The 121,502-nt window shown below is 41.2% G+C and overlaps 9 protein-coding genes and 1 non-coding gene across 12 annotated transcripts; 3 read left to right on the forward strand and 7 right to left on the reverse strand.

Annotated features, from left to right (window-relative positions):
* Positions 1-591: 591 nt before the first annotated feature.
* On the reverse strand, positions 592-4,492 carry LOC147864408 (putative metal-nicotianamine transporter YSL6). Its single transcript, XM_087320209.1, has 8 exons — positions 4,288-4,492; positions 3,205-3,720; positions 2,787-2,953; positions 2,591-2,688; positions 2,270-2,407; positions 1,967-2,156; positions 1,771-1,888; positions 592-1,688 (listed from the first exon to the last, which is right to left on the reverse strand). Exons 2-8 carry the CDS (start codon positions 3,668-3,670, stop codon positions 733-735), a joined length of 2,133 nt encoding a protein of 710 aa, XP_087176335.1. The 5' UTR covers positions 3,671-3,720; positions 4,288-4,492; the 3' UTR covers positions 592-732.
* Positions 4,493-7,581: 3,089 nt separating this feature from the next.
* Positions 7,582-13,298, reverse strand: LOC147864409 (uncharacterized). 2 transcript variants are annotated; one of them, XM_087320211.1, is made up of 13 exons: positions 13,099-13,298; positions 12,154-12,216; positions 10,282-10,347; positions 10,107-10,182; positions 9,897-9,974; positions 9,440-9,528; positions 9,152-9,225; positions 8,956-9,046; positions 8,616-8,779; positions 8,340-8,382; positions 8,173-8,238; positions 8,011-8,103; positions 7,582-7,914 (listed from the first exon to the last, which is right to left on the reverse strand). In XM_087320211.1, the coding sequence occupies exons 1-13, from the start codon at positions 13,198-13,200 to the stop codon at positions 7,831-7,833; spliced, it is 1,089 nt and encodes a 362-aa protein (XP_087176337.1). In that variant the 5' UTR covers positions 13,201-13,298; the 3' UTR covers positions 7,582-7,830. The 2 variants fall into 2 exon arrangements, with proteins under 2 accessions (XP_087176337.1, XP_087176336.1); XM_087320210.1 differs by having other exon boundaries at positions 9,440-9,540; positions 13,099-13,288.
* Positions 13,299-20,190: 6,892 nt separating this feature from the next.
* LOC147864410 (uncharacterized) lies at positions 20,191-22,773 on the forward strand. Its single transcript, XM_087320520.1, has 4 exons — positions 20,191-20,462; positions 21,838-22,135; positions 22,222-22,302; positions 22,391-22,773. Exons 1-4 carry the CDS (start codon positions 20,275-20,277, stop codon positions 22,442-22,444), a joined length of 621 nt encoding a protein of 206 aa, XP_087176646.1. The 5' UTR covers positions 20,191-20,274; the 3' UTR covers positions 22,445-22,773.
* Positions 22,774-24,241: 1,468 nt separating this feature from the next.
* LOC147864411 (PGR5-like protein 1B, chloroplastic) lies at positions 24,242-31,716 on the reverse strand. Its single transcript, XM_087320212.1, has 11 exons — positions 31,408-31,716; positions 29,418-29,536; positions 29,170-29,266; positions 28,959-29,059; positions 28,767-28,823; positions 28,376-28,452; positions 28,208-28,259; positions 27,179-27,289; positions 26,957-27,054; positions 24,715-24,799; positions 24,242-24,581 (listed from the first exon to the last, which is right to left on the reverse strand). Exons 1-11 carry the CDS (start codon positions 31,667-31,669, stop codon positions 24,543-24,545), a joined length of 1,098 nt encoding a protein of 365 aa, XP_087176338.1. The 5' UTR covers positions 31,670-31,716; the 3' UTR covers positions 24,242-24,542.
* Positions 31,717-39,825: 8,109 nt separating this feature from the next.
* Positions 39,826-47,358, forward strand: LOC147864412 (uncharacterized). The gene is made up of 16 exons (XM_087320213.1): positions 39,826-39,874; positions 41,592-41,805; positions 42,701-43,243; positions 43,417-43,515; positions 43,598-43,650; positions 43,716-43,773; positions 44,110-44,192; positions 44,919-44,996; positions 45,067-45,146; positions 45,222-45,394; positions 45,492-45,566; positions 45,745-45,793; positions 45,870-45,967; positions 46,085-46,167; positions 46,697-46,770; positions 46,982-47,358. The coding sequence occupies exons 2-16, from the start codon at positions 41,614-41,616 to the stop codon at positions 47,092-47,094; spliced, it is 1,851 nt and encodes a 616-aa protein (XP_087176339.1). The 5' UTR covers positions 39,826-39,874; positions 41,592-41,613; the 3' UTR covers positions 47,095-47,358.
* A 1,654-nt stretch (positions 47,359-49,012) lies between these two features.
* TRNAM-CAU (transfer RNA methionine (anticodon CAU)) lies at positions 49,013-49,097 on the reverse strand. Its single transcript is given in 2 exon segments — positions 49,013-49,048; positions 49,060-49,097. It is a non-coding gene; the product is annotated as a tRNA-Met (tRNA).
* Positions 49,098-50,532: 1,435 nt separating this feature from the next.
* LOC147864414 (uncharacterized) lies at positions 50,533-52,882 on the forward strand. Its single transcript, XM_087320597.1, has 4 exons — positions 50,533-50,905; positions 52,109-52,213; positions 52,389-52,436; positions 52,609-52,882. Exons 1-4 carry the CDS (start codon positions 50,585-50,587, stop codon positions 52,852-52,854), a joined length of 720 nt encoding a protein of 239 aa, XP_087176723.1. The 5' UTR covers positions 50,533-50,584; the 3' UTR covers positions 52,855-52,882.
* A 2,059-nt stretch (positions 52,883-54,941) lies between these two features.
* Positions 54,942-57,342, reverse strand: LOC147864415 (Calcium-binding EF-hand family protein). 2 transcript variants are annotated; one of them, XM_087320215.1, is made up of 2 exons: positions 56,678-57,342; positions 54,942-55,190 (listed from the first exon to the last, which is right to left on the reverse strand). In XM_087320215.1, exon 1 carries the CDS (start codon positions 57,110-57,112, stop codon positions 56,702-56,704), a length of 411 nt encoding a protein of 136 aa, XP_087176341.1. In that variant the 5' UTR covers positions 57,113-57,342; the 3' UTR covers positions 54,942-55,190; positions 56,678-56,701. The 2 variants fall into 2 exon arrangements, with proteins under 2 accessions (XP_087176341.1, XP_087176340.1); XM_087320214.1 differs by having other exon boundaries at positions 56,674-57,342.
* Positions 57,343-68,561: 11,219 nt separating this feature from the next.
* LOC147864416 (ras-related protein RABA1f-like) lies at positions 68,562-70,180 on the reverse strand. The gene is made up of 2 exons (XM_087320217.1): positions 69,848-70,180; positions 68,562-69,294 (listed from the first exon to the last, which is right to left on the reverse strand). Exons 1-2 carry the CDS (start codon positions 70,063-70,065, stop codon positions 68,871-68,873), a joined length of 642 nt encoding a protein of 213 aa, XP_087176343.1. The 5' UTR covers positions 70,066-70,180; the 3' UTR covers positions 68,562-68,870.
* Positions 70,181-115,704: 45,524 nt separating this feature from the next.
* On the reverse strand, positions 115,705-117,408 carry LOC147864417 (uncharacterized). The gene has a single exon (XM_087319127.1). It carries the CDS (start codon positions 117,380-117,382, stop codon positions 115,826-115,828), a length of 1,557 nt encoding a protein of 518 aa, XP_087175253.1. The 5' UTR covers positions 117,383-117,408; the 3' UTR covers positions 115,705-115,825.
* Between the last annotated feature and the right edge of the window lie 4,094 nt (positions 117,409-121,502).

A 121,502-nucleotide genomic window follows, 5' to 3' on the forward strand; every position in this document is an offset into this window, starting at 1 on the left:
CAAAAACAGGCAAGAATTAATAATAGGAAGAAGCAAAGGAATAAGTATAAGCACCAAGATAAAAAGAAAAAGAAAAAGATTGTAGCCAAATGTGTTTTTTTTAATCACCCTCGATTCAAATATGACCTATGAAAGAACACAAAGTGAAACATTTGCATGTCGTGTGGGTGTAGTCAATAAGTGCCGCTCAATGTTCAAGATTACACCAATGAGTGTCACATTTGAGAGTACATAATACGTTACATCTCTGCGAGAGGTGTATATAGAGAGATGGATTGAACCGAGTGAGAGATTAATAACAAGGAAAATGCACTAATTTTCTACCAATGGCATGAAATGGTTACATGTCTGGGAGATACTAAGGGCTTAGTCACTATTAGCCGTGATATGAGCAGCAAATATGATATTTTTTGGGGACACAAAAGACAGAGATCCTGATCTTGGAGCAAGGGTGACCCCAATGAAAGTTATGCAAAGGAGTACCGAGTACCCATCCAATGCCGAGAGCAACTATCTTTTGTCAAATCTGGTGTATCTCAATGTTCTTGTTCAAGAAATCCATGACAAAGTCTTGATGAACCATCACTCAGAGATGAACATATGTAGATAGTAGAGAAATCTTGATTATAAAGGTTATGGAGATGCTAACAAGGATACATTTTCTTAAAACCCCATACAATGTAAGATACATTTCCCTAAAACCCAATATACAAGGATAACTTGAGGCTAACACTAGTATGGGGGTAACTCGAGGCTATCCACAATGTTGCTCGGAAGAAAATACATACAAATAGGTGGCTCCTTCTTTGCCAAAGCAAGAACAGCTGATACCATTGTCCATATCCCATCACCACATATCAAACCCGAGGCTACTGCCGGAACCAACAATTTCGCCTTTACCTTATTCACTTGTTGCCATACAAAGACAATAACTGTGCCGATAAACATGTCGATTGCAAAGTAGGGACCAATGTAGAAAGGTATGGCCATGGCCATTGGAATGGGTATGTAGGGAGCCCATTTTGCCAATGGCTTATCTCTGAGGAAGTTCACAACTATAGCTAGACAAAAGAAAGCATAGCAGATGTCTAGACAATGTTTGGGTAGGGCACCGAACCCTTGTGTGCCTATGATAGCCATCTCTCTAAAGATGAGGGCATAAGGAGCTTTATATTCTCCATTCTCATTTCCAATATCAAATGCTTCCCAAAACAACCAAAAGGTTAGAGGTGCAATGATGCACCCCATGAAAGTGCCCACAATTTGGCTAATAAACATAGACCTAGGGGAAGATAGTGTCAAGTAGCCTGTCTTGAAATCTTGCATTAGGTCAGCAGAGCATGCAACAATTATCATCATAACTCCACATGAGACTAGGCCAACTAGTACACCTCCATTTGAACCAGCCCACGCCGAGAAGATGAAGAGACCAAGTTTCCCATATGTTGATGCTAAGCTCCAGTCAGTGAGCCCACACCCGTACGCATTGCAAAACCCAAGAATCGGTGCCACACAATAACTTAGAAACACATAGTACCACTTCATTGGCGCAAATAGTTGTGGTATGACCCCAGTGGAAATTGCAGCTAATGCCAGGTAGCCTCCAATCGCAACTTTGATAGATATTCTGTCCTTCATGAATAAGGCATTCCTTCTCTCCTCATCGTATGAAACCACCGGCATAGAAACTAACCACCATATTTTGATGGGGTAAGACTGATGTTAACTACAATATGATCAATACAAAAAAAAGTATAGCATTAACGTTACCATTGTTTATTGGGAGAGGGTTTTTCCAGTTCTTATGCAAGGACCACAATGTTATGGCTGTAATCTTCACAAAGTTGTAAAGGCCATCCCCCAAAATAAGAGCAATTGCAACAAATACCTGCCAACAAAAAATGCAATGTAAGCTATAAAACGAAAACATGTGAACATATAACTAGATTAATGTCTCACCCCATACCTTATAGCCATAAAGACCTTTGAGATCTGAATGTCCTAGGCCAGCTGGGTACCAATCACCGGCTTTGTTTCCTATAAGGGGCCACATAAGACCCCATGAAATAATACCCCCAAGGAGCAACGAAACATTGACTAGGTGAGGACATATCATCCCGGCACCAACATAAGTTAAGCTAAAGTCGAAGTAGAATCTGATCATTTAATTTACATGATAAAAATAAGCATGTTTAGGCATCGATAAAAAAACAGCAACAAAGGTTGGTTACATGTAGGCAAGTAGACAAATATTAGTTAGTAAACTAACTTGTTTGCATAGGCCTTCAACCCCAAAGATGGAAAGCTGTCAAATCCACATGAATCTTGAAGTCCACTGAAAAACCACTTAAAGAAGCTGAAAAAGAGGCTGAATGCAAAGTATTTCCCCAAACAATAAATTTGTTTCCTGCAAAAAACACACAAATGTTATAATCAGTTACATTCATAGTTAGATTTGCATGCATTACACATGAAGTGGATAAATTTGCAATTTTACAACGAACTGGCACCTAGAATTAGAGCATTATTATAAAGATTCATATGGATTTGATGGTGATGGCATATGCATGCCTCGGAATGAGAAGCTTACATTGCATCTTTGATTCCATGAGGTGTATGAAAACTGTTAATAAGGACAGCGGTTGCAGTACCACTAGGGTAAGTCAACTTATAATCAATAATCATGATCTGCGAACATAATAAAAACTTTGCATTAGAATTGTGTGTATTATTTGTATTTCAATCACAAAATGAAATCTAGTGTAAATATGGAACTTTTTTCTTACCTTGCGAAGAGGAACGACAGCAAAAAGGCCAAGGAACCCAACTACAAACATGTATGGGATGATCCAACTAAGCGTTGGATCCTTAACATTTGATCGATTATCATTGGGACTATTCACTTGATTGTAAGTTTTTGAGTCCATGCCTGTCAAGTAGCTACCGAAGCCACCTACACCATGATAAAGTGAAGCATTAAAATCCAGAAACTAATACACTCTATATGAACCAAATTCGTGTGTATAAATCTTTTTAAGGCACATTATTAACCAGCTCAAGTCTTTTAAATGTAGCAAATAATTAGGACACTAAGTAAGTACTTCCAATGAATATTAGTACTTAAGTGTGCACTTATCAGAATGATCAATATTAATATAGTACAACTAAAGAAATCCTTATGAAAGAAGAGTGTGAAATCGTTACCACTAAAAGCAAGACCATAGCAAGCAACGACGCATGTCTGGATGACAGTATTCTCTTGCCGAGTGAAGGGCTTATGTGAAATACCCAATTTCCCGAGAATAGTGGTATATAACTTGACAAAGAAGAAGCCAAGCAACCCGGCTGAGATGTTGAGCGATGGGATAACACCGGTAGTTAAGCTAAGTTTGAGCGTGATAACCGAGAAGAGGAAACCGAGGACAAGGCTCACTACTATTCCTCGGATGGTTATTTGGGCCCACCATGACGGCACAGCTGAAGACGCGAATACTTCCTCTACCGAGAACTCAACCTTCTCCTTCTGATCTTTGTTTTCTATACTTTTGTCTTTAATGCTATGTTTTTCCTTGCCATCAATATCCAAGTCTTGTATGGATTCATTGCCTGTGAAGTTGTGTGGGAAAGCATGTACATCCTTTGTATGAGAACCATCCACTTCTAAACCCATGTCTTCTTCTTCTTCTTTCTTTTTTCTTCTTCTTTCTTCTTAACTGATATCTGCAAAATTATCATCCCACATTTAGCGATCATTTTTCCACCTGTCATGATTGACACAACTATCTTCTGTATACGGTAGATCTACAAACATTTATAGTGGTGTGGCCATATTAAGAATCCAATACTAGCTTCAGAGCTTACAATAATTCATTGATGAAGTTGTTTAACAGATCAGCTTCATACATTCATACATACATATCTTATATTCTCAGATTAGATATTGTACTCATCATTGCTCATATTCACTATTTAAGAAACACTCTGCACTTTAATCTATGAGATGCACTATTCTTTACACTTAACCTCGTCATCATCTAAGAGACACTCTGTATTTTAATCTATGAGATACAGTGTAGTCACTCTTTATTCGTTACTCATCATCATCTGTGAGACAGTATCTCCTTTAATCTATGAGATACAATGTCGTTACTCTCTGCTCTTATTCATCAGCATCATCATTTTGGATGAAATCTTGAATTTAGAGAAAACATTCCTGCACTAGCACACATGCTCACATACACACACAAACAAACACAAACAACCAAACATACATACATACATTCATACCTTAAGTTCTCAGATCAGATTATTGCACTACAACTATGTTTCTCAATCTATGAGAATCTCTGTTCTTTCATCAATGAGGTACTCTGTTCTTTACTCATTGCTCATATGTATTCCTTCTCTTCATCATCATTTGTGAGACATACTATGTTTATCAATCTATGAGAAACTCTGTTATTTCATCAATGAGATACTCTGTTCTTTACTCTTTGTTCATCATCATCATATCATCATCATCATCATCATCATCAATGAGACATACTCTGTTCTTTGATCCTATGAGGCAAGGCTATGTAATAATGTATGTATGGTATAGCTTTAGAGGGAAAAACATGGGGCTCCTCCTCTAGGGACACACTTTAATAAAGGCTTAATTCAATGATTAAAGTGACACTATCCATACCCATTCACATGTGGGGCTACCCTACTTTAAACAAGTTTGACCTTCGACATCCCGCTTGGCAGGCACAACACACGTAGATTCACACCTCTGTCGTCACGACTCACATCCCATCCATCCCCAGGGGCATTGGTAAAGCAGATAAGATTCGCAGTCACCACCTGCCAATCTTGACCCAATGGCCTGGTCCAAACTGCCCCACTACAAATCGGTTATGTGGTGAGCTAGAAAAACAATACCTCAAACTCTGCCAGATTCATTTTTTGGCTTCAAGAAGGCTCGAAATGTGAAATGATTTATATGTGATCACACTGAAAGTTGACTTCAAGGCACAAGTAGATAAGATAGCCTTGGTTCGAAGTTCGAACCACCACCCCTCATTTATTGTGGTAAGCCGAAACAATGTGGACAAAGCCGTGCACGTTCGCTTGAGTTTGATTCGAATGTGCCGCAATCTCGTGTGCTCTCCGCTTCATTGTTTGATTTTCTCAACTCTCTTTTTCTTCTTTGACGTTTTCTCTATCATAACTTTACATGACCTTAACTCTCCTCCTGGCCATTTGATCTATAATCATCCCTTCATGCCCTAGTTTTATACGTTGTGTTCACACAAGGGGGGTTCCCTACACTCCAATAGTGATGTTACATGTTGATCCTACACACATGTAATTGTGTCTCATGATTGAAGCATCATACTACTCTAGTTTTGACTCCTCAATTTTCTACGTGACTTGAAATGTGCATGTTTGTTTCTACAATTGATTCACATGTGCTTTGATTGTCTTTAATCTATTGATAGTGATTTACAGCATTCTTGTGGTCGTAACATAAGAACGGAATAATTTTTTGGAGCATTGTGTACCAGATTATTCGTTTGTGTGGACATCATTATTTTTTATCTCCCATATGCCTTCTTTTTCTCAAGAGAGATAGAATGCAATGATAAGGAGGAGGAAACAATGACGAATGACATGATAAGAAATCATGTGAACCTTGAGAAATAATAAAAAAGACGTACACGAAATCAAGGGAAAAAGCTATGCAAGAAGATTTAATATATCAATACATATATCCTTAAATCTTTCCATTGACTAAACGCTCCCATAACTTTTGAGTTGGAAAAAAATTCGCAACTTTCAATGGGTAACAAATCATCATTATCAACATCTTCGAGAAGCCTTCATTTTATCCATCCAATACACTCCTAGATAATTATTCTTTTCTAGACCTGTTGCATTATTCAGCTTCTCGTGTATCATTCATGTGGGATACTTAATATTTGGGTTGGTTCTAAAAATCTACCCTAATTCTCTTACATAATATTAAGCACCTTTTAAGTCCAATGAAATACGTGCTCCTTTAGTCATCCTAAATTAGTTTAAACTAGAAAGATTGCAATGTTATTCAATACAACATGACTTTGCTATAAAGGTTTCAACATCTTCAACATTTGTATCTTTAGTATATCGTTGGTTCAAGCTACTACGTTATCATAGAAACTAAACTACAATACTCCAGATGAAACTTGTGATTGCTTTAATGACACCTACCACCAAAGTATATTCTCTATTAGAAGTCCATATTTAGCACTATCCGTAATAAGGAAATCAACAGAAACTTGGAATTTGGTGCCAAAAGACAATTTTTTTCTTAGTGTTCAACTTGTCTCTTTCTTTGATTGTTGCTTTCTTTTCTTTTCTCAATGGAAGTGGATGTCACTTTCTTCCATATGTTAAGGGCAAAGTTCTTCCATGAATGTGAAAGCAATGCATAAGTCAAACTTTTGCATTTCCTACAACCTTGCCCAAAAGTGTTGACTATTCAACTACTTTAGGTTTAAGTGCAAGACAATCAACTTATCAAATAGTAACTTGAAGTAAATGTTACTCAATTCAAGTTAAATCAAATGAATTATAAAAGAAACTTGTATTTGCTTTTCCTAACCGAAGAACGACAAACACCTTTCATCCTAATATTTTTATTTATTCATTTAAAGTAATATTGCATTACACATATGAACAGTTGAGAGTTCATTGGTAGCATTAAATAATGGATGGTGCTTTTACACAACTACAGTTCTGAAGATAAATAGATCAATATAACCAAGATTGATTGTATATCTCCAATGAGAATTATAAGCATGTATATGCCTCCAACCATTTACTCTTGAGAAAGTTCACATTTTCAAAAAAGGTGATGAGAAAGAAGTTACAAGCTAAACAAAATAGTACCAAGTTAAATTAGGTGTACATTCAAGTCAAGATTGTCTCTCATTAGCATTTGCGTGTGCCCTTCACATCATATTTATTTGCCTACCTTTTCAAATATTTGAAATATATACATGTGTTTAGGTCTAATGTTCACCAAAAACCCACCAATCTTTTGTACACTTGTCCCCAAAATAATCAATGGGTTTAAAATTATTAATAAACAATAGTAATAAAACCATCAGAAAATAATGAATATTTACAAAATATGTTCAACTGACTTAATTTCAAGCAAAGTATCAAAATGTGCCACTTTTTGAAGACAGGTATCAAACAATTGTAGACAATAATTTTAAACCCAATGATAAATTTGGGGACAATCTTTTGTAAAGTTGTCCCCAAAATAATCAATGGGTTTAAAATGATTAATAAACAATAGTAATAAAACCATCAGAAAATAATGAATATTTACAAAATATGTTCAACTGACTTAATTTCAAGCAAAGTATCAAAATGTGCCACATTTTGAAGACAGGTATCAGACAATTGTAACAAACTCTGATGGGCAGTACCAATATTACCCCTAATGTGATGCACGATATTGATGTCCATATTTTATAACTAGTGGTGGTTAAAAGCTTATGGAGGATGTTGAAGCTGTGGAGAGATGTTTGTTTCGGAATTGAGTAGAAACTCAAGGCAACATCTTGGAGCAAGTTCCATTGGACAACCATTCATGTCAAAACGTGAACAGCATACACAAATTGACATCAAGCTGTTTTTTTACCAATCTTTCAACGCCACGTTAACAAGCACGATCTCTAGATTTTGCAAAACTTCCATAGAAATTGAATTTGTATGATCAGCACCCCAGTTTTAATTATGGGGGATGGATAAATCATAACACTCACTAGCACTATCAATTAATCCAATCAAATGTTAATAATGGGGCTCACTAACAGCTTCGCCAATGAAAATGCTCCCGGATTCACACCACCCAGCTATTACATCAGAATTCATACTCTAGAAAAACATGGAAGCACAAATATGTTAGTGAGAACCAGTAAGACATCTTCCAATGTATTACATAATACATACATACACTACACATCCACATACTTTACTCAGTCCAAGCCATCTAGAATCACCGCGGAATGCAAATTGCCGCCGATCGTCATTGGCTATGTTACTGGTCCAAATCCCAGAAACCACCTATCCAAAATAATGTCATGCTTAAGAGTGTGAAACCACACACCTTGCTTCCAATTTTAAAATCCTTACTTCATAATCCAGTCCATGCAAATACAGAACCAGTGGATTGATGTCTGAAAAGGCCATTCCCGTGACCTGGGCGAAAGGGATTAATATCAGCATGACAGTCCATTGTAAGTTTACTAGTTACACTACACCCCAAAAGAGAAATCCCTCTTGTAGACTTATGCACATACTTCATATTTCAAACAGCCTGTCCATCTGGATATAGCTGTCCACCTGGCAACACTCAGAATTCAGCTCTTGTTGATCTGAAATCTCTTAGGCTGGAATTGTGATGTGAGGACAAAGCATTTCAAAAACAGAGGATTGCATTTTTTTATGTTGCTTTCTATACCAACGGTCCTTACAAAAACAAAGGCGTTCAGTTTTACATAATTTACATTCAATCCTTTCAAAAAACAGAAAGTATTCATTTTATACATACTTTCTTTTTTTCATTTTAAACTTACTTTCTCCGGTCAAAGACCACAGCAGAACGGTCAGCTCCACCGGTGGCAACCATTTGGCCATCAGAAGAAGTGCAGACAGCATACAATGGCTCCATTGTTGAGGAACCCAAAACTCGCTGCACACACCCACCATTCTCAGCGGCTCTCACATCCCAGATACTAATCTGTATCACCAATAAATAATTATTTGTTTAGAACTAACATTTGAGAATTTCATATACCCTAAAACTTTTGAGATTTGTTTTCAGTACAACACATTTGAGATTTTAAAGCAAGTGCAAAAGTAAAGTTTTGCATAGATGTGATTGAGTATTTTGAGAAATCTTTGCATTAGACTCACTTCAGGACCTTCGGTGATGGCTAATACTGAAGATGACCCATCTACAGACGCTTGTTTACCTAGGAAGCTAATTGCAGTAGGAATTCGAAGCCTGTAATAAGGGTACAGTGTGAATACTTAAAAAAGGGTTCACCATGAAAGATTTCCCTTCAAACAATCATTCAGATGCAAGAAAAACTCAAAGATGGTTATTTACGTGCGCATTGTCCGTATATGCATGTCCTGATCATAGAAGTCAATGCTCTTGGCAAAGCTGCGTGCAACTGCTATCTATGCTAAAGCAAATGTTTGCCCAAGGTTAAATAACAAAGAGAATTCATATCAGGCCACAGTAATTCAAACATTTTATCAATCACATTAGGTCAACGCAGTAAAAGAAAAAAGGACCAACTTATTAAAATGATGTGGGTATTACTGCTCATATGATATTTAGATATGTCCTTAGTTTTCCATTTGTGAAATTTGAGACATGAGAAAGACATACCAGGTAAGGTTGTCCAGGAACAAATGCAAGCCCTGCCCAACTTCCATCACCTACACTGGCATCCTCAGGACAAGCGGTGAATGTAGACCCTGCAGACACCTCTGATACAGAGGTATAGTTCAGACTTTCAAACCACGCAAACGTCATATATACGAGGCATCTATATACATTTTTATATACAGATATAAGTATATACATAGAGTATCATATTTGTATATACACACCCACACATATGCATAAATATCAGTAGAGGCTAATTTTGTATATATCGATATATACATGGTGTATGTATACAGGCATGCATACATATGGGTGGGTTTATATAATTGTATATATGTACATACATATATAAATCTACATACAAGAATATGTACGTATACATATGTTTATATCCATATAACAGAATTTATAACATATTTTCAGCAACCGAATACCATTCAACTCAGAGTATTATTACCTTTCCCCTTTGTTACCATACGGGAAACAACAATTCTGCCATATGAATCTGCTGTGCCAAGAAAAGTGCTCAAATCATCTGCAAAACACCTTGCAAAATAATGCATCAAAAGGAAAGCTCACTGTACAGTAGTCAAAACCAGGTAAAAAACAAGCATATCACACAAAGATATGAAACATTCCAATGATTGATTTCAGGTTTTGCACTTACAACTCGGCTCTGAGATAGATACTGATTGGATTTCTGACCGATGCTGAGAGAGCGAAATTTTATTGACTTCCGAAATCTGCATTTCCGACATTAAAGTTACTATAAAGCATATAAACATATCATAACCGTAAATATATACAAGAAAAAAATAAACAAATGAGACATGTAAAACAACCTGTAAATCTGTAGGTATTGTAAGGCAGTCTTTTCCTCTAACCACATCTTCACTTTCCAGCAATAACTGCACCAAGAAGGAAGAAAGACAACATGATAAAAACAAGTAAAATAATCTATCAACTTTCCATCTATCTTGGATAGTGTCAGAAGAGAGAAAGAAAGCACCTACCAATAATTAGCTCCTATCATGTTCCAACCATTTTCTTCATGCAAGGACCTAAGATTGAAACGAGCTAATTGGATAATTTTTCAAACTAGCTTCAGAGAAACTTACGACAATATTTCATGTTATTTATGCCTGAGATATGCAATTCATATGGATCCTTTTATATTTGTGCTCTATCATCTTATCCTATAATCATTCATCCTTCAATATATGCTATACAGTTCATCTTGTCTCTTATTTTGTAGGGAACCTTCTAAATATAATACCTCACCGAAGAATTGTTAATGTACAAGTACACAGTAGCATCTCGTCTCATTCAACTATTTGATTATAATTACAAATCATCCATATTTATTATTTAGCAATGGATTTGACCAGATGCATATAATTTTTTGCATGACAATAGAAGAATTGCTTAACCTTCGAATGTTCATATTCCCTATGGACAAGTCTTCCAACATGCATGTAACAAACAAATAATAGTTTTTCATGATCATCATTATAATCTGGGCAGATAATTTCAGTATCTAATTTGCCCAAAATTCAATATGATACAAAAAAAACCCAAAGTACAGTAGAATATACCAACACTTATTTCCCTAGAGATTGCTACTTTCATAAGTATTTCTTTATTTCATTAATTAAAAATCAACAATACATATCTGAAGAATACTGGACAACTAGTTCATAACAGTCACGACTGAAAGAGCTTTGTGATTGAAGAAGTTTTTAAAAAAACTGATGCACTTTTCTCAGCCTTCTAAGAAATGTTATGGGCACAAACTAGTTTCAACTTTTCATATCTTGCCTTTCTATAACGATTTCAGCATCTTGGCTACATCTTTCCATTTATAACCAAGATGACGCAACATATTTTTGATATTCTAAATGTTTCAAGTGCTTTTCTTTGTGCATGAAGCTATGTATTTTTTTCCTTTGTGTTGCACAATTTTTTCCTCCCTAGGAACTACAAGCATTCATTTTGATGTTATTGTGACTCATACCATAGTAGGATAAACACCGAGAAGCAAAGGAGTCTTAGTCCTTGACAAGTTTTATACGATAACAAAAATGATGTGCAACATTCTTGATAATGATTGTATATTAAAATCAAGATGAATTTTATGTGGGGAAAAAGGGGGGTAGAGTTCAGAATTTTATTGGAGCTAAATGGTATTTTGGTAACAGCTCAATCTTTAACTTTAAATTGTATTGTAATAGCTTATTATTGATGATGGTTGTATATTGTCTCATGAATCATTAGCCATTCTTTGAATGAATCGAACGGTCACTACTTAACCTTCAAATTTTACCACACTTATTTTGACAAAACTATGCTACTCTCGTTCCGGATCATGTTAAAAACATTTGAAAACCCTTTATACTCTTTTTTAAAGACCAGTCACTCTTCTAAGGACTCGTTGTGAGCTTGACTAGAACCCCCACATCTTACCCTCAGTCTATTCTAGTGCTGCATAGATATAGGAGTCCAGAATGCATCTCCCTCTCTCTTTCCCTCTCTAAAAGTTTCATTTGAAAACTGAGAGAGAGAAACTAAACTCAAATAAAAAGGAGCCAAATAGTTCAACATTTATGTATGCGTGCGATGATTTGAAATAGCTGTAGAGTATATACATAAACGTGTTCAGGACTTTTGAAAAATGATAATACTTGGCAATAAATATGAAAGAGCTGACCGATTACCTTCACTTGATATGTTGAGGTTCCAGATGCAATATATACACAGCATAATTTATCATCAAAAACCTGTAAACGAACAGGATATTGTTCCTATTTTAATAAATAGAATTAATATTATCTTAGCTACATGGTTAAATTTTCAGGAGTGTTTGCATCTACCCAAAATTTTCTGGAATTTACAACTATATATGATTCATCACAACATGAAGATATAGAAACAATAACGCCTTTCCATCATTGATTTGTGGAAAACACCCTTCCAAAACATAGCAAACCTCTATGAATCACAATATATCATCCATTGCAACCAACAAATAAAGAATTCATAATATTCTTCTAAGCTATGATTCGTTGCAACTGAACTTCAAAACGTTAATACACCACTACGATGCATAATCACTCCATAGGTATGACTTGTTAAAACCTAATTTCTGCATAAATTGATCCCTAATGTGTCCTAGGGTTACAATTCCTCACAACCTAACTTCTTTGCAATTATCACTATTCTTTATCTCACTTAGCAATTCAGCTTAAACAATACTCTTTGTAATGTTAAATTGATATCATCCTAATGTTGTGAAGTCTGCAGCATTCGCCAAGACATCATTAAAATTGACCGAGTATACAATCTTGCAGCAAAGCTGTAAGCTCTATTTAGAAGAGAATGCATTCTCTCTCTCATAGGTTGTAATTGGTCTCCTGTGGACACTAAAAAGATAACTATCTATCTCTGATACCACATTTCCATTTCATCTATCTCCTTTCTTATGATCTCTCTTGCTCTAACCCACTCTCTCTCCCCCTCTTAGTACGATACCACATTTCCATTTCCTTTCTCTCACTCTCTGATACCACATTCCAGTTCATCATCTCTCTCTCATACCACATTTCAATTTCAATTTCTCTCTCAGAGAGGGAGAGTATATGTATATGTATGTCTATACTTACTTGGACAGCCAAGCGATTGGAGTTGAGAGCTGCAGGGGAAGGCTCAGAGATGCCAGCAGAAGCAGGTAAGTGACCACGCAGCAAACATCGTAATCTTACCATTTCTGTCTCTGGTGGGTGATTTTCAATTCAATGAGAGGCCTGTCTTACACACGCACATGTGCACAAATCTCTATCAATCTATCATTTTGGGCTTGTACCTCTCTCTGTCTCACTCTCTGTCTCTCTCCCTCTCTCTTGAGTGTAGCAACAACTATGATGATGATGATGATGACACGGGGCACACACACAATCTCTATCAATCTATACTTTTAGGCTTCTAGCTCTCTCTCTGTTTCACTCTCTCCCTCTCTTTCTCTCTTGATTGTAGGAACAATGATGATGATGATGATGATGATGATGATGATGATGATGATGATGATGACACACACAATGTCTGTCTGTCAATCTATCCTTTTGGGCTTGTAGAGCTCTCTCTCTCTCTCTCTCTCTTGATTGTAGCAACAATGATGATGACAATGACATAGTTTGGGCCAATAGCTCTCTCTGTCTCCCTCTCGTGATTGATTGTAGCAACAATGATAAGGATGATGATGATTGGGCTCACCTTTAAACCCTAAATCCTTCTCTTTTCAAAGCTCTGCTGTTGGGGATAAGGTGTGCTCTGCGCTGCACCAGGCTTGGATTCAACACATGAGAGAGAGAGAGAGAGAGAGTTTTGGTTTATTGTAAACCCCAAACCGACTAAACCCAATCTCAAACTCTTTCTGTTTGTTTTGTTGGTTCTTTCCGTCTTGCTTTTTACAACAAACTTTGGTACCCAGTAACAATCGGCAACGGTTCGGTTTACATCGAGCCGTGAAACCGTATCTTAGCGGCTTAACGGTTTGGTTCGTTCGGTTCAGGTTCAAGGTTTTGTAAACGGCTCGGTTTCAGTTCTGTTTGGTTTAGGAGTTTTACAACAAACTTTGGTACCGAGTAACAATCGGCAACGGTAAACCCTAAACCGAATTGAACCATGAAACTATAGCTTAGCATCTCAACGGTTTGGTTCGGTTCAGGTTCAGGGTTTTTGTAAACAGCTCGGTTTCAATTCTGTTTGGTTTAGGGGTTTACCAATTCAATTCTAACCTTTATTGGTTTAAAATGTTTAGTTTTTAAATTTTTAAAATTAAATTGAGAAATTTTGAATTTTGACCTAACTTAAAAACCAAAAACCGAAATACGAAACCATGGATTTAATGGGCTAAAGGTTTGAAAGTTTCTAAAATCGTTTGGTTTAAGCTTGAATTTTTTGTAACAATTTCGGTTTTAACATTTTCGTGGTTCGGTTCAGTTTAAGTTTCAAAAATTTTAAATGGTTTGGTTTATAAACTATTTGAGTTTGATACTCTCAAACCGAACCAAACCGTTGTTGATAAGTTGGTATTTCACTTGTCTTTGGATCTTGCAAAGTCAGATCCTCCTTGAGGAATACTACATCGTTGTTTCTGATCACCTTTTTATTCAGTGAGTCATATAATTTGTAACCAAATTCGTCATGACCATATCCCAAGAATATACAAACACTCTTCAGTATGAAACATATTTCCTCATCCAATCTCTCTAGAATTTCATCATCGAAAGGAACTAACAGAGACAAGTTTATAAGATCGATTGGAGTCTCATTGCTTCATCGCAAAAGGGTTCAGGTAATTTAGAATGGAACAACTCACTAATTGTTCTATTCATTCTTTTAGCCACACCAATTTTGCAAAGGTGTTTTTGGAACATTTATATCAAGCATAATACCATGATCGCGACAATATTGCTGAAATGGACCTCAGTATTCGCCATCGTTATCTACACGAATACATTTCAACTTCCTTCTACCTTCTCTTTCAACACTTACATTAAAACTCTCAAAATAACTTTATCTTTAAATTTCAATGCAAAGCACCGAAGTTTACTCTAGAAATTATCAATAAATGTAGCAAAATACAATGCACCACCAAGAGTTTTATCATTCTTATAACTCAATGTTATTTACCAGCCAAACAATCACACACAAGTTTCCAAATGCATACATGTTACCTTAGGAAAAATACTCTCCCTTGCTAGAACCTCTATTCCTTTTTTACTCACGTGCCCAAGTCTCTTGTGTTATAATGAATAAAGACATTCATGTTAGCTACATTCACCTCTCCATTAGACACCATAGCGTGCATAAGGTATAGAGGATTCAATTTCTAACATTTTGCAACAATTAGAGAGCCTTTGGTAAGCATTCATCTTCCTTCACCAATGTAATTTGAATAACCCTCATCACTAAGTGGCCCTGTCAAAATGATATTCATTCCAACATCGAGAATATGCATCCTTCAATAAGAGTTTGCAACCTATGTCTGTCACCAAATTTCCATTCCTTATGCCAACAACATTTCTTGTGCCCTAGTTGGCCATTTTGACTCTACCAAAGTTACCATGAGCATATAATATGAACATCTCCCAATACTGGGTAATATGATACGAGACTCTTGAGTTAATAATCCAATTAGTTTGTTGCCATGCTAAATTGACACAAGCATAATCACACACAAAGATCATTTCACCATCATGCATGGCATTGCATTATCCTTTTTATTGTTGTTAATGGTCTCATATTTTTTGTCTCTCTTCTTCTTTCAATAGTCTCTCTTGTAGTGATTTGTACTACAACAATATCAACATGAATAAACTTTCTTATTTTTTTAACTTAGATCGCCCACTAGAGTTAGTTTTATTATTTTGTGTGCCCCTGGTATTGCTTCTTCCTCTATTTGAGGTTGTTTCTATGACTATTGATTTATGCTCAAAGATGGAATCATGCTCCTTTTGTCTTGTTTTTTCATTGAACTGACTATAGACTTAAGTGTATCCAATGTCACGTTCCCAAGTGTCACTACAAGTGTTTCCCAATTGTATGGAAGAGAGCCTAACAAATAATAAAGCCAATATCTCATTTACTAAAAGTATGTCTAAAGAGACATTTTGATAATAAAACCCCTGAAATACATTCAAGTGTTTTGCCATACTAGTGGCATGATGGTATCTCGATCTTACTATCTTTATGAATAGGGAAACTTTATTCAAAGCGTTCTTCATTTCGAACATAGTCTCAATTATTTTCCACAACACATCCACTCTGGTTTCATCATCAAACTATTATGTAAACTCGTGTCAATTTTAAATGCATGATTTCTCAAGTCCATGCATCTACATTTTCTGGTTTTGTGATACCACATTGCACAAGAAACCACAATTCCGTACACGGGGATAAATCCCTCATTTTGGACTTTCATATTGAGTAATTGGGTTTAGTCAACTTAATCATCCCACGGGAGGATTCATCCATATTCTAATCTTACGAAATATATGAGGATCAGTTCTAACATCATTGAGTGGGAAAAGGGAGTGTCATAATTCCAATCGACAAGCACACACAATGAAATGAAGTTGTTTTCTTTCTCCCTTAATTTTTGTTGATTATAAATATGGGAATGCAAACATAAAAACTCCCTATTGCATTTAGGGAATGTCAGTCTTGCAAATGGAATGACAATGCCAATATCAAAAGTTTCAGCATCGTCATAGTGGACTCATGGGACCATCAAGTTTACAACAAAACTTGGTACCAAGTGAAAATAAGTTACCGCGATGCACATGGAAGCAAAAAGCAATCAACACTGGTGGATATTTGGAGTACATTTCATTGAAACTACATCAAAATCAAATCACCCATCGATATCATTGATTGTTGTCCTACTTCCACCCACACATACTCTAGACATAGCTCTAAGAAGAAGGTGGGAAGGTTTACACGTATATGTGAGCAATGCTTGAAATCTATGGAGAAGAGGACTCTTCCATAAATGATAGACGTATGGCATTGGTGTCGGTTTAGATCAACATTCTCTCAATCTTCCTCCTTCACTTTCTCTGTGTCTTTTGTGTTTTGATCTCTCTCACACACTCTTTGATTTTTAATACATGTTTATTCACTAAGTTTTTCTTTATCTTTGTTTTCTCTATTGTTTTTTTAAAACTTAAACCTTTTGATTTTTGTTTTTTTTTTCATGTTTGCACTTCACCTAGGCATATAAAGAATAAAGTAAAAGTATTGTTAAATTCACACAAATCTCTCTCTCTCTAGTGGCTACCGATGGTACAATCACATCATTGAATCAATCACGAATGAATAAAGATTATGGGAAATCATAACAATGGGTTTTAACGTCCTAAGTCCTTATGGGATTGCCCCAAGCCATAGGATATATGTTTTCCCACTTATCCGTCCTTTAAACCATTTATACAAAAATCAACGTCTTAGAATTCATCCCTCACATTATGCCCATAACCATGAATATGTTTGCTTCTGTTGTGGTTTAGGTTTAAGATTTATTGTTAGCATATGAAGAGAAGATTGTTTAAGCGAGTAATTGCAAGATCTGGGAAAAAATGGTTCTTGGATCCACCCTTTCAAGAATGCTTACGGTGCTGTTCATTGTGGGTTTTTCAAAAAAAGCCGCTTTATAAATTGGATTGGGATCCAATTGATTATCAATGGAAAAAACCGAATGCTAGTGGAAATGGTAAACACTTGGAGTTTTTCCAGTATTTAGTTAAGCTAGGTAGAATTTTATTATTGCAATCAAAGTATAAATGCCCTCCTAGCATGAAGCATTGGACTGCAAATAATGTGAATGCATTGCAACTTACAAAAATTTGGAAATGGTTGTGGAGTATGCAGTTGCCGAAAAAAGTGATTTGTTTTCATTGGTTGTTGATGCATTATGCTCTTCCTGTTGGTGATTGGTTTAGGCAAAATCAGCATTGTGGTGCATCGACGGAATCTATTTTGCATTTGTTTTGGTTATGTCCCAAAATCAAGCAATTCTGGAGTAAGTTGATTTTATTACTGAGACACCATTATACTCGTTCTATCTTCTCGTGGGGTGCAGTATTATGGGGTGTCCTTCATGGAGATGTTATGAAGTATGAAAGTATGCATGCTTCTCATGTTTTTCACTTTTCCAATGGGTACATTTATCTCACTTCATTTCCATTTTTATTCCACGGTTTAGAACTGAAAATTTGGTTATTTGGCATACTATTTTGTCATTAGCTCTTTGGACAATATGGAAAATGAGATGTGAGGTTGTTTTTAATAATGCTCAAATACATCTCAGTACTATGCTTATTGAATTCTGGTTGATATTTGTCCATACCATACGTGGACAATATGATGATCTGCAGGGTTCAACTGATGCTCAAAGGCAACGTCGAGTGGACTTTAAGAAACGGTGGCGAGGGCTTCACTTATTTTTAGATACGACTTCTGGTATGAAGTGGAATTATGCCACACCTTCTTTTTTATTGCATAACTTGTAGATTGTGCTCCATTTGTTCCTTATATGATATCATCTGTTTGATCAGATGTTGGTATTAGCTTTTGTATTACAATAGAGGTGAGATGAAATGTCTCCTTCTGTTTTCTATATGTACATTTCTCAAGTAATATACTAAGGTGTATCTTTCTTTAAAAAAAAGAAAAAGATTGTTTAAGCGAACAAGAGGCAATCACCACTTTTGTCTTATGCATGTAACACTCTTATTTTCCACAACAAATCAATTTCATACTCTTCGATTGGTGAGGTGGACCACACATACAATGCAATGCCCAATATTGGTTTCAATGCATATTTACCCATTTCAAGCATTTGGTCCTTAAGTTCCTTATGCATCCTTTGTGCTTGTCTTAAGTTATGATTCAACTTGGCAATCCAAGAGCATATATTTACATGCATGTTTGTGCAAGTTTTATAATATCACTTCTTTAGATATGCCATAAGAACGGGCTTTTGATCACAAGAAGGTAGTTGTGGGTGTGTGAAATCTATCGACTACAGAGATCAAACATGAACAATGATACCACATTTTCACATAGTACATGTGAAAGCGAGCTGCGAATCACGAGTCTCAATGTTCAAGAACGTTATTGATGAATGTCGCAATCGAGAGTGCACATCCGATGATTGAAAGGATTGGGTTTACTCTCTCTCTCTCTCTCTCTCAAGAGAGAGAGACGGATGAATGGATAGAAGATTGTTGGAATATTCATCATGATCATGATCATTAACAAAAACCGAAGTCCAAGTAGGTATGACGACGACTGTTATCGATCGCTGGCTAGTCAGTTCAATGCCCAAAAACGACAGGACAGAGAGCGCAAGCTGTCTAGGGATGATGACTCCATGCCCATTTGATGACCGCCCTAAACTCCCCGTCTGTCTCCGTCTCCGTCTCTCTCAAGACGGACGAACAGACGAATGCCGGAATATTCATCACGATCACGATCATTAGCAGAAAACGGAGGCCTATATCAATCGTTGGCTGGTCAGTTTGATGCCTGAAAATGGCAGGCAGGGCGCAGATCGTGTGGGATGATGAGGTCCATGCCCATGATATGTCTGCCCTAATCTCTCTCTCTCTCTCTCAAAAGACCGATTGACACGGGCGGGCGGGCCACCGGAATATATTCATGAATCATGGATGATGATCATGGATGATGATGATGTGTGGGCCGTTGGGTTTTTCCGGTGGCTGGGATCTTCTTCTCTTTCTTCTCTTTCTCTTTCTTCTTCTTCTTCTTCTGCTTCTTCTGCGTTTCCATCCTTCTTCCTTCCATGGCTGCCCCCTTTTTCTAACCTACGACCTCCACATCTGTCCGTTCTCTGCGAAGAAAAGAAGAAAGCTTCGAAGAGCAGCAGCAGCAGGAGGAGGAACAGCTTGAAGAAGAAGAAGAAGAAGAAGAAGAAGAAGAAGAAGAAGAAGAAGAAGAAGAAGAAGAAGAAGAAGAAACATCTTGAAGAAGGAAGTTGAAGCAGACGACGAAGAACAAAAATAGCTTGAGCAACAAGTTGAAGAAGCTTCAAGGTGAAGAAGAAGAAACATCTTGAAGAAGGAAGTTGGAGCAGAAGACGAAGAACAAAAATAGCTTGAGCAACAAGTTGAAGAAGCTTCAAGGTGAAGAAGAGAGAAGAAAGAAGAGTAGAAGAAAGAAGAGTAGAAGAGAGAAGAAGGAAGAAAGAAGAATATACAGCTTGAAGAACAAGTAGTAGAAGAAAGAGGGAGGTCACCATTTCGATCTTCCAGTGCATGATCATGCAAAATGAACAGACTTATGGTGTAGATCTCAGTGATCTACGAGTAGAGATCAGAAGCAAGAAGCATGGCGATGGTGAGGATGCACCCTTACAATGGGGCCAGTTTAAAAAATCTAGGTTTCCTTGTAATGCACCACAGGCCGTGAAAGCTTCGCACAGACAACCAAAGAGAAGAAGCAGGTGCGAGATTTCTATATGTGGAGTGTAGTATCATCTATATTCCTGCATTTGCTCCCATCTTTTCCGTAATATCTGGTCTGATATCCATATTTCTTATCAACAGTCTGCCTCTTGCATGTTTTTGATGCACACGACCATATATCTCAGAAATTTCTTCTGACGTTTTGGTCATGAATTTTATTCGGTATCAACGTTTCTGCATCTCTTGCATACCTATTCGTTGTTGATAGCGTGTATCTGAAACATATTCATCATGGTTTTTATTTCCTTTTTCTTTGATAGTCTGGCTATCTATCTATTTTCCCTGTATTTCCTGTACTTAGTTCCTGATGTATTTGGAGGCGCGTAAATTGAAAAACTTAATTAATCAGAATGATATTTCAATTTTCGTTGATACTTTGGTCATGCATTGTTTTGATGTCTGCTATCTTCTACTGTCGTCTCTGTGGTATCCTGTTTTCTCCTCACGCCTTTCCAGTAGTCTTTTTTTTAAGGCGTTCAATAGGGACAGTATTTCCCTTTTCTTTGACAGTTTGGTCATGCATGTAGTTAGTTTCTTGGTGTGAGAATATTTTATCTTTCCTTTGGTGTCACGGTTCACAAACATACCTTAGTATTCTTTTAGTTCCTCACTTTTGCTTCCCATTAGATGTTTACTTGAATGCCTATTCCTGTGAATGGTTGCATCTGGATATATCATGGAATGCATGTTTAGCAGCAATTTTGTAAATGTTTCCTGTCTTTCCTCAATTTGATGTTTTGTGTCAACTGATTGATTTCTGTGAGTGTTTTCTCTGGATATCATCATTAAATGCATCGTTTTCTGAAGTTTTATGGAGATTCTTACCGTATGTTTTTTTAATATTCTGCTTATAATCTATATGTTTTTCAATTGCAAGCAAGTTTACTCCATTTCTTGGTAATCCTACATCAATTTGTACTTTTTAAGCTCTATTTCTGTGTATGTTTTATATGGATGCCAGGGATGATGGAAGGCAATTTTTGCTGAAACTTACTCATTTCTCTCTGATGTGTTTTGGTATGCGTACCTGTATATTCTTGCTATGTTTCCCACAGCTGTCTTGAGTAGCATTCTTCTTCACTTGTTGATAAGCTATTATCATAATGCAGATTTTGTACTCTGGGAGAGATATGGTTTCCATTGAACACTAATTGCTGTATATGCTCTTATTTGAATATTATGTATAGTATATTTTGCACTTGTTTTATAGACATTTCTTCCAAATTGGTTTTATTAGGTTATCAGGGGATGCACATTTTGTTGAATTTCTGTCAATGTGGTAACTCTTGCTGTGGAGTCTGAGCTATATCTTATGTATGCATTTCTTCTCATGGTCTATATATTTTTCTGCAGCTGTATTGACAAGCACTTTCCGTCACTTGTTGATAAACCCGTAAGGAACTGTGTTGCACAGAAAGTAGATGCAATGTCTCCTCAAAGGAATGGCAATGCTCGAAGGCGAACTGAACTAGAGTCCTTGCAAGAGAAACCTGTGATTTCAGGACAGATTTCTCTGGGAATTTCTAAATGCCCCAGACTGTTGATTCCTCTCTCCCTCAAAGAAAAAGAAGAGGATTTTATGGTTATGAAAGGCTCAAGATTGCCCCAAAGACCAAAGAAAAGGGCGAAACATGTGGAGAGATTTGTATCGGTAAGGACCAAGTTCTTTCTTTTCAAATGAACTTTAGTTTTTCTGTTTCTTTTTTATAAGAATGTGAATCCTGTCTTTTATTTCAGTACATAAGTCCTGGAGCATGGCATTTTGACTTGACGGTAGATCGATACAAAGTCAAAGGAGAGAAGCAATGTCTGAAGAAGGTATTTGATCTATTACTGTTATGGGAAGCTTTCCTCTTTTCTTCTTTTTGTTGTTGCTGACTGGGCTGCAATTGTGTGTGGTTTGAAGAAATCTACAGGATTGAGAGCAATGGAAAGTATGGATAGTGATTCTGAGGAGTAATGGTTTTTTGAACATCATGAAATTGCTGATGCTGAGAGGCTTTTCTCGTTGATTTTTTTACAACAATGAAAATCTTGACTCAAACTGGAGCTACAGTCTAAACCGAAAGTTTCCAGATCATGAAGTGCTCTGGTTATGCAGAAAATGTTGTTTTGCAGTTTGAGCAATAGTTAAGCTGAGACAATTCGTTCAACGACCATGTTTGTTCATTCCAGTACCATTCCTTAGAGTGAAAATGGATTCTTGCTTTGTATGGTTGAGTTCTAATCAACAATCAACCACCCTGTAAATGTTTTATTAATGCAATAGAAAAACTGTCCCTTTATTTGTTTCTTCTCTATCTAAATATGCCTGCAAATTATCAGCCTGTATGTATGTACACAGTTACTTTCACTATAAATAGACAAAAGGTAACCTCTTCTTTACAGGCAGACTAATTGCAATATCAGTGTATTATTCATGTTGACTCTATGGGGGGTATCAGATCCAATGTTACAGGATTAGAAACAATAAATTAAAAGTTTTGTACTGATTTGGTGCAAGAAACATATGATTGGTCATGATAACAGACTGTCTACGTTGCAGTTCCCAGATGCTGAAGACCTACATGGGTATCAGTGTCAATGTTGAAGGAAACAAGTTTTATAAAGTAAATTTTTTGTATTGTCTATGTGCAACAAACATGATTTTGTCATGATAACTGTATACTTTGCAGTTTCCAGATATGATGAAATGAAGAAAGCTACAGGATCACTCAAGTGAACTCAATGATGAAATAATTAGGTGTGCAAACCAAAAATTAAGCGCACACCACTCTAATTGCCAAGTTTTCCACATTCTCTAGATTGATCAATCTAGCAATGGAATGTCCCGTTTTCCTTTGAAATAGAGCTTTCCACTCCACAGGACATAGATAATATTAAGACATGATTTGCGAAAGCATTATAAGTTATAACAAAAAATGTGATTGTTCCATGACATTGCAGGATGTTTAGGTAATGTTGAAGACCGAAATGCATGGTTTCATGGACATGACCACTACCTGAATTCTCCTCCTGGATCAAGAATTACAATGCTTCCACTGGGTGGTGGTTAGTGTTATGTTGTCTAGAAGAGTCTGCTCTTGATTTCATCATAGCTTCAACTCCTAACTTAGGTTTTCCTTCTGAAGATAGGCGCCTTTAATTTTGCAAAATGAAAGGAATTTCATAATTGGACGAGTTTCTCATCTCCAAGAACTCTATTTCTTTTCCATCTATTAAGGAGGTCAAATACCTACTCAATTAACATATATATCTATTAATCAGTACTAAGTTTACTGAACTTGATAATTTGCATCAAATCCCCAAACTGGATATAAATTGACAGTTCCTGGGGTTCCCAGGTTTGCATCTCTGCTGATTCACGAGAAACTGTTCATATTTGCGATTGTAAATTACTCAAGTTTTCCCTAAACATTGGCTTACATGCCATTGAGGGGCAACGGAATAAAAGGTTACAAGGATTATGGGTTGAACGAATGCATCTAGAGGGGAAATATAACATAATGACTTCTTTCATGTGGTTTTTTATTTCTTGGAGAGCATTTGTAGGCAACATGAGAATAAATCACACTTCTGCTAGCAAGATTGAAGGTATATTCTACACTTCTTGGTCTAGTCTACTCAACTTTTGGGTATCAATGATCATATCTCACCCCTTATGTTTCAATCATCTAACTTGTATTTTTGTGACCTCTAAATCCCACAAGCTCTAGACTATAAAGAGAAACCCATTCCAACAGTTCCAATACAAAAAGAACACAAAACTTTAATACCTTTGTTATAACTTCAGGATTTTTTTCGCTATCTTCGATATACTCGTTACAATAAAGAAATTAAATAACATTATACATGATTAGGTAATAGACATGGCAGGGCAAGACAGATATTACATTTGCATATATCCAAGGGACCATTCTACATCTAGGATTCACTTTTTAGCACAAAATAGGGCTATGATCATGCCTCAATGATATATTCACATGTTGATACAACTCCAACTCCATGTCAACAACTTGAGGTCTTGTTTTATCCATTGACAAAGCAACCGGAGGATCTTAATTGGCATTTGCACTTGGTACAGCTTCTTTAGGTGTCTGTCACAAACAAAAGATTAGAAGACCTTTTAAAGAACTTCAAAAACATACTCAAAATTTAAGTCTTAAGATTAGTGTTTGATTAACAACGAAGGAACATGTTCGGAAAAAAGAAGAGAAGAAAGAGCATTACTTTTGGCCCATCTACTTTATCTGAAGGTGTACTTTCAAGAATAATCAGCCGTGACTCGAGCTCGAACTTTAGCATGGATTTACATCTGCAGAACGATACAGTCAAAGATATCACCTGGTTAACAAAAACAGAGGCAAGATGATAGATCCTAATAAAATTTCATTATTCTCACAAATTTTCCATTATCCATGCATGAAAAGTTGATTAGTGAAGAAACATTGTTTGAATGATTGATATGGAGTTTGAATAAAGTGGGTATCCTAGAGAGAGATTTTATCATTGTCTTACGAGGTCGAATATGTGCCATGAGACAAAAAATACAACATTTCTCGTAATACATGAGAAAGTGCGTAGTAACTCTTGATATTCAAGAACTTTACTACTGAATGCCACAATCAAGAAAGCACACTGAGATAGAATATACATACATACATACATACATACATACATACATACATACATACATACATACATACATACATACATACATACATACATACATACATACATACATATACATACGTGTATATATATATATATATAGAGAGAGAGAGAGAGAGAGAGAGAGAGAGAGAGAGAGAGAGAGAGATATTTATGCCCAGATGGGTAGATGGAATAACTTTGTGATTTTTCACCACTTGAGGGTTGATTTTTATTATTTAGAATCACCATTTTGGCATTACTGAGTGATTACATCGATTTGAAAACGACCTCGACAAACTAACACTTGAATTCAACATTAAGAAACCCCTAGAAACAAATGCGATAAACAGATACAAAGAGGCACCATTGTCACAAAATCGATGACAATGGAAAAAGAGAAAACAATTCAGACACTTGTTCAAGAAGGCCTAAACAAAATTAAAACCCAAATGGGATGTTATATCGAACCCTTCCTCTCCAAAAGAGAAAACCAAAACAAACCTACCATTCCTCTAAAAAATGTGGAGGCTGCCATTACTATACTTCAACACCCTTTTAAGTAGACAAACACCCTCCCAAATAGAAAGTAGAAACATCAACCTCTCCCTACACAACCTTAGCTTCCCACCCACTACCCCCTTCTCAACTAAAACTCCTTAGTCGAGGACAGAATATGGAATGGGTTCCTCAACACCCTCAAAGCCTTCTTACAAAACTATGGGGCACCACTCCAACAACACATTCAAATCAAATCAACTATCTCCCAAAAAGAAGCAACTCTTAAGTTTCTCCTACATGCCCTAAACCCTAATCCCAAATCTTCTCACCATCCTCAACTCTACAACCCTGATACCCATAAAACTTTAAAACCCTCATATGCTTCTTAACCATTTCTTCTTCCTCTCCACTTGCATTTAGTTTAGGCTCATTGGAGTTCTAAGTTTAAAGCATTCTCTCCTCTCTCTCTCAAGTTTTTAAATAAACTTCGTATCTACGCACCCTAGTTACTTGGGGTAGCTTAGAACCCCTTTCTATTGGTGATGTGTTGCACGTCCATTAAAGATTAATATAGAATTACATCCTGACTTGCCAACTAAGAACATTCTTCTCATCAACTTGAGTAGTCAATCCCATAATCCATTACCCTACTTCCCTCTTTCCTAAATACATTTTTTCCTACTCATCTCCGGTTTCCTACATTGACACCTAATCAACTCATATGATTGGTTGCACAAAAGCTACTCCTCATTTGCAGTGTTATCACAAAATGTGCACTCTAAGAATACATGTGGGAATAAACCGACATTTGGGGTTGATCATTGATTATATCTAACAGTTCCTTCAATCCCCAAATATTCATAAATTTTTTAACTGTCAAGGTGCAGTTAGTTTCCGCTTATCGAACTTACCCTAATTTGGTTTGATTCATTCTACTTTGCATGTGGGAAGACGAGCTTGATTAAACAGAATAGACGATGGATTTGTTTTGTCATTTGTGATTTGGACCAAGAAACATATACTCAAACAATTGTATGTGAGTGGGTAAGTTCAACCAGCCAAGACCAGAAGGCCATGTGTTCAGCATCTACATTCGGTAGCATCTAGAAACTGGGCTTACCACTGAAGCACAGATCTCATACAAGAGAGGGAGAGAGAAAAAGCTGTAATATAGTTTTCATGAGGTTAGATAAGCACTGATGTAGGAATAAACAATTTTTTTAAATGTAGCCTTTAAATTAGGGGTAATATCGATTATTGCAACCCTGGTATTTTCCATCATATAATGACATCCATTTTGGGGAGATACAGAGAAACTTACTGTTCACATTTGACAAGATTGGAATCACCTCCACTTGGTATTGATAGAATTGTTCCAAAAAAGGAGCTGTTTGTTGCTCCACAATTAGGGCAAGGACCCTGCACACAGTGAGGTCACTGAAATTTCTTAAAATATGAACATAATGAAAGAAAAATCATCAATCTAGCATATTTCGAACTTTGAATTAGTAATTTTCCCTAGTATAAATGTACACTAACTCACCTTGAGTATAAGGAAATCTTTCAATATGACATTAGTCAGGAACTGGGCAGTAAAGAATGTTGCTGGAAGCACCACGAACCATGTGAAGATGAAGCTGTAAGGTTCTGGCAACTGCACACAGCATAAAGGCAAGATTTGTAAAAGTAAGATTTGTCATGTATATTCAGGAATTTGATGTGAATTTATTTACTATTCTTTCAAAGAGAGACCGATAAATAAATATACTATAAACATTTATAGGAGACCAAATATGATTATGTATGGACCAGGGACCAGCCCATGGGTGAGGATCAAACTTGAATTCTCTCACATTTATAACTCTGATTGAGGCGCAAATTTATGAGTTTGATTGCAATAATGTAAACCACCAAACCAACAGCCAGAGAGGAGTGTTCTCTAGGTATCCAAACACAGAAGATATATTTTCAACGTCTCTTAAGATGCCAGAATAGCTTATGAACTGAACAAGATGGAGGAAGAAAGAGACCAAGACAAAAAGATGGCTTATGACACCCAACAAGAGGTCACAATTCAACATATGTTTGTCTCTGCCTATTAAGAATAATAAAGAAACTGAAACTCAAATGAAGTAAAGTACTTAAAAGTCTACGTACTAAAGCCTCATCTTCAACTACAGTTAAGAAGAGTTAACCAGAAAGGTAATGTTCAATAAAACTGAAGTCTGAAATCCAGAGAGGCATTATCTGCTCAGTGAAATGAATGAGAGAGAGAGAGAGAGAGAGAGAGAGAGAGAGAGAGAGAGAGAGAGGCATAACAGTTGTAGCTTAGATCATAATGTTGTCTGTCAGAGACCACAAGGTCATGTGTTCAACCCCTACATTCTGCAGTGGCATCTAGTAAACTAGTGCATATAGTGAGATTTGAACCCCAGACATGAGATGGTAAAATACTTTTGTTAAACAGGGTACAGCCCTTATACAGAAAAAGAGAAAGTGCAAGCAAGGTAACAAAAAAAACTCTATTCACATGAATTACTCAATGAAACATCAATAACAAATATGTTCTCACCTCTAACAAATATGTTATCTCAAATCCTGTCAGGTCATCAAGGAAAAATACCCTGTTGTAGGCATCATAACCATTAATCAGTATTTGAGACTCTCTCTCTCTCTCACACACACACTAATAACAAGAAGCACGTCTTTCATGAATCACGTAAATGCTATGAAAACTTACAAGAAAAGAGCTATAACGGCAGCAGGCACATTGAGCAACAACATCTTCAGGTAGTCCACAGTAGAATCACTATAGACCTGTTAAAATAGTGCATTGTCATTATTAACACATAGCGCACGCACTTTGAGTGAGTGAGTGAGTGAGTGTGAGTGTGTGTGTGTGTGTGTGTGTGTGTGTGTGTGTGTGTATGCATGTGCACATTTTTCTTCTATAAAAAACCACTAATAAAAGTTTGCAGAAATGATGCCCCTTACATTGCTACAATGCTATGTAATCAATGGATAGATAATCAATGTTTATTTTTAAGAATTAAACACACTATAAAACCATGTGCCCATTATGTTCCCTGAAACCAAAAGTTAGAAAGCTACAATAATGGCCACATCCATACCTTTTTGCTACGTAGACTACAACGAGGTCCTTCAATAGCCACTTTACTCCCCGCTTTCTGGGAAAGAACAGAATAATCGAGATATCAATGGATTAACATATATATCCTTGAATTCTCTTTTATTTTCTACATTTAGAAGTAGGAAATTAAAAAATATGGGGTTATTATTATTATTATTATTGCATTCACTACCTTCAACTTGAGCTTTAGTGCATCAAATTCAGCATCTGACATGTTAGATTTCCCAGCTGCATATGAAAGAGATGCTTCCATAAATTTTTGCTCATCGGGACCTGGAAAACACAAACGAAGCAAGGTCTTCTCATAACTTTCGAGAAGCAAACTATGTCCTAATTTCCACCTAGCTACAAATTTTTATCAATGAAAAACAATTTAAACTTACTTAGAATAACAACACTGCTTCCTTCCCATGTTAGTTCTTCTTTGAGATTGTCAAACTCTTCATTTGACATAATGGGTTCCTTATCGTAGTAAAATGACTGGCATAAAATCAAGAAACGAAAAGACATAAGATTCAGCTTGTGTATCACAGAGAGACATTCTAAAGAATGTTAGATGTGTACCACATGATAATGGAGAACTTCATGATTAAATTCAAAACGAAAATGTACAAAGTAGAGAGGAAATAACCTGAAGAGCTTCAAGAAAATCCTGCTCCATTTCACCAAGTGAACGTTTATCAGCTTTCTTGTCTATACTGCAGTAGGGGAGAATCTTATTATCACTTACTTCTTCATCAGCCACTTTATCTGTCATAGACAAATATCAGTATAAATTAGTGGATTCATACATATAACACAGTTGATGTCGTTGAAAGATGTAACTTTTAGCCAAATGCAAAGTTGGGTTTACTCTATAAATCTTTAACCTCCTCTCGGAGGTTAGTTTTCTATGACAACTTGTGGCCCTACTAATATGGAGTTTAACAAACATGAACAATGAATGCCAAACAAATCTTATGTATACATTCATAATTTCCAAGGAAACAAAAAGTTATGAAATTTAATTTGGTTCTTTGCCTATCCATCCACGGTCACTTGTTGGACAATTGTCATGTCCTTTCTCTGAACAGACTTTGAATTACCGAATCTCATCAGCTTGTGTTTATTATCCACAAAAAATAGCCCTATTATTATGACATGGTAATCTCCCAATGGCTATTATGCCACTCCATCAGAACAACCTTTGGCCAAATGATTTCCCTGGGTATTTCCTATGGTAATAATGCTAGTATGGCACCTCTCCAGTGGTGGCGATGCTGCAGAATGGCTATAAGAATAAACCCCAACCTTGTTGGTCACCCAAAACTATCAAGTATTTTCCCTAGAATCAAGAGAGAAATGATCCTGTGCATTAGGAGTCAAATTAAGGCAAGAGATGAGTCCCACTTATCAAGAGGGAAGCCTTTATACGACTATCGTCTGTACAACTGACTTTCATGTTAATGCTAGTTATTTTTGGGCATAGAATGGGATGTGGTACAGGATGCTGATTGAGCGTCAGATCAGGGGTATTCGGTTAAAAGGAGAATTCGAATAAGCATTTAATCCTGTTTATTTGTTTAATTCTAGTTTATTTATGTTCAGATTGATCTTCAATATGATACCAACTAACTACACAATAAAAACGTAACCCAGCATACAAACATAAAAGTGGATATGTGCAAAAACTCAAAAAAGTGTGCTTTCCTCCTACTTCAAGAGCCGTCCACTCAGTACGTACTGATTCACTAGCACTTTATTTAACAATTAATGAAACAGATTTGATCCCTGGAGGTAACTAATGTTTCATATGCAGACGATCAGCAACACTACAAGCAGTGACCAGTTTGTATGTAGGGATCATCCCTTAAAAATCAAGTCAACACAATTTTCAGCAGCGTATCCAAGAATTTCAGCAGCATGTCTTGAGTCTAGAACAATAAATCAAGCCACATAACCAAAGATAATTCAATCGTCACTAAGAATTTCATTTGGCATACTTTCATAAATGGAAGTTCCATAACTTCTACGGATTTGTATTGAGGAATCAAGTTCCACAGTTTCTGATCATTTATATTGAGGGATCAACCACCATCCAATTACATAATTTTTAAATTTTTGTACTAACGAATTAACCACGAATTACGTCACATAATTCAACTAAAGCTTTGTATATCGAAAGATCAACCGCAAATCAAATGACATAATTCAAATTTTGCATTCCGAGATTCAAGAACAATGAATGAAGTCAGGTGATTCAACAAAATATTTGCATCAAGGAACCGACAATAAATCAAGCTACATAATTCTTACAATTTGAAATAAGAGATCAAAGCACCAGTCAAATTATGGATGCTTCAATAGTGAGCCTAAGCACTCGGCATACCTTGATTCTACACCAATAACTCAAAACGCATAATTCAACTAAAAGACTTATAATAAGGGAACAACCGTTAATCCAAAAGTTCCATACATAATTCAAAGGGATAACTATGAATTTTCATCTAACATACTCAAAGGTTGAGCTAAGAACTTTCATCAAACATCCTTCAATAGTGAACCAAGAACGTGTATTGAGAGATCAACCATGAATCAGATTATAATAGTGAGTTAAGAACTAATTCCAATGCGGTAAATACCTTGATTCTCTACAGCTTGAATGATGATGGTGGAGATCCTTCTGGTGGATTGCAAGTAATGCCCAAAAGAAGAAGAAAATTGTCTCCATTCCTTTTGCTCTTTAGTAGATGTACTGAGCTTACAAAGAGGAAATCTACCGCTGCTGCTTCTTCTTCTAAGACTAGGGGAAGAAGAAGAAGCAGCAGAGAAACAGGGGGTGCTGAGAGATGGCAAGGAAGCAGGGGCTATGGCCATTTTCTTAGTGAGACCCATCAGACCCATGAGTGCAGTGCAGAGAGAGCCCTCAGAATGGTGTATGAAATTACACAAAGACAAAAAACAGAACAAAGGCCGGATTCTGAGGTTAGATCAACATTCTACAAAGAAGGGAGGAGAAACAGGGGATTAGAGAGAGAAAGTGAAATGTGTGTGTGTGTGTGTGAGAGTGAGAGAGAGAGAGAGAGAGAGAGAGAGAGAGAGAGATAGAGAGAGAGAGTGTGTGTGTGTATTGTATATGTATTTTGAGAATGAATTTAGAGTTGCAAAGGAGAAACAAAAAGAATAGAAGAAGAAGAAAAAATCAAGTAGAGTGAAACATGTGAGGGAGAAGTGTAGCCAACAATCGAGTGGTCAGGAAACATGGTAAGCTTTTTGCTTTTCCTCAGGATCACACACACACACACACACACTCCTGCTCATGCTCCATTGTCTGGAAGCACATGTACCCCACACATGCTCACATGCCTCGCTTCGCATCGAAATAATGACCCTTATGAAAGAGACACATGCATCCTCATTGAGCTCTTTACTGCTGCATACCGATCATAGGTTGCCTGCATGCTTACCACGAGTATCGCGCTCGTGGCGGAAGGATCCTTAACGAACTCTTTCTCTCAGAGTACACCACTAGATGATCGTACACGTTCTGACCACCTATTTGTTGCGTCTTTGTGTACACCGAGTGCATCACCTTCATTGTGGTTTCTTGAGGAGCATCTCTCGGTAGAGACTGATTGCTCGTAGTTGTTCTGGTATCCTATGTTATTGTGTCCAAACTCAACGACATCGCATTCACCACGGACAGAGCATTCTTACGACGCATCTCCTCGGGGCAAACGGTCCAACAACCTAGGTTGCATCTCAAACTATTGATCATCGTCACATGTGCATTCATGGAGGATTCTTTAGAATCATACCCTATGTACACCATAGACTAATCATAGATACCCAAATAACCTGGGTTTGTCACGTCTAGACCTTATGCATCACATTCATGGAGGATCATGAAAAAACTTTCCTTCAGTAGACCACAATTTGATCATAGATGTTCCAACATCCTAACTAGTGTCCAAAGTAAGTGCATTGCATTTACTGAGTGTTTTCAAGAACCATCCACAATAGCTCGTTGTCCAATTGTAGCCATTCCAACAACTTAGGTTGCATTCCAAATGAGCTTATGATGCACATCTCCTTGGTACACATATATTGATTTGGGTTATTCTAACACCCTAGCTCGTGCCTAAATTAAGCATGTCGCATTCATTTGCAAAATGCATTTCCTCAAGACACCATAGATTGATTATAGTCGTTCCACCAACAATCTTTATCCACATTAAGCATCTGTGTTGCAAAATTGCACTTATGTGTCACAAAGCCATTGTGTCTGAAATCCACAATCATTGACCAATAGAAAAAGTGGGTTAGGCCACTTTTTATGTCTAGGCCCAATAGGATGTCCAACAAATAAGCAAGTTAAAAGACCCCAAAAAACCATGTATGTTAATGAAGCTCAATAGCTTGTCTAGGTTACAAGCCACCTAAACATCTTTAGTGTACGAATGCTTGTTTTTTTCTTTTTTCTTGTTTGCAAAGTACTTGATTGGGTTCAAATGTTGATCCCCAACTTAAGCTAGCTTCATATGCATTTGAACAACTAAAGTTGGGTTTCAGTGCACCCAAACAATGTAACAAGTTTTGCGTTTATTAGTGCCACATAAGCAATCGATTAAGTGTTTTTTTTTAAAAGTTACTTGACCACACACTTAAGAGGGATTAGAATAGATCATGAACAACAATTTGTTGTGCATGTACACCACACTCATTTGGACATAACCTCGTCACTATTGTTAGCGATAGAATATTTAGTACCTGGCACAATTCATTCTTGAATAGGCAATATTTTGAGATGTAGTTTGTGGTTTCCTATGCCATTTTGACTTCCTAAACAACATCAACATATGCTAATTGTTTTCTTTTGAAAATCAAGCTTTGTGAGCTTTACATTTGAGAGAGAAAGAGTATTGGTTTAACTAATAAGAAATAGATAGATAGATTGTATTATCGTCTTTGGATGTCAAATATGACTTATGAGACCTGTTGAGAATCGAACTCAACTTCCCATAGGAATAGTGTTCACACTAGTTGGTGTACAACTTACTAGGACATTTTTGTAATTAGTAGAAAGGGCATTTGCCCTAGACTAGTTGGTATTTAAACCAACCTTTTGTAACTTAGTTACTGTTGGATGTAATATACAGTTTCTTGTTTAGAGCTCTCACACACACTCTCTCTCATTCTCTCTTGTGCACAAACACACACACACAGTCCTTCCGCTACACAGAATCACTCTCGATTCTTTTCATGGTATCAGTGCGCGTGGTAGCTTGATCCAAGACCATCACCTTTACGTGTGTTGTGCTCAAACTCGTAGAGAACCGACTGATCGTTGTAGCAATTATTTTTGCATAGCTCACATCAAGAGTAGAAGAAGTTCAACAATGAACACCCAGATGGGAAGTGCTCTTCTCACCGAGAAGCTCAATAGAAAAAACTTCGCATCTTGGGAGTACAAGATGCATTAGTACCTTGTCGGACAAGGTTACTGGAGCTACATCGAGGGTGCTCACGAAACGCAACCCAACGCAACACACGTTGACTACCTAGCGTGGGAGCAGGCCGCGAGCCGTGTGTTGTATTGCCTTGCGTCATGCGTCCATAACCACATGCTCGACTATATTCGAGATTCGAAAACGCCGAAAGAAGCTTGGGGAAATCTAAAGAAGATCTTTGCAGCCAATATAGTTGCACGAAAGCTCCAACTTCGACAGAAGCTAAACAACATGCAACAGAGGGATATGTCGATCACCGGCTATACCTTGAATATCAAGGAGTTGTGTGATGCCCTTGGATTGATCAATGTCATCATCGACGATGACGAAATGGTGCAAATATGCCTCAGCAGCTTAGCACCACGATTCGACACGATTAGATCGGCCATTCTTGCAAGGGAGAACCCACCTTCCTTTTTCGACCTTCAATCGATATTATTGGTGGAAGAAAACCATGCCTCACAAAGGAGCAATGCATTGGATGGTTAGATGCTCTACTCACAATCAGACTATAGAAGAGGATTCGGCCGAGGAAATAGAGGTCGATTCGGCCGAGGGCAACAGGGTCAGTTGACCTGAGAATGCAACTCTCGCCACTGGCAAGACGACAAGAGCAATGCCAGAGAGTTCAGTAGAAGGGGGAGCTATATTGCCGGACTGAGCAATCATAACACCCCGATTGAATGTGGATATTGTGGAAAACTCGGCCACTATGAAGAGCAGTGCCGAAAAAAGATACGAGACTCGGCGTCAACCAGTCGACAACTTACAAATTATGCTTCGAATTCTGACTACGATGATCATGGCGGAATGTTTATGATGAGGCACAAGGCACATTCGATGTCGGCACAAGGTGAGACAAGCACCTCAACCTTGGATAATGTATGGTTTGTTGACTCGGAGCGTCCAATCATATGACGTCCCATGAAGATTGGTTCTGAGAATTACGACAACCCAATCGGCCCGGTTATGTCAAAACAGGCGATGACACGACACATTCAATACGACGCATCGGGAATGACGGCAAACAAACCTACCTCAAAAATGTCTTGCATGTCCCAACCATCACTAAAAACTTGGTCCCGGTAGGCTAGATTGTCGAACAAGGGATGCAAGTGCGGTTCAATGATGAAGGGTGCTTCATCGAAAAAGAAGGCCACCTCATCGCTCATGGTCGTCGAGAAGGCATGATGTTTATCCTTGAATCAAAGGAGGTGAAATCGGCTATGTTCGCGAAAAGCCTAAAAGTCGAAACCGACTTGAAATTGTGGCACAAGAGAATTGGCCACATTAATCTCCAGAAGCTCCAGAACATGCAATCTAAACGAGCCGTAATCAAACTCTCGAACTTCACCAAGAAGCAGATTACGGGCGTATGTGAGGTGTGCCAGTTTAGAAAACAACGCTGACATCCATTCCCGAAAGAGAGGAATGTGAGTAAAGGGATCCTGGATGTAGTACATTCAAATGTGTGGGGACTAGCCTAGACCGCAACATTCAGAGGTTGCCACTACTATGTCACGTTCATCGATGACTTCTCTAGGGACACCTAGATCTACCCGATGAGACAAAAGAGCGAAGTGTTCAGACACTTCCAAAGGTTTAAGAATGAAGTTGAGAAAGTCACGGGCTGACATGTATGCTGCCTTTGATTGGATGGAGGCAAAGACTATTTCTCGGACGAGTTTTCGGCATATCTCCGAAAGGAAGGAATACGACGAGAATTCTCGTGTCGAGATACACCTCAGCAAAATGGTGTAGCCGAACGGAAGAATCGGCACATAGTAGAGGTTGCGGGGGCAATAATGAATGAAAAGAACCTCCCGAAATCGTACTGGGCAAATGCGGCGAACACAACCATATATCTCATGAACAAGTGTACAACCTCTAGGGTACATGACGTAACCCCTCATGAGAGGTTTTTTGGAAAGAAGACGGATTTATCACATGTCCATATTTTCGACTCAATCACCTATGTGCATATTCCCGACAAGACGCGACAAAAGCTCGACCCGAAGTCGGAGAAATGTATCCTTGTAGGGTACTCGCTCGAACAGAAGGGGTACAAATGCTACAACCCATCTATCCGAAAAGCTTGAGTGAGTCGAGACGTCATTTTCGACCAATCGGCATCTTGGTACGATCTAGAGATGACTCTGATTTCTACTCTAGTCGACTCAGAATTTTCTGAACAAGAGATGCAAGAAGAAGATAGACTGGGACACACGTACGAAGATAGCCCGCATACGGCAAGGCTAAGTGGACCACAAGAGCTATTGAGGGATCGAAGCACATCTCGGCCAAGTCCGAACCTAGACAAATGCAAGGCGACAATGCCAGAATATGAAGACCTGATGGACAATGAGTCAACTGACTCCCTCGATAGTGAGTTTGAAGGACTTGACATCCAAACAAATGGAGTGAAGAAAGCATTAGTCTCTGCAAACGAGACGCTATGCCGGTCTACCCATGAAAAGAACCCCATAAGCCGTTTTGGCTATGATGAGTATATGGTGTATCATTATGCCTTTATGATGAAGGTAGCAACTATCCGAGAGCCAAAAACATTTTCTGAAGCCGTGAAGGACCCGTGATGGGTCGACACAATGAATGACGAAATGCAGGCCTTGTGCAAAGACGAGACATGGGACCTTGTTCCCCATTCACCTCACAGGAAAACGATAGGTTGCAGATGGATCTAGAAGGTCAAATACAACGCCGATGGCTCAATAAATCGCTTCAAAGCATGAATCGTCGCAAAAGGATACGCCCAAACACACGGAGTCGATTCGAGGAGACCTTTGCCCCAGTGGTAAAGATGACGACTATTCGGACAGTCATAGCTCTCGCAGCCGCAAAAGGGTGGCACCTCCACCAGATGGACATAAAGAACGTCTTCCTACAAGGCGAATTAGAAGAGGAGGTTTACATGATACAACCACCTGGCTTCGAATCACGTACTCACCCGAAAGCCGTGTGCCGACTCAAGAAGCCACTCTACGGCCTTAAGCAAGCACTGCGTGCTTGGCATTCAAAGATAACGCAATATATTCATCAAATCGGTTTTTGAATGTCAGAATCCGACAACTCCCTCTACATCCAAAACGAGTCGAACAATCCGATTTTCATCATCCTGTACCTGGATGATCTGGTCATCAGAGGAAAGGATCTTGTTGGGATCAATAAGGTCAAATCAATCATATCCAGTAGGTTTGAAATGAAAGACCTGCAAGAGCTCCACTACTTCCTCGGTATTGAAGTAATTCGGACACCAGCCAGGATATTGATCTCTCAACGACACTACGTTCTCAACTTACTCTACAAGTTCAGAATGACCGAGTGCAAACCTGTGTCTACCCCTCTCGACTGAAATCTCAAGCTCGATGTCGATTCGGGAACTGAAGAGTGTGAGCCGACTTAGTATCGTCAACTGATCGGCAGCCTCATCTACCTAACCATCACACGACCCGACCTCAACTATTCTGTCGGCCTACTTAGCCAATTCATGCAGAACCCACGAAATGATCATGATATTGATTGCGCTAAGAGGATACTTCGGTATGTTAGTACGACGATGGACTACGACATCATGTATAAGTCGAATACGCTTATTCGACTCGAAGGGTACACATACGCAGACTAGGCAGGCTATAAAGCTGATAGACGATTGACGTCAGGTTTCGTCTTCTCCCTCGGCAGCGGAACAATCTCCTGGAGTAGTAAGAAGTAGCCAATAGTCGCACTGTCGAGCACGGAAGCTGAATACAGGGCTGCCTCAATCGCCGCATGTGAACCCATATGGCTCAAACGTATCCTGAAGGATCTGGGCGCACCCATTACTTAGGATCTAATTCGCCTATATTGCGACAACATGAGCAATATCTACTTGGCTTGGAGCCTCGTGTTGCACCGCGGACTAAACACATCGAAGCACACTATCACTTCATCCGCGAGCGCGTACAAGCCGAAGATGCCGACCTACACCACATCAACACGAATCTTCAAGTGGCCAACATCTTCACAAAAGCCTTGCATATCGACAAGTTGCGACAATTCGTGATGAACCTTGGCCTCTTGATCATTGACTAGCCGAGCTTGAGGGGGAGTACAACAACAACTAACATCGAACAATAGCCGATCGGTCGATCGAAGCCGACCAGAGGAGTCAAAGTACGAACAAACAATTGAACAACCGAACACGAAGAATTGAACAATCGAAATCGTAAGTCATGTCGACTAGCCTCTCGAAAACCAAAAGCTGATTCAGCCGAATCGAAGTTTTCGAAGATTGAACCGAAACAACTTTTCGACATCCGGAAGTTGTGTTCGAAGGGGCATGTTGAGAAGCGAACTTAACTTCCCATAGGAATAGTGTTCACACTAGTCGGTGGACAACTTACTAGGACATTTTTGTAATTAGTAGAAAGGGCATTTGCCCTAGACTAGTCGGTATTTAAACCAACCTTTTGTAACTTAGTTACTGTTGGATGTAATATACAGTTTCTTGTTTAGAGCTCTTACACACACTCTCTCTCATTCTCTCTTGTGCACACACACACACACACACACACACACAGTCCTTCCGCTACACAGAATCACTCTCGATTCTTTTCAAGACCAAAAATAATACATTTTCACGTAATACGTGTGAAAGTGAGTAGCGACTCTTGACATTCAAGAACTTTACTAATGAATGTTGCAATCAAGAGTGAACATTTGCGATTGGGAGAGAAATTCGTGCAAGGATTTGGTTTGGTAGAAGATGTGTGGAAAGCATAGTTTAATATGATGAAAGGCAGAGCATTGTATCAACATGGGAAACTCAGACTCCCGAACTTGTTTCAACAATGTGTATATAGTCAACTGCTCTCCTTACTTGTGCCCCCAAAGCCCCATCTCACATCGTAGTGCACGTGAGCTAAGTCACATGGAAGCAATGGTTTGAATGACCAACAACGAGATGGGCTCTAACATGTATTGACGAGTGCGGTTTCCCTATTAGGTGCAACATATGTAGTATAATGTGTAAAATGTGAGCCTCTACGTTTCTCCCATGTCATGATACATTGGTGTAACTGTAAAAAGGTCTCATTTACGGAGGAATCTAGTGATGCATCATGAAGCAAGTGTGTTGCATCCCCATCTTCCAAACCATATATTCCTTATCTTGCATCCAACCATATTCCATATCGTATGGAACAGAGTGGTACGGCCAAGCTCCCAGGAAACTCTTCGGCACTATTTATTTACTGCCCAACTGGCAACAATCAGGATGAGATTGTGAGGGGCAGGAATTGATATTACCGATAAAATGCTGATCGGCTGAGGGTATTTCCGGCTTCTCTTCAAAAGTATTATATCAGATCATAGATGTGATAAGACAAATTTGAAAGATTTAAAGTCCGACTTGATTTGAGCAATTTGGAACGAATCATTAGAGGATATTCCTACCGATATGGATGTGATGACATGTTGATATTCTATTGGCTCGGGATTGTTCCAAATCAACGAAACCCAAAAGTTATTATTATTATTGTTTATTTGTTTGTCTTTCGTGCTTTTTTATTTTTATCATCTCTGTGTTGCTGTGTCTCAGCAGGTAAACCTCCTTCCCATGACTTACATCGGTTACTTCAAAGTGTCTCATTTGAATGATAATGCATTTTCTTTATGACGCGTGATATATGTAGTTCAAAGATACACAAATTGGTTCTTTATTTTTATTTATTTATTTAGTATTTTTACAATTATAATTATTTGTTTTGTTTTTAACGATGTGGGTTTTGGGTGGAAGATCTTTTTGGGTGTTTTAATGATGGGGTTTTTGGGTAGATCCTCTTTTAGAACGTTCACAGATAGAAAAGTTGTTTTTTGTTAAATGTTTTTGATTTAGTGACCTGGGGTTTGCATGGGTTTCTTTTATCTTTTTGGTAGTTTTTGTTTTAATGGTGGGGAGGTTTCTTTTTAAATGCTCAATGAGACAAGAGTAATTATTTTGCCGTCGTTTTAATAATGTGGGTTTTGGATAGAGTGGGAGGGTCTTTTTAAATGCTCGAAGTGCAAAATGGGGTTTTTCTTTTGTTCTACAATTGTGGGTTTTGGATGCAAATATTTTAAATCTTTCAAAGGTGCAAAAATTGGAATTTTCCTGTTCAATGACGTGGATAAACAATTGTGCTGAATTACACAGGATTATTGAATTGTCAAAGACTTAATTTTTGTTGAATGTGTAAATTGAGCTTTGTTTTAATGATGTGGGTTTGGGATGTAGATTCTTTTGGATGGACAATGGACTTTTATATGAATGGCATGAGCTCATGCCCCTTTTGATCTATAAAGATGATGATAGAAGTGGGTATTAATTATAGAGTCACCTATATATGCTTCATAATTGTTGCTGGTAGTGTGACGGATCTATGTATCGCAAATTGTCAAAGATTTTAATTAGAATTGAGGCGCATTTTATGCATCAAATAGTTATTTATGTTATAATGATATCACGATGTAGCAGATCACCCAAGGTTTTCATCAGATTATCTGTCATACAGAAAGAATGACAATTTAAAGTCACTCCACTAAACTGATGTATTTCCCTAGATTTTCTCTAATAATCTCATGTTTTGGGTAGTCTGGGAGATTATGAGGATTTGGGGATGATCCATGAGTTTGGCCTCCTCTTAGGAGTCCAAGCTGGTTTCCCTTAATCTTAATATATAGTACGACCATCAATAACACCCCACCATTCATGATGAAAAAGTAACGATCACTGCAAGGAGGATTTAGAAGTTTGATTGCAAGTAGAGTTGTCCTCTCTGCATCTCCTTATTTTGTTGTGCATAATTACCTGAATTTTTGAATGCACTTTGTGGGGATTCAGCTTTTACAGCATCTCTCCAAAAAAGCTTGGTAAGACAACTTTGTGTAGGTTGGCTCTTGTTGAACTAAGCAACATTTGTTACACAAACATGGCATATCTTATAGACCGAATCATCAGTATGTCTTGGATGCCTGACTCCTCATGGACCCTAAACCTGATTAAAAATATCATAGCTTGATTTTCGAGCATTTCACAAGTTGTGAAAAGGCATGCATCGTTTCAGGATATTTGTGATTTGCTGGCAAGAAGCTCTCTATTCATAATGGCATTTCTGTGTCCCCTTCAAGGAAAAAGTGTTTCTGTGGAGGGTGAGGGGGGCAGATCTACCAAAACGACACATTTCTAACTGCACATAGTATGAGAGTATATAAAACAATCGCAGGTCATGTAAAAACAATTGAAGTTGTAAAAGAACTGTGATCTAAAGTATCTTTTTCAGGCCAATACATCGGAGGAAGGCTATGGAGTATCTTATTGCAAGAGAGAGTCTATTCCCCCGTTGGAAATGCATTAAAGAGACGTCATTACTGAGATTGAGGGGAGCTCGACATGCGACTTACATATGTGAGCAGGATATTTCAACATATTATCCTAAATGCAAATCTACCTTTACTATTCCCTCATGTCAGCAGAAATTCTCCATCAAATCTAAGGTGAGATTTCATTTGATGTCCTAGGTACATAGTTCAATAATTCTGTGCCATGTGGTATGTTTTTTTATCTGACATACTTGTGTTTGAAGTTTCTTGTAATGAAAAGCTCTATCTAATCACATGCTATTCACATTTTCCTTTCAACTGCTTTATATCTTCTCCTGTCCATCCAATATGAATCAGTATTAAACGATCCAACATTTTGAGTTAATCTTCCAGAATTCTAATAAAGAACATCTGAACTCACCAAAGTTCTACTGGCAATAGTAGAAGGCATAGAGCATCATCATGCTTTGCCAGAATCAACTACAATGTAACGACAAACTGAGATTCTTGCTGTGAGGCTTGGACACGAAAAGTATTGTCAAAAGCTCCACCACTACTGACGATATGATAACTCACATGCAAAATCAAAGCTATGATAATAACATAACTTTCCAATCATGATTAACAGGACACAAAAATGTTGCCATTGCTATTAATATATAGAACACATCACTATATTGCAGTGAATTCGAGGGAACACTTGGATGTGGATGTCATGGTCTTAAGATAACCCCCTCAAATCATGAAAAATGTGTATTTTATTCAGTTTGATTTTAGACAAGCTATTTCCTTGTTCCATGAGGAAAAGGAAACCTTGCATTGTAGACTACAACGGGATAAGATGCTGCCTAAATTTTGTTATTTTACAAAGACTTCGCACTTGATTTATAATTTTTTTATTGCGTGTATTGATATTGAAAAAATTCTAATGATTTTTACCAAGGCATGAACATTAAATTAAACCGTGAAATTAACATGTTCAGTTTATTTAAAATTTACATTTTCAAAGTAAGCAGTGTGCTGACTGATTGACCGTCTGACCGATGGTTTTGTTGAATATCATGACAAGATCTTAGCTTCAGCTGAATCTGTGGACAAGCTAGATGACGGAGGGCACATTTCCTGGCCATCACCAGATGATGAGATTCCATTTTGGAAACAGAATTTCGGTCCAAGGTTGAAAACATTTTACGATATTTCAGCTTCAGATTCTCAGCATCAACATGTTGGTCAAGTTCCAGATAGCCTACACGTTCTCCATATTACTGCTGAAATGGCACCGATAGCTAAAGTCGGTGGATTGGGTGACGTTGTCACTGGATTAGCGAGAGCATGTTTGGATATGGGTCACAACGTCGAAGTTATGCTTCCTTTCTACGAGAGTATCCCACAAGATCAGATCACAGATTTGACCGGTGGTGATGAATTTTCTTCTTTCTATAAAGGGGAGTGGTCATCAGTTGAGCTTTTCAGAGGAAAAGTTTCTGGAATACCTTGTTTGTTCATTCAGCCAAAGAATCAGTTCTTTAAGGGATCACGCATATATGGTGGAGATTATGATGAGCTTGAAGCTTACTTGTTCTTTACTCGAGCATGCCTTGAATGGATGCAGGTCTGGTTCCGATCCTCCATCTTTCACACTCACTTACATGCAGACATTGCAAATGAAATGACATTCTAATGTGAAGTTTATTGAAGATAAGTAGCATCCTAAAATGGAGCTTTCTTTGCAGAGATCTTGGTATAGATTAAAGGGCTAACTTTTGTTTTATTCATGGAAACAAGGTTAGGGGTTATCAACCAGATATTCTTCATGTACATGAATGGCAAACTAGTGGTTTGCCTTTGCTTTACTGGGATATCTACCATCATCTTTCCTTGAAGGTTAAAGCCTGAAACTCTCTGTTATATTCTGATTTCCAAATATCCTTTTGCTACGAATTTTATATGTGAATTATTGTTTCAGAAGCCCAGAATTGTGTTGACCATTCATAACATGGAGCACTATGGGGAATGCAGGCAAGATTCCTAGATTCTATCTATTTTGAGATTCTAAGAATAAAAAGCCTTGTGATTGTGTGCAGAGTGGAGCAGTTGGATGCATGTGGTTTAGATGGCCAATCGTACTGCACCCTTGAGAAGGCAAGTTATCTTAGTCTAAAATAAGAGAAACATATATTCTCTGTTAATAATGGACAAAGTATATTGTCTACATACTTTTGAATAACCTAAAGAGATAGTGTAAAATATCAAGTGCCCTTAATTTTGATATTATGGCAAGCCCATCTAGCAAGCTATAAATTTAAAGAGCAAGAACAGAACAATTAAACAATAATCTTATGCTTCATAAAGAGAGTAGTATATGTAATCTCCCATTGCCTTATGACAACATGTTAATCATCAGTTCCGTCAAGTGATATCATGCAAATAAGTTGATGTTTGTTTCCTTTTAAATGGATGTAATGTTGTTTTTTGCAGGCTATTGATGATCGTACAATAGGTCATAATCCAGAGAGATTGAGCCTGTTGAAAGGTGGGATTGTGTACAGTAATGCTGTCACGTGAGTAATGCAACATTATCTGTAGTTTGTTTATTTCTCATTGGACCAATGAGCTCCTTATTGTGTTTAAAATGGATGGAAGTTCACTTCCAAGGTACTCCAATACTAGAAACAATGAAAAAGCATGTCTTGGCTCATTTGGCTACCCATATTTAGTTTCTAAGAAACAACTCATAACCGAGCCATCTGACGTGGTTTAAAATGAAGAGTAGAAGATATTAATGATTTATTATGCTTGTGGGTTTGGACATATAACCACCGTTGCCCAATTATTAACAAAAACTTCAATTGCTCCACAAGTTATAACTTCTATTCCAAACTATCAGATTAAAGACGTAGGCTCCTATTTTGAATGATATATTTAAGGATCTTCTTTCGTAGGAGATTATTGGAAGTATTTTATGGACTTCAATGTCTGAACCCTAAAACAAATAGATTCTCAACCATTAATGTAGAAGTAATTACCAAAGGCATTCCTTTTCAGGATAGATAGATATTTTTTGAACAAACTTTTGAGCAACTGATTAGAGTATTCTGAAGTTTTCCATGGATTTCAATCAGTCTCCCATAAATGTCAAAAAAGATACAGAAGATGAATTGTGATCCATAATATGCTAATCAGGCGCTCAAAAGTTTGTTCAAAATTTCATAAAACCACCAATATGATGTCCTCGCTTTGAGATTAGAGATTCTGAAGAAAGATTTCTCTTTCTATTGAGAAAACAGGACAGTCTCACCAACTTATGCAACTGAAACCCTATGCTCAGATTGGCTGGCAAGCACACTGCTAAGGCACAAAGATAAGTAAGTTAGTTTTCACATTCCTTTATATTTCCTTTAATATATGAATTACTAATGGATGGTCACGTCTTAGATATTCTGGGATACTGAATGGAATAGACACAACTTTATGGGATCCTTCGCGAGATCCATACTTACCTGTAAACTATGACGGTAAGTCAGAAATTCATTATTATGCATAAAAAATAGGAATAACTACACCATGAAACTTTAGATTTTGTTTTCTAGCATCCAATGTGGAAGGGAAGCAACTTTGCAAAGAGTATGTCCAGAGAGGACTTGGTATGGAAATATGTTCATCTAAGAGCAAACCATCACCTATCATTGTTTGCATTACTCGATTGGTGGCACAAAAAGGAATTCATTTGATACGCTATGCAATTGACCGCATAGAGAAACTTGTGAGCTCACTGTATATGCCTTGTTTAGTTCCTTATTGAATCATATTGGATATTTCGTTTGAGCAACCTTTTCCCTGTTGTTTAATATTTGTTTTAGGGTGGGCAATTCATTTTGCTAGGCACGTCTCCAGATAGGCGAATTCAAGGAGAATTTGAAAACCTTGTGCATCAGGTAAACGGAAAACCTGCTTAGAGAATATTTGATGAGGATATTCTAAAGCATGTTAATGGCAGCAAGTTAGACTGTTAAGTACAAGAAAGATGACTTGGCGATAGGCACATTCTTTTTATTTCCATGTAAGCGTTTCTATTTTTCCTCATTAATAGAAAAGAATATGTTCGTATTTCAGTACAAGGAGAGCAAGGGAATAAGACTTCTATTAACATACAGGCATGCATCTGCTTTTTGAGATATGCATTTTTTGTCTGAAAATAATTTATAACTCATGTTTGTTGCTTTGAAGCAGTGAAGAACTGGCTCACATGCTTTATGCTGCAGCAGATTTTGTATTGGTTCCTTCTATGTATGAGCCATGCGGTCTTACACAAATGATTGGAATGCGTTATGGAGCAGTATGGAATTTCTACTATAGCAACATTTGAGTTCAAAATTTTAAAGACTTGAAAAGCTTATATGTACCTTGGTCCTTCTCTTTCTCTGACACTGGCAATGCGTAACATCTTTAACAGATTCCAATTGTCCGAAAAACTGGGGGCCTAGCTGATACCGTTTATGATATGGATGATGGATACAATTCAGAGAGAGCTAATGGGTATGTTATATTTTAGCTCATCTTCCCATCTATGATGGGACTTTTATGCATTATGATTGCTAGAACCTCCCTTCCATCATTGTCCCATGTGTACTATTTATTTTTGGAATTGATTTGAACATCTCCAAGTAAAACCCACTAATAGTTGGTAAAATACATAGTATAGAAAAAAAACCTTGATTTGGTTATTGCAAAGTAATATTGAACATATTGGAAACTGTTATTTCTAGTCAAGGAGGGACTATAGAAGAGTCTTGAAATAGGGGTATATGGATTCAAAGGAGGGAGCTATAACCATGTACTACCTTTATTTTCCCATCATTAGGACCATTATTAGATTCTTCACCTGGGATGCACATCAATGTATACAGTATTTACATTACTATGGACCGACGAATGCACAATTCCATAATTTACATTTATATTTATTTATTTATTAGCCTCAAAACCAACTATATATTGGAATGCTTGACATCAGATTTCATACCTTTTTCTTTTACAAGTAAAGCTTGTAATGTTCTATTTACAGGTTTGTATTTCAAGGGATAGATGAAGGATCATTAGAAAATGCATTGCAGCGTGCCTTTGAGTATTTTTCAAAAGGTGAGTGGCTCGATGAAGATGGTGAAGGATGATAGGAGGAAGAAAAGGAAGTAACTCGTAATAAAAATCCGTGACACATGTTGCTGATTTGTCATGTATAGGCATAATCATATTAGAAAAAGAGCGACAAAGCAATCCATAATTGCGTGTTTTCTTTTCTCATACATACCAATGACCATTCTATTGAAAAAGTTGTGTGATTTGACTTTAGAATCAGATGAATGGACGAACCTAGTGTCGAAGGTCATGTGCATTGACAATAGCTGGAATAAATCGGCAAGAGACTATGTGGCACTATACAAATCTGTTCGAGTCAATGGATGACCTGCAAAACTGAAATTTTGACACATCAATGTGTATTTCCTTTTCATTTGTATCCCTCCATATCCATCCATGCATCTAAAATTGATACAAATGAGCCTAATATGTAGTTAATTAGTACTAGCCCTGCACATTGTAGCCATATGTAGTTTTTTGTATTAATCACTGTTACCATATGAACTCTCAAATAATACACAGATGAGCAAAAAAGCCGCCTGGGACTGACGATTGTCGTTGGCATTGGCGTGCTTAAGCCCAACTAATTTTCCGTAAGTGTAGTTTCGTTGATATAAGCATTTATAATGATTGGAAATGAATAAATTGTATGGTGTTTGACTTGTCATTGAAAAGAAAATAAGCATTTGCGGTGCTTGCATCTAGAGTACGAAGAAAAACAAATATACTGCTTCAATTCTCAAGTATGTATTGGACATCATCCAACAAAATTAATGTTTTGATAGTTGCCTATACTTTGTTTGGTTTTCCTTACAAGCATATGCTTGGCCACTTAAGATATCACAAAGATACATTGGTAATAAGTTGTAAACTTTTTGTTAGCCTGTCAATGTTGTATGGACTTTTTATTTAATTTCCTTTATTGTTGGTGGTTGAAATTCAAAGAAATTCAAGCTTAGTATCAACCTCAAGGGGTCTCCTCTCTCATCCCATGTCATATGAGATAAGTCCATTATGCATGTGTAATTATTATTTGTTTAATTTATCACATTGAATTTATGCTAATGTTCAAAAAATCCTATATTTATTCTATGTATGTGCTTTGCAAAATGCTCCAAAAACTGTGAAGGAAGTGCTAACATATGTAGTGCATTATTGTAGCACCAAATGTTCCAAAAACTATTCAAGGTGCTAATAAGATAGGGACTTAATAATGTGGTCTCGCTGTGCTTCAGATGTTTACTTTTAATTTCAAACTTTATAGATGTTGTGCGATAATCATACGAATATTGGTGAGTCACGCAAAACAACATTGTGCAATTGTATATCGTACACAAAAGAATTGAATATTAATAGATTGTAAGGTATCACATTCTCCTTTTTGGACTAATATTGATGAACAATAGGAAGGATTGAGTGAAGCAAATTGATTCAATACATCAATGCTAGTAAATCAATCATCACTAAACATATTACACGTGTAATGTTGGTAAATTTTGATAATGCTTTTGGAACCTAGGAAATAATGTGTCCACATCTTTAGAGTATGGATTTTGCGAAATTCCTCCTCCATCTGTTTCTATCCATATGAGTTATATTTTGAATAGTTATTTTCATGTTTCCTACCATTGGACAAAATGAGATAGTAATTTGTAAGTCCCCATAATAGCAACAATCAACCCCATCGTTAAAATTATGAGTGGTATTCGCTGATTGTAATCTCCATGCAATGTGGCAATTTCGAAGATTGACAAGAGTGGTTAGAGTGATTGTAATTTCAATGTGATGGTGCAAACATACTTGGTGTTGATCAGCCAGTCGGCCTTAAAAAAGCAAAGGTCATGTATGAACCACATATACAACATAGAAGACTTAAAACATTTAAGTGATGGCCAAGTATGAAGTAAATATACAACATAGAAGACTCTTGGCTATGCAGAGGGTTCTATATGTATTTCATTCGTTCGTGTTTCCCAAACCAACATAAAAGACTTTGTGACTACCGTAGAAGGATTGTATACATATGTATAATTCCTTGAGTTTCTCAACCACCGGAAGCAAAGGTAAGCATGTTACTTGGTACATATATAGCAGTTAAAATACAAACTTTAAAAGGTTTATGACAATGTACTTGGTGGTATAGTAGTTAAAATATAAACTTTAAAAGGTCATGACAAGTGGACTTGGTACATATATAGTAGTTAAAATACAAAGTTTTAAAAGGTCATGACAAATAAATGGATTTTGGGGTGAGAGAGGCTCGAACTCTCGACCTCAGGATACCTCAGGAGCTATGAGACCTACGCGCTAGCCAACTGCGCCACCACCCCATTTGATGACATAGTTTCAAATATTTAATTATTTATATGTCTTTACACTCTATAAAACAACACAACCTACACACTACATAATGCATAATGTCTATTTATATGTGTATGTCTTGCTCCCCTCCTATACCCCAAATTTGTAGCTGATTTGTTATCACCTCACTCACGAATGTCTCACGTGCCGTACTCTTAGAGATACTGTTTGAGTTCCATTTGGTTCTGTCGGCATTATTAGTCTCGTCAGGGGTCGTGCGGAACGTTTTGCCTCTTTTCAAAGAGAATGAGAATGTCAACAACATATACATATACATATACATATACATATTCATATACATATACATATACATATACATATACATATACATATACATATACATATACATATATGTTTTCCCCACTTACATAGAGTTCTTGTTTTTATTTGTGCGAGGAATCAAGCATATGATTGGTCAATTGGAGGAATCCATCATTTTGGGTCCTTCCTGTTCTAACAATTGTGACCCTTTTTTGCGTACTCCACCAGACTTCTTTTGTGATATGCTTGGGCAAGTGCGGAGTGGGGCAATGGGGTGGTTGTCAAATATTGAATGCCATAATTCACGCATGTACGCGTACACATATGTACATATATAAAATAGAGAGGATTCAAACACATACATACATATTACACACATGTATATAAATAGAGAGAGAATTCAATCAATTTGAGTTTGATTAACTAACCACCTCACACCACACTCTTCACAAGATCAAAATTTCACAAAAAAACAAAGAGATAAAATAGATAGATAGAGAGAGAGTGAGAGAGAGACAACTAATCCCCCCACCCCACATACATACATACATACATAATGATACAACATACACACACACACATACATAACATATATAATTATTGATACAATACACACACACACACACATACATGCATGCATGCATGCATACACACATGCATACACACACACACACACACACATACATATACTCACACACACACACACACACACACACTCATACATACATATACTCACACACACTCATACATACATACATACATACATACATACATACATATACTCACACACACACTCACACACACACACACACACACACACACACACACACACATACATACATACATACATATACTCACACACTCATACATACATACATACATACATACATACATACATACATATACTCTCTCTCTCTCTCTCAAACACACACACACACACTGTACACATACATATACATATACATATACATACACACACATGCATCCAGTATGTTGATCACATATCCCTGTCTGCGTGATTTATGTATATATGTTATGTATGCATATGTATCTCATCAACATCACAACCCAACAAAAAAGATCAATCAATTTTTGCTGAACGATGGATTCTTGAGGTTGACTTTATTTAGATCTAACCTTATATAACAATTAGCACCCAATTCTTCTTCGCCTTCTTCTTCATTCTTGAGATCAGATGGGTTCTGAAGCTCCTGCTCCTCATCCTTGTCTGGTGTTGCACATCACAGGATTCAAGCGATTCAAAGGTGTGGATGAGAACCCAACAGAATCAATAATGGTTGCGCTGAAGGAAGCTCTGGTGGGCAGGAAGGAGGAGAAGCAGAAAGAGGGGAATCTATTATCAGAATCTGTTAAGTTGCCATGGGGAATACGGATCGGCAGCGTTACGATTCTGGAAGTGGGCGGCTATGGTGCGTTGCCGGCTCTCCAGAACCTGCTAGATTCTGCACTCACGGAGAAGAACACAAACGGATTGATTGATGAACAAATAGTTTGGGTACTTCACATGATTTGGTTTCCCAATCTACTGTCTGTCTTTATGTAGCCTCATAATGGTTTGATTCATTCACATATTATGTGGATCATCAATACCAATTGCTTCATATGTATCAGTATGTATGTATGTATGTATGTATGTATGTATGTATGTATGTATGTATGTATGTATCTGTGTGTGTATGTATGTATGTATGTATGTATGTATGTGTGTATGTATGTATGTGTGTGTGTGTGTGTGTATGTGTGTGTGTGTGTATGTATGTGTGCGTGTGTGTGTATGTATGCATGTGTGTTTGTGTGTGTATGTATGTATGTTTGTGTGTATGTATGTATGTTTGTATGTATGTATGTATGTATGTATGTATGTGTGTGTGTGTATGTGTGTTTGTGTGTGTATGTATGTATGTTTGTGTGTATGTATGTATGTATGTATGTATGTATGTGTGTGTGTATGTATGTATGTATGTATGTATGTGTGTGTGTGTGTGTGTGTATGTATGTATGTATGTATGTGTGTTTGTGTATGCATGCATGTGTGTTTGTGTATGTATGTATGTATGTTTATATGGATGTATGTATGCGTGTGTATGTATGCATGCATGCATGCATGCATGTATGTATGTATGTATGTATGTATGTATGTATGTATGTATGCGTGTATGTATGTGTGTATGTATGTATGTGTGTAATGTATGCATGTATGTATATGTATATGTATATGTATGTATGTATGTTCTCCCTTTACAATTGTTTTCTTTGTCTTTATATTATATCCTTGGGCCACCCCATGATTGGTTTGAATGAGGAGATTGTATGAGTCCCTAATTTCCTTGTATCGATCATCTAGAATTTCGAGTTTCTCGTTTGGGTCACTTCGATCATGGGGTCATTATGTCCACTACTTTCCTTCAATCGTAAAGAACTAAGTCCATGATGGTTGAATATAAAGAACTACTACTACTACTAGAAAAGAAGACTAAATCGTTGACAATTTGAACGTAACCAAAAGACAAATGTTCAACATTCCTAGTTGTCTTTGTAATGAACCACATGTTCATGTAGAATGGTTACTCTATGCATGTTGATGTAAATATAACACAAATTTGCTTCGGATATAACTTACATAGGCTTTGTAGAGACTAATTTAGTTGTTTGATGACATTTAAATGGTTTTTTAATCTTCTTGCTATTCCATTCATAGATACATATGGGGGTCAATAGCGGAGCAAGCCGGTTTGCTATTGAGAGGCGGGCTATGAATGAGGCTACATTTCGTTGTGCTGATGAATTGGGTTGGCAGCCTCAAGTATGTAGATAAGAAATTTGATGGATGGATTGAAAGATTTTTACTTCCATTTGAGCAAAAAAACAAAATGCCCCCGCCAATGCATATTTTCAAATGTCACATTGATGGATTGGTATATTTTTACTTCTAGTCCAACAAAAGCAAAATGCCTCATGTTATCTTTTCAATGTCACAGAGAGCACCGGTTGTACACAAGGACGGTGAGATCTCAAATTCAAGGGAGGTAATTTCGAGTCTCCATAAACTTGCCACAAAGAAAATGGTCCAATTGTAACGACACACTTTATTTTAGATCCCAAAACTCACACGAAAATCAGATCCAAATTTTGTTATATATGTGAATTAGAGAAATTTATGGACTTTTTGGACCTTAAAACGATTCATCAATCTCGCAGACAACTATTCCAGTGGCGGAGCTTGTGGATACCTTATCAAGCAAAGGCTATGATGTGATGGTTTCAAACGACGCGGGACGATTTGTGTGCAATTACGTATACTACCAATCACTCTACCATGCATCATTGCATGGAACAAAATCCTTATTCGTGCATGTTCCTCTCTTCAATAAGATCGACAAGAACACACAATTCCAATTCACCATCTCGTTGTTTGAGGCACTCGCTTCATTGCGTAGCCTATGATTCTTCTTCTTTATCTACGACACACACACAAACAAAAGTGTGTTGATCTCTTGCTTGTTTCATTACTATGCACACCCACACATTGTGGTACTAGTAAAACCTTAACCAACAAATTTGTTTTCGTATTATATCATATCTTATTGATGATTCAAAGCCACATTTCCGCTTCCTCTTTTAGTATACAAATATCATGCTGAAATAATGACACCAGTAAAATAGTCTTGGTGCTACACCACAACCCAATAGCCTTACATTTTGAAGTAGTCTTGGCAAGAAAAAGATCCCTTCATGGCTTTGGAATGGGGCCACAACTAAAAGAAATGTCAAAGTACATAGTGATGCTAAAAAGACTTGAGACCTTTGAGTCCACAAGATGTCAAGCTCTATCATAATTCTAATGTGTTGCATGGGTCCTATTCTCTCTCCCTCTCTCTCTAGTGCCTTTAATTGTGTTTGGCAATATTATCATAATCTTCACCCATCTTGTAAACAAAAAATATTAAATAACACCACGTATCAAGTTGAATACATGACCTTTTGACTATAATTTCATTCATATACATGGTACAAAATAACTTGTCGACGCTAACAACAAACTATTGTGCAAAATGTAAACTGAACGAACTCTTGCTTTGCCTTACAAAGAAGCTTTGTAAGAGCAAAAAGTTACATCAAATGCATGACCATTTATTTGCCTTGGCATATATTTTTAGTAACTCAAATAGAGGTTCAAATCTTATTATTTTACCAGATGTCTAGGTTGAAATATAGGGAGTTAAAAACATGATCTTTGGCTGTCACCAAACAACCTTACCAACTTAACTCACAAGTTATGCTTCCATATTTTTAACCCATATATGATGGCTCCAATTACACTAATTTACTAGATGACCAAGGAACCCTATAGAAGCTCAACTCATGCACTCGGCATCTAATCAAGACCAATATAAAATTTCAAAGATGTGAAATGACTCCAATTACATTAGTGGCATCCTTTTGAGAGTCATTTTTCACATAAGAATTTGTTTCCATACAACCTCATTTTGCTCTCCTACCCTTAACTTGTGATACCAATCTCAAAACAAATTGATAGTTTTAAATATCAATTTCAAAACGAATCAATAGTTTTCGATAACAATTTCAAACAATGAATCGATAGTTTGTTATAACAATTTCAAAACAAATTGATAATTTTCTCCAACAATTTCAAAACAAATTGATAGTTTTTTGTCTTGAGTCCTCTTGTCTCACAGATATGACAATTTCCACAATTATATCACCAAGAAGATGCTTGTAATGAAATACAACTTTCAGACAAAAGCAAAAGAAAAGCTGGCCTTACTCATTCCATTGACACAAGTAAAAGAAATCCATAACAATTCATGCAGATCCTGAAATGTAACACGACACATATCACAAATCTATGCAAAAGCAATGTATAGACAGGACACAGAAAGATATGTGCAATAAATAAAAAAATCCTACAATCATTGATTTGAAGATGAAGACGAATTTTAGGGATCAAAATATATCGATTTTAGCCTGTTATACTAAGCACTGAGAGCCTAGGAATCAATTACTTAAGGTTAATCCATTTGTTTGAATTTAACAATTCCATATCACTGATACCACTGTTCTACTAATATCTTTTGAGTATGCATAAATGGATGAAACCCAACAAATCCATCACTTATGTTTAACAATGCATCAATCCTCTCTATATATGCACATATATCTTTGAAGATGTGCAAAAGGACGAACCCATATAATATCAACAATTATGCATGGTATATTTTGTCAAATCAATCCTAGATGCTACCTTATGAACCAGTCACTTGTTGAGCTGCTGAATAATCAATCAGTTCTTCAAATCCATCACTTCACCACCATTTACACATCTTTTTAAGCGCTTGAATTAACTAAATAACCCTAGAATACCTTACAAATCCATAACTTCCAAACCACAATTTATGCATGTGTTTGAGCTTTTTAAACAGAAGAGGAGCAACATCATCTATCCATTCACATTCACTGGTTCAATACTGGTATCCATTTACACATGCTCAGAGAAAACGGACCAAGGACTTATGAAATTGACTGTTGATTAAGAGACCCATACTTTCAGAGTTTTGAATCCAAGTATATATGTATATGTATATATATTAATTCATACATAGGTCCACCAATAAAAACTAGAAAATCTCTCCATTTATATATGGATCGGAACCATACCCACGTGGTAGTGAATCCTGGTGTAAATTCATACATAGATGCATCAAGCAAAATATACATATCCCTGTTTTCGAAGAAAACCCATCATCTTAAGCTGCACTCAGCTGCACCGACACAGAGGAAAGTTTGTGCATCAGAATATATATATATACATGGGAAGTTGAAAACTTATTGAAATAAATGGGCAACTATGTTTTAGATAGATTTGCCAAGAGAAAAAGCCAACAATTCAGAACCCTGGGAATCAAGACAACATACACTTGCAAGTAACAATCGGCAACGGTTCGGTTTAATGCCTTAACAGTTTCAACGGTTCGGTTTCAACAGTCAGAAACTGCGGTTTAAATGGTTAAACGGTTAAATGGTTAAATGGTTAAATGGTTCGGTTTCAACAGTCAGAAACTGCGATTTATTTGGTTTAATGGTTAGAACTGAAAAATGTTTAACGGTTTTGTGGTTCGGTTCAGGTTTTTAAAAAAAATTAACGGTTCGGTTTTGACCCTCTCAAACCGAGCCGAACTGTTGCCGATTGTTACGTGCAAGGCGACAACCAAAAGAAACAGACATGTAAATCACAGTCCAAAAGAAGAGCCCTTGATACACCGCCAGTCTAGAATACATCAAGTTTGAAACCCTAGAGAAAACAAATGCACTCATGCAATGAAAACAAGAAATCCGGGTCAGAACATATGCATGAAAGATGAAACACTAGATATAAGCGGTTGCCCAAATATATACATGGAAGGTGAAACCCTAGAACAAAACCAAGAAATCATTGAAACACCATAGCCACATACACAACACAAAAACTAAATTAAATAACAAAAGAAACCCTAGAAATACCGTATCCACATAAAAACTCAAAACAAAATTAGATCGAAGAAGAAGCCCTAGAAACAAAATGAGAAAAAGTAAGGACAATAAACAATAGGAAAGGGGCCATAATAACAACAAACTGTAACACATAACACAAAACAGAATTCAAATCAAAGAACAAACACTGTATCCACATAAAAACTCAAAACAAAATTAGATCAAAGAAGAAACCCGGGAAATAAAATGAGAAAAAGTACAATAAACAATAGGAAAGGGGCCATAATAACAATAAACTGCACCATAACACAAAACAGAATTCAAATCAAAGAACAAACACCATATCCACATAAAAACTCAAACAAAATTAGATCAAAGAAGAAGCCCTAGAAATAAAATGAGAAAAAAGAAGGATAATAAATAATAGGAAAGGGGCCATAATAACAATAAACTGCAACACATAACACAAAACAGAATTCAAATCATATCCACATAAAAACTCAAACAAAATTTGATCAAAGAAGAAGCCTAATAAATCAAATGAGAAAAAAGAAGGATAATAAACAATAGGAAAGGGCCCATAAATAACAATAAACAGCAACACATACCACAAAACAGAATTCAAATCAAAGAACAAAACCCTAGAAAGAAAAACTACCCGCAAATGAAATAAGAAGAACATCGGGGAAAAGAAGACCTTAGGGAAAGAACATCGAAATCAACAGCAAGATACCTATAAGAAAAACAAGAAAAAAAGCAAAAAAGCAAAAGAACCTGCCATTCTCTTTTCTTTCGTGTGGATTCAAGAAGAAGCTTGTTCTTCGTGGTTAACCGCATCTTGAAGGATGCCATCGTCATCGATCACAACCTGTATGGGGGAAGTCCCAAGGCCAGTCGCAATGGCGAGCAAGATGTCACGCATCTGCGAGCAGAACTCGGAGAAATCGACTCTCCCATCATGGTCCGTGTCGAATTGCTCGAACACCGAGTTGTAGAGAGCCGTGAGCTCCTCGGGGGTCTTGTGGTCGGGCATCCCGAGGTGCGACTCCAGGAGCCGCATCTTCTCGAACGCGGTCCGTAGCTCCGATCGAGACAGCATCCCGTCGTTGTTGAGATCGGTCTCCTTGAACCGCACCTCCATGGCCGCTTTGAATGCCGCCTTGTCTTCCACGAAATCGCGGACCGTGGACCCGTCGAGAATCGCTACCGGCATGGCTGATGATCTTTCACTTGACTTGACTTCTTCTCCTCCTTCCTCTGCTCTTGATTCTTGACTCTTGACTTTTTCTTCTCCTCCTTCCTCTGATCTTGATTCTTGACTCTTGACTTTTTCTCCTTCCTCTGCTCTTTGAGTCTTGAGTCTTGACTTCTTCTTCTTCTCCTTTCTTTCCCTTATGTCTCTCTTTCTCCTTTCACTGCCCCCTGTTTCTTGTAAGGTGCACTTTCTCCCTCTTCCTCATTACTGGCAACTGCCCCTGTTTTATAATGTCTACTCTCTCCCTCTCTCTCTCTCTCTCAAAAATATCTCCTGTCACCATCAATGTCACATTCTCTCTCTCTCTCTCTCTCTCTCTCTCTCTCTCTCTCTCTCTCTCTCTTCCACCTTGGTTTCACACTTGCATCCTATGTTGTTGGCATGTATTTTGGACATATATGCTCCATCCAATCCATACGCATCGACATGTGTTCGTGCCTAGGAATCGACAACGGTTTGGTTTTGGCTTAACCATTTTGGCCTTTGTCCAAACCAAACTGGTTAAGCCTTGCCGATTTAGCCTTATTTGGTTTGACCCAAATCAGTTCGGTTCGGCTTGAGCCATCCCAAACCTAGCTCAAACCGTTTTTAAGGAAGCGTAAGCCTAAACCGAGCCACCAAACTACCAAACCCTTTTGACAGCTTGGTTCAGTTGAGTCGAGTCGTTATCGATTCCTATTCGTGTTGTGTGTCCCGAGAAAACGCTCAACTACCAACCAAGATCCTACAACTTTACAACATTGGGTAAATAAATATTAGTAGTGCCTGGACAACCATGTGACGTTTTGTGGAGTTTCCTTTCACGACTTCGTATAAGCTTTGAACACGAAATGTGATCTCTTCGAAGAGTAACCTATAAACAAACATTTCCCAAACACTTCACTCCTCTTGACTCTCCAACACACCATTTGGAAACATAGATGACATTGGCAAAATGGTTATGCGTATCCGAGATGATAAAGATTACCGCATTTGCATTATGAGCATATGCTACACTATCAAGGCCAACTGTGAAGGAAAAAGTCACAAGGATACTACGACTAGCTAAAGACAGTTGGACAACCATCTACATGGGGCTTATTCTCACCTTAATTAACCATTGACAATGAGTTAGAGGTTTTAGCTGGACTTTGTGACTCACATATTGACAATCACAATATAAGAACGAGGCATGTGTGCATAAGACAATATAGATTATGAAAAGTAGGCATTGATTGTTGACTTGAATGATGTGAAAGCCTAGATCTCTCATATAAAAATACACTTTGAATGCCCCCCGAAATGATTGATTAATTTATACATTCATGAGGCTACATTTTCTTGAAATATTAATTTTCTAAGAAACACAAACATGATAGTGTCGTAGTAACCTTCAATTTGGCTATATTAGAGATGTTAATCATGGGCTCAATGTTGCATAAACTCTTCATAGCTTTAATATCAAATAATGCATGTGAACATTGCACAACTACACTATTGATATTCACATTATTACGCATGAGAAAAGATGAAAGCATTAGTTCCTAAAAGGTGACATATAATACAACAAAGGTTAAGGAGGATAAAGGAGGGAAGCGGGAATGGTTGATTGTTAAAGAAATGAATAAATTAGTTATGGCATTGATCAATCATTGATCTTTTGACAATTATTTTCCGAAGAAATAAAGCAATATTTGCAAAATGGAACCAATCTTTGGGATGGGCCACCTATTCCAATACATTAAAGTTCTTCTTAGAAAATCTATATTTGTTTCCACCATGGTTTGAACCATACGTACCATACGTACATTCGCATTCGAGAATGTTCCTATCATTTGAGTATGGTAAGCAGGTTCCTCAAAGTATGGTAAATACCATACTTTTGTATTCATTATTTATTATAAGGTAAAAAAATTTTAAAGCGAAGAAAGTTAAGGTAAAAAGTGTAAAAAAAACATAAGAATGTTTGCTAGAGCATTCGAGAATATTACGTATTATGGTTTCCACCAAGCAAATATGCTTCCAAGAGAAAGAGATGATGATGATAATATATATATATATTAATGTCCACATATGGGCAAACATGATCCCCAACTAGGTAGCTACATAATGATAATTCAAAAAGTAGAAGTAAGACTTTAAATTAAAAACCAAGCTTGTTCTCAAATTTCATAATTTGTATTTTCCATGAGTTTACTTTCGTGATCGAGTCATGATGAGCAAGATATGTTGTTGTCAATTATTCTATCCTTGTTAGGAGTTTGTGGAATTGAGTACAACTTTATTTAAATCTATATGAAAATGCTCAGCACAAAAAAAATTTGCAAGCTTTGTAATATCCAATTCCCAATTTACTAAGATTACGATTGAGATAGACTGGTGATTTGCAGGTCACAAAATTGTTGCAGCCTAAATAGAATTGATGTATATCATAAACTAATTGTTATGTGTACAAGATGGCTACACAAGTTAATAAAGAATGGGGAATAACAAGATCCAATAGATCGTGAGAAAGTGTGGTATAACTAGGGTACATAATTGTTAAAAAACGTGCATTCTATGTTTAGAATACGTTTTAGAATACTGTAAACTTTTCTACATTTTAGAACTGCCATTTTTCAAATTTCCACATAAAATTTGACGTATTCTACGTAGTCTATGTATTTAACAAGTATTTATCATTTCAAAAAGTTTTTATTTTATTTTAAAAGTAAACTTTTTTTTTCAGAAAAAAACTTCAAATTTTGAGAAGTAAAAGTATTCTACATGTATTGTAAGTATTTAACATATTTTAAGTATTTTATGTGTAAAGTTAGAATACTTAGAAATGGTTAGAATACGTATTCTACTTGTATTGTATGTTAAGTATTCTACAACAATACTAGGATCACAATCTCATATTTCTTTTAGTGATGAAGTGCTTATTTGGAGGGCCATGGTGGGTGGATTACTTCTAGGACCTACTTTGCGAAGATGAAGTATTGATTTTGGATTGGTTTATTTTGCACTATTTTAAAGGAACATAGTTGACATCAATTTATTAGTTGTCATGTAGGAAGGGCTATCCTCAAATTTATATATACAGTTTGAGCTTCTATAACCGGAGCATCAAAATCCTTGTTTTGATAGTTGTTTGGTTATAACTTATAATGTGTACATAATTTAGAATGCCTTCTCCACATTTTGAGATATCCTTTCATTATCTAAGGTATTGGGAATTATGACATAATTGGTGTATGCAAAATGCCTTTCTTTTTTATGCTCAATGTGGGGTTCAAAGACAAGTTTGATGATTGAAAGGTATACTAGTATGGTGGTTTTCCTTGCTCTATGGCACAAGAGGAATTAGAGGTTTGTATGCTAGCAAGTAAGAATCGACAATGTTTAGTTTTGGCTTAACGGTTTGGCCTTGTCCAAACTAAACCGGTTAAGCCTTACCTGATTTGGGAGTTTCAAACTTGAATGAATTGATCCCTAAAATAGTTTAGGAACTTGTTCGGTTTGGCATGAGCCTTGCCAAACCGAGCTCAGACCAATTAAGGACACTCAAGCCCAAATCGAGTCGAACCAAACCACTGAAGTGTTTAAAAATAATTTAATGGCTTGGTTCATGTTAGAGTCGAGCCATTGCCAACCGAGCTCAGACCAATATATGCATTGGCCGTTACCGTACGGGTATATATAAGTTCATGATGATGTATTTAGAGATGAGGGATGTCATGGGAACCCACATTGATTTTGTGATGAGCCAATAGACTATCATATTTGGTGACCTTAGATGGTAAGATTGTATAGTAGAAGGTTATGCATTTAACCTCTACATTCCATTCTAGATTGATGAGACAAAAAAACACCCCCATAACTAACTATACAACCATGACTGGTGTCGACGTAGCAATGTGTTTTTATGTTTTGTTTTATTTATTTGTATATTTAATTTTCGAATTTTCTTTCTTTATTTTATTTTATTAGCTAGTGTGGGCATGCTTCAACGATAACACAAATGCCCCGTGATGAAAAGTGCACCATCTAGCACTTGGTAGAAGGGTAGGACGTTGAGCATGTTGTTTACTACTGGGCAATAGAGCGTGATGCCGAGGGCCACCAAACGGGACTCACATTTGCACAAGCACCTGTAATTCGTAGCAGCTCGATGTTGTCGGATTGCTAGATGTAGTAAACCTGAAAAAAATACACACACACACCCAAACACGTATACATATACATATGGATTTGTATTAAAAAAAACACATATAAATTCATTTATTTAATTTCTTTTTTAACAAAACAAAAAAAACATACTTCTAACCTTGTGCCACAGGTGGCCATAGTGACAAAACCCTAACCATGTAGTAAACATGTGAGACAAAACTGACACATCAAAACACACATATTAACAAACCAAACAATTCTTGCCCATACGAGAGAAACAAAATCTTAACATAATTGAAAGAAGAATTCGAAGAGAAATGGAGAATATGGAAGTTCTTAGTTTCTTCTTCTTGGATCAAGACAATGCATGTTAATTCCTCTAGGATTAAGTAATATATTAAAAAAATAGCCAATACAAGAAAACATTAATCACGCTTTGATACCAATTGTAAGAATATAAATTAACGTGAGAGAAAGTTAAGGAAGAAAGGATGATAGTCCATTTGACCACCCCCTAGCTAATGTGAGAGAGGAATCTGATTCCTGCTCATACAACCAAGTACAGACATGAATCGTACCTAGGTGGTAAAGTTGTACCGTAGTATTCTACACACGAGGATAAGTATGGTCATGCATGTAACATTGGGTTTGAAGAAAAAGGAGGTGCATGTGTATGAAACTAGAGCTTTGCAACACAATCAAAGTCTCTATCCAATATGAAAAAGATGACTAACTCCAAGTCATCTAGTCAAGTGCAATTGGAAAACTACAACCATTAGGTTCGGGGGTATGTTAAATATCCATCAATCACTTGAAATTAAGTACCTTGTCCGACGATACCAACATTGGCCCAATGTAATAATAAGGATATGACCCATAAACCGTAAATAAACGCCCCCAAAATGTTATAAATACTAATAGTCCAAGTAAGCAAGTGTGAGAGCAAATGTAAGGAGATGATTCACTAAGTGAACTATATAGCTCGCGCCATTGGCTTACTTAGAAGTGGTTGACACCCTCTCTCTCTCTCTCTCTCTCTCTCTCTCTCTCTCTCTCTCTCTCCCACGGAACTAACCATAAGGCATTCACTCCTACCTGATCCCCATAACAATGAACCAATGAGTATATTCCTAGCTTATGCTAGGAAAGTCTCTCTCTCTCTCTCTCTCTCTCTCTCTCTCTCTCTCTGCAATGGTCGTGCGCCACGCTGTCGTCGCTGCCGTCTGTGACGTCTGTCGCCGCCTGCTATCGAGCTGCACTCTCTCTCTCCCCCCCATCGTGCTGCTGTCGTCTGTTGCCGCGCTACCGCCTCTGACGTCCGTCGCCGTCTACTGCCGTCTGCGTGCAGGACGACCTATTGTCGTTCGTCATCATCCGTTGTAGTCGCCATTGTCGTTGCCGTGTTCTTCTCCTTCTTGTTCTTGAGGTTGCCGAGTGTCGCGTTTCTTTTCTTGGCGGCGCATCCTTGTTCTTTTAGCGTGCTCGTCGCGTGCAAAATGCTGATGTGACTACGACATACACACAAACTCAGCTAAGTCTCGAACCCATTTATTTTATCCTTTTTTTTCTTTTCTTATTGACACTACAATGTCTAAACGAAAGGAACACAAGGATACACAAGACGAGGCTATAAGTAAGGAGGACTTTTTGGATATGTTTAACCGTTTAACAAAAATAGAGATGGATATGAAAAAATGGGTGAAAGACGCCGAAACCCACAAGAAAAAAGATAGAGAGGAAAAAGACACCCTCAAGGCCGAAATAGAAAAACTTAAAGAGGAAAACACAAACCTCAAACAACAACTTAATGACATCAAGGTATCCCGAGAGGACGGTGAAATATCCTCCATAGAGGATATAAAAGATGAGATCAAAAAAGTTAAAGAGGAGGTTAAAAATAACATAGAGTTAGCAAAAACGGGTTGGGTAGATGTGGTTAAAAGAAACATTAAAAAAGAAATAAAGGATGAAAATATTGTTAATACCACCCTCGAAGAGGAGAAAATGCGTCAGGCCCGACGCCTAAATGTGCGTGTCATTGGGCTCAAGGAAGGTGCATCCCCAAACGAGGATGCACAAACACTTGGGAAAATATTAGGGTACACAACGACCCTACCTATCACCAACGCTTGGAGGGCCGGACGCGACACAACTAGGAAGAGAGCCTTAGTTCTTCAATTTAAAGACTTAGACTCTAGAATCACTTTCTTTAAGAAGAGACCAATTCTTTGAGGATTGGGTAGGGACGCTATCTATCTCGATGAAGACCTCACCAAGATGCAAATTGAGCATCGCAAGAGTTGTATGCCAAAGGTTATGCAAGCTCGTAAAGACGGGCATCGCGCCTTTTATCGAGATGGGCGAGTGATCATAAATGATCGCACTACTAATTGATGGCGTGTGGCCCATGTGACAAAAAGCACACTTAGGATGACCTTATGGAATTGTAACGGCGCACTCTGAACACACCCCGGCCGCCTAGAGGGGATATTAAGGGAAGCAGATATAGTTTGCCTAGTAGAAACACACCAAAGCCCAAATAGGGGACTCCCACGAGTCGAAGGATTTCGTTGGGAGTCGGCTTTTAGACAAACCTCACGTCGATGCACTACCAGGGGATTTGGAGGTGTCGCAATATTGTTTCGGAGGGAGCTACATAATAGGATAGAAATACTGAGCACAGACCCAGAAGCCCGTTTTATGTGGGTGAAAGTCTCCACAAGCAAGGACAAGGCAGTAATTTTCGCCATTTGTTACTTTCCCCCGAAAGGCTCTCGTTATAATCTGGTTGTCGAGGCGAGATTAGTTGATGACGGAGTGCCACATGGGCCTTCCCCATATGAACCTCTATCGGATGACATAATCCGATATTCTTCCCAAGGAGAAGTATTCCTTGTAGGAGACTTTAATACGAGAACCCAATCCCGACAATGCACAATATTTCAAATGAATAGAAACCTAGAAATGGTAAATGTCGATCCTTCAGACATAGACACCACACGTAGATCAAAGGATCAAGGTGCGGACGCCACGAGCTTTGGCCATCATTTGCTCGAACTCGGTAGTCGGCACCAGATGGTCATATATAATGGTTTAGCCAAGTGGCCAGGTTCGGAAGAGCTCACATGTTTCCCACATGGAGGAGGGGAAAGCACAATCGATTATCTAATAGAACGCCTTGAAGCTACCCACATGATTAACTCCTTCCGAGTGGCCCGATGTCCTCTTGGCGCGGACCATAGTTTCTTATACTTCGAGATAAAATGCGATATCTCTAACGTCACCAACTCTAGTCAACCATGCCATGACATCACAATACATTTCACACATGAGCTCTCTGACATATATGCTCGACATGTTCAAGCCCATCTCTCCTCCCTTGATCCCTCCCTACCTTTAGAGAGCCTTAATACGAAACTCACACACATCCTTCACTCTGCAACAGTTAGCAGTTTCCCATACACGAAACACTCTAATCAAGGTAAAGTACGATCTATGCCACAAAATAGATGGTATGATGAGGATTGTAGGTGCTTACATCGACAACTTACAATATCGCAACTCAGTGGTAGTATTACCTCAGTACAAGCTCGTAAAGAAATGCGCAAGATGACACGTCGTAAGAGACGAGCATGGGAGGCATCCCAATATTGGGAACTCTACCATATGCTCATGAGTAGCGATTGTGCCACTGCATGGAAGAGATTACGGGAACCAAGACCACAAACACCCATCGAAGATCCCGAAACTTGGCACACTTATATAGAGAGACTTTACCAAATCCCAAACCAACCACCCATTCCAATGCCTTCTACACCCCGACCTACTGTGGGGACACTCTTCACGACCTCTAGGGTCACGAAGGTCATAAAGAAATTACAACATAGGAAGTCCATGGACCACACAGGATTGCGAGCAGAACACATCATATACGTGAGAGAGTGCCTAGCTCCCTTGCTAACTCTAATCTTCAATTGTGCCCTCGCAGAGGGTTTTCCACCACAATGGACCATGAACACAGTGGCCCCCATACATAAAGGGGGGGACCCCATGGACCCAAATACTTATAGGACCATTATGATAGGTCATACCCTTGCTAAATTATATGGTGCAGGCAGAGCTTAGCGAGTATATGAAGACCTTAAATCTTTGTGCACCTGAACAAGCTGGCTTTAGACGAGCCTTCTCCACTATTGACCATATCTTCACACTTAGATGCTTAATTGACCAGACTAAGGCTCGCAAGAAGAAACTATATTGTTGTTTTGTGGACTTCCGCAAAGCCTTTGACACGGTCCCTAGAGAGCGGTTGTTTGATAGGCTTAAGAGCTTGAGGATACCAGATGACATGGTTTGGGCCATCTACGCACTATATGAACAAGTGTCCGGGTGTGTTCGATGCCCAGGCGGCATATCCGATAGTTTCACTAGCACTATTGGTGTAAAACAAGGTTGCCCCTTATCTCCGACTCTTTTTGGGATCTACATTGATGAGATCACAGATTTTATTGCTCGTAAGGGAGGCAATGGAGTAGTCCTTGGGGATACGCAGGTGCGTATCTTGCTCTATGCAGACGACATAGTTTTGCTCTCTGAATCCGAACATGACCTACAAAGGCACCTTAATGCCTTAGATGACTTTTGCACACAACGAGGATTGGTAGTGAATCTAGGGAAAACTAAAGTCCTTATCTTCCACACGTCGGCCCAAGTTAGAGCTAAGTTTCACCTAACTATCTCCCATAGCCCAGTTGAGGTGGTTGGATCATATGTCTATCTCGGAGTCACTTTCAGTGCCCGCTCAGGTAAATTTTCGATGACACAAGCAACGAAGGATAGACTTACAAGAGGACATGCATCCCTCTCACTCCTCGAGAGACAATGCCACCAAGCATACTTCCAAGAGCCACGAACTAAAGGGTGGCTCTTTGACTCATTAGTGACTCCCTCTCTCATGTATGCATCAGCAGTTCGGGCCCCAGGACTACCATCTTTCATGTGGATGCAATTAGAGAGACCATTGGTGATGATGTTATCACGCCAACTCCGAAGCAAATCGTCGGTCCCACATGACATTATTAGGGTTGAGTTCACTCTACCCCCTATGTTAGTAGAAGCACTTTTTCAACTGGTAGTCTTTATACACAGGATACATAACCAACCACTTGATAGAATATCCCACCAAGCCTTTAAGGCTTCTCGAGCACTGTATGAGTCCGGCTATACTAGCTCATGGTATGGCATGATGGTGAGTTGGCTTCTTGCCAACGGTCTAGACATTAATAACCTCCCCCCCCTTAAGTACAACCACACGACGGATAACACTTTAATCTCTCATGAGGACCGTAATAAAGTAATACGCCAAGAAATATGGCAAATTTATACTTGGTATAAATGGATCACCCCACTAGAGCCATTCCCATCTAAAATGTCGTACTATAAGGAACACTTTATGCACTTCTCTGAGTTAGGTTTTATCACGCACCCAAAATATCTAGATGTATTCTTACCACATGCACTAAGGGTTGCCATTGGTCAACTTAGAATATCATCTCACCAACTTGAGATTGAGAATGGACGTACTAATGGAGTCCCTAGGGAGGAAAGGCTATGTAGGTTATGCCACATAGAGATAGAGGATGAGTACCATTTTACATGCAAATGCCCCACCTATGCTGAGATAAGGGCAAAATACCAAGACATACTTGGTTCCTCTCCCACCCTCCCTAAACTATTAGATACACTAGATATAAAGAAATTAGGTAGATACATCTTAGAATTGAAACAACATAGAGAGAATAAATTACAAAACGTTGATAATAATGTTGCTAATGTTTACCAACATATAACAAATGAAGTTTTTCAGGAACAGGGGGAGACAATGAATGTCGACACACCTGCACCACTCAGACTTTTCCTTGATGAAGCAGAAAATCAAAGAAGAACCAAACGCCCTCGGATGCCGGGTTTCAAAGCAACTCGACGAGATGTAGAAGCAATAAAGAAAATACGGGAACGTGAACTACACCGCCTAGAAGCCATGGCTAGGGCACTCTATGCATCAGGACCATGGGTCACACCCACACCAAAAACTTTTGACCTCCCACTTCTTTTTGAGAGACTTGGGTGGAAATGAGATTAGGCTTAGTGCAAAGTTTTGTACACTACTAGAACTTTCTTAGCTTAAGCTATTTTCTTTTATTTTAGTTTTGATGATTGGATAAACACTCATTTTTGTTGTAACCCAATTGTCTCATGGGCCAAATTTGGCCTTAGAAGACGTTAATATATCTTTCTTTCTTTCTTCTCTCTCTCTCCCATGGAACTAACCATAAGGCATTCACTCCCACTTGATCCCCATAACAATGAACCAATGAGTATATTCCTAGCTTATGTTAGGAAAGTAGAGACTACAACTTTATTTATCAAACTCACGTTGGTTCAAAAGAAGAGCATGTAGATTGTTGTTTGGTAACTAAACCCCAAGGTAAGTATCGATGAAAATGCTAAAATAGGTGGCGTTTGCCTATACAAAACAAGGGTGACAAGTTTTCCTCTATCTCAAAGAGTGCTTTATTGAGTTTTGATTTGCATGCATATGGATCAATATTGTTACAATAATTGTCGCATTCCCAACTTTGCCGATGATTTGCCTAGAAAGTATGCTCTAGGATAAAGGACTACATCTGATTGTGTATAGATCAACCACCGTGGATGCCTTCAAAGATAGTCTCCATACTCGAAACGCTCTTAAGTACACAAAATAAGGCAAACCTCATCCTATACGGTTGATGATCGGGTTACAATTAAATCTAATGTAATATTACAAAATCATTACCATGGGATGGGTCCCTAGGCCAAAATATGTACATCTAGGGGAGGAGGTTTTCTCACAAATGTAATATCTTCAATTTTAGGTTCTTCTATTATTGCCGGGTCTATATACATCATGTTCTCTAATAAGATATCACAACTGATCTCAAGCCATACTTGGAAATGTTGGCATAAATACACAAATAATCCGTCGGTATCTATTTCATGAACTTATCAACTACCAAAAGGTTCAATTTAATCCACCTCTTGGCCAAAAGATCATGTTGTCACTCTACTACAAAGTCAATGGATTGATCATATGATCAGATGCCACACCAACAAAGAGAGAAGATTGACCGTGAAAGAATAAACTCTGATGAAATTATGTGTTACCTTCTCATACAAGGCTTTAGAAACAATGTGGATTTCTGCAATGCAAAAGAAAAACCATCCCAAAGAAAGATCAATGAATGAATATACATAAATACATATGATTGTTTGGCAGTAATTATTGCTGCAGTAGTACAAGAAAAAATGATGTCAAAGAGTGCCACAAAATTGCAGTGTTAGCATTCCACTTGAAGGCATAAAAAAAACTAACCTCCATCACAAATTGAACCATGGCAAGGTAACCTGTCTTCTTCTTATTCTTATCATACAAGTCTCTTCATCCAAATTGAAAACCAACTCAGAGACCCAAAGAACGACATTACATGAGACATCATACCAACAAAAGAATTTGGCCCAATTTCCTCTTAAGAATAAACAACAATCAACAACAGCCAGCTTTCGTCGTTTCGGTGGCATCGTTTACACCAACATTGATGGTTCTGCCTGCAGGTACAGCTGTAATCTCATCTCCGATCTCAAGATTCTTCTTGCTAACGACCCTATAAATCTGAGCCAGAATTTGATTGAATGCATTATCAACATTTGTCGATTCAAGGGCAGAAGTTTCTATGAAATACAGGCCCTCTCGTTCAGCGAAGCCTTGGCCATCTTCTGTTGGTACCGCTCTCAAATGCCGAAGATCGGCCTTATTACCCACTAGCATGATCTCGATCGACGAGTCTGTATGTTCCCTGAGCTCTTTTAGCCAAACTTCTACATTTTCAAAGGTTCCATCTCTTGTTATATCATAGACTACTAATGCACCCACTGCACCACGATAATAGGCGCTGGTAATGGCTCTATACCTGGAAATATATAATAAAGCCGTATAGGTATAAGAACTTAGCTTCAACATACATTTCATTTTTAGATTAGTTACTGGCCAATACATAAATGTGATATTTTGATGAACCCCTAAGATTCAAACAGAAATCATTGAATCCAGCTTTCAATGCATTTCTAAGATCTCAACAGAAATCATCAGATTTGGCAATTGATGCATTTCTAGGATTTCAATACAAATTCTTAAATGCAACACATCAAAGGACAGAAAGATAACAGCCCTAATCTTTCAAGCAGATGGGAGAAACCAACAGTTAAAATCTTTAAAATATATGGAGATGTATACCATTCTTTGAAGCAGATGGTAAGATGAATAGTTCTAATCTTTTAAGGTCCAACTGTTCTGATCTTTCAAGTTCAAACAGTCGTAATCTTTCAATACATCATGAAGTACTATTAACAACAATTAAGATGCCGATAAAAAATAATAATCATTCATTTCTCAGAAGGGATCCAAGCCACAAGCTAAAATCAAGTGTTATGTTCATGTTGCAAATTACGAAGAATTCAGCTCACCTTTCTTGGCCTGCTGTGTCCCAGATCTGAGCTTTAATGGTCTTGCCATCAAGATGGATGCTACGAGTTGCAAATTCAACACCTATAGTGGACTTCGACTCGAGGCTGAACTCATTCCGAACAAATCGTGACAAAATGTTGGTCTTTCCAACACCAGAATCACCGATGAGCACCAGTTTGAATAGATAATCATATTCATCATCAGTTTTATAGGCCATTGAAGCAATTGATTGATTGATTGAATATAGTTGTTACAATCAGCAGCCTGATTTGTAGATGAGGCTATTATTCTTCACTGGTTTGATTCCTGCACAGATTTGTTTTACAGAAACAAATGAAAAATTAGTTTACTCGAACATATAACTTTACACATTCTTATTCTATGAATTAGCATTTCCAGATTCAGCCAACGAGTTCCTTATTAACTCGAGCAACATTTCAGAGCTTTCTTTATAGATTCAACAAAACTTGATTGAGCGAATCTGCAATTTATTCATTGCACATATTTTTATTTCTAGATTCGGAAGCATAAATTAGCTTTTACAGACATCCTCAAAGATTTCTTTACAGATCCCGAAACAATCAGCACTTACTGACTATCTATACAAATTCAAATAAACAAAACTAGCCTTAAGAGATTCATTCACAGACTCTATTAGAGATCCGAATCTATGGATTCCTTAATATACATTTGAATAACTGAAATGATCATCGATAGATTCATCCATAGCTCGGTTTAAAGATCTGAAAGAATGAAAGTGGTATTTATCGGTTCATAAATCCAACAGATATCTTTACAGATCCGATTGAATGAATGAGCGAATGAGAATTTACTGATTCGATTCGTTCCCAGGAATCCTTCAAAGCTCTACAAGGATCGGGAATCATATAATAAACTTGGGACATATTCGATCACAGATTTATGTCCAATGACAGATCGAGATATGGAGCAAGACCTTAACGTCCAATGACAGATCGAAATATGGAGCAAGACCTTAATGTCCAATGACAGATTGAAATATGGGGCAAGACCAGAAGGAGGGGAGATGGAGAAGGAGAAGGAGATCAAATGGAATACCTGTATGTATATGCGTGCGTGCGTGTGTGTATAAATTATATACGGATGGATGAAATCCTTCGAAAATTGGAGAGAGAGAGACAGAGAGAGACGCAGTCGAAAAGGAATGAAGAATTCTCTGCTCTCCTTCTTTTCTTTGTCTTTCTCTGTCTGTCTGCGTGCGCGTGCAGAATTTTGAATGGGTCTGAAGCTTTAATGGAGCGCAGGCTTACTTCTGTAATTTCCCATAATTTTAAGGACATAAAAACCAAACTACTTACTATTTTATCTCGTCTTTCTCAGTGGCTAACCCTAATTTAACTTTAACCCTAATTAACTCCATTTTTATTTCTCTTAATAGCCCTAATTAACTCCATTTTTATTTGTAGCCACCTTTCTTTAGGTGGCTAACCCTAATTTAACTTAGCCCTAGTGGTGGGTAAGTCGATAGATTGCTAGCCCTAGGTCTTGGGTTCAAATCCCAGCTTTCGCACCTCCTTCGAGCCTATGGTCTTGGTCATTGGCTCCATCGGTTTTCTCAAAATGAGTGTGAGTATGCAGATCGGATCAGGATCATCGGCCACGAAAAGATAGATCGCTAGCCCTAGGTCTTGGGTTCAAATCCCAGCTTTCGCACCTCCTTCGAGCCTATGGTCTTGGCCCTTGGGTCATTGGCTCCATCGGTTTTCTCAAAATGAGTGTGAGTGTGCAGATCGGATCAGGATCATCGGCCATGAAAAGCCATGCCCTGTTCATTTGGTCTTTCTCTCTTTTTCTTTTTTTTATCGTAATTAGCTTACCGTAGTGATAAGTTGTTACATTACAAGCACTGCGTCCTAGGTTCGAAACCCATTTTTCTATATTATATGCTTCATACATATCTAGACTTAATTCATTAGATGCCACCATGGAATGTAGGGGTTGAACCCATGACCTCCTGGTCTCCATTGGGCAACCATGCCAACTGAGCTCCAGCTCTCTCTCTCTCTCTCTCTCTCACACACACACACACACACACACGTAGAACCTTACCAATTGAACTACATCTCTCTCTCTCTCTCTCTCTCTCTCTCTCTCTCTCTCACACACACACACACACACACACACACACACACACGTAGATGCCTATCCGAAAACCCTCACACCACCAATAACTCTTAGTTCTACGGTACACTCACAATTTTTTTTTACTAGAATTGGCACCACCACAATAGATGTCGTAGTTTTACTCCACCTTATAACCCGACCTTTGCTCCTTGGTATTGGCAACAAAGTTGTTGAAATTCCACCATTTTCTCGAATACATCAATACCAAGAACACCAACACGTTTCAACATAGTTACTAAAATGTTATGCTCACGAATACAAATTACATTACTTAAACAAAGTGGCTATATGTAAGGGATTGGTTGAGACAATTGTTTTTATGCTCACAAGTACAAAATTTTAGTAACATTACTTAGAAAGAGTGACAATATGCGAGGGATGTGCCTTGGGGACAAGTTTTTTAGGCTCACAAGTACACTTTACGTTACTTTAAAAGAGTGACCATACGTGAGGGATTGGCTGAGAAAAGTTTGACTTGTGCACCTTGGGATAAACGTGATTGGATTTGGCGCATTATTGTGTACGTTGATGCCCAGACGAAAAAACAATCACCTTTCAACACTTTCTAGGTGTCTTGTTTTGTCATGGTTCCTTGTGTTTTATGCACACCAATTAGAAATTATTGTTCTCTTACATTGAGCATTTGCATAACATTACTTAAACAGAGTGTCATGGGCAAGAGATTAGTTGAGACGACTTTGGATACCTACCATATCATCATCAACCTAGGTTTTTGTTATGTCTATGTCCTTCACATGGAGTTAGCCACCATCAATATTTTTCTATCTTGCAAACTTCACTTAATTTATTGCTAATTCTCGCCTCCTAGTGAGATTCTTGTGTGATTTTGCAATATTTGGCTCACAAATTTTAGAGAAACGATGATGAAGAAATTGTTTGATGTTAGATCTTGAGTATGGTCTAGACTTTAACTATCTATCCCCGTGGTATTTGTTTGAATTGTGTTCTTGGAAGTTGGAGGCATCAAAGGAGAGAGAGAGGGAGGGAGTTAAGAAAAATGAAAATACAAAGCGGATTCTACGCTTTAATCCAGGTGCTAAAATGATTAAAAAAAAAACTCACACTATCCGTATTAAAAATTAATCCAAAAAGCATAAGAGGTATGGAATACATAATGCCTGTTTATATGTTTTTTGTTAGGCTTTTATCCTCTCCATGTATCACAAATATTCAAATGGGAACTTGAGTTGAGGATTCCATGTGAGCACCAATAGAACATGGGTTATTTGATACTTAGAACACAACCCAAACTAATTTTTCAAACACTGAATCAGGTCCAACTCTATTCAGAGAATTACGAAAAAACCACATCTACGGGCATGTCAAAAGATGGCACATTGTATTTTCAAATCTTGTCAAACATGACATTTTATAATCCTCGCACTTGTTACTAAAGCCACTCTGGAGTTCTACATAAAAAACGATTTGTGGAGCCTTGTTATGCATGTAACTTGATTAATACCCTTGAATGACTTATTAGTACTACTTTGATTATATCATAGATGTAACATCTTACATCTTCTTAAATTGTGGATCCTGAAATTTTGCTTTACTATATCAATTTAAAATAATGTTGCTATAGCAAAAATGAATTTTGTCTACTATCTAAATATCTATATCTACATCAATGACATACAACATCATCTTGGGTGTTTGTAAGAAATGTGACTTGGGCGATCAACATTCCAGAGAAACAAAACAAACGAGTAATTAGGTTCCTAAAACTTACATCCATTAAATCATCAAGATCAACTTCTTGATACAAAGATGCTCATGCTCACGCTTTGTATTTCTCCAACTATTCTTGATGTAATAAAATAAAGAAATCAAGAAAAAGCAATTCACCATAAGGTTATGGAATCAAACACATAAATTTGTTTGGATTAGCTTGTGGTTTAATTTCATATAGAGTTATTTATACCTAAGCATTATGGAGTTAATGTGGACGCACAAAGATCAAGGCCAACAAATCAATTGTTGGGATTGACATCTAATTCAATGGGTGGGGTTAACATTGTGCACAATTATAAACTTTAGAAAAGTGTTATGCCCCTATTTTATGGGGGTCTCAAAGCCACACGAAAACACGATGGGGACACAAATCATAGTTATATTTCATTATAAACACAAAATACAACAGTCCCAATATTTGGGAAAAAGAGAAATCCACAAATCGGAGTTGGGAAAATTCGGGACTGATTCGAGACAACTCCCAAAACCACCAAGGGAGAGAGTGCAAAATGGTTACACATTCCTTAAAAGCTCAGATGATGAGAATGAGAGAATAGGAGAGAGTGAGAGTGAATCTCAAAATATGGGAATAGCTACAAATGAGGAGTGATCCTCCTTATATATGCCAAATATGGCTGTTGGGACTAGCTATTAGTTGGTCCCTTAAGGCTACCCATTGGAATTGGGCCCCTTGCTTAGTCCCAGTCTGGATTAATAAGCAAAAGAGCAAAACCAAAATGATTGTGGAAAACTATTTAAATGCTATGATGATTGAATGTAGAACCTAGGGACACCAGAAAAGGTTGCCATAAATGAAACATTAGACAACTTGTCGTCACGAATCCATTGATTACTGAAACAAAGAAGGGATCGTGGATGGCACTAATAAATAAATGGAATTTGTTATTGTTTGGGGTCATTTGTAGCATTTTTTTTGGCTATCCCATGGGGCATGCCAAATGCTGGCTATCTAGTGGACATTGTATAGACATATAAAACCCCACCATTTGCGATTATACAAAAGGGCCACATGGAGTAAAAATATACTCATGTCTAGGCAACACGCCATCATGTGTTAGGATGACACTCGGATCAAATAGTACATTAGATTAATTAGAAAACAATAATATGATAATATAGGAGCGGAGAAATAAATGACACGAGTATTTACGTGGTTCGGCTAAATTAGCCTACGTCCACGGAAAGGAGAGTGATTCCACTATAAGAAAATGTAACAAAGAGTTTACAAACAATTAGAGAAATTATTCTCTAATTAAACCCAACACCCAAGAGAATAACCTCACAATTCTCTCATAAGAATTCTCTAAAATGGTGTTTTCCAACTCTCTATTTCTCTCAAATCTCACAAGCCTACAACTCTTGGTGGTCATGCCTTTTAAATGATTAAGGTTGCCTTTATATATATAGCCCTCACTTCACTAACTTTTGCATGATAATGATGCATGCATGGGCCTTTATATATATAGCCCTCACTTCACTAACTTTTGCATGATAATGATGCATGCATGGGCATTTATATATATAGCCCTCACTTCACTAACTTTTGCATGATAATGATGCATGCATGGGCCTTTATATATACTTCATGCAGATGAGAGACGTGGCTTTTCATAAACCACAAAAATTAATTCAAGTCGTTTAACAAATCTCCACCTTGACTTGAATTTTATAGTAATCTCACTCCACCTTTGCCAGATAACTCAATTATCGGCAACACCAATCAAATTCAACCAATGCTTGAACTTGATTCTTGGAAGAGGCTTCGTCAACATATCTGTGGGATTTTCATGAGTTGAAATCTTTTTCACTAAGATATCACCCCGCGAAATAACATCACGAATAAAGTGATACTTGATATCGATGTGCTTAGTTCTTTCATGGAACATCTAATCTTTAGTCAAATGAATGGCACTTTGACTATCACATAAAATGTCGATCTTGTCCGAACAAGAATTGAGCTCCCCAAGTAAGCCTCTTAACCAGATTCCTTCTTTAACCACCTCTGTCACTGCAATGTACTCTGCCTCTGTCATTGATAACGCAACCACGGGCTGCAACGAAGCTTTCCAGCTAACTGCACTTCCACCCAGAGTGAATACATACCCTGTCAGTGATCTTCTTTTATCAAGATCACCAACATAGTTAGAGTCAACATAGCCAACTAGAGAACTACTACTCTTGCCAAACTCCAGATAAGCGTTTGAAATCCCAACGCAAATATCTTAGAATCCATTTCACTGCATTCCAGTGTGATTTTCCAGGACAAGCCATGTATCTGCTGACCACACTCACAACATGTGAAATATCTGGACGCGTACAAACCATAGCATACATCATGCTACCAACTGCACTGGAGTAGGGAACTCTTGCCATGTATCTCTTTTCATTATCTAACTTTGGTGATAAAGAAGCTGATAACTTAAAATGCGTTGCAAATGGAGTCGATACTGGTTTAGCATTTTCCATACCAAACCTCTCCAACACTTTCTCAATATAAAGTTCTCTTCTGAGTTAAATACAACTTTCCACCAATACGATCTCTTTCGATTTTCATGCCAAGGATCCTTTTTGCTGCACCAAGATCCTTCATCTCGAACACTCTGTTCAACTGTGTTGAGCGGCAAGCTCAACTGGATCCGGATTGGCATCCAAAAGGATGACCGGTGAGCTGTGGAGCCAATTAGCTGGATCAAGCTGTAACCGGAAGCCAAGTAGTAGCTAGTCTACTAGGGAGTTAATATCTCATAGTTAGTGTCAGACGCACGTGTGAGCATTGAAGTACACCCTACTTCTGTCAGTCCGGATGGACTTGTATAAAAGTGTTCACTGAACACATACAATGTATAGACTGAGTAGTATTTTTTGAATTGAGTTTCTATGTGCTCTCTCTCTGTCTCTCCCGCGTACTGTTAAGCTCTCCATTAAACCTATTTTCTGTTTTCTATTGCTTCCGCATGCTATTTGTTTCTACATGGTATCAATGCGCGAGGGTTGAGAACCTCTGTAGCCGACATTCGCTTTCGCAAGAAGAAAACCTAACCTTTGTAAAGAACAAAAAAAAAAACAAATGGATAGAGGAATGGCTAGCTTGCTCCCAGTGGAGAAGCTCGACAGATCCAACTACGCATCTTGGTCATACAAGATGCACCAGTACCTGCTTGGGCATGGTTACTGGAGCTATGTCGACAGAGCTAACGACACAACACCTGATGCTGCACACAAGGACTTCCTGGTGTGGGAACAATCGACAACTAGAGTGATGTACTGCTTTGCGTCCAGTGTCGGAGACCAGCTGCTGAGCCACGTCCGAGATGCCAAGACGCCGAAAGAGGCTTGGGGAAACCTGAAGAAGGTGTTCGTTGCAAGCACTACAGCCCGGAAGCTGCAACTCCGACAAGAGTTGAGCAATGTCCGGCAGAAGGACATGTCGGTGGTTAATTAGACGGCCCGAATCAAAGAGATCTATGACTCGCTTGCCTCTATCAATGTCATAGTAGAGGAAGACGAGATGTTATAGGTCTGTCTTGGGGGCCTAGTGTCTAAGTTCCGAGCTTTCCGGACAACAATATGTACGAGGGAGAATACACTGTCATTTTTCGACTTACAGTCGATGCTCCTTGTAGAGGAGAACTACGCCGGTGCGTCAACAAGTGCACCCACCGACAGCCGGATGTTGTACATAGAGGCGGATCGGCCCCGTGGGCGTGGTGGACGAGGCGGGTCAGCATGCAATGGAGGCAGCCGACAAGGGCAAGACCGACGACACTGAGACCGTGCCGATAGTAGTTCCGGGACCTCCACAACCAGGGGGAGTCAAGGTAGCGCCGGAGGTCGGCAAGACAAATCCGCCACAGATTGCTGGTACTGTGGCAAAAAGGCCATAGAGAAAGCGAGTGCTGGAAGAAGCGTGCCGATTCGTGTTGGGAGACAGGTCCCTCCGGATGGGAAAGGAGAAGAACAGTGCCGACGAACAAACTCGGCCGAGGCCGAAACGGTATGAACCGGATGGGGAGTACCCGACTGCGGAGAGCCGGATGGTGTAGGCCCGGTATGAACCGGATGGGGAGTACCCGACTGCGGAGAGCTGGATGGTGTAGGCCCGGTATGAACCGGATGGGGAGTACCCGATTGCGGAGAGCCGGATGGTGTAGGCCCGGTATGAACCGGAGGGGAGTACCCGACTACGGAGAGCCGGATGGTGCAGGCCCGGTATGAACCGGAGGAAGAGACATATTCGTAAATATGTTTCTGAGAGCCCATCGAGGCTACATTTGTAAATAGCCGAAAAGTCATATTAGTATAAATATGACTTAGGGCAAACTTTTAGGTTTTTTGTCGTTTTTTGTTGTTGTCATTCTTCCTTGTTGGTGCAAGAAGAAGAGAGAGCGCGTAACTGTACAGAGAGAGAGAGAGAGAGACGAGGTCGTTGCCTCTGTTGTAACCGCCGCCTGTGGCGAAGATTTGAGAGCACGAGGTCGTTGCCTCAATGAACTCACTGTTGTATATTCCTACATAGTGACAGTTTGCAGCTTGTGGGCTGCCGTGGTTTTTCCCCTATTTTGGGGTTTTCCACGTAAACCTCCTGTGTACCATTTCTCCCCTTTGTGTCGCGTTTTCATTACCTGTTTTTCTGTGTATGAAAAGAATCTCGGTTGTGGCCGAGCGTCGGACATAAGGAATGTCGAGTTCTCAACAATTCAGACAAATCGGGATTCGGCAAAACCGGTCGGGAGAACTGGCAAAGCTCGCACTACGCGCAAGGATCGAAAGGATCTGGAACCGGGAAGACCGGTAAGGGGCCCGCCTTGGTGATGAAGCATGCGGCAAATTCGATGAAGAAGACCACTTCCAAATCGGAGGAAGTGTGGTACGTTGATTCCGGTGCATCAAATCACATGACGAACCACAAAGAGTGGTTCTCCTTCCTGGAGAAACTAGAACAACTGGGAGTTGTCGAAATTGGAGACGATACTCCTCACCCAATTGTGCATGTCGATGAAGTCCCTTTGAGCCACATCGGATAGAGGGGGAAGCTGATGAACGTATTACACGTTCCGACTATCACGAAGAACCTGGTGTCGGTCGGACATATCGTCGACCTGGGGATGCAGGTGTGGTTTATGCACCTCAGATGCTTCATTGAGGAGGAGAGCCAGATTATTGCGCAAGGGTGTAGAGACGGGAGGATGTTCATCCTTGACACCAATGACGTCGGCACCACTTTGTTCACCAAAGGATAGAAGATTGAGTCGGACATCGATCTCTGGCTCAAGTGGATTGGCCACGTCAATTACCGGAGGCTTCAAGACCTGCAAACAAAACAAGTTGTTTTCGGTTTGCCGAAGTTCACTGGCCGGAAGGCCAAAGTATGTGAAGCCTGCCAACTCGGGAAGCAACACCGGCTTCCATTCCCCACCAAACGAAACCGTAGCCGTAACAAGCTCGACCTTATTCATTCGGATGTATGGGGACCGGCACAGAACGTGAGTCTTGGTGGGAGTCGATACTTCGTCTCCTTCATCGACGACTATAGCCGGCACACATGGATCTACCTCATTGAGCGGAAGAGCGAAGTCTTCGACTGTTTCCGGAACCTCCAAAAAGCATGGTGGAACGGGAATCAGAGAGGAAGATCAAGTGCTTGCGGTCAGATGGCAGAAAAGAATATTTTTCCGGCCAATTCAACAGTTATCTGCAGCAAACAGGGATTCGGAGAGAGTTCAGCTGCAGATACACACTGGAGCAAAATGGTGTGGCCGAAAGGAAGAACCGGTCGCTTGTCGACACGGCAAGGGCAATGCTGGAAGAGAAGAGCATGCCCCATCTCTACTGGGCGGAGGCGGTCCGGACGACCATCTACATCTAAAACCGGATTGGTGACAAGGTGTCCGCGCATGAGCTATATTTCGGGCGCAAGCCTAATTTGAGACACCTTCGGATTTTCGGCAACGTAGCATATGTGCATGTGCCGGATGAGAAGCGAAGGAAGTTGGATGCAAAATCGGAGAAGTGCATCCTCGTCGGCTACTCACATGAGCAAAAGGGGTATAAGTGTTATAACCCCCGGACGAAGCAAGTCCGAGTTAGCCGCGATGTTGAGTTTGATGAGACGACATCATGGTATGCCTTACCGGCTCCGACTTCCGATCCTGATCTGATATTGGAGGATGAGGCTAGTGAGCTTGAGCCAGTCTAGATAGAAGATGATGACTCCGGGACTCAAGAAGAGAGTCTGGAATCGTTTCGGTTGAGTGGGCCGAACGAGAGACTGGGTCAATCCGACCAGTCAGAAGAGGAACCGACGAGTAGTGAAGACTCTGCCGTGCTCTCCCCGCGCAAGGAACCGAGGAGATGGTTCACGCACAAAGAGAAGGGAGAAGAAGATGCCGGATTATGAAACCGGTAATGATGAGTCAGATCAGAGCGGATACGACTCGGGAAAGGAAAATGATGGCTTTTCGACACCGAAGACCGAACCGGCCAAGAAGGGCCTCAAACCGGGTAACGGTGGGTTACACCGGTCAATCCGCCAGAAGGAACTTGTTAAACGATACGGGTACAATGAGTACTTGGCGCATCACTATGCGTACATGACCAAGGTGGCGGAAGTGCGTGAGCCGGAGAGCTATGCAACAACGGCCAAGGATGCAAATTGGCGTGCCGCTATGGAGGAAGAGATGCGGGCACTTGATGCCAACGATACATGGGACCTGGTGGACCCTCCCTGTCACAGTAAATTGATCGGATGCAAGTGGGTGTACAAGGTAAAGTACAATGCCGACGGTTCGTGTGGTGCTGGTGGTTGCTACGGCAAGGGAGTGGCATCTTCACCAGATGGACGTGAAGAATGCATTTCTTCAAGGCGATCTAGAAGAAGAGGTCTTTATGACCCAACCTCCCGGTTTTCAGTCGGAGATATACAAGTCGGCTGTATGCCGGTTGAAGAAGTCACTTTATGGCCTGAAGCAAGCCCCCTGAGCTTGGAATGCAAAGATTACGCACTGGTTGTGTAAGTTGGGGTTTGCGGCCTCCAAGTCTGACTCTTCGTTGTTCATCCGGCAAGGTTCGGAAGGTCCGGTTTGCATTTTGCTATATGTTGATGATCTAGTCATCACCGGACCTGGACTCGATGAAATCAGCCGTGTCAAGTCCCCGCTGTCGGACGCATTTGAGATGAAGGACCTGGGGGACCTTCACTATTTCCTTGGGATCGAGGTGATCCGAACCCCCGACGACATATTGCTCTCACAAAGACACTATGTGTTGAATATGTTGTACAAGTTCGGCATGACGGAATGCCGCCCTATTTTTACACCCTTGGACCGGAAATAGAAGCTCTGTCCCAACTCCGGACCGGCCTGCGATGAGAAACGGTTCCGAAAAATTGTCGGAAGCCTTATAAATTTGACCATCACCCGACCCAACATCAGTTATCCGGTTGGTGTGATTAGTCAAATCATGCAGAAGCCGACCGTTGAGCATCTTTAGTGTGCGCACCGAATATTGTGGTATGTGAACGGCATGAAGGACCGGGGACTGTTATACCGGCGAGGTATGACCGAAGAGCTAGTCGCCTACACGGATGCTGACTAGGCTGGTGATGCATCAGATCGTTGTTCCACTTCCGGCTATATGTTTTCCCTCGGTAGCACGACTGTTGCGTGGAGCAACAAAAAGCAGCTAACAGCGGCTCTATCAAGCACTGAGGGTGAATACCGGGGCACTACCCTTGCCACATGTGAAGCCGTTTGGCTTTGGCGACTGCTGCAAGACTTGCGGATCGAGGTGCTGACCCTGATCCTGATCTATTGCGACAACATAAGCAGCATACTGTTGTCCAGAGGACAGAAATGTAAAATTAGGAAATTAGCAAACGTCGAGTCCGAGTATCACAGGCCACCGACGGCTCGGCTGTGTATTAGGGGAAACGTTATTTAAACGAGGACCAGTACCTCAGAGGGGGAGAGAGAGGAAAAATATAGGCAGAAGCACTAGCTTAGTCCCTCGTAAGTAGATAATCTTGTAAGGTCACCGGCCGTAGGCCGTGTTCTGTAATCTTTTTTTTTGTCATAGTAATATATCTGATTTGTGCCCATTTTGCTCCATGTGTCGGTGCTTGGATTCATACCTATGATTTCAGCGCCGCCCACGCCTATCAAGATCTCGCTAGTGTTTTATCTCTGATCATTGTCTCTCTCACGATGCCTCTGTTACGAGCGTTCACGTACCACGCCCTTGAATACCGATAGCCGCAGATCTATCGAAGGTGTTCACCCAAAGGAACGGGTAACACAATTTGGCACGCCCGGTTACAGCTGTGAGTGCACAACGAACTTCGTTGAAGGTAACCACCAGCTGCTGTTACGGCGCCCTCTCGCACCACAAGGTCTCGGCCACCTGCCCGACGCCCTGAACCAGTTGAAGGAACTTCCGACTCGGCGGTCACTGACCAATCCTTTCTCGAGCAATTAGAGGCTTCCCCAGTGCAATCCTCGCCACCGGACACTCGATCGTGAGTTGATTCACCACCAAAACCCCCGCCGAGCCCTCCGGAGGTCAATCAACCGGAACTAAACCCTTTTTCGGTGCTACCAGAAGACCCAGAGTACGACATCATGCCGTACCCATACCCACGATACACCGACGGACCAGACGCGGAGTCACACATTCGTACCTTCATATCCACGTGGCAGGCCAACCACTCAACGCACCGCCTCACGCCGACCGAAATCGATGCCTCAAAGATTGCCGAGTTCACACTCTCCCTCGATGGACCGGCCGCACGATGGTACTCTCACCTCGAAATAGGAGAGGCCACCACTTTCCAAATCGTGCGCGCAAAGTTCCTTGAACTTTTTCATCACGAGGTGCCTAAACGGGAACTGCTCCGACAATTCTTCTCTATATGCCAGGAACCGCACGAAACGGTCGCGCAGTTCACGATCCGGTTCCAGGATCTCTACAGACAAGTGGCCGATGATGTCTTGGCACAATATATACCGGACACTTTCCTGTCTAGTTTACGAGAGCCTCTCCGAACGACTCTCGCACTTACAAATTTCGCCAACCATACTATCAAACAAGTCATCGCCCTCGATCGGACCTTGCATGATGCGGCCTTCTCGATGACATCCTTACAAAACGCTCTTCCCCAAGAGGACAATCGCTTTTGCCAAGCTCTCCAATGCACGGCGTGTTCAGGATCAGGGCACCTGGCCCTCAAATGTCCCCACCGACCATAGTGTCCGATCTGTCAGTCTCGAGCTCACACTGTCGAGCAGTGCGAATATAATATGCTGAACCGCACAACGGCGGCACCGGTCCGCCAGATCGAGCCACGAAATACATACTCTCGGCAGGACGAGCGATATGTCTACCGAGACCAGGATAACGACCGACCGCAATCCTCGGATCGACGGCGCCGAGACGTCGACTACCGACGTGATGACCGCCGTGATCACTATCACGATGACTGGCATGATGATTATGCTCGATATGATGACGATCGCGATGACCAGTATGACTGACGGAACTCACGCATTGATCGACGAAACGGCAACCGCAACACACGCAACAATAGAAGACCTAACGACAACCGCCGACGGGACGCTCCTCAAAATGACAAGCGCAACTCCAACGCACCTCGGAACAACCCACCACCAAACGAGACTGAGACTCAACAACAACAACTTCCACACACAGACCGAGCGGACACCAGCAACTCGGCCAACGTTACATGTTTTAAATGTAACCAACCAGGCCACTACGCCACGCAATGTCCAACAACCAATCGTGGCAAGGCACCCGCGGTGAATAGTATCATGGCCGATGTTCAAACTGTCACTACCCGGAGTAAAGCGCAGACTACTCAGTGGCAAATCCAGGATGAAGTCCGTCAGGCAGCAAAAGAATGGATCGACACGGCCAATAAAAATAATGCCGTGCGCATGCAAACTGACATGAGAGACGGGCCTAGTGAAGCACCACAAAACTCGGTTCCATCCATGTCGTCGGAGGACGACCAACTATGGGATGTTCTTACCAACTCCCGCATCTCGCTATCCCTACATAAGCTGTTACCACTCATACCGAGATTTCGGGACACCCTGGCGGCACTCCAGGCCAATACTAAGCCCGTGACGCCACCGGTACACCTCACCGAAGCAAGAACCGGTCCACCACTCATGGATTCTCAGAACCCAGCCGTGCGAATCATCATTAAGGGACAAGACCTGCACGGATGCATCATCGACGGCGGATCCGACGTAAACGTTATTAGCGAGTCAACGTGTCACAACCTCGGCCTGAATCAATGGGAACCATGCCCCTTTTGGCTTCGGATGGCTGACACCCGCTCCGTTCGCCCCATTGGTTTAATCCGCCATCTCGACTTCGCACTCGGAGGCCACATGTTCATGATCTCGGCCGTCGTGCTAAGACTAGAGACACAAGGCGCCTACCCAATGTTACTAGGTCGACCATGGTTGCGTACAATGAATATCAAGCAAAATTGGCAACGCAACATGATCTCGTTCCGAAGAGGCAAGACAAAAGTCCGAATTATCACTGAAGAACGAGTCCCCATCGCCCTCAACACTTCATCGTTATACGCGGAAGGGGTCCATATGCTTGACGGTTTGGCCGATGAGGAGGTTGATGACTTCCTAGATGATCATCCCACGATCATCCCTCTCTTCGAAATCAATGCCTTACCAACCATCGAGCCACCTAAAGACGAGGAAGTCACGGAGGAATCACCGCCCCAAGATGAACTAGATCCAACCACAGTTACCGAGCTACGCCATGCTCGGGAGGCTTTCGAACGCGAACTCGCCATTTCACAATGAGTCAAAGCATCAACCCTGGAAACAATAAACCTCGGCTTGGACGAGAATCCCCGTACGTTACAAATTGCCAATAATCTACCAACCGGAGAACGGGCATGCCTCGTACGATTGCTCACCGACTACCAGGATGTTTTTGCTTGGTCTTACACCGATATGAAGGGGCTGGATCCTCAATACTACCAACATCAAATTCACATCTTACTCGACACTCGGCCGGTTCAACAGAGGCGCTACAGGATGAACCCCAACTACGCCGCTAAAGTCAAAGAGGAAATCGATAAACTACTCCGAGTGGGCTTCATTTGCCCTGTTAAACGGGCCACGTGGTTGAGCCCGATCGTAGTGGTCCCAAAGAAGAACGGAAAAATCCGCGTCTGCGTCGACTATCGGAAGCTTAACGCGGCAACAGTCATCGACGGTTTCCCTCTCCCATTCACGGACAACGTCCTCGACACGGTAGCCGGCCACAAATGCTACAGTTTCCTCGACGGGTTCAGCGGCTATAACCAGATAAGAATGCACCCGGAGGATAAGGAGAAAACCGCTTTCTTCACGGAATGGGGTGTTTTTGTAGTAGAAGTAATGATGTTCGGTCTAAAAACGACGCCGACTACGTTCCAGTGCATCATCACCGAAATCTTTCATGACTACATCCCGACGTTCATGCAAGTCTTTCTCGATGATTTCGCCGTGTATGGCCATCGACGGGAACACATGACCCAATTACGACTCTGCCTGGACCCATGTCGCCAAGCTCGATTGAGCTTAAACCCGGCGAAATACGCGTTCTTAGTCACCAGCGGTAACCTTCTCGGCCACATTGTCAGTCAAGAAGGCATCGCTATGGACCCGGATAAAGTAAAGGCAATCCTGACCGCCACCGCACCCTCGAACGCTAAGGCACTAAGCCGATTTTTGGGACAGATCCGGTGGCACAGCCGAATGATACGACACCTGGCCGATTTCGCGACACCTTTACACGCGGCAGTCCATCGCCTTCCCTTCCAATGGACGTCAATCGAGGACACGGCCTATCAGCCCCTGAAACTAATGCTATCACATGCCCCGGTGGTCCAGTCTCCGGTTTGGTCCGAACCGTTTCATGTCTTCGTAGATGCTTCGGACATCGCCATCGGAAGTGCCCTGATGCAATGCACACCCCCGAATCGGTATAGGCCCGTGTCCTACGGCAGCCGACGGCTCTCGACCGCGGAAAAGAATTACTCCACCACCGAGCGGGAGACCCTCGGTATGATTTATAGCATCAATAAATTCCGGCATTACCTCTTGGGCCGGATATTTACTTTTCACGTGGATCACTCGGCCCTTCTTTATTTGGTCAATAAACAAGCCCTCACCGGACGGTTGGCTCAGTGGATGCTCCTACTCCAAGAGTTTGATTTCCAGATTCAACATTGACCCGGGGTACAACATGCCGTCGCCGACTACTTGAGCCGTCTTGAGTCAAGGGAACCGGCAAAAACAACGTACGACGAGCTACCGGACGCCAACCTATTTAACCTGACCATGATACCAGATGATAACGAAGATGAATGGATCACGGAGATGACCCATTTTCTCACTATCAGTTTACCTCCCGAGCACATGCCCCTTGACACGAGAAAACGCCTAGCAGTGCGAAGCCGGAATTTTTGCCTCGTCTCGGACATTCTCTACCACAAAGGCTCGGACAACATATGACGCCGAGAGATTCGACAATTCGAGAAGAACGCCGTTCTTCAGGAGGCCCACCAGGGAGCAGTTGGGGGGCACTATGCCGGGGATTCCACGACAAGGAAAGTTTGGCAAAGCGGATTGTGGTGGCCGACAACAAAGAGAGACGCTCACGAGTTTTGCCGGCAGTGTGATTTGTGCCAACGACTGGGGCAACCAATGGAACAATCACACATGCCACACCAACCGATTCTTCCGTTGGACCCATTTCAAAAATGGGGTTTGGATTTTGTAGGCCCTTTCAAACCACCCGCGGCCCATACAGGGAATAGGTATATTATCGTTGCCACGGATTATTGCACCAAATGGGTCGAGGCTAAGGCAGTACGAGACAACACGGCGGCATTCACGGCTAAATTCGTGTACGAGCACCTTTGGTGCCGTTTACGAATGCCCAATTGAGCTCGTTAGTGACCAAGGTGGGCACTTCATCAATCATATAATATGTGAGCTTACACACCACTACGCGGTGGCGCACAAGAAAAGCACACCATACTACCCGCAGGCGAACGACTTGGCGGAATCGACCAATAAAATCCTCCAAACCATATTGAAGAAGATCGTCAATGAAAACAAGACCGATTGGGATGACAAACTCCAGAGCGCGCTGTGGGCGTATCGTATGACTTTCAAAACAAGCATCCAATCAACCCCCTTTCGAATGGGGTTCGGGTTAGAAGCCGTAATGCCCGTCGAGTTCCAAGTCTCGAGCCTCCGAGTTCAAATCAAAGCACGGCTCCCCGAGGCCCAATCTGAGCAATACCGGCTGGAACAACTCCTCGAACTCAGCGAAGATAGGATAGAGAGTATGGCTCAGCTCGAACAACGGCAATGATAACGCAAGGCTTTCGTGGATCGACATCGAAACGGGCTGGAAAAGGAGCTCACCATCGGCAAACCGGTTCTTCTTTTTCAAACACGACTTGGGTCTATGCTGGGAAAATTAAGATTTCGGTGGACCGGTCCATTCTGGATTATCGACGAGTTCAACGGGACGTTCCAGCTCGGCACACTGTAAACGTAAGTGTTTGCGGAAGCGTAAAACAGAGAACAACAGAGAGAGAGAGAGAGAGAGAGAGAGAGAGAGAGAGCGAGAGCGAGAGAGAGAGAGAGAGAGCAGAACACACTTTCAAAATTATATCAAGACTGCTTTTATACACTGTGCTAAGTAGCACTATTTATACAAGTCCTCTTGGGACTGACAGAAGTACCATGTACTTCAATGCTCACACGAGCATCAGACAGTTACTACGAGACTATAGCTACTTAGTAGTCTATCCTGTACTAGGCTTCCGATTGGACTGCCGGTTACGGATTGCACCCGGCCTCCACTGCTTGCCGGTTTGGTTGCTCACCGTCATACCGATCCGTTTCGCTCGATCCGTCTCGCTCACCGGCTCCAGCTTATTCAGCCGATCCGGCTCCTGTTGAGCTTGCCGCTCAACACTCCCCCTCAAGCTCAACCTGAGGTGGGGTCGTAGTGTCGACCTCTGTGGCAGTCGGTTCTTCCAACCGACTTCTCCTGGCGTCACTCCGCCTTGCTCGCGCTCCTCGTCCGGTCCGGTCCCGTTTGCCGCGACCCCTTTGGTTCTGCGCGCCTCGACCCTCTCGGTCGGCATGTCTGCTCAATAGGCCCATCTCAGTAGTCACGTTGCTGTGACTCCGGCGCTTGCCGATCCGTCGGTTCTCCCACGATGGCATCGACTTCCGCTGTGTCCGTGTCCCCTTGGCCTTCAGTCGATCCGTCTCATCCGGATCCATCTGTTGATCCGAGTCAGCTGTCTCCGACTCGTTCCAGCTCTTGTCTGAATCGGTACACTCCGATTCGACTTCCGGCGTCAGGCCTCTCACTACATCGGACCACTTCCGAGTCCTGGCCTTCTCCATGCTTCCCTCGGCTTCTTCAGCCGGTGAACCGAAATTGAATTCTTCATTCGACTCTGTATCATGGTCAGTACCGTCGTGATGACCTCCGCACAACATGCGCTTCTCTTCTTGAGTGCACAACTCTTCTTCACAGCCGCTTGCTCCGACCTGTTCGGATGTGTCGACTTCCTTCGTCGACTCGACTTCCTTCAGCTTCTTGTCTCCTTTTCTTCTGGCTCTCCTCTTACCGACGGGTTCAACAGGTTTTTGGCCTTTGCCCGTTTCGGTAGAGACTTTGCCCTTGCTTCTCCCCCTCAAGTGCGGCACATCGAGATGCTGAATACCAAGCATGTCGGTAAAGTGCTGCAACTTGTCCGATCCGAGCGGCTTGGTGAAGATGTCGGCAACTTGCTGATCCGTATGAACATACCGTAGGTCAACTTCACCGTTCAGGACCCGCTCACGCACGAAGTGGTAGTGCACCTCGATGTGCTACACAGGGTTCCTGGCGAGCTGCAGGCTGCTCATGTTATCGCAGTAAATCGGGATCGGGGTCGGTACCTCGATCCACATGTCTCGCAGTAGTTGCCGAAGCCAGATGGCTTCACAGGTGGCAACGGTAGCGGCCCGGTACTCAGCCTCAGTGCTTGACAAAGCCACTGTGGGCTGCTTCTTGCTGCTCCACGCAACGACCGCGCTACCTATGGAGAACATGTATCCAGAAGTGGAGCGGCGATCAGACGCATCGCCGGCCCAGTCAGCATCTGTGTAACCGACAAGCTCTTCGGGTATACCTTGCCGGTATAGCAATCCCCGGTCCTTAGTGCCGCTAACATACTGTAATATTCGTTGCGCGCACTGAAGGTGCTCCATGGTCGGCTTCTGCATGAACTAGCTTACCATACCGACCGGATAGCTGATGTCGGGTCGGGTGATGGTTAAGTAGATCAGGCTTCCGACAACCTGTCGGAACCGTTTCTCATTGCAGGCCAGTCCGGAGTTGGGACGGAGCTTCTGGTTCCGGTCCAGGGGTGTGGAGACAGGTCGGCAATCCGTCATGCCGAACTTATACAACATATTCAACACGTAATGTCGTTGTGAGAGCAATATGCCGTCGGGGGTCCGGATCACTTCGATCCCAAGAAAATAATGAAGGTCCCCCAGGTCCTTCATTTCGAATGCGTCCGACAACTGGGACTTGACGCGGTTGATTTCGGGAAGACCTGGTCTGGTGATGACTAAATCATCCACATACAAGAGTATACATACCGGACCGTCAGAGCCTTGCCGGATGAACAACGAAGAGTCCGACTTAGAGACAGCAAACCCCAGCTTACGCAACCGGTGCGTGATCTTCACGTTCCAAGCTCGGGGGGCTTGGTTCAAGCCGTAAAGCGACTTCTTCAGTCGGCATACTGCCGATTTGTTCATCTCCGATTGAAATCCAGGGGGCTGAGTCATAAAAACTTCTTCTTCAAGCTCTCCTTGAAGGAAGGCGTTCTTCACATCCATCTGGTGAAGATGCCACCCCCTTGTCGCAACAACCGCCAGTACCACACGAACCGTCGTCATCTTCGCCACAGGAGCGAAGGTCTCGTCGTAGTCGATTCCGTGGGTCTGTGCGTATCCCTTCGCCACTAACCGGGCTTTGTACCGGTTAACAGAACCGTCGGTGTTGTACTTGACCTTGTACACCCACTTGCATCCGATCGGTTTCCAGTGACGGGGAGGATCAACTAGGTCCCAAGTTTTGTTGGCATCGAGTGCCCGCATTTCTTCGTCCATAGCGGCACGCCAATTTGCGTCCCTTGCCGCTTCTGCCTAGCTCTCCGGCTCACCCACTTCTGTCACCTTAGTCATGTACGCATAATGATGAGCCATGTATTCATTGTACCCGTACCGTACGACGGGATCCTTTTGACAGGTTGATCGGCGCAACGCATCGTCACCTGATTTGAGGCCCTTCTTGGCCAATTCGGTCTTCGTTGCCGAAGATCTGCCTTTCTCCTTTCCGGAGTCGGATACGCACCGATCCGACTCATCGTTGCCGGTTTCGAATTCCGGCATCTTCCTCTTCCCCTTCTCTTTGCGCGTGAACCGTTTCCTCGGTTCCTTGCGCGGGGAGAGCACGGTAGAGTCTCCACCACTTGCCGTCTCTTCATCCGACTGGTCCAATCGACTCAGTCGCTCGTTCGGTCCACTCAACCGAAACGATTCCGGACTCTCATCTTGAGTCCCGGCTTCATCATCCTCTGCCAGGGCTGATTCAGGCTCACTGGCCTGATCTTCCGGCATTGGGTCGGGATCGGAAGTCGGAGTCGGTACGGAGTACCAGGATGCCGATTCGTCGAACTCGACATCCGGCTAACTCGGACTTCCTTCGTCCGGGGGTTATAGCACTTATACCCCTTTTGCTCTTGAGCATAGCCGACTAGGATGCATTTTTCCGATTTTGCATCCAGCTTTCTCCACTTCTGACCCGGTACATGCACATACGCTATGCTGCCGAATATCCGAAGGTGTCTTAAGTTCGGCTTGTGCCCAATGCGGTTTTGTATGTAGACGGCCGTCTGGACCGCCTCCGCCCAGTAGAACCGGGGCATGCTCTTCTCCTCCAGCATTGCCCTTGCCGCTTCGACGAGTGTCCGGTTCTTCCTTTCGGCCACACCGTTTTGCTCCGGTGTGTATCTGCAGCTGAACTCTCACCGAATTCCCTTCTGTTGCAGATAACTAGTGAATTGGCCGGAAAAATATTCCTTTCCGCCATCCGACCGAAGGCATTTGATCTTCCTCTCCGATTCCCGTTCCACCATCTTCTGAAGGCTCCGGAAACAGTCGAAGACTTCACTCTTCCGCTCAATGAGGTAGATCGAAGTATGTCGAGTATAATCGTCGATGAAGGAGACGAAGTATCGGCTCCCGCCAAGGCTTACACTTTGTGCCGGTCCCCACACATCCGAATGGATGAGATCGAGCTTGTTACGGCTCTGGTTCCGTTCGGTGGGGAATGGAAGCCGGTGTTGCTTCCCAAGTTGGCAGGCTTCACAAATTTCGGCTCTCTGGCCGCTGAACTTCGGCAAACCGAAAATGACTTGTTTCGTTTGCAGGTCTTGAAGCCTCCGGTAGTTGACGTGGCCTATCCGCTTGTGCCACAGGTCGATGTCCGACTCGACCTTCTGTCGTTTCGCGAACAGAGCGGTGCCAAAGTCATTGGTGTTGAGCATAAACATCCTCCCGTCTCTGCGCCCTTGTGCAATGACTTCGCCCTCATCCTCAATGAAGCACCCGAGGTGTGTAAACCGCACCTGCATCCCCTGGTCGACAATCTGACCGACGGACACTAGGTTCTTCGTGATTGTCGGAACGTGTAATACGTTCATCAGCTTCCCTTTCTGTCCGACGTGGCTTAGAGGGACTTCTCAGACGTGCACGATTGGGTGAGGAGTGTCGTCTCCGGTTTCGACTACTCCTGGTTGATCCGGTTTCTCCAGAAAGGAGAACCACTCTTTGTGGCTCGTCATGTGGTTCGACGCGCCGGAATCAACATACCACACTTCCTCCGTTTTGGAAGTGGTCTTCTTCATTGAGTTTGCCTTGTGATTCATCACCAAGGCTGGCCCCTTACTGGCCTTTCCGGTTCCGGATCCTCCTGATCCGTTTGCGTAGTGTGAGTTTTGCCGGCCATCCTTATCGGTCTTGCTAGATCCGGATTTGTCCGAATCGGCACGCTTTCTCCAGCACTCGCTTTCCCTGTGGCCTTTTTTGCCACAGTACCAGCATTTCGTAGCGGATTTGTCTTGCCGGCCTCCGGCACCGCCTTGACTCCCCCTGCTTGTGGAAGTCCCGGAACTACTGTCAGCACGCTCATAGTGCCTCCGTTCCTGCTCTTGCCGACCGCCTCTATTGCGTGCCGACCCACCTCTTCCACCACGCCCATGGAGCCGATCCGTTCCCGTGTACAACATTCGGATGTCCGAGGATGCACTGGTAGATGCACCGGCGTGGTTCTCCTCTACAAGGAGCATCGACTGTAAGTCGAAGAATGAGGGGGTATTCTCCCTTGTACACACCGCAGTCCGGAACGCTCCGAACTTGGACGCCAGGCCTCCGAGACATACCTGCACCATCTCGTCTTCCTCTACGGTAACATTGATAGAGGCGAGCAAGTCGCAAATCTCCTTTATCCGGCCCGTGTAGTCTGCCACGGACATGTTCTTCTATCGAACATTGCTTAACTCCTGTCTGAGTTGCAGCTTCCGGGCAGTGGTGCTTGCGGCGAAAACCTTTCTCAGGTTCCCCCAAGCATCCTTCGGTGTCTTGGCGTCACGGATGTGGCTGAGCAGCTGATCGCCGACACTGGACGCGAAGCAGTACATCACCCTGCTTGCCGCCTGTTCCCATACCGGGAAGTCCTTGTGTGCCGAGTCTGGCGCCGCATCATTCACTCCTTCGACATAACTCTAGTACCCGTGTCCAAGCAGGTACTGGTGCATCTTGTAAGACCAGGATGCCTAGTTGCTCCTGTCGAGCTTCTCCACCGGGAGCGACGTAGCCATGCCTCTATCCATGTCTTCTACTGTGTGTGTTTTCGACCTGTTAGGGTTTTCTTCTCAAGAGTAAATGTCTGCAGGAGAGGTTCTCAACCCTCGCGCTCTGATACCATGTAAACGTAAGTGTTTGCGGAAGCGTAAAATAGAGAACAACACAGAGCGAGAGAGAGAGAGAGAGAGAGAGAGAGAGCGCGAGAGAGAGAGAGAGCAGAACACACTTTCAAAATTATATCAAGACTGCTTTTATACACTGTGCTAAGTAGCACTATTTATACAAGTCCTCTTGGGACTGACAGAAGTACCATGTACTTCAATGCTCACACGAGCATCAGACACTTACTACAAGACTATAGCTACTTAGTAGTCTATCTTGTACTAGGCTTCCGATTGGACTGCCGGTTACGGATTGCACCCGGCCTCCACTGCTTGCCGGTTTGGTTGCTCACCGTCATACCGATCCGTTTCGCTCGATCCGTCTCGCTCACCGGCTCCGGCTTATTCAGCCGATCCGGCTCCGGTTGAGCTTACCGCTCAACACACACTCGCCGACGACACTGTCAAAAGCTGGGCCAATGGTTTCCGACTTCGACCATATCGAGGCACTACACCACCCAACCCGTTTCGGGAAACCACCACGGAGGAGGCCACGTGTCCCCCTGAATAAGGACACACCCACCTTCTTGAAATTAATAAAGTAGGTAGGATTAAGCATAGTTTAGCCACCGATTAGCTACACCTACACCACCCACCTAGGCACCCACAAATTTAGGAGCACCCCTCGCCACCACTCATTTAGTACCTATTTAAGCACATGCAAACCACTAGAAGCACCCCACTCATATTCAGGACACGTGGTGCTAGTCACTTATTATGGCACCCACGACTCAGAATCTTCAAGATTCGCTTCGGGCACAAAACCCTAGGAGTAAGTTACTAAAACCATTTTCAAAACGCAACACAAACACAGAAGTTCATTATCACTCCCAATCTCCATCGCTCTCAAGCTCAGAAACCCCGTCTCGCTCTCATCGCTCTAAACGCTCTTGCTCTCAAGCCCTCTTTCGCTCTCATAGCCCCTCTGCTGAACTTCCCCTTCCTGCTGTTCCTCCTCTGTCTCGCCCTCGCCTCATCACTCTTCTTCACTCTTCCACACAGTCAAACCCCATCTCCATCTTCACCATGCCTCTTACCGCTTCAACAGAAACCCACGCCTGGTTCCAGGAACGAGGAATGGGCGGTTACCTGAAGATCATCGATGCCCCCGCGCACCCAGATGCCCAAGGTGTGGCTAAACGTATTTGTCCCGAAGCCATCACCAACAACGTGCTTCGGGCTGTTTTGGACCTGCAACGGGGAGGGGACCATGAGGTCGACATACCCCCGGCATCGAAGATAAAAGAGTACTTCGGCGAGTACTCAGCCTCAGGGAAGGCATATCGCACGTATGGCGGTCCCAACAGAGCTTTCAGGGAGATTGCTCGTATATTGATGGAGTATGCGTTCGTGCATACGAACTCGACGAGCATGCCGTAGAACAAGTCAACCATCATCATCAGCGCGTATGAAGGAAACAAAGTCGATTGGGGAATCATCACAGGCGAAGGACTCCGCGCCGCCTTAGCCTCATTCCAGTCCGGTAAGAAGATGTTGTCTGTTCTTACCCACTTTTTGATGGTTCTATACCCACCCTCTTCTCTTCCTTCCCCTCGCACACTCACGTCCCCACCACCACCACGAAGGCAGAGAGAGAAATTCGTTGCCATCAGCCACGAAGCATGGGAGGAGCCCACATCGCCTTCACCTCTTGCCGCCGACCAAAACCCCGTATTTGCACCACCACCCAACCAACCCCAACAAAAAAGGGCAGTTTCCGAGACCTGCCAAGAATGGGAGGAGGAGATAGCCGCGGAGGACAACACGTCAGATGATGTCACCATTCGACAGCCAACATCGCGCCCCTCGTTAACTTCCCCAGGGCCTAGCCCACGCCCCAACACATAGCAGGCAGCACCACCACTACCCTAGAAAAGGAAGCAGATGGAGGAAACGACACTACCGGCCCCGGAACCCCAAACACAGCCGAGCAAGAGAAGACAACTCAACCGCGAGTCCTCGGCAGAATAGAAAGAGCCACAACAGGAGCAAGCCTTAGTTATCAGCCAGAGCAACCTAGCCATCATCCCTGAGGGGGCATCGCTGAACCAGGGAAAGATCGAGCATGGGCAGACAACGCAGATCTCGGAGGATGAAGTCCTCGGGTATAAAGACCTCCCTGCGGAGGCTTACGAATTTAGTGCGCTCCTACGCCTCGGTACGACATTCGAGTTGGTCGACTTTCTCGCCAGAGCCCAAGTCGCGGCAGCCGCTCGAATGGCGGAAGAGCACGCCGAAACAAAAATGATTCAACGCGTGCTATTAGGTGAAATTGAGCCCCAAGACGACAGGGCTTTACAAAAAATAGGGAGAAAGAAGCAGGCAAAACAGGCCGCTCTCCTCATGGAGGTCCCCGAGTTGAACACGGCCCTTATCGAGGCAGATAGGGACCTAGATCGCACTACGCGGGCAGCCAAAGACATGGCCCGAAAGATAAAAATAGCCCAAAAACAGGCTAAGATGGCTACGGAATTATGGCACGCTGCGAAACAGAAGCTGGCAGCCTGGGAGCAAAACCGGCCGGAACAACAACTCTTGAGCCTTCCGGCCACGACCACCGAGGCCCTCCCAGCCCCTCCACGCATAACAATGATAGATGAAAGCACCGTCACAGATTCAATCCTGACGATTCAGGCCAGCACACAAACGGACTCGTTACAAATGGTTGATGCCTGCACAACAACCGAGGCGGCCACGCCCATGGAGAAGACCGAGATACCACCCCCTCGTCCACCCAAGGAGGTGGCAATCCAGACAGAACCCCCGCTCCGGGATTACTGAGCGGAGCTTAAAGAAGAACAATGGCGAACCGTGAGACACGAACAACGACATCAGGAGGCGATGGCTCGCCTAAAAGAAGAAGCTTCCAAGTAGATGGCCGAGATTAGAGCCCAGGCCGACCAAAGGATACATGAGCAGAACGAAGCACTGGGCCGGGTACAAGCGCAAGCCGCGGGCAAAGAAGCCGAACTCAAAAGCAATCTGGTCCTAGACCTATAGGCCGCGCTCAACAATGCGAAAGACTAGAACCACTGGCAGGAGGAAAGAAATTGCCAACGGGAGGAGAGAATGATCGCGGAGAATGCCGAGCTGCAGAGTCAGCGTACGACCCTTAAAGAAATGGCTGATGAGTTTTTCATCAAATGCAAGCTACTTTCGGAGCAAAAAGACGAATTATCTGATTCCTACTTCGCCCTACAAGAAGAGAGAATCATCGAACGGGAACAAGTCCGGGCCGCGTGTCAAAAAGAATGGGAGAAAGCTACCGAAGAACTCACCAAGCATTACGAGCAGTCTATCCAGCTCGTAACCACGGATGCAAAGAACACTCAAGCCACCTATGAACTACTAGCAAAGAAGCTTCAGGCTGAGGTTGACGACTTAAAACAGGAATTAGCAGCCGTCCGAGCACAACCCGGCATGGATGAGACACGCATCAGAATACAGATCGAGAAACAACGCTAGCACCTCACCAAAAAGGTCGAGGAAACACTAAGTCGCGCAGGAGACGAATGGGCAGCCCAAGCTGCCAAATTGCCTATTTTACGCGCCGACGCCGAGAATCGACGGAAGAAGGGCCGCGGCTTTTACAAAATGGACGAAGCCAACATACAAAACCTGCGTGCAAATTTAACCGAGGATCACCAGTCCTGGGCAAAATCTCACATTGCGGCAATCGAGCAAATACTGGAGGACTTCAATGACGGTTAGATGCTGTTTCGCCTGGAAGCAGAAGCCTTCGAACGAGAACGACTCACAACCATCCCAACCAACCCTCCAACGGCCACACATAAGAAGGAAGAACCTTCTAGCGAGGGGATCACAGACACGACACAGGAGCAACTTGCCCTGGCCAACAGACCAACCATGGACGCCCACACGGTACCAGATCCAGTCGAAGTAGAGGTCAGCGCCCTCAAACCCACACCCCCACCAGAAGAATCGGCCGCACTGTAGGCGGACGCCCGACAAGATATGACACCCCCGGACCAAACTCAAACCCCCGCATCGACAGTCCAACCAGACCACCCTGCCACCACCCAGGACCCCGAAAACATCCTCGACATCTTAAAAGAGGATCACGCCTAAAAGGCAATTTTTGTAATATTGTTAGTATTTTTGTAAGTTGTGGGTCCGACGGACAAGGTCCTATCCCACGGGCGTGCCAGGTGTTGTCCAGAGGACAGAAATGTAAAATTAGGAAATTAGCAAACGCCGAGTCCGAGTATCACGGGCCACCGACGGCTCGGCTGTGTATTAGGGGAAACGTTATTTATGTTGGGATTACGGTCCCTTCGGATGGGATGGTCGGATGTCGGAGATGAATGCCGACGAGCCCGGTTTCGGTTTCGGAACCGGATGATGAAGACCCCGGCTTCGGAGCCGGATGACGAATGTACCCGGAGAGCGATCCGGATGCAGGGACATATCCGTGAATATGTTTGCTATGGGCCCCTGAGGCTATAGTTGTAAATAGCCCCAAAGTCATATATGTATAAATATGACTTAGGGCAAACTGTTTTAGTGTGGCTGATCATTTTTCTGTTTTTCCACTCAAGAGGAGTGAAGAGGAAGCAGCCGTGAGAGAGAGAGAGAGATAGAGCGTGAGAGAAGAAGAGGACGACGCCTCTGTGTATTTCCGCCGCCTGTGGCGAGGACAGCGAGCTCAAGGTCGTCGCCTTGCAGCTCGCCATTGTATACTTCTCTTTGTATAGTGTTGGTTTGGAGTCTTGTACTCCCGTGGTTTTTCCCATCTAGGGTTTTCCACGTTAATCCCTGTGTATTCGTGTGTTCCTCTCTGTGATTCCTATTTTCTGCTGCATTGATTCGCAATTACTTGGTTGTGGCCGAGTGGTGAAGGTGAATCGAAGCGTCGATTCTCAACAAACTGGTATCAGAGCGAGGTTCTGCAGAAAATGGAAGGCGGCGGCAGCGGGCATCCGGGGATGATGGTGCTGAATGCGCAGAATTACGCCGACTGGAAGATCAAGATGGAGGATCTTCTGATTGTTCGGGACCTGTACGAACCGATTGACAGGTCGGAAATACCGAAGGGGGTACTTGAGTCGGAATGGAGGCTTCTGAACCGGAAAGCCGTTGCAACCATTCGGCAATACGTCGACGTGAGCGTTCTACAACATGTGGCGAACGACACCAACGCATATGAGATGTGGCGGAAGCTGTCGGGCCTCTATGAGAGGAAGAATGCGTTGAACCGGACCTCCCTGATGAGGAAGATAGTGAATCTCAAGTACCGGGACGACGAGAGTATGGTGGAACACGTAAGCACGTTCATGGGATTCGTGAATCAGCTTGCGGCGATCAAGTTCCTGTTGGAGGATGCAATGCAAGCCATCATCCTGATGTGTACATTGCCGGAAAGCTGGGAGAACTTGGTGGTGACTCTCAGCACCTCCTGCACCGAAGATAACTTGTCCTTACAAACGGTAAAGACAAGTATTTTGAACGAAGAAGCGCGTCGGAAAGATAAAGAACCGGCCTCCGACTCGAAGGCGCTGCTTACCGAATCGGATCGGGGAAGACAATGGAACCGGAGTCCGCAAAGACGGGAGAAGTCGGGGACCCGGTCGCAGTCAAGAGGAAGGCCCACATGCTTCCACTGTGGGAAGCCGGGGCACTTCCGAAAGAATTGTCGGCATTACCGAAAAGACAACGGAGCCGACGACACCGATTCGAAGAAGTCACCGGAGAGAAACGGTGCATAACGGGGAGCCACGGACTGGAGAGGTTCGGATCGGCGAGGGCAGGACTGGAAAGGAACAACGGCACTCACGGCAAGTGAGGAAGAAATCATGCTCATCACCGAAGAAGGTGAACTAAACATTGCCGGCGATGAGACGACCTGGGTGGTCGATTCCGGAGCATCGTTCCACCTGACCCCGGAGAGAAGATACTTCTCATCCTACACAGCCGGTGAGCATGGCTGTGTTCGGATGGGAAATGAAGGTACGTGCCGGATTGCCGGCATAGGAGACGTGTGGTTGACAACCCCGACCGGATGCAAAATGCTGCTGAAGGATGTCCGACATGTTCCGGAGGTTCGATTGAACCTGATTTCGGCCGGGAGGCTAGACGATGAAGGCTACACAGGTAGCATCCGGAACGGCGTAATGAAGTTCAGCAAGGGGAGCCTGATAGTGGCTCGGGCCCGGAAAGACAACACATTGTACCTGATGAATGCCCGGTTATGTCCTGAAGAGCTGAATGTGGCAGCCGACACTGCCGGTGAGCTGTGGCACAAAAGACTGTGTCACATGAGTGAGAAGGGGATGAAGAGGCTTGCAGAAGACAACCTTATTCCAGTGAAGCATGTGCACCTGGAGAAGTGCACCGATTGCCTGGCCGGTAAGCAGAACCGAACCTCCTTCCACTCAAGGCCACCGACGAGACGTAGCGCACCATTGGAGTTGGTGCACACTGATGTGTGTCAGGTAGAAACGAAGTCACATGGCGGAGCCCAGTACTTCGTAACATTCATTGATGATCACAGCCGGAAGCTGTGGACAGCACCGCTGAAGACAAAGGACCAAGTGTTGTGCGTCTTCAAAGAACTCCACGCGAGAGTGGAAAGGGAATCCGGCAAGAAGCTGAAAGCGATACGAGCGGATAACGGAGGGGAATACCGGGGGCAGTTCCAGGAGTACTGTCGCTCGAAGGGAATCCGGCTCGAGTTTACTGTGCCGAAGACGCCGGAACTAAACGGGCTGGCCGAGAGGATGAACCGGACCATAATGGAGAGGGTCCGGAGTATGTTGGCGCATGCGAAATTACCCAAGGGGTTTTGGGCTGAGGCAATGTCGACGGCGACATACGTGATAAACAGATCACCCTCAGTACCTTTGGACGGAGACACGCCGCAGAAAGTGTGGACCGGTAAGGAAGTGTCCTACCGGCATCTGAAGGTGTTCGGGTGTCTCGCATACGTGCATGTGGCAAAGGACCGGAGAGGAAAGCTAGATCCAAAGACCCGGCCATGCATATTCCTCGGTTACGGCGACGACGAGTTCGGCTACCGAGTATGGGACCTGGTCGACAAGAAGATATTCAGGAGTCGAGACATCATCTTCATGGAGGACAAGACACTCGCCGACTGGGAATCGGAGAAGAAGATGAAGAGCTCCAAGTCGACCGGTGAGGATCAACTCTACGAGGAGCAGTCCCGACCGGCAAGGGACCGGTTAGCACTCGAGGATCCGGCCGAAGACGGTGAAGAAACAGAACCGGCCGAAGAAGATGAAAATGATGCCGGAACCGGCCCCGATCCCGAAATGGATTCGGATGAAGAAGAATCGGAAGAACCGGTTACCGAAGCTCCGGAACGGAGATATCCTCTAAGAGAGAGAAGGGCCCCCCGGAGATTTCCGGAACCAGAGCACGTGCTGCTAACCGACGAGGGGGAGCCGGAGAGCTTTGAAGAAGCAAAACATGACACCCAGAGCCGCAGGTGGTTGAGTGCCATGCAGGACGAGATGGATTCCCTGCATGAGAACCACACATATGAACTTGTGGAGTTGCCGAAAGGAAAGCGGGCACTTCGAAACAAGTGGGTGTTCAAGCTGAAACCGGGAGATGCCGGAAACCCCCCGAGATACAAAGCCAGGATCGTGGTGAAGGGGTTTCAGCAGAAGAAGGGCGTCGACTTCGACGAGATATTTGCCCCGGTAGTGAAGATGACCTCCATCCGGACGGTGCTGAGCATAGCGGCAAGCATGGACCTCGAGGTAGAACAGATGGACGTGAAGACGGCATTCCTTCACGGTGACCTCGATGAAGAGATCTACATGCAGCAACCGGAAGGATTCGAGAAGAAAGGGAAGGAGCACCTGGTATGCCGGTTGAAGAAGAGCCTTTACGGACTGAAGCAGGCTCCCCGGCAATGGTACCGGAAGTTCGACTCCTTCATGACCGACGAAGGGTACCTCAAAACGCAGTCCGACCACTGCGTGTTTGTGAAGAAGTTCGAAGGAGGAGACTTTCTAATACTCCTCCTGTACGTGGACGACATGTTGATCGTCGGACGGGACCAGGTCAAGATACGGATGCTGAAGAAGGCTCTTCACCGAACCTTCTCAATGAAGGACCTGGGTCCGGCGAGGCAAATACTAGGGATGCACATCATCCGGGACCGGAAGAAGAAGCAGTTGTGGCTGTCACAGGAGAAGTACGTGACGAAGGTGCTTCACCGGTTCAACATGTCAGAAGCAAGACCGGTCGGATCGACCCTCCCGGCAAACTGCAAGCTGTCCAGCAAGCAAAGTCCCAAGACAAAGGCTGAAAAGGAGGATATGATGAAAGTGCCGTATGCCTCAGCCGTCGGGAGCTTGATGTACGCCATGGTGTGTACGAGACCGGACATAGGATATGCAGTCGGAGTGGTGAGCCGGTACATGAGCAATCCCGGCAAAGAGCATTGGAACGCGGCCAAGTGGATAGTCCGATACCTGAAAGGCACGGCAAACGTGTGCCTCCGATTCAGCTCCGGTAAGCCCGAACTCGACGGCTTCACCGATTCGGATATGTCGGCTGATGTAGATACCAGCCGGTCCACATCAGGGTATGTGATGACGTATGCAGGGGGAGCCGTTTCGTGGCAGTCGAGGCTGCAGAAGACGGTTGCGTTGTCAACCACGGAGGCGGAGTACATGGCAGCTGTTGAAGCCGGCAAGGAAATAATATGGATGAAGGACTTCATTAGAGAGCTCGGTATCCGGCAGGAGGAGTACCGACTCTACTGCGACAGTCAGAGTGCAATCCACCTTGCGAAGAACGCGGCCTATCACTCCCGGACGAAGCACATCCAGCGAAGATATCACTGGATCCGGGAAAGGATAGAAGACAAGGAGTTCGTGCTGACAAAGATCCACACGGACGAGAACGGGTCGGATATGCTGACCAAGGTGCTCACACCCGACAAGCTGGAAGCATGCCGGAAGAGGATCGGATTGGAAAGACATCCCATGCCGAAGTGAAGGGGGAGTTTGTTGGGATTACGGTCCCTTCGGATGGGATGGTCGGATGTCGGAGATGAATGCCGACGAGCCCGGTTTCGGTTTCGGAACCGGATGATGAAGACCCCGGCTTCGGAGCCGGATGACGAATGTACCCGGAGAGCGATCCGGATGCAGGGACATATCCGTGAATATGTTTGCTATGGGCCCCTGAGGCTATAGTTGTAAATAGCCCCAAAGTCATATATGTATAAATATGACTTAGGGCAAACTGTTTTAGTGTGGCTGATCATTTTTCTGTTTTTCCACTCAAGAGGAGTGAAGAGGAAGCAGCCGTGAGAGAGAGAGAGAGATAGAGCGTGAGAGAAGAAGAGGACGACGCCTCTGTGTATTTCCGCCGCCTGTGGCGAGGACAGCGAGCTCAAGGTCGTCGCCTTGCAGCTCGCCATTGTATACTTCTCTTTGTATAGTGTTGGTTTGGAGTCTTGTACTCCCGTGGTTTTTCCCATCTAGGGTTTTCCACGTTAATCCCTGTGTATTCGTGTGTTCCTCTCTGTGATTCCTATTTTCTGCTGCATTGATTCGCAATTACTTGGTTGTGGCCGAGTGGTGAAGGTGAATCGAAGCGTCGATTCTCAACAATTTAAAGGAGGACCAGTACCTCAGAGGGGGAGAGAGAAGAAAAATATAGGCGGAAGCACTAGCTTAGTCCCTCGTAACTAGATAATCTTGTAAGGTCATTGGCCGTAGGCCGTGTTCTGTAATCTTTTTTTTTGTCGCAGTAATATATCTTATTTGTGCCCATTTTGCTCCATGTGTCGGTGCTTGGATTTATACCTATGATTTCAGCGCCGCCCACGCCTATCAAGATCTCGCTAGTGTTATATCTCTGATCATTGTCTCTCTCACGACGCCTCTGTTACGAGCCTTCACGTACCACCCCCTTGAATACCGATAGCTGCAGATCTATCGAAGGTGTTCACCCAAAGGAACGGGTAACACATACAGCTCGCTAAGAACCCCATCTTCCATGCTCGCACAAAGCACATGGAAGTGCACTACCACTTTGTGCATGAGCGTGTCCTGAGCGGTGAAATCGAACTTCGGTATGTTCATACGGATCGGCAAGTTGCCGACATCTTCACTAAACCGCTCGGATCGGACAAGTTGTAGCACTTCACCGAAATGCTTGGTGTTTAGCATCTCAACGTGCCACACTTGAGGGGGAGAATGGGCAAAGACACCACCAGAATAGGCAAAGGCAAAGAGACTGCCGATTGCGCTGGTGGGGAAAGAACCGACAAGGGGAGAGACAGGAAGAAGAAATGAGCCGAGTCGACAAAGGAAGTTGACACATCCGAACAAGTCGGAACAAACGGCAATGGAGGCAGAGTCAAGAAGGACAGAGCCGACCGGAAGAAGAAGGCCAAGACCCGGACATGGTCCGATGTGGTGAAGGGCCTGGAACTAGAAGACGAATCGGGACAACTGATTTGGACAAGAGCTGGAACAAATCGAAGACAACCGATTCGGTTCTACAGAAGGATTTGGAAGAACCGGATCAATTCAAGGCCAAGAGGACAAGAAGGCAGCAAAAGTTGACGCCAACACGAAGGGATCGGCGAATCGGCAAAAGCCAAAGTCACAACAGCGAGGGAGCTGAATTGGGCCTGTTGAGCAGACAAGCCGACCAAGGAAGTCGAGGCGTGCAGGAACAGAAGGGTCGCGGCAAACAGGACCGGACCAGACGAGGAGCGCGAGCAAGGCGAAGTGACGACAGAAGGAGCCAGGTGGAAGGACCGGTTGCCATAGAGACTGACACTACGATCCGACCCCAAGTTGAGCTTGAGGGGGAGTGTTGAGCGGCAAGTTCAACCGGATCCGGATTGGCTGAATAAGCCTGAGCCGGATCAGCATCCAAAAGGATGACCGGTGAGCTGTGGAGCCGGTTAGCTGGATCAAGCAGTAACTGGAAGCCAAATAGCAACTAGTCTACTAGGGAGTTAATATCTCGTAGTTAGTGTCAGATGCTCGTGTGAGCATTGAAGTACACCGTACTTCTGTCAGTCCGAATGGACTTGTATAAAAGTGTTCACTGAATACGTATGGTGTATAGACTGAGTAGTATTTTTTGAATTGAGTTTCTGTGTGCTCTCTCTCTATCTCTCCCGCGTACTGTTAAGCTCTCCATTAAACCTGTTTTTTGTTTTCTATTTCTTTCGCACACTATTTGTTTCTACAAACTGCTTCTTTAATTCTTCAATATCCGACATATTTTTAGCTGCAATCAACATGTAATCAACATAAAGAAGCAGATAGATAAATAAACCATCATGAGTCTTCCTGAAATAGACACAATTGTCATAACTGCTTCTTGAGTATCCGCTGCAAACCATAAAGGAATCAAATCACTTGTATCACTGTCTTGAAGACTGTTTTAAACCGTATAACGATTTCTTCAATAGGCAAACATGATCTTCTTTTCCTTCAACAACAAACCCTTCTGGTTGTTGCATGTAAATGTCTTCTTGAAGTTCACCATGCAAAAATGCGCTTTTTTACATTAAAGTTGTTCACCAAATCATGCATAGCAACTAATGCAAGCAAGACACAAATAGAACTATGTTTCACAACAGGTGAGAAAATATCATTAAAATCAACACCTGGTACCTGACTGTAGCCTTTAGTTACTAACCGTGCCTTGTACCTTGCTTTCTCCACTCCAAGAATTCCTACCTTTATTTTGAAGATCCATTTACAGCCAACAATCCTTTTTCTAGCTAGCGGCTTCACAAGTACCCAAGTTTTGTTTTTATAAAGAGACTCAATTTCTTCTTGCATAGAAAACAACCACTTGGTGGAGTCAACAGAAGAAACGGTTTTAGAGTAAGAAGCTGGCTCACCTATAGAATTTGTTTCTTCTCCAACTGATAAAGCATATGCAACAATATCAGCATATCTCTGTGGTGGTCTAATTTCTCTTCTTGTTCTATCTCTTGCGATACTTCGTTCTTCCTCAAGAGGTGCTTCTTCTACGACATTAGGCTCCTCTTCTACAGATTCAGGAGCAGGTGTTTCAGCCATCACTGGTGGACTTGGAACTTCAAGCTCCACCTGCTTTGATGTACTTCCTGTCTTATATGTATCAGAAGAAAACACAGGCTCCTTTCGAGGATTTAGTAGAGCAGATTCATCAAAAGTAACATTTCTACTAATTACGAATTTAGGTGACTTAAGATCAGGACACCACAACCTATATCCTTTCACTCCAGAAGCATAACCAAGAAAAATACATTTTCTAGCTCGAGGCTCCAATTTTCCTTCACTAAAATGCATATAAGCAGGACATCCAAATATTCTCAAATTTGAATAATTAGCAGGTTTACCAAACCATACCTCTTCAGGATTTTTAAACTCAATTGCCATTGACGGTGAACAATTCACTAGGAAACATGTTGTGGAAACTACTTCAGCCCAAAAGTGTTTGGACAACCCAGCATTGGAAAGCAGACAACGAGCCATTTCCAAAAGAGTTCTGTTCATGCGCTCAGCTATGCCATTCTGCTGCGGTGTTTTAACTACTGTGCGATGTCTGGAAATTCCTTCAGCCTCGCAAAACCTATTAAAATCTCCTCCGTAGAATTCCAAACCATTATCAGTTCGAAGTCTTCTAATCTACTTTCCCGTTTGCTTCTTGATCAGAATTTTCCACTTCTTAAAAGTATCAAACACATAACTTTTGTGTTTAAGAAAATAGACCCAGACTTTTCTTGAAAAATCATCAATAAAAGTCAAAAGATATCAAGCTCCTACTTTTGATGGAACTGGTGTTGGTCCCCACAAATTAGAGTGAATATAATCCAAAGAACCTCTAGTCTTATGGATTCCAGTGCCAAAGCTGAGTCTCTTCTGCTTTCCAAATACACAGTGCTCACAAAAATCCATCTTTCCCGTACTTTGGCCACAAAGTAGTCCTCGTTTGCTCAATAAGGTTAAACCTTTTTCGCTCATATGCCCGAGCCTCATGTGCCATAACTTCGTAACATCAGAATCTGACATAGACGATGAAGAAACTGCTACAGAAGCCGTCACTGTCGAGCCATGTAATACGTAAAAGCTTCCTATTTTTCTAGCCTTCATCACAACCAACGCACCTTTGCTAACTTTTAATACTCCACCTTCAGTTAAGAACTTGCACCCGTTGGCGTCAAGGGTGCCCAATGAGATGAGATTCTTCTTCAAATCAGGAACATGCCTCACATCAGTCAATGTTTTGACAATCCCATCAGCCATCTGGATCCGTACTGTTCCTATTCCAATAGTTTTGCATGGAGCATTATTCCCCATCAAAACTACTCCTCCATCAATTGACTGGTATGATGAAAACCAATCCTGATTGGGACACATATGATAAGAACAACCAATATCCATAATCCACTCATTATTTAGCTTTATTGACTTTTCCGTCACAAGGAGCACATCAACATCGCCTCCCACTTTAGCAACAATAGCTTTACCTGCATCCTCATTTCTATCTTGTGGAGTATTCTTTTTTCTCTACAACTTATCACAATTCTTGCGAATGTGGCCTGGTTCCTTATAGTGCCAACACAGAACAGATCTACTTTTGGATTTAGATCTAGATTTAGGCCTATCTCTATTGTTCCCTTTTTGTTTAGATCTACCTCTTACATATGAACTGTGCTTGACTATCACTAGTTTGTCTAGTGATATCATGATCAATATTTTCTTTAGTTTCCAAAGAAAATTTAACATCTTTTTGAGAAATAGTATTTTTCCCATACAACATAGTTTCTCTAAAATGTCTATATGAATGGGGTAATGAACATAACAACAACAATGCCTTATCTTCATCATCAATAGTAACATCGAGATTTTGGAAATCCATGATAATAGATTCAAACTCATCAATATGAAAACTGAGAGATGTACCTTCACTCATCCGTAGTGAATACAAGCGTTGTTTCTTATAAAGCTTGTTCGTCAGAGTCTTTTTCAGATAAAGAGACTCCAATTTTTCCCATAGTGCCTTCGTTGTCTTCTCAGACATTACCTCCCGCAAAACTTCATTTGCCAAAGACAGTTGAATCGTTGAGTGGGCCTTCTCGTCTATATCCTCCCACTTGGTGTCCGTCATACCGTCGGGCCTTACATCTAAAGCCTTCTGAACTCCGTTCTGCACAAGGATCACGCACATCCTTACTTACCAAAGAGAGAAGTTGATTTTTCGATCAAACTTCTCGACATCAAATTTTGTTGTTGACATCTTGACTTCACAAGAAAATACCAAAACTAATGTACTAACAACCAAGGCTCTAATACCAATTTGTTAGGATGACACTCAGATCAAATAGTACATTAGATTAATTAGAAAACAATAATATGATAATATAGGAGCGGAGAAATAAATGACACGAGTATTTACATGGTTCGGCTAAATTAGCCTATGTCCACGGAAAGGAGAGTGATTCCACTATAAGAAAATGTAACAGAGAGTTTACAACTGTCATGATATGGCAAGACTCGAACCCATGACCTCATGGTATATGGGTCAAGCTCTTAACCATCACACCATCTATTGTAATTCATAAGATATTATTTTCATTTATGTTTTATTATAAGAAAGTAATGTATATTCCAGATTTCTCTGGAACATTCTAGAAGTTTCAGGATTACTCCTGACAACACTATAAAAGAAGGCACTAGGCATTATGTTGAACCAAATTGGTTCAACGCCAGTCTTAAGCCTCTCAACCGCTTTGTACTTATCTTTCCACATAATATATTAGTTGTTGTCATCATCTTTCTCTCTCTCTCGTCCTCGCTATCTCTCTCTCTCTCCTCTTCTCATTTCCTCTCTCGGGAATCGTACGCAATCCCGTCCTCTTAGTACTAATAGTACTGCTCTTCTTAGTACTAATTCCATCTCTGCTTTAGTACTATTTCTGACAGTTTGAACCAATTTTCTCCCTCATCCTCCTACCCTTTTCCCTATACTATGGCTACTGTTAGCGCCCAAGAATATCAATCCGTTTTCTCCGAGTTACAGTGCCTAAAAGAAAAGTTTGTTGCCCTGGAACAAGAAAACCAACGGTTGATAGGGGATCTACAACAAATCGCTCTCGAAAAACAACAAACGCAACAACAACATGGGGAGTTAGCATTACGGGTACAACAACTCGAAGCAGCGTTGCAACAACAAGGATCAAGTTCCCAAGGATTTCATAAAGAGCCCAAGATTGGACTTCCTGTGAAATTTGATGGAACGCGATCGCAATTCCGGGGATTCCTTAATCAGGTACGCTTAGTCATCCAGATGCATCCTTCCCGATATCCCACTAATGCATCTCGAGTCGGCCTAATAGGCACGTTACTTAGCGGCTCAGCCTTGGCATGGTTCGCTCCGCTTTTAGAAAACAAATCACCCTTGATTAATAACTTTGAAGATTTTATTGGTGAGTTTAAAGCCTGTTTTGGAGATACTGACAGCATCAGGACGCCGATCAACAAGATCCGAAGATTGCGTCAAGGCGATCGCCCAGCCTCTGCCTACGCGGCGGATTTCCGTCTACTCGCCTCAGATATTCCCTAGGATGATCAGGCCCTCATGGAGCAGTTTTGCTACGGCTTGCGCAATGATGTCAAAGATCTGCTTTTAACCTTCCCCGAAGAACCAAAGTCTCTTACGGAGGCAATCAGTCGAGCGGTCCGATGCGACAACCGCCTTTTCGAACGACGTTCGGAGCGTCAGTTACAAATACCACGCTCTCAGCCGGAACCCACATACGCCTCAGTCACGGTTAAACCGTTTGCACGCGATGTACCTTAAGCCAATATTCCGACACCGATGGAGATCGACACCATGCGTCGACGCGGCCCGTTATCGGAAGAAGAAAAGCAACGACGACGTGCCAATCGATTATGCCTTTATTGCGGTGGACCAAGGCATATCGCAATCAATTGTCCCCATAGGCCAAGAAGACAGGTAAATCAAATCGTCGCCTGTACTAAACCCGAGTCAATTCTTCCCTTCGGAGTGTCTGATAGTATTAATAGTACTAATAGAGTGTCAGATAGTATTCATAGTACTAATAGCCTAAGTATCTCAAACAAATTTGAAATCCTTAGTCAATTAGATGAAGAGTTAAACGATTGAGTCCAGCCAAAATAGGAGCCGTTTGGTTGGACAGCAGCCCTAGATCTGTACAGCCCATTAGTGGTTCCATTCCTTCCAAGCAAGTTAGCAATGTGTTCCTAGCCCAAGTCATTGTTAGTATTAAAAGTACTCCCCCAGTACCCGTCCTAGCACTCTTAGATTCCGGAGCTAATTCCTATTTCATGGATCGAAATTTTGCCCAAGCTTCTCATATATCCCTAAGAAAACTTCCTTGTCCCGCATCTGTAGTAGTCATTGATGGTCGTCCCATTGCTTCCGGGAATATTGTAGAAGAATCAGAACCCATTCAAGTTGTCCTAGGTAGTTTTGTGTGTGTAATATCATTTAATATAATTAGTAGTCCAGAGCATCCCATTGTCCTAGGATTACCTTGGTTTGAATTATATAATCCAGCCATAGATTGGAGAACAAGAGAAGTCCGATATCGACCACCCCAAGAATCTACTCACCGAGTTTCGACCATTTCACTCCATCAATTACGCAAAGAAGGACACAAGGAGGCAATGTTCCTATTTGCAATATTAGTACATCCTTCCAGCACTATTAAGGAGTCCTCAGTACAACTTCCGGCAAAATATCATCCTTATGCCGATGTATTTGACAAGGTAAAAGCCGGTACCCGTCCTCATCACCGTCCCTATGACTGTCCCATCGATTTACAACCAGGAACCGAGCCACCATGGGGACCAATTTACAACTTGTCACCCACCGAGTTAGAAGTCCTTCGAGCCTACATAGAGGAGAACTTGGCAAGCGGGTTCATCCGTCATTCGAAATCTCCGGCCGGTGCACCCATCTTCTTTGTCAAGAAGAAAGATGGCTCACTTCGTCTCGTCGTTGATTACCGCGGATTGAATAAGGTCACCATCCGGAATAGGTATGCACTTCCTCTTATATCAAGTCTTTTAGAGCGAGTTAATGGTGCCAAGTTTTTTACCAAAATTGATCTACGAGGAGCGTATAACCTCGTGCGGATCCGACCGGGAGATGAATGGAAGACCGCCTTTCGCACGCGGTATGGGCATTTCGAGTATACTGTTATGCCGTTCGGCCTAACCAATGCACCCACAGTCTTCCAACACATAGCAAATGATATATTCAGAGACCTCTTGGATATCTGTTTGATCATCTATCTTGATGATCTATTGATTTATTCGAAGACCTAGCAAGAGCACGATTCTCATGTACTATTAGTACTAAAGTGACTCCGCGAGAATGGTCTTTATGCCAAGCTAGAAAAATGTAGCTTTGACTGCAAGCAAGTGGAATTTCTAGGCTACGTCATCTCCTCAAAGGGCATCGCCATGGATCCAGCTAAAGTCCAAACTGTACTAGAGTGGCAAATTCCACGATCGGTACGAGATGTACAATGTTTTCTAGGTTTTGCTAACTTCTACCATAAGTTTATACAGGATTACTCGAAGATTATCTTACCCCTCACACAACTTACGAAGAAGGGCCAAGCATTTCTTTGGTCCATTGAAGCAGATATGGCTTTTCGGCATCTTAAGAAAGCCTTTACATCAGCACCGATTCTAGCTCATGTGGATACTAGCAAACCATTCATCATGGAGGCCGATGCTTCAGATTTTACCCTTGGTAGCATCCTTTCTCAACAAGGAGATAAAGAAGAGTTGCATCCGGTGGCTTTCCATTCGCGCAAATTCGATGTTGCGGAAATCAACTACGAAATACATGACAAGGAGTTATTAGCCATCGTGGATTCATTTGTGCAATGGCGGCATTTCTTAGAGGGCTCTCCACATCAAGTTGTTGTCTTTAGTGATCATAAAAATCTTGCTTATTTCCAGAACGCTCGCGTACTAAATCGACGGCAAGCTCGGTGGGCGCAATTCCTCACGCGTTTCGACTTCAAAATCACATATCGACCGGGGAAGTAGCAAGGAAAAGCAGATGCACTATCACGGCGTTCATATTTTGCACCTCGTCCTGGTGATCCAACACTTGGTAATCAAAAGCAAGTAATCTTGGGACTAACACGATTGCACACGACGCGGATTTTTCACACCCCAATGGATTCACAGATTACCGATGACATACGTGCAAACTTGAAGATGGATAGTTTTGCTCAAGACATCCTGGCGCACATTGATACTTCTCGAGCATCCTGTTCTCAGTCTCAACAACCAGGTATTGACTACCGACAATTCGAATATCATGATGGTTTGTTATTCTTTAAAAAGCGCGTATATGTCCCCGATTGCTCCTGTCGCCTTCCAATCGTCCAGCATTGTCCCGACACCCATACGGCGGGACATTTCGGTAGTACCAAGACGTTGGAGCTAGTGCAGCGATCTTTTTGGTGGCCTCACATGCGCCGTTTTGTCGATGACTACGTTCGGACCTGTGATGCTTGCTGCCGAGCAAAGATGCCACGACACCATCCACTTGGCTTGTTGGAACCCTTACCGATTCCAAGTAAGTCGTGGCAGTCTATTTGTCTTGATTTTATCACAGATCTGCCGTTCTCGCAGGGGTTTGATGCTATCTTAACCGTCGTCGATCGATATACGAAGATGGCACATTTTGTTCCATGTACTAAGTCCATCACTAGCGAGGAAACCGCCGCCCTAGTCATGCGTGAGGTATTTCGGCATCATGGCCTCCTAGACAGTATCATCAGTGACCGAGGACTGCAATTTGTCTCCAAATTTTGGCAGCATCTCTTCAAGATGCTCAAGGTCTCTTGCAACCTCTCCTCCGGCTACCATCCTCAGACCGATGGGCAGGCAGAACGAACAAACCAAACGCTGGAGCAATATCTCCGGTGTTTCCTGAGTTATCAACAGGACGATTGGGCCGAGATTCTTCACTTTACGGAGTTTGCGTATAATAATGTTGTTCACTCCTCGACTCGAGTCTCCCCATTCTACGCTTATACCGGTTCTCATCCTCGTTGGTCGGTGATCGACACCCCAGAGCTACCTACCAATCCTCGTGTCGGGGCTCATTTGGAGAGACTACGCAAGATCCAGACAGATCTCTCGACTCATCTTCGTCATGCTCAACAGACACAGAAGACTTATGTGGATCGTCATCGGCTTCACTCCTCTTTCGCCATTGGAGATCGAGTATGGCTCTTACGTCGTCACATCAAGACTACTCGACCGTGCGACAAGTTGGATTATCGACGACTCGATCCTTTCCGTATTACGGGTAAAGTTAATGATGTCACATTCCGCCTTGATCTCCCTCCGCAGCTTTAGATACATCTGGTTTTCCATTGTTCTCTTCTTGAACCTTATAAAGCAAAAACACCATTCCCGATCGTGTTACACCACCGCCGCCCCCGCTGCAGTTGGACGCCGGCCCGGAGTATGAAGTTGCAGCCATCCTCGATTCCAAACTTATTCGCAACAAACTTTATTATTTGGTCGATTGGGTTGGTTATAGTCCGAGCGAACGCACTTGGGAACCCGTCCAGCATGTTGCCAATGCTCAGGATCTGCTTGCTGATTTCCACCGAAAGTATCCAGACAAACCCGGTCCGCAATCAACGCCGACTTGTTCCACTCGTCGTCTTTAAGGGAGAGATAGTGTCATGATATGGCAAGATTCGAACCCATGACCTTATGGTATATGGGTCGAGCTCTTAACCATCACACCATCTATTGTAATTCATAGGATATTATTTTCATTTATGTTTTATTATAAGAAAGTAATGTATATTCCAGATTTCTCTGGAACATTCTAGAAGTTTCAGGATTACTCCTGACAACACTATAAAAGAAGGCACTAGGCATTATGTTGAACCAAATTGGTTCAACGCCAGTCTTAAGCCTCTCAACCGCTTTGTACTTATCTTTCCACATAATATATTAGCTGCTGTCATCATCTTTCTCTCTCTCTCATCCTCGCTATCTCTCTCTCTCTCTCTCTCTCTCTCTCCTCTTCTCATTTCCTCTCTCGGGAATCTTACGCAATCCCGTCCTCTTAGTACTAATAGTACTGCTCTTCTTAGTACTAATTCCATCTTTACTTTAGTACTATTCTTGACAACAATAATTAGAGAAATTATTCTCTAATTAAACCCAACACCCAAGAGAATAACCTCACAATTCTCTCATAAGAATTCTCTAAAATGGTGTTTCCCAACTCTCTATTTCTCTCAAATCTCACAAGCCTACAACTCTTGGTGGTCATGCCTTTTAAATGACTGAGGCTGCCTTTATATATATAGCCCTCACTTCACTAACTTTTGCATGATAATGATGCATGCATGGGCCTTTATATATACTTCATGCAGATGAGAGACGTGGCTTTTCATAAACCACAAAAATTAATTGAAGTCATTTAACATCATGCTTGTCATTCGAATTGATCTATCGGTTGGGGGCGAGTTAATCTTAGTGTTAACCCAAAGTTCGTTGTAACTTCATTATATATAGGATGAACAATGGAATTCTTTTTAATTTTTCACTCCACTTCTTTGGGATTTGTTATAGGTCATTATGGCTAGAGCCATTGTAATGTTTTCAGCTTAATGATTTTGTCATGTATACAGAACTTCTACTAATGAAGAAGAAAAGCTTTTTGAAAAAAAATAAGTTCTTTGTAACTTAGTCTTTGGTCGTGTGGATCCCGACAGCGATCCACAGTTCATTGTAAGGTTATGCATGATGGTGTTTTTTGTTTAGGAATGGAAGGTAGCTACTAGCAACAATTACACACAAAAAAGAAAACACAGAAGAAAGCAAATAATATGCTAGTTTTAACTATGATCATATCTTACCTTGCTTTGGTGATAGTAATCTTGACAAGTTGAATTGCCATGAATGCATACCCTTAGAATCTAGTCATATCCGAAGGTTAAAATACTTTAAATGTCCTGTCTCTAGAATGACTCTATTCTATGTGAAGCTTTCTTGCATTGCATTACATGGTCCTCCTTTTACTTCCTTTGGCTTTCTGATGATTATTAATTTGGAGACCACTATAGGGATGGCAAGTTAGGTGCCGATCTCTCCGACAATCATCTTCGGATGCTGTGTAAAAGCTTCGCTACGATAACTTGGGTTGGGTAAGAGCTAGTACCAATCTCAAGCTTGCCAATAATATTGTTGACATTGTGTCAATGTTCCATCCCTCGGGCAGTGTAGGTAGGACTTCCTTTATGTTCTGGTCCGAAAAGTAGAATGCGATCGATTGCTCATTGCAGCTCTCAACAACTCCGATCGCTTGGCTATCCAAGTATAGACATACATACATACATACATACATACATGCATGCATGCATGCATACATACATACATACATACATACATAGAGAGAGCGAGAGAGATGAAATGGAAATGTGGTGTCATATTGAACAAGGTGAAAGAGAGGTGAAATGGAAACGTGGTATCATTGGAAGATGGTGAAAGAGAGATGAAATGGAAACGTGGTATCATTGCAAGAGGGTGAAAGAGAGATGTAATGGAAATGTGGTATCATATTTAAGAGGCTGAAAGAGAGATGAAATGGAAAATTTGTGGTATCATATTTAAGAGGGTGAAAGAGAGATGAAATGGAAAATGTGATATCAAGACAGAGACATTATTAAGGTGTGTCATCCAGTAAATTAACATGAACATTGGTAGTGTCATCTAATATATTTTGTGCAATAGTGATCAGATATGAACCCCAATGTCCTGGCTAATGAAAATATGGCTTGCCATTAGGGTATAGAACCAATACCAAAATTTTGTGTGTGTGCATCTCCCACCAGTGATGTGATGCATTGGCAAAAAATTTGCATCATTAAAAAACATGTGTTTTTGTTTGAATGTTTCTAATCTTTACATGTCGGGAAACAATCTTGATGGGTTTTCACTGCATTACATCGTTGGACACAATAATGTAATGCAATGCTAAAATAAATTGTGTCGGACAAATGATAATACCCCTAACTTTGAGAGAAGTGGCTCTCTCCTATTGAAGGATTAGGATTCAGCTTGAACCAGGGCTGGGGATCATTTATTAAAAGCACAAGACTATAGAAAGTGATAAAATGGTGTAATCTACTTGGTATCTGGGATGTAACACCAATCACTATCACAATACACCACCAGTTCAAACCTTTATCTTAATGAGGTCAGGTTGTGCCGAAAGACACGAATTGTGAGAGGGTCACACCACATCCTCAACGAATAGAGGTGGAATTTGCTTGGTGACACATGATGATGGGGAACATATCATCACAAATCATGAAAAATAATCATGTGTGACCACATCTCAATCATGAAACATAAGCGAAACGAGGTGTAATGGATGTTGACAAATGCCGTGGGAGACTTAAATCACATACACCCTTATAGTAGTATATGGTGTTTCATGCTCTATAGAAGCATATTCCGAATGTATGCTCTTAGATTAGTACAAATCCATAAAAAACTAGCAATGCTATCATGTCTATGTGTGCTTATACACAACCAAAAAACTGTTAAAAGATCGTCTAGGATGTATAGTCAAGTTTTCGAAACATTAGATACTAATCGAAGTTGCCATTATGATCAAAGATGAATTCAGAATGAATGGCTACAAAGTGCATATGATTGCCTTCTTTACCTTTGTTTCGAGGACATGCCTTCATTTTGCAAAGGAAATTAAAATGGAAAAGTAGATTATTTAACAAACAAGAACTGACTTTTTTCTTTCACTGTCAAGGGAAAAGAGAAACTTAGATTAGCTGAGATAATGGGGTGTTGTTAATTAGGTTATACTGTTATGATTGTCTTGAGAGCAACACCTTGCACTTCACTATTTCAAAGCTATGATCAAAGAAGAAACCTGGCATGACCATAACAGAGATTAGAGGATCCAACACATTCCCACAACTAACCACCTTCCTAGCTTTCATACTAGTGGCTTCAATAACTAGCAGATCCTCCATGTATCGAGGATCGAACCGAGATTGCTCGCCCACCCTGAAGATAGTGGCCGGGTGCTCGAAAGAGAAGGCCAACAAATGCAAGAGCCAAACCCACTTGGCCGCGATAAAGAACGACCTTGCGAGCTCGTCAGACCATGATCCAACTCCCCGATCCAACACTTCCTCCACTCTATTCATCTTTTGATCACAGAAGGCATCGAAATCCTCGCTATACGCGTTCGAATCTCGGTGTACCAACTCCGTACACCTCATATGTAAGATTGTTACATATGCTTTAAAGAACGCATTGGGTCGCTTCCTCGGGTCTAGGACGTGATCGTGGGTTCCATTCCTTTGGAACTTAATGTTCTCAAAGTGTTCATAGAAGGCTTGATTTATTAGAGCCTCGAGTTGATACCTCACGCTCTTCGACACTCCAGGAGATACTTTGATGCTTTCTATGTTTTCGATCGTCGAGGTTCCGGCTCGGACCTCGTGGAGAAACATCCGGCAGAAGTGCTTCACTCCCAATTGGGCCTCTAAAACAGCACGGTGAAATTCCTCCTTCGACGGGCCAATATGTGATAATGAGGGCTTGGGCGGTCTCATCTTTAATGTGTGAAAATGCTCTAATCCAGCCGCCATTGTCGCCAGCGCATCGTCCGTATTCGGGGTCGTGTTCACACTACGATGCCCGTGTCCGAGCTGTTGTCGAAGTTGTTGCGAGTGTTCATGAAGGTTTTCGAGTTTCTGATTCATCTCTAGGATGGCCTTCTTCAGCACAAGCACTTCAAAACCCGATCCATCGGCCTTCTTAAAATCTCCGCCTCGACGAGATTCATCGTGTTTCATCCGATTTACATGATCCATGGGCACCACATTTTGTCGGGCACCATCGTCGATCGCATTTATGCTGCCTTCTCGTGCCACACTATCCGAATCGAGCTTTTTATTGTGCTTGAACCATGACATGATTTTGTTACTTAATCCCGATTTGTGCTTTTCGGGAGAATTGTCATACTGCAAAGAAGATCGATGGAAAATTTTCGATGGAATTTCTTTCGATCCTCGGGCCCTTTGATCCTGATCTCTCGGCTGGCACTGATTTTTAGCTAATCCATTTGAGTTGCCCCTGAGCAAATTATGGCAAGGAAGCATTGTGTTTGCATTTGCATTTTTAATTTTCTGTGTCTTCGGGGATCTACTAATGTCAGAGCTCTTATGATAATTTTGCCGATAATTATGATGATGATGATGATGATTTTTTTTGTGTTGGATCATATAATTCTCTGCAGGTGAAGCTGTATATTTTGATTTTGGGCTTATATCGCGTAGAGTTCTGTTCATGATCTTGTCTTCTATCAATCCTTCTGCTAATGAAATGTCAAATTTGCCATTATTTTGCTGCATATTATCCTCACAGAAAAGTTCCTTGCAAGGCTGCATTTTACAATCATATTAAGCAAAATGAGATTAGCTCCATAAATGTAAATTAATGAGAATAAAATCTCAAAATTCAATGGTTTTTCGGGATATTGTGATTAAGTCTCCAAAACTCGATGGAAAATCAGAATCTGCATGTACAGTATATAGGAAAACTGAATGCCTGGGAAAAAAATTAAATTTTGCAGGTATAACCGGGGATTTGTATGTGTAGGATTGAGAAGAGTATTTATATTAGAGACGATAATCATGGTATCATGATTAATAATCTAGTTTTTCTAGTAATTAATTACAGCAATTGGGTACTGAATGATAGGCACATATAAGTGTGAAATCATTAGCAACTCGTAAATTGAATGATAGTATGATCATAGTAATGACGAAATTACTTGGGATTATAATCATCAGGGAAGAATAATTACTCACTCATATCTGTAGATCCACATCAAATAATTCAATGTCGATTTCTGTGGATCTCTACATGGATTCTTAAATAGCCCACCATCCATTCAATGCAATAGAATTATCAAAACATTTAAATGGACCAACATATAGATGACATTATTGATTGGTACAAACTAATAGAAGTATCAAAAACTCAATGACAAACAGCATATATATATATATATATATATTTATTTATAATGACAGTTTTAATTTGCCATATTCCTAATTCAATCAATATTGTCAGATTCAATCATATTGAGCTACTAATCATGAAGATTAATCGTTATGATTTGAGTTACTAATTTTTTTCCATTTGAAATCAAGAGTGACTAGAAATTAATAGTGATCTGCAGTAGTAAACAAATTAATTACCGTGTCAACTGAGGAATAGTGAGGATCTGTGTCGAAGGCGGGATACTCTAATTTGCCGGCGGTCAAATTAGATAGTTCACGGCGGAATGATTCGAATTGCAATGATGAGATGAGATCATCTTCATTACTAGAATCGAAATTGCTGCTTGGCTTTCTCATCATGAAATTGTATGTTGACTGTAATATAAGATTAATACACACACCAGAAAAGAATTATGTTTAATTAACTAAACAAATGTGGCCAATCATTTGATGAGATTAAGCAAGACGATTAGATCTAGATGAATGAAATAAATAAAAAATGGGTTATTAGACATTAACAATCTAACAAGATAATCAATAAAACGCCATTTTAGAAACAAAAAAAGAGTACTATTATTAAGAGAATTAATAGAGATGTTAAAAACAGAGTCCTTCCAAATTAATCAGCAAACCTTCTTTCTTCATACCTAAGAAATGCCCTAAAATTGATCTCTGTACTAATGCCGGAAAATTGCAGCCATAATAACAGTAGCAGTAGCAGTAGCAGTAATCCAAGACAGAATTATTACAGAAATCAAAGTTTAAATTTTTTGCTTTTTTGAAGAAGAAGAGTGATTTCAGGAGAAGCTGATGACAATCGATCGATTAACTAACTCAGTCTTAGATTTAAAATCTCTCTCCTACTTTCTTTAATATAAAAGATAATTTGGAAGGGACAAGGAAAGGAAGGAACGTGGAGACATGGGTGGGGGTGGCCATGCACACACCAAACTATAATTTCATTAATCAATCTATATATATATACATTATACATTATATATATATATATATAAATGTACTGGGGTGTATTGGGGTGTATCTAATGGTATGTTATATATGTATGTATGTATCTAATGGTATGCTATATATGTGTAATGAATGTATTGGGGTGTATTGGTATGTATCTAATGGTATGCTATATATGTATGTATAGATGGATGTATGTGTAATGAATGTATTGGGGTGTATTGGTATGTATCTAATGGTATGTTATATATGTATGTATGTATGTGTAATGAATGTATTGGGGTGTATTGGTATGTATCTAATGGTATGCTATATATGTATGTATAGATGGATGTATGTGTAATGAATGTATTGGGGTGTATTGGTATGTATCTAATGGTATGTTATATATGTATGTATAGATGGATGGATGCATTGGTATATGGATGTAATGGATATATTGGGATGTATTGGTGTTTATAGATGGATGCATATTGGATGTATTGGGATGGGATGTAATGGATATATTATTTATTTCTTTGTTTTTAAGAAAAACAATTCCTTAAATCATTAGTATAAATAGTTTACAAGATTTCAAACTCTATGTGATCGGCGAAGGAAACAACCATTTTGGAGGTTGGACGTGCGAGAGAGGAGTGCCATTCTTGGAGGTGATGATGTAATGGATATATTGGGATGTATTAGTATGTATAGATGGATGGATGGATGGACTAGTATGGATGTAATGTATATATTGGTATGTATGTATAGATGGATGCCGATGGATGTAATGTATATATTGGTATGTATGTAATGGATGGATGTACTAGTATGGATGTAGTGTGTATATTGGTATGTATAGATGGATGGATTGGTATTGATTTAATGGATATATTGGGATGTATTGGTATCTATGAGAGAGGCATATACATAGATAGATATATTGCCAAATATCATTACCATCCGTATAATATCATAATTTGGAGGCACTCCTTGAGTTTTCGGAACCTATATAATCAATCACTCCCCGAAAAAGGAAACCTGTACCAAACCTCTCATAAGATCACATTTACTACCAACACTTGGTGAACATTCGATTTGTTTTCCAAGTAGCTTCCACAACGCACTTTGCTTGTAAATTTTACCAAAACCCCTCAATTTTCCACCTAGTGCTCCAAAGCATATTCTATTCATTTCTTTTAAACACTTTGTCTAGCATTTCAAGTAAATACCTAAACTCTCCGTTTTCATCCAGATCCACGGAATACTTTATTTTTATGTACAAAGTCTAGCATTTCAAGTAAATACCTAAACTCTCCGTTTTCATCCAAATCCACGAAATACTTTATTTTTATGTACAAAGTATATTTCGCAGCATTGCCATTTTCAAGTAAGACAAGGTTTTTTGTCACTGAGATGTGGAAAAACTATAACTAGGTCAATGTTGCGGAAATGTTCGTCTAATGACCCAACGTGTTCATGTGTATTACCTTATTGTAGGCTAGTCCTACCCCACTGAACGAAGTTGCAAAGGACAAGTTTACACATGCATACTAGTCTAGATTGGCACATTAAACAAGGGTTTACCAAAAAAATCTTTTCAATTGATTTATTCTTTTAAACAACCATCTTAGGACAAGTGTCCAATGAGGTGTCACAAACAACATCAAGTTTTTCGTAATATCCAACTCATAAGAATACTTGAATGGAGGGTCCATACAAATTTATTAATTTTATTCTCTTAAAAATGATAACGTTTCGACAAGTGCTCCAACCTTAGGTGTCTCATGATTAGGCTCATTAAATCATCCAACCCACAAGAATATATTAAGGGAGGGTCCCAAGCTCATGAGGTCTTTATTTTTATCATGACAAGATAATCTTAGTGTGTGTTGGGGTTAACAATGTGCATGATCTCAAACTAAATTCTTTTGCTCTTTTATAATCAATGCAATATCAAACCCATTTCTAGAGCATCAACCTCTTGGCATAGGACTAAGCTTCATCAATTAAGAATATGATTGTGGCATGGATCCCAACTTTGTCAAAGTCCAAGAAGTAGAGGAACAATTGTTTTATGATACTAGTACATAATGGTGGCCACTTGTTTTGAAGTTGTTGAATAAGAACATTAATGAAGGGAACAAACATGACATAAACATAATAAATACTTTGGTGATCATCCATAACATTATGGTATATTTTCTCATATTCATGGTCATAAAGTTCACAATTAGTGCGTTGGAACAACTTGGGCTATGAGTGAGGAGAGATATGAAGAATGACAAAGAAAATGAAATTGATTGATGGAGAGGAATTGCGTGTGAGAAACAAGTGTAGAGAGATCAAATAGCTAAATAGAATTCGAGAGATCGATAGACAAACTTAAATATTTAAGTACAATATAGGGTAGTGAAACCATAACCCTAAATATTCACACCTTCAAGTACAACTTACATTCGTAGATGTCTTTAGCTCTTCTGGACACTCCCATTCCCCCTTCCAATTGGTGTGAGAATCT

This window comes from Azolla caroliniana, unplaced genomic scaffold, assembly GCF_043228905.1.
Source record: "Azolla caroliniana isolate FFs.n. ecotype wild unplaced genomic scaffold, voAzoCaro1.0.p SCAF_5, whole genome shotgun sequence".
NCBI classification, from domain to species: Eukaryota; Viridiplantae; Streptophyta; class Polypodiopsida; order Salviniales; family Salviniaceae; genus Azolla; species Azolla caroliniana.

What these genes read in the sequence shown, in the direction of transcription:
- LOC147864414 (XM_087320597.1), top strand. Translation starts at nt 50,585, where the DNA reads ATGGGTTCTGAAGCTCCTGCTCCTCATCCTTGTCTGGTGTTGCACATC. An exon ending in TTGATGAACAAATAGTTTGG is followed by an intron (nt 50,906 to 52,108) that starts GTACTTCACATG and finishes TTCCATTCATAG; the next exon opens with ATACATATGGGGGTCAATAG. An exon ending in AGATCTCAAATTCAAGGGAG is followed by an intron (nt 52,437 to 52,608) that starts GTAATTTCGAGT and finishes TCAATCTCGCAG; the next exon opens with ACAACTATTCCAGTGGCGGA.
- LOC147864417 (XM_087319127.1), bottom strand. Translation starts at nt 117,382, where the DNA reads ATGCAGCAAAATAATGGCAAATTTGACATTTCATTAGCAGAAGGATTG.
- LOC147864412 (XM_087320213.1), top strand. Translation starts at nt 41,614, where the DNA reads ATGGAGTATCTTATTGCAAGAGAGAGTCTATTCCCCCGTTGGAAATGC. An exon ending in AATTCTCCATCAAATCTAAG is followed by an intron (nt 41,806 to 42,700) that starts GTGAGATTTCAT and finishes TATCATGACAAG; the next exon opens with ATCTTAGCTTCAGCTGAATC. An exon ending in CATGCCTTGAATGGATGCAG is followed by an intron (nt 43,244 to 43,416) that starts GTCTGGTTCCGA and finishes CATGGAAACAAG; the next exon opens with GTTAGGGGTTATCAACCAGA.
- LOC147864409 (XM_087320210.1), bottom strand. Translation starts at nt 13,200, where the DNA reads ATGGTAAGATTACGATGTTTGCTGCGTGGTCACTTACCTGCTTCTGCT. An exon ending in CCAATCGCTTGGCTGTCCAA is followed by an intron (nt 12,217 to 13,098) that starts GTAAGTATAGAC and finishes GTTCGTTTACAG; the next exon opens with GTTTTTGATGATAAATTATG. An exon ending in CCTCAACATATCAAGTGAAG is followed by an intron (nt 10,348 to 12,153) that starts GTAATCGGTCAG and finishes TTCTTGGTGCAG; the next exon opens with TTATTGCTGGAAAGTGAAGA.
- LOC147864416 (XM_087320217.1), bottom strand. Translation starts at nt 70,065, where the DNA reads ATGGCCTATAAAACTGATGATGAATATGATTATCTATTCAAACTGGTG. An exon ending in GACACAGCAGGCCAAGAAAG is followed by an intron (nt 69,295 to 69,847) that starts GTGAGCTGAATT and finishes ATATATTTCCAG; the next exon opens with GTATAGAGCCATTACCAGCG.
- LOC147864415 (XM_087320215.1), bottom strand. Translation starts at nt 57,112, where the DNA reads ATGCCGGTAGCGATTCTCGACGGGTCCACGGTCCGCGATTTCGTGGAA.
- LOC147864411 (XM_087320212.1), bottom strand. Translation starts at nt 31,669, where the DNA reads ATGGGTCTGATGGGTCTCACTAAGAAAATGGCCATAGCCCCTGCTTCC. An exon ending in ATTTTCTTGAAGCTCTTCAG is followed by an intron (nt 29,267 to 29,417) that starts GTTATTTCCTCT and finishes ATTTTATGCCAG; the next exon opens with TCATTTTACTACGATAAGGA. An exon ending in CACTAAAGCTCAAGTTGAAG is followed by an intron (nt 28,824 to 28,958) that starts GTAGTGAATGCA and finishes GTTCTTTCCCAG; the next exon opens with AAAGCGGGGAGTAAAGTGGC.
- LOC147864410 (XM_087320520.1), top strand. Translation starts at nt 20,275, where the DNA reads ATGATCATGCAAAATGAACAGACTTATGGTGTAGATCTCAGTGATCTA. An exon ending in CAACCAAAGAGAAGAAGCAG is followed by an intron (nt 20,463 to 21,837) that starts GTGCGAGATTTC and finishes ATTTTTCTGCAG; the next exon opens with CTGTATTGACAAGCACTTTC. An exon ending in AGAAGCAATGTCTGAAGAAG is followed by an intron (nt 22,303 to 22,390) that starts GTATTTGATCTA and finishes TGTGGTTTGAAG; the next exon opens with AAATCTACAGGATTGAGAGC.
- LOC147864408 (XM_087320209.1), bottom strand. Translation starts at nt 3,670, where the DNA reads ATGGGTTTAGAAGTGGATGGTTCTCATACAAAGGATGTACATGCTTTC. An exon ending in CATGGAATCAAAGATGCAAT is followed by an intron (nt 2,408 to 2,590) that starts GTAAGCTTCTCA and finishes TGTTTTTTGCAG; the next exon opens with GAAACAAATTTATTGTTTGG. An exon ending in TTGAAGGCCTATGCAAACAA is followed by an intron (nt 2,157 to 2,269) that starts GTTAGTTTACTA and finishes TTAAATGATCAG; the next exon opens with ATTCTACTTCGACTTTAGCT.